The sequence below is a fragment of the Schistocerca americana genome, chromosome 1, assembly GCF_021461395.2.
Source record: "Schistocerca americana isolate TAMUIC-IGC-003095 chromosome 1, iqSchAmer2.1, whole genome shotgun sequence".
Lineage (NCBI taxonomy): Eukaryota > Metazoa > Arthropoda > Insecta > Orthoptera > Acrididae > Schistocerca > Schistocerca americana.
This window is the reverse complement of record NC_060119.1, coordinates 878,007,399-878,151,577: the sequence shown is the minus strand read 5'-3', so window position 1 is coordinate 878,151,577 and position 144,179 is coordinate 878,007,399. Positions and strand designations below refer to the sequence as shown.

General features: G+C 40.0%; 1 protein-coding gene across 1 annotated transcript; it reads left to right on the top strand.

Moving 5' to 3' along the window:
• The first annotated feature begins 76,496 nt into the window (after positions 1-76,496).
• On the top strand, positions 76,497-116,471 carry LOC124614154 (malectin-A). Its single transcript, XM_047142921.1, has 4 exons — positions 76,497-77,085; positions 108,025-108,207; positions 108,360-108,417; positions 111,928-116,471. The coding sequence occupies exons 1-4, from the start codon at positions 76,720-76,722 to the stop codon at positions 112,134-112,136; spliced, it is 816 nt and encodes a 271-aa protein (XP_046998877.1). The 5' UTR covers positions 76,497-76,719; the 3' UTR covers positions 112,137-116,471.
• The last annotated feature ends 27,708 nt before the right edge of the window (positions 116,472-144,179 follow it).

The window sequence follows — 144,179 nt, the reverse complement described above, 5'->3', positions numbered from 1 at the left end:
ACGACCATGGAGGTAGTGGTCGAAAGCTCGGAGATTTATCCTGATTTGACGCGGCATGTACACCGAGAAATTTTTACTCAGTCAAGAGGGATGTTTTCACACTGTACTTTGCAGCTTACTCTACTGTTCTAATGATGGACTCATGTCTCATTAACGGTTACTATGCGACTCAGAAAGTCTTTTCCTTCCCCTGTCAAACGCCTTAAATGTCATTTCTACTTTTCCCTGTCGTGCTTCGAAGTGCACTTTTTAACGTAGGTCCCATCATTTCCAGTAGAGCTATGCCTAGTATAGATCAGTAGTGTTCATAATAAACTTAGACTTGCGAACAGCCTTGCGTTACTGACATACTCGTAGTACCGAATCAAATCAGTGTAAAAGCTAGTAACAGCTGTTCCAAAATTGCTGCTTTCACTAGTTGCGTATGTGCTCTCTGTGTGTTTTGATTCAGATAATCGAAGTTTACTACAACCCAGCAGCGGAATTTTCGTTTCACTATTGCCAGAGATTGTCTCCGTACGCCTGCCGTTTATGAATAAGTGTTCCATTGAAATAGCTGTTCAGTGCGTCATAAAGAAAACCTCAAGGCATCCCCCTCAAGGCATCCACCAGGGTAGAATGATGTTGTAGTACAAGTGAAACATGGCTTTGTTTTATAAAATTGGCTTTGTTTTCTTGTCTTGAGCTGAGTCTTTCATGTCTCAGTTAAAAGCGAACAGAGGATCATTCTACAGGGTGGGCAAACAAAAGTGGCCCAGAGAACAGAGTTCTAGGGTACAAAGAAGCGTAGCAAAGGAAAGGAAATACGATACTAATCTGACTATAGTAGATGTTGAAAGTGACCACCATTCATCTCTTGACACTTCTGGGCCCTGGTCAGCAAGTTGCCGAAGGCAGATCGAAGCTGGACAGCTGGAACTGCTGCAGTCTCATCCGAAATGCTCTGCTGCAGTTCTTGAAGGCTGTCAGCTTTGTTGCAGATACCCCTTAGACTTGAGGGCTTCCCATACAAAGTGATCGCACAATGAAAGATCAGATGACCTGGGTGGCCAGCTTCACTGTGAGTACCATCGTCTCCTTTGCACTGCTCCACTCACACTGACACTCTAAACCTGCGCGTCACGGGGAGTGGTGATTCACGTCCAATCGTAACCACTCGTCTGGGCCACTTTGATTTGCCCCACCCAGTAAATTTTAAACCAGATGCATTAGCTATGATATACTCCATGATTCTTAAGAAGTTCCATGCTGAAATGTAAAATCGCTTAGACGACGACAAGGAATTTACGTCAACATAATTTTCAATATGCAAGAAGTTAGTTTCACTCGAAGCTTACTGAGAAGTGATGTCAAAATGATGTGTCACTTTATGCAACCACGAAAGTTGACAGCAGTCGACCCAGTAAGCTGGGACTGACACAGATAAATATTGGTTACAAGCAAGTACACAAGTTTCATTGCTGCTCGCTTCAGTCACATCGATTTAATCTTTCAGTTTTTAGTCAGACTAAGTCATAAAATGCAACAAACTCACTTCTGAGACAGATCACTCTTACGTGCAAAAAACTCCGAATACTGCACGCCATACTTCTGTTACATTAATAAGAAAGTTCCTAAGTTTTTGAAAACCTACTTGTTTTGACTCCATTACTCTACCCCCATACAGCAACACCACTACGATCATTTACGCTTTTCAGTAGTATTCTCTTTCGCAGGATCTCCTGAAGGCTTTTACCGCCTTTATGTCATTAACTGACATATCATTACACCAAATCATACCAAGAGTGACGTGTTTGTGATAAATCATTAATGCACTATTGCCTTAAAGTGGCATAGTGTCAAAACCCAAGTTATAATATGAGAACAACGAAATTCCTTGAGGGACGGTATTATCCTGCATAGGCTCTTTTGTTCTGGAATAAACGCCTTATTTCATGCTTTAACAGTACAACCTAGTTTCACCCCCTTGGGCATTTGCCGGGTGACCCCAACTGCGCGCAGAGCCAAAGTTTTACTGCTCCTGGTGTGTCCAATAGCACACACGGTTACTTTTCGTAACAGGTCAACTGCACGCGGCAGTCAATTTTTGAGTCAAGTTTACTGTTTGTGGAGGAAAACAAAAGTTAACTGTTTGTGGAGGAAAACAAAAAAGTTAAGTTAGCAATTCACCATTTTCCACCCGATTTTCAGGGACTTGGAACTCTCTAAGACTGCTAACCAGGGCCAGCCATATGCATGGTTAAAAATGCTTGATAAAATGTTCATGCCCATTGGATTCTCTGTGCCAGCAAAGCTAGAACAGTCATAAGTGTGGTTAAAAACACCTCATAAAATATTCGTGCCCATAACGGGGCACTCGTCAAGGTATTTAAAGAGACATGCAAATTATTTACATTCCTTACTATAATAAGAAACGCTTTTTAAAAATTAAAACTTGTTACAGTTCTATTTCTGTACTTTATACTCAAATCTTGAATATACTGCATATGTTTTTCACGTTTATTGTTAGATCGGTGAGGCTATCTGTATCATTTAATTTAATGTATATAGGTGAGTGTCTGAGTTTAAACGATAGCGTCAACAAAATGATATACATTGAAAATTAAGGCCGAAAGCCCTGCGAAATGACTCACAAAAATTTTTTGTTCTTTCAGAACTTATAGTATCGGATGCTCAAATTTCAGGTGGAAACCCATATTCTACGAAGTAAGTTGTCAAACAATCTGCAAAACATATCAGAATTTCATTTTCGGGTTTAATTCTCATTAAATCTTCAACGAAAGCGCCCCAACTTCATCGGAAATGAGAAAAGCCAAACCAAACACCCAGTGTTACCATTTACCTGTATCAGTATTATTGTGCTTATTATCTGACTTTTTCCGGCCGCTGCGGCAGAGCGGTTCTAGGCGATTCAGTTCGGAACCGCGCTGCTGTTACGGTCGGAGGTTCGAATCCTGCCTCGGGCATGGATATGTGTGACGTCCTTAGGTTAGTTAGGTTTAAGTAGTTCTAAGTCTAGGCGACTGATGACCTCAAATGTTAAGTCCCATAGTGCTTAGAGCCATTTGAACCATTATCTGAATTTTCCTCCACCAGGTTAGCGTCAAATGAAAATCTACATCCTACCATTGACGAAAATGACCACAAGTGAATAACTGCTTTGTGTATAGCTACTTGGAAATCAGACAAAAGTGATTGACAGTTGGAACTCAATATCAATATCGTCATTAGCATTTATGATTTCAGTTAATACTTTTTCGTGTGTAATTGCTATTTTGTGAAGCAACAAACAGAATACTAAGGGCATGTGCTGACCGTGGACTGAAACATGAATTGTAAATATTGATAAAAAATTGCAGCAATAGTAGAAGGAACCGTCCACAAAAATTGTGTCACTATCACAAAGCACTTGTAAATTACTTTCAGCGGAAACGCACATGATATTATAATCGTTGATGAGAAGCATATTCTTTTTACTCTTAAAATAGACATTTCCTGTAAATACTATGAACTTCATTTAACGTTTTCGGTAAAGATGGCAAAAAAGATCATCTGGCCCGAAAAATACATTTTTTAATGTTAACGACGTCTTGGCTGGGAACGCGCAGCACGGCACAACACTCGGAGAAAGTGATTAAAGGTACCAGCGCTACCAGCAGTTCAGTGCAAACATTTCCAAGTAACAAATAAAACACTCGCGCGTAGTCCACCTGTTTATGACGCCATCACACGCAGTCGAGGTAGAGCTGAAACTACTCGTGTGCAGCTGGGCAAACGGTAAACCTTTTCACGTACAGTCAGTACTCAGCCGCATTTTCAGGTCACCTCCAACACAGCAAAAAATTGGCTAATAGCGAAAGAGTGTGAAAACAGCCCATGCAGGGCAATTAATTCTCTCAAGAAATTTGCAGCGGCTATGTATAAACACATAGAAAAGAAAACGAAACTCAATATGGTACCTCCTAAGTTCTTCATTTGTCGATTGTTATAGAGTTTCGTTGTCAGCTCGAATTTAGCCCCTTTTCAATATTGAGACAACTATATCCCGTAAGGGGCAAAGTGAATACTCACAACTGTCCACCCTAGGACAGTGATAGTCTTTAATACACATTCAAGCCATCTCAAAGCCTAGTGTAATTTCCATCGTTAGTAATAGCATAGCTTACCCCACATTCTATATTTACAAGAGAACTATCAGCAGAATAACGTACATTGACGTACTTGAAACCTTATTAATTCTGCCGATTTATAAGAATAACCAAGAACACTGTTTACATTTCTAACAACGTGGCACGCCGCCAAACTTTCTGAAAAACGCCCGGATTTCCTCGGCGGTCGATATTCTCGGCAGTGAGTAAGTCGCGCTAGTTTCGTTATATACAGATTTGATTCAGCGAACTTTAGGCTCCTGCATTTTTTCCGTATGAGGACTTACTATACGCACAGCGGTGTTGATTAGCTCACGACACACATTCGGGAATACCTGGATTCATTCAAATTTAGTTTTTCTGTTCTTTCTCTAAATTATTTAAGGCAAGTTCAAAGATAGTTCCTTCCAACTGGACACAACCCATTTCCTTCCCCCTTCCTTTCTGTATGAAAATTTACCAAAGATAGAGTCTTTGTACTTACTCAAATCAGAAAAAGAATTTATGCTACCGTTGAATAATGACGCCTGTAGCGGGATATCTATCGAATTACTAATGACAGTCGCAATAAATCTTAAACTATGAAATAAAAACTTGAACTATTTTACTAAAGAGAGTATTCAAGAACAATTTATATTAAACTGCATAATTCAGAAGCCCAATTTGAAAGAACTTGAATAATAAAGAAAGACTTATTTTAAATCATAGAAATCATTTAAAATATCGTATGAAATTCTTTAGTTAGTTTGTGGTCTAGGGGTTCAGTCTTTGATTAGTAATCAAATCGTCCTGGTTCCCGAGTTCGAGTGGACAGAGATTCAGGGCACTCACTTGCCCTTGGGATGGGAAACTGCCCCTAAAAGGTGGAAGAATGCCAGTGATCAGCATCTCGAGGGTGCAGAAGGCAATGGAAACCACTACATTAAGCACATATGGTGTATTCACAGGTACTGTGGCCTGTAATTGCAAAAGTTTCATGATGATCTCTTCAATGGTAAAAGATTCCGTGTTAGTCTGCCATTCAGATCTTCCGGGGGACTCCCAAGGGGGAAATGACTACGATAAAAAGATGTAATAATCAACGAAGGTAAAACATTCTACGAATCGGAACTAGGAAAATCAGAAGTGTGAGCAAAGAAAGAAACGCTGAAACGTAAAAGAAAAATAGAGAGGGGCTATATGAGGATAATTTACTTAAAAGCAATTTTGTAGAAATAGAAGAGAACGTATATGAAGATGAGATATGATACTGTGAAAAGAATTTGACAGAGCACTGAAAGACCTGTGTCGAAACAAAGCCCCTGGAGTAGATGACATTCTGTCAGAACTACTGACAGCATTTGAAGAACCATCTATCTTTATTATCCGATATGCAAGATGTGTGAGACAGGCGAAATATCCTCACGCTTTATGAAATATGTAATAAATCTAATTCCAAAGAAGGCAGTTGCTGATGTGAAAAATTCTGAACTAACAGTTTAAAAAGTCGTAGTTGCAAAATACTAACACATTTTTTTTACAGAAGTATGGGAAGGCCGATAGAAGCCGACCTTGGGGAAGATCGGTTTGTTTTGCGCACAAACGTAGGAACATGCAAGGTAGAAGTAGTAGTAGTAGTAGCTTTATTCATCCGTAAATCTCTTTTTACGAGGATATAGGACATGTCAAAGTATTTATATGTTTAGACCAATTTAAAATAAGCTAATTCGTATACATATACAGGGTTATTACAAATGATTGAAGCGATTTCACAGCTCTACAATAACTTTATTATTTGAGATATTTTCACAATGTTTTGCACACACATACAAAAACTCAAAAAGTTTATTTAGGCATTCACAAATGTTCGATATGTGCCCCTTTAGTGATTCGGCAGACATCAAGCCAATAATCAAGTTCCTCCCACACTCGGCGCAGCATGTCCCCATCAATGAGTTCGAAAGCATCGTTGATGCGAGCTCGCAGTTCTGGCACGTTTCTTGGTAGAGGAGGTTTAAACACTGAATCTTTCACATAACCCCACAGAAAGAAATCGCATGGGGTTAAGTCGGGAGAGCGAGGAGACCATGACATGAATTGCTGATCATGATCTCCACCACAACCGATCCATCGGTTTTCCAATCTCCTGTTCAAGAAATGCCGAACATCATGATGGAAGTGCGGTGGACCACTATCGTGTTGAAAGATGAAGTCGGCGCTGTCGGTCTCCAGTTGTGGCATGAGCCAATTTTCCAGCATGTCCAGATACACTTGTCCTGTAACGTTCTTTTCGCAGAAGAAAAAGGGGCCATAAACTTTAAACCGTGAGATTGCACAAAACACGTTAACTTTTGGTGAATTGCGAATTTGCTGCACGAATGCGTGAGGATTCTCTACCACCCAGATTCGCACATTGTGTCGGTTCACTTCACCATTAAGAAAAAATGTTGCTTCATCACTGAAAACAAGTTTCGCACTGAACGCATCCTCTTCCATGAGCTGTTGCAACCGTGCCGAAAATTCAAAGCGTTTGACTTTGTCATCGGGTGTCAGGGCTTGTAGCAATTGTAAACGGTAAGGCTTCTGCTTTAGCCTTTTCTGTAAGACTTTCCAAACCGTCGGCTGTGGTACGTTTAGCTCCCTGCTTGCTTTATTCGTAGACTTCCGCGGGCTACGCGTGAAACTTGCCCGCACGCGTTCAACCGTTTCTTCGCTCACTGCAGGCCGACCCGTTTATTTCCCTTTACAGAGGCATCCAGAAGCTTTAAACTGCGCATACCATCGCCGAATGGAGTTAGCAGTTGGTGGATCTTTGTTGAACTCTGTCCTGAAGTGTCGTTGCACTGTTGTGACTGACTGATGTGAGTGCATTTCAAGCACAACATACGCTTTCTCGGCTCCTGTTGCCATTTTGTCTCACTGCGCTCTCGAGCGCCCTGGCTGCAGAAACCTGAAGTGCGGCTTCAGCTGAACAAAACTTTATGAGTTTTTCTACGTATCTGTAGTGTGTCGTGACCATATGTCAATGAATGGAGCTACAGTGAATTTATGAAATCGCTTCAATCATTTGTAATAGCCATGTATATTTACAGACTTCTAGTTAGAGACAATCGCTAGATTTACTCCTGGTATACAATACCTTTTTTTACAAATAACTTATTAAATAATGTAATGCCACATTGTTCACTCATATCTCACTATCAGTCACAGCACACACTATACACACATTTCTTATAACACTTCACTCACTACACACACATTTTTTTATAACACTTCACTCATTACACACACACACACACACACACACACACACACACATACACACACACACACAAACTGGTGATCTCTGGGCTAGTTTCTGTACCGCAACTTCCCATTTAGTATCCTGAAAAACTTTGTCAGCATCCCTCCATAATGAGTGAGATGTTGAGCTCAGAAAGAGGAAGAGGTGTTACTATTGTGCTATGCATAGCTTTTGGGGAGGTGGGGAAGAAAGAAGGAAAAAACATAAAGTGAAGGTGTAATGTGTAATGTGGGATGTTTTATAATCATTATTATTATTATTTATTTGTATAACATTTTTTTAGCAACCCCCTACTTTGTTATATCTAAGAAATCCTTCAATGTATAAAACGTATTGCATAACAGGTACTTTTTAGCTGTATTTTTTAAATAAGTGTATTTTTGCAATTTATTTAATCTCTTTTGGTAATTTATTGTACAGTTTTTTCCTTGGTAGAAAATCCTGTTTTGAGTTTTGCGTTTATTTTTCTGGTAAATGTGAGTTGAGTCTGTGTCTTGTTGCATGGTCATGGACAGAGCTGTTTGTGCAGTAATTACCAATGTTTATTTTGATGTGGACAACTGACTGGTAAATGTATTCACATGGAGGAGTAAAAATCCCCAGTGTTTTGAACAGATCTTTACAATGAGTTCGACTAGTATTTTTGGTTCTTATTCTTATGGCTCTTTTCCGGAGTTTGAAAATTATGTTCATATTTTGTGCATTTGTTCCCCAAAAAAGAATGCCATAACTAAGAATTGAGTGTACATATGAATAATATGTAACTAAAGGATCCTGCATGCTATACACTGATGATAGGATTCTAAGGCCATAACATGCTGATGACATTCTGTTTGCAAGTACCTTTGCATGTTCACACCACTTCAACTGAGAATCAATATTCATTCCTAGAAATTTTGCATTTGTTACACAGTCTATGGAGGTGCCATCTACATTTAATTTAACATTGTCATTTTTCCTCTTAAAACTGAAATTCATGGCATTAGTTTTCTTTATGTTCAATGTCACTTTATTGCTTATTGACCAATCATAAACTTCCTTCAGAGTTTCATTTGCTTTCTCGGCAAGGAGTTCTCTTGTTTTCTCAGTGACTATAATATTACTGTCATCAGCGAACAGAATTTTTTCACCATGAGTAACACTACTGGGAAAGTCATTGATGTGTATCAGGTCCTAATATGCTACCTTGCGGAACCCATATATTAACGTATTTTGCTTCTGATAAGTGTTTTACTAAATGTTTAGATCTATTTGAAGTATGTGTTATCTCTACTCTTTGTACCCTATCTGCTAGGTATGATCGAAACCAGTCATTAGCTACCCCTCGTATTTCTAATGCTTCTAATATATTTAATAGAATCTTGTTGTCAACTGTATCAAACGCCTTAGAAAGATCCAAAAATATGCCTGTGACACACTCATCTTTATCAGGAGCATCAAGTACAACTTTTGTGAATTCATTGTATTTATTCAGGTAATTCATTAATCTGTCTTTCATAATTGCTTCTATTGTTTTTGAGAATGGTGACAGCAGAGAAATGGGCTGCTAGTTTTCTATGTCTTCTGCATTACCTTTCTTGAGCAAGGGTACAACTCTTGCCTGTTTTAACTGCTCTGGAAATGTCCCTGTTGTGAAGGATTCATTAATTATATTTGTTAAGGTGCTTTGTATAATCCCTATGCATTGTTTCGTTACACACATTGATACTTCATCTAAGCCCACTGACATTTTATTTTTTAGTTTTTGAACAGTTTTACTGACTTCATTCACTGTGGTTGGAAGTAACATCATTGTATTTAGTGCAGCATTATTTATAGGTGTTATATTTGTTTTGGGGAATTTTTGCTGTTACTTCTCTGCAATACTTGAAAAATGCTCGTTTACATAGTTTGCTAAGGGTTGTGGATCATTTATTACCTTATCCCCCTCCCTTAGCAATATGTTATTCTGCATTTCTTTGCCTCTGCCTGTTTCCTTTTTTATAACATACCAGACTGCCTTGCTTTTATTCATTGTATTATATATTATTTTGTCATTAAATGATTTTTTTCAGCAATCAGCACCTTCCTATCGTTTTTTTTGTATCTGTGATAGAAATTTAAGAATTCTGGATCATTGCGAATCTTTTTCGTGGAACTGAGGTGTTTAAGTGTTTGGGTGGACTTCTTAATACCTGCTGTTATCCATCTGTTTTTGTGAGATGTTGACACAGACATGCGTACTTTTGGAGAGACCTTTTCAAAGTACAATTTAAACAATGTGGAGAATTTAGAGAATTTCATATTCACATTGGTTTCCTTATACACTTCATTCCACCTTTGTTTTTCTAGTTCTTTTGAAAAATCTTTTATTTTGATTTCTGGCAGATGTCGTTTGTAGGTTTGTAGTTCATAGCATGATTTGATGCCTGATTTTACTTTTGGGGTTATTTGACAGAGATGGTCTGATAACGTAGTCCGAGATGTTTTACAGTTACATCACATTTTTCTCTGTCCATATTTGTGGCCACATTACTGATGCAGTCACTGTAGTAACCCTTGTTGCGCTATTGACCAATAGGAACATGCCAAAACTTTGAAGGATGTTTATGAAGGAGCTGCTGGATTCATTTATGATATTAGTGTTGATGTTAATGTCCCCAAACAGAATTATGTTGACCTTTGTACTTGAGACTTTATCTAGAACTTCTGTTAATGTATTGAAAAAGTGTTCACACTACCATTAGGAAATCTATACACACACAAAATGATTAATTTCTTGGTGATATCAATCCCTGTTAATTCAGTAGCTGATATTTCAAAGTGTTTGTCTTCACTTATTGTACTGAGGTCATGTCTTGATTTGAACTGTGTTACTTTTCTGATATAAATGCATGATCCTCGTCCCCTTGAAGTAGTTCTGCAGTAAGAGTTTGCCCTTTCATATAATGATAATTCTACATGCTGGATTTCTGAGTCTCTACACCAGTGCTCAGTAATACAAACTGTTGTGCAGTTCAAAGATTGGAGCTCAACTTGTAATAGCTGTATTTTATTTTTTATAGATTTCTTGTTTTGATGGAGAATTGTTAAGTCTGAGAAATGCCCCATGTTACTCTTTCCAATGGTTTCTTTTTCTTTGTAACATCTGATATGTGTTATATTTGAAGTGTTAAAATCTGTCTTGTGAGTGATTGTTTCAGTATTTTTAAGCTGCTGGAGATACTCTTTAGGCAGGGGAATCTGTTGTCTGGATTTATCCTAAAAAAGACCTACTTTTTCCATCTATGACAACAGGCATTTGATCATGTGTGACCCCCTCTACTTTCATGAATCAGCTGTACCAATCTTCCCTTCCCAGTCCTGTTTAGGTGTAGGCCATGCCTAGTGAAACCCCATGTGTTGATAGTCCCGAGAGGCATCAGAGAAACATGATCAAAGTTGGCCGTCCTCAGAGCCATCCCTAGCCCCACATTGATTCGCTTCACAGCTCCATCAAGGTGTGGTCGATCATAACGCGGAAAAAATCAAAAAAGTGTACGTTGGTGCCATGAGTAAGGGAAGCTATCTTGTCTAGGTCACCATCTATGTCATATGCCCCATCCCTGTCCAAACTGTTTCCCACCCCACCCACCGCCACTACATTGTCCTCTTTTGTAAAGTCCTTTCATAAAGACCCTAGGTCCTCTATCACATCTCTTAGCCGTGAATTTGGCTTGAAGATACTGGTGGCCTGGTACGCTGCCCCTAAACTATCCTGTAACTGAGGGCCTAAACCTCGCCTATGGCTACTACCTAGAAGCAGCACTTTCTTCTTCCTAACACTTTGTACATTCCTAGGTTTCTTGGCCTCAGTTGAAGTGTGCTGCACATTTACTGCTCCTCGTTCTATCTAAGGCTCTTCTACACTTCTACATCTACATCTACATTTACATCTGCATCCATACTCCGCAAGCCACCTCACGGAGGGGTACCTTGAATACCTCTATTGGTTCTCCCTTCTATTCCAGTCTCGAATTGTTCGTGGAAAGAAGGATTGTCGGTATGCCTCTGTGTGGGCTCTAATCTCTCTGATTTTATCCTCCTGGTCTCTTCGCGAGATATACGTAGGAGGGAGCAATATACTGCTTGACTCTTCGGTGAAGGTATGTTCTCGAAACTTCAACAAAAGCCCGTACCGAGCTACTGAGCGTCTCTCCTGCAGAGTCTTCCACTGGAGTTTATCTATCATCTCCATAACGCTTTCGCGATTACTAAATGATCCTGTAACGAAGCGCGCTGCTCTCCGTTGGATCTTCTCTATCTCTTCTATCAACCCTATCTGGTACGGATCCCACACTGGTGAGCAGTATTCAAGCAGCAGGCGAATAAGCGTACTGTAACCTACTTCCTTTGTTTTCGGATTGCATTTCCTTAGGATTCTTCCAATGAATCTCAGTCTGGCATCTGCTTTACCGACGATCAACTTTATATGATCATTCCATTTTAAATCACTCCTAATGCGTACTCCCAGATAATTTATGGAATTAACTGCTTCCAGTTTCTGACCTGCTATATTGTAGCTAAATGATAAGGGATCGTTCTTTCTATGTTTTCGCAGCACATTACACTTGTCTGCATTGAGATTCAATTGCCATTCCCTCCACCATGCGTCAGTTCGCTGCAGATCCTCCTGCATTTCAGTATAATTTTCCATTGTTACAACCTCTCGATATACCACAGCATCATCCGCAAAAAGGCTTAGTGAACTTCCGATGTCATCCACAAGGTCATTTATGTATATTGTGAATAGCAACGGTCCTACGACACTCCCCTGCGGCACACCTGAAATCACTCTTTCTTCGGAAGACTTCTCTCCATTGAGAATGACATGCTGCGTTCTGTTATCTAGGAACTCTTCAATCCAATCACACAGTTGGTCTAATAGTCCATATGCTCTTACTTTGTTCATTAAACGACTGTGGGGAACTGTATCGAACGCCTAGCGGAAGTCAAGAAACACGGCATCTACCTGTGAACCCGTGTCTATGGCCCTCTGAGTCTCGTGGACGAATAGTGCGAGCTGGGTTTCAAATGACCGTCTTTTTCGAAACCCGTGCTGATTCCTACAGAGTAGATTTATTGTCTCCAGAAAAGTCATTATACGCGAACTTAACTCTCGCAGTGGTAGATACCTGTTTTTGCTGTTGATGATAAAACTGTCAGATCGCGTTGTCTTTCTTTCTATCCTCCTACCAACTGCCAGTTCCCAACCACCCTCCTACCCCCTACCTCCCTTGATCCTTATGAGTTCCTTCCTTGCTTCTTCCAACTGTGCCTGAAAGGCACCGATTTTCCTTTCCTGTTCCCCAATCAAAATGTTCCTATTGCATGCTCTGCAGTTCCAGGAGAGAGCCTCTTCTGTTCTCCCAACATTCACCCCACTGCATCCCCCTCGGTGAAAATATTTCCTACAAGATTGGCAGCAATCCCTCCCTCTACTCACTATCCTATAGCAGCCCCCATATTTCTCACTCATGGTCAGTTCGAAAGAATAATTAAGTTTAAAGAATGTTTTAAATTTGTCAAGGACGGGAGATTGGCTGTGTGTAAACAAAAAACGACACAAAGGTCTTATGTGCAGTGGTTGTTGTTTTTGTACTGATTTAGAGATATAATGACAGAAGAATGAAATTGTAATTACTTTGCTTTTAGAGAATTTAAGTTATCAGGCGTGTTTGGTCAGGTGATTAAACGTTTGTAACTCAGTAAATTTAGGCCTAGATCGCGTCTATCTAACTAGTAAACAATACGAAAAGTGTTAGTTAAATACTAATTATAAACGTTTAATTACACTTTTATTGCAACAATAGTTGTCGTTGTTGTGGTCTTCAGTCCTGAGACTGGTTTGATGCAGCTCTCCATGCTACTCTATCCTGTGCAAGCTTCTTCATCTCCCAGTACTTACTGCAACCTACATCCTTCTGAATCTGCTTAGTGTATTCATCTCTTGGTCTTCCTCTACGATTTTTACCCTCCACGCTGCCCTCCAATGCTAAATTTGTGATCCCTTGATTCCTCAGAACATGTCCTACCAACCGGTCCCTTCTTCTTGTCAAGTTGTGCCACAAACTCCTCTTCTCCCCAATTCTATTCAATACCTCCTCATTAGTTGTGTGATCTACCCATCTAATCTTCAGCATTCTTCTGTAGCACCACATTTCGAAAGCTTCTATCCTCCTTTCAAGACACTGTCCATTCCATTCAACTGCTCTTCCAAGTCCTTTGCTGTCACTGACAGAATTACAATGTCATCGGCGAACCTCAAAGCTTTTATTTCTTCTCCATGGATTTTAATACCTACTCCAAATTTTTCTTTTGTTTCCTTCACTGCTTGCTCAATATACAGATTGAATAACATCGGGGAGAGGCTACAACCCTGTCTCACTCCCTTCCCAACCACTGCTTCCCTTTCATGTCCCTCGACTCTTATAACTGCCATCTGGTTTCTGTACAAATGGTAAATAGCCTTTCGCTCCCTGTATTTTACCCCTGCCACCTGTAGAATTTGAAAGAGAGTATTGCAGTCAACACTGTCAAAAGCTTTCTCTGAATCTGCAAATGCTAGAAACGTAGCTTTGCCTTTCCTTAATCTTTCTTCTAAGATAAGTCGTAGGGTCAGTATTGCCTCACGTGTTCCAATATTTCCACTGAATCCAAACTGATCTTCCCCAAGGTCGGCCTCTACTAGTTTTTCCATTCATCTGTAAAGAATTCGCGTTAGTATTTTGCGGCTGTGGCTTATTAAACTGATTGTTCGCTAATTTTCACATCTGTCAACACCTGCTTTCTTTGGGATTGGAATTATTATATTCTTCTTGAAGTCTGAGGGTATTTCACCTGTCTCATACATCTTGCTCACCAGATGGTAGAGTTTTGTCAGGACTGGCTCTCCCAAGGCCGTCAGTAGTTCTAATGGAATGTTGTCTACTCCGGGGGCCTTGTTACGACTCAGGTCTTTCAGTGCTCTGTCAAACTCTTCACGCAGTATTGTATCTCCCATTTTGTCTTCATCTACATTCTCTTCCATTTCCAGAATATTGTCCTCAAGTACGTCGCCCTTGCATAGACCCTCTATATACTCCTTCCACCTTTCTGCTTTCCCTTCTTTGCTTAGAACTGGGTTTCCATCTGAGCTCTTGATATTCATACAAGTGGTTCTCTTTTCTCCAAAGGTCTCTTTAATTGTCCTGTAGGCAGCATCTATCTTACCCCTAGTGAGATAAGCCTCTACATCCTTACATTTGTCCTCTAGCCATCCCTGCTTAGCCATTTTGCACTTCCTGTCGATCTCATTTTTGAGACGTTTGTATTCCTTTTTGCCTGCTTCATTTACTGCATTTCTATATTTTCTCCTTTCATCAATTAAATTCAGTATCTCTTCTGCAACCCAAGGATTTCTACTAGCCGTCGTCTTTTTACCTACTTGATCCTCTGCTGCCTTCACTATTTCATTCCTCAAAGCTACCCATTCTTCTTCTACTGTATTTCTTTCCCCCATTCCTGTCAATTGTTTCCCTATGCTGTAACTGAAACTCTGTACAACCTCTGGTTTAATCAGTTTGTCCAGGTCCCATTTCCTTAAATTCCCACCTTTTTGCAGTTTCTTTAGTTTTAATCTACAGGTCATAACCAATAGATTGTGGTCAGAGTCCACATCTGCCCCTGGAAATGTCTTACAATTTAATACATGGTTCCGAAATCTCTGTTTTACCATTATATAGTCTATCTGATACCTTCTAGTATTTCCAGGATTCTTCCATGTGTACAACCTTGTTTTATGATTCTTGAACCAAGTGTTAGCTATGATTAAGTTATGCTTTGTGCAAAATTCTACCAGACGACTTCCTCTTTCATTTCTTTCCCCCAATCCATATTCACCTACTATGTTTCCTTCTCTCCCTTTTCCTACTCTCGAATTCCATTCACCCATCACTATTAAATTTTCGTCTCCCTTCACTACCTGAATAATTTCTTTTATCTCATCATACATTTCATCAATTTCTTTATCATCTGCAGAGCTAGTTGGGATATAAACTTGTACCACTGTAGTAGGTGTGGGTTTCGTGTCTATCTTGGCCACAATAATGCGTTCACTGTGCTGTTTGTAGTAGCTTACCCGCACTCCTATTTTTTTATTCATTATTAAACCTACTCCTGCATTACCCCAATTTGATATTGTATTTATTATCCTGTATTCACCTGACCAAAAGTGTTGTTCCTCCTGCCACCGAACTTCACTAATTCCCACTATATCTAACTTTAACCTATCCATTTCCCTTTTTAAGTTTTCTAACCTACCTGCCCGATTAAGAGATCTGACATTCCACACTCCGATCAGCAGAATGCCAGTTTTCTTTCTCCTGATAACGACGTCCTCTTAAGTAGTCCCCGCCCGGAGATCCGAATGGGGGACTATTTTACCTCCGGAATATTTCACCCAAGAGGACGCCATCATCATTTAACCATACAGTAAAGCTACATGCCCTCGGGAAAAATTACAGCTGTAGTTTCCCCTTGCTTTCAGCCGTTCGCAGTACCAGCACAGCAAGGCCGTTTTGGTTAGTGTTACAAGGCCAGATCAGTCAATCATGCAGACTGTTTCCCCCTGCAACTACTGAAAAGGCTGCTGCCCCTCTTCAGGAACCATACGTTTGTCTGGCCTCTCAACAGATACCCCTCCGTTGTGGTTGCACCTACGGTACGGCCATCTGTATCGCTGAGGCATGCAAGCCTCCCCACCAACGGCAAGGTCCATCGTTCATGGGGGGGAGACAATGATGAAACTAGAAGCTGCCCTTTTTAAACGAATTTTGCACTATCCAAAAAACTTTAATAGAATTTTTTATGTTTATGTCACGCAAAATTTCGGGTTAAGTTGCGATTATCGAGACTTCAGCTAAAGAACAAGTTTTTCAAGAACAAGCTCTGCTGGGACGCTAATATTCAGTTGTATGACAAGAATGGACACTGCAGCACGTATACAAAACAAAGAAAATTTAAATTTGTCACTATTTCCTCTTAAATAAGTTCTTTTAGCAGACGAAGAAAATACCTGTGATCTCACTCGGCGGCCATCGAGATGCACGTAATACTAACCCTAAGACTTATCTTAGAAAACAGATTAAGGGAAGGCAAACCTAGATTTATAGCATGTGTATATTTTGATAACGTTTTTGACAGTTTTAACTGATATAGTCACTTTGAAATTCTGAAGTGGCAGCGGTAAAATACAAGAGCGAAAAATTATTTACAACTTGTTTAGAAACCAGACGGCAGTTACAGAAGTTGAGGGGCATGAAAGGGAAGCAATGGCTGAGATGGTAGTGGGGCAGTGTTGTAGCCTATCCCTGATGTTATTCAATCTGTACACTGAACATGCAGTAAAGGAGATCTAGGAATATTTTGGTGTAAGAGTTAAAGTTCACGGAGAAGAAATAAAAACGTTTAGGTTTGCCGATGACATTGTAATTCTGACAAAGATAGCAAAGGACTAGGGATACCAGCTGAACGGAATGAACAAGGTCTTGAAACAGGGACCTAAGATGAACATCAACAAAAGCAAAACAAGGATAATGGAATGCAGCCGAATTATATCAGATGATGCTCAGGGAATTAGATTAGGAAACGAGACATTGAAAGTAGTAGACGAATTTTTCTACATGGCAGCAAAATAATCGATAAAAGCCGAAGTATAGAAGATATAAAATGTAAACAGACAATGGCAAGAAAAACGCTTCTGAAAAAGAGAAATTTGTTAACTTCGAATATAGATTTAAGTGTTAGGCAGTCTTTACTGGAAGTATTTGTATGGACTGTAGCCATGAATGGAAGTGAAACATAGATGATAAATAGTTTAGACAATAATAGAATAGAAGCTTTTGAAATATGGTGCTACAGAAGAATGCAGATGATTAGATGGTTGCATCACATAATTAATGAGGAGGTAGTGAACAGAAATTGGGGAGAAAGGAATTTGTGGCACAAACTGACTAGAAGGAAGGATAGGTTGATAGAACACATTCTGAGACATCAGGGGATCACCATTTTAGTATTTGAGGGCAGTGTGGTGGGTAAAAATCGTAGAAGACCAGGTGATGAATATAGTAAGCAGAGTCAGAAGGATATAAGTTGCACTTGTTACTCGGAGATGAAGAGGCTTGCACAGGACAGAGTAGCAAGGAGAACTGCATCAAACCAGTCTTTGGGCTGAAGTCCGCAACAACAACGTAGTAGGAAATCTAGAAAATCTGAAAATGGAAATACAGAGGTTCAATCTATGTATAGTGGGGATCACAGAAGTGAAATGGAAAGAAGAAAAGGATTTCACGTCAGGCGAATGTAGGGTAATATCAACAGCACCAGTAATGGTATAACAGGAGTAGGATTCCTTATGAGTGGAGATGTTAGGGCAGAGAGTGACAGCGCTGTTCTCAGCCAGATTCAACAGCAAACCAACAGCGAAAATGACAGTCAGGTACACACATGCCGAAGTCTGAAGAAAAAAATGAAGAGGTAGAGGAAATATATGAGGATATTGAACGGGTAATTCTGTATGTAAGGGAAGATGGATATCTAATAGTCATGAAGGACTGGGATATGACTGTAGGGGAAGGAGCAGAAGAAAGGACTACGGGAGAATATGGGCTTGGAAGTATGAATGAGATAGAAAGACTAATTGAGTTATGCAATAAACTTTAAATGGTAACATGAAATACTCTGTTTAAGAACCTCAAGGTGACGGGGTATACTTGGAAAACATCAGGAGACACTGAAAGATTCAGCTGGATCCATCATGGCCAAACAGAGATCCCGAATCGGGCAATATAATGCGTACCCAGGAGTCGACTCAGATAGCAACTTAGTAACGATGAAAAGTAGACTGAAGTTTAAGATAATAGTCTAGAAGAATCTATGTGAAAAGAAATGAGACAGTGAAGTACTGGGGAATAATGAGAAGCGTTTTAAGTTCGCTCAGGGCGTGGATATTTCGATAAGGAATATCAAAGTAGGCAGTTCTGTTGAAGAGGAGCAGACTTCTCTAAAAAAGAGTTAGGGCATTTACAGATGCTGGACATTAAACACAAGTACAACGAAGGTAACTGCGCGTAAGTAAGGAAGTATTTCTGTTGATTGACGATGAAGGCGGTACAAAAATCTTCAGGAAAAGACTGGAATATTAGTACAGCAGTATAAATTACTTAGGAATGAAACTGAAAATGCAGGGTAGCCAAGTCGAAATGGCTGCAGGAAAAATGTGAAGAAATCGAAAAAGAAAGTTTGTCGGAAGGACTGATTCAGCATATAGAAAAACCAAAACAGTCTTCGGTGAAATTAAAACCGAGGGCGGTAACATTAAGAGTGCAATGAGAATTAGACTGTTAAATGCAGAGGAAAGAGCGAATAGATGGAAACAGTAGATTGAAGGCCTCTAAGAGGGGGAGGACTTGTCTGATAACTGACAGAAGAGGAATTTGGAGTCGACATAGAGGATGCAGTATTAGAATCAGCATTTAAAAGTGCTCGAGAAGACTTGACATCAAATAAGGCAGAAGGGATAGACAATATTCCATCGGAATTTCTAAAATCGTTGAGGTAAATAGCAACCGAACGAATATTTAAGTTGGTGTGTGGAATCACTGAAAATGGAGACATGCCATCAGACGTTCGGAGCAATATCATCCACATAATTTCGAAGGTAGCAAGGGCAAACAAGTGCGAAAACTGTTGCACAATCAGCTTAACATCTCATGCAATCAAGCTGCTGACAAGAATAATATATATAGGAGAATGGAAAAGAAAATTGAGGATCTGGTACATGACGATCTGTTTGACTTGTTGAAAGACAGTTCTGACATTGCGCTTGATAATGGAAGCAATACAAGGCATGCTCATACGATTTGTCTACCTCGAAGAAGCGTTGACTGCGTAAAATGGTGCAAGATGTTCGAAATTCTGAGAAAAATAGGAGTAAGCTACAGGGAAAGACAGGTGATATACGATATGTACACGAAGCAAGAGGGAACAATAAGGCTAGAAGGCCAAGAACGAAGTGCTTGGATTAAAAAGAGTGTAAGACAGGGATGCAGTGTTTCGCCCCTACTGTTCAGTCTATATCTCAAAGAAGCAATGAGGGAAATAAAAGAAAGGTTCAAGACTAGTATTAAAATTCAGGATGATAGGATATCAGTGATAAGATTCGCTGATGACATTGCTGTCCTGAGAGCAAGTGAAGAAGAATTACAGGGTCTGTTGAACTGAAGGAACAGTCTAACGAGTACGGAATATGGACTGATAATAAACCGGAAAAAGATAAAAGTAATGAGAGGTAGCGTAAACGAGAATAATGAGAAACTTATCATAATTGGTGGTTACGAAGTAGACGAAGTCAAGGAATTCTGCAACCTTGGAAGCAAAATAACATATGACAGACGAAGCAATGCGGACATGAAAAGCAGACTAGCACATCCAAAGAGGATGTCAAACACAGACCTTAATTTGAAGAGTAAATTTCTGGGAATGGACGTTTGGAGCGTAGAATTGTATCGTAATGGATCATTGATTGTGGGAAAAACACAACAATGAGAGTCGAAGCGTTTGAGATGTGCGACAGAAGAATGTTGAAAATTAAGTGGGCTGACTAGACAAGGAATGAGGTTTTCTGCAGAATCGTCGAAGAAGTGAACTTAGGAAAACACTGACAAAAAAGGGACAAGGCAGGTGGTAGGACATATTAGGTATTTAGGTAGTTGATTACGTCTTCCATAAATCATTTCAACAATTCTTTTACCGAAATGATGTGGATAGAGGCAATTCTAACGTTGCGCTTCATAACGGAAGTAAGACTGAAGAGTTTAAAACACTCATAGGATTTCGCTACCCAGAAAAGCGTTTGACAATGTAAAATGGTGCAAGATGTTGAAAATTCTTTTAAGTATCAGGGAATAATCTCCATGGTACTAGAGGGAACTGTAGAGGGTAAAAACTGTAGGGGGAGACACATGCTGGAATACATCCAGCAAATAATTGTGGAAGTTGGGTGTGGTGTCACCGCCAGACACCAAACTTGCTAGGTGGTAGCCTTTAAATCGGCAGCGGCCCGTTAGTATACGTCGGTCCCGCGTGTCGCCACTATCAGTGATTGCAGACCGAACGCCGCCACACGGCAGGTCTAGTCTAGAGAGTCTCCCTAGCACTCGCCCCAGTTGTACAGCCGACTTTGCTAGCGATGGTTCACTGTCTACTTACGCTCTCACTTGCAAAGACGACAGTTTAGCATAGCCTTCAGCTACGTCATTTGCTACGACCTAGCAAGGCGCCATATTCAGTTACTATTGATATTGATATTGTGAATCGTGTACTTTCAAGAGCGACGTTCATCATTAATGGATTAAAGTTAAGTATCAAACTAATTATGTCCGCTTTCTGAATTCTCATTCCTTGTCATGTTCCAGACGTAACGTCAGTATAGTTCTTCCCTCTTCACGCCAGCCTGCGTGAGCTAAAACGCGCGCATTTCGGCCTCTACTAGTAACACGGTATTGGCTCTTCTGCCAACACAACATTGGGTATAAGTTGTACCCTGAGATGAAGAGTTCGGTGCAGGAGAGGAATTTGTGGCGGGCCGCATTAAGCCAGTCAGGAGACTGATAGAAAAAAGAAAGATTCTGACCATGAACCTTCAATTTATATTCGCTAAAGGCCGATCATACACATTCTTTTTGAAATCAAAAAATCCCAACTTCAAACTATGATGAGTAGTTATAATTTATTCATATCACTGCATTAATAATAAGTTTGAGAGAGACAAAATTTAATTATCCAGCTTGATCCATTGTCAGCATTCACATACGAACAGGCCCTATTTAAGGCCCAAGCAAAACAACCCTGCACTTGGGACGTCAAGCTGGGAGGGGCGGCAACTATAAGATTTCTGTACAGTTAGTAACGGCCATCTAATGAATAAAGTCAGTCAGTAAAGAGCTATAATTTCTTTACTCGGCAAATATTTAAGTTAGAATTGACGCCATGTCGTAGGAATGGAGGTCTCAGATGTCATACACGGCCCAATCACTTTGATATGAAGACCTGTCAAACGCATGAATAGCCACCTTTTAGAGTGCAGGCGTGCAGGAAGACAGTCAATGAAGTTCTGGAAGGTACCGACGGGCATGCTGTGCCTTACTGACTCCAGTTCCGTGGCCAGCTGCGCTAGGTTTCTCGGCTGAGGAGCCATGGCGCGAAAAAACTGATCGAGTTGATCCACAAATTCTCGATTGTGTTTAAATCTGGGAAGTCTGGTAGGCAAGGAAGTATGGTAAACTCATCCTGATGTTCTTCGAACCACTCACATACACTGCAAGGGTATGAGGAGGGTCTGTGATCAAGCAGAATCTTCATAAATGATATGATTATAGAGGCTTTTCATATCTATAAACCATCCTTTGATGATGGAGAGATCAAATCCTTATTGTGACACTGTTCTCTGTCATGGTCTTACCCAAGTTTTCTCATATCCAGCGACATCATGATTAATTGGATGTTAAATATTGGCCTTATTTTTTCCCTCCACCACTATTTACATGAGCACATAAATTTAAAGATTCCAACATAACTAATCCCAAATATATGTGATAACGTTTTTAATAATCTTCCACATTACTTTTGGAATATGTGTCTTGTAATACTGGATTAATAATCTCCCTTTTGAAAGGCATAATCCAGACTATAATTATCATACTTCTAGTACTAAATAATATTAAAACAAGAAAAGGTAAGGAAATAAACGTACAGCATCCAGAGAATATGGTGTTTCATATCATAATTATAAACACAATACAGATCAGAACTTGTAACAACTGGCTGAGGATGGAAAGCGTAATAAAGATGCAGATCAAACCGAAAAAGTGGCATCAGCAACTGTAAGAAGAACTATGTTAAACTTAAACTAACTATTGAACAATGGCCATTTCAATTATATTTTACTGTATCAATCCACATATTTAGTATTGAATATGTTGCTACTATCAATAAAAATATAAAATGAAGACTGAACAGTTAAATTGAAAGTCATAAAAATAAAATTTACACATTCTTAAACAATATATAATACATATTCAACTGAAACTGTTGAAAACGTTTGATTTTAATCAGTAACATTAATATTATTCTTTTAACAAAGATCTTTAAAAATGGGACAAAGAAATTAAATGACTTTGACATGAAAGTGGATGCATGTCATTCCACATGCCAATTTTAATTGTGATTGCTCTAAGTATTGTCAAAAGAATGTAATTATGTAGTTGCACAAAGAACAGAAAATATACATAAAGTCAGAAATTTAAAAAAAGACATTGCAAAAGCCTGTCGCCACTTCAAACTCTAATTCATGAATTCATAAAAGAGTATGAGTCCAGTTTTCAATGCCCTGGAACTTTACCCTTTTATGCGAAATATAACTCATATATCAACAAATGCCCTCTGACACACAAGCTAAAAAAGACAAAAATTAATCATCACAATATATCTCATACAGCTGCTCATTATACGTGCATTTAACTACACCTTATTGATTCAGTTCTTGCAATGCAAATATGTTTGCATTCTGTATTCTGCAACACCTAATAAACTGAAAAGATGTGAGCTAGTGTGGTAGTAAAATATCGAAGTCTTCATCAATGCAACCATGAGCTTTGAAGTTCCACTGGATTATAAACTTACCTGCCCAAATCTCATTTAAAAGTAAGAAAATGCCATTGCTGTTGAAGATGGTTAGTTCTCTCTCTGCCTGAAGTGTAATAAAAGAAAACTGTAGTTTATTTGAGAAAACAGTTCTTAAATGAACACATGTAAAGATTCGAATAAAAATCAAAGCAGTGAAAAATAAGTTTGCAAGAATTCCAAGTTATACAAATAGTGACTAAATATTGTTCAGAAAATTAACAGAAAAATGAGGTTCCACAATGGACCACTTGACTCTCTGTGGCCATACACCTACAAAACACAAGGAAAATCAGCCTATGTTTACATTACTGCCATAACATCATTTAAGGAACATAAAAGCAATGGAATAAGAAACTTGCAATCCCAAATGACTGATTAGAAATTGGATATCCCTTCCCACATGTTCTAGCAATACTGTGAATTCAAACAAAGAATGTATTGCTTGTGCTGAATATGACAGTAAACTATTTTGCATAAATAAATCTGAGGTTTCACAAAACACAATTACACAAAGACAGTGCATGCGAGTAACCACCTCACCATACTCCAAAAACATGTCGCTTCAAGTGGCTGTTTCTTTATTAAAGACAAAGCATCTATCCTAAACAAATCATATGAGAAATTAATTCATTATGCTTGAACTTAAAGTCTAAATGCATGAAGCATCTTTGTAAACATGTAACATCCATGCTATATTTTCGATCGTCAGTTTAAATAAAAATAATTAAGGCACATATCGCCTTCTGACTTTTCTCTGTCTCCTGTCATCTTGCATAATGCAAGCACACCATTTTATTTGAGTGTTGTAAATTTGACTTAATAACGATACTATATGACTGCACATTTCATGTATAGGAAATGATACCACCATCCTTTAATAATCATCTGTAAAGCTGTTTTTAATGGTAATCACATTGGAAATTGATAGGTTTGGTAACATGTTGATTTGAATGTCATGTACATGCCATTTTATCCAGACTTACATACAAAAACAAAATGCGACTGGCTGCAGCAATTCCAAGAAATCTTTAAAATATCCTGATATATTCGTGGTTTTTTACTTGGTGTTAGTGCAGCATGTCGGGCAAAGTAAATGATAGATGATGTCATGTCTTACAGCATTAAACATGCCATCATATCATCTGCATGGCATTTGTCATATCGTGTAATATGTTCTAAAATGTTATCAACGTTTAGGATGCATGATTTCTCACTCTGGGATACTTCCTATTATATATCGACTCCCACTCTCAGCTACTTCCTATTGCAGATGTATCCCACTCTCTAGAGGCACATAAATTTTTGTGTGTATGTTCTTACACCCCTCACCTTACATGTAACTGGAGGTGGGTTTGGGGAAGAAATGGTTCCCTCAGGGAGAAATCGACTCCCACCAAAAAAATCAAAAAACTGTTTCGGCGTCCCCCCCCCCCCCAAGAACAAATTCACCAACTTTTTTAGCTATTACATGTATGCTCTTCAGCCATAGTATATTATGTATTGTTTACTATGGCTGGCGAATCTTCTGGGTTTCGTGCACAGGATCAGCGACTGTAGCCTATAAACTGTGAGATGCAGGCTCGCCAATACCTTGCAGCTAACACAGCTCACAGTGCTGGGGAAATTGATTGACGCATAAAAAAGTCTAATATGTCAAGATGTTTTGATTTAAATGTCTTTGACAGTGCCAGATAATTAAAAAAATTAGTTCCCTTCTTTTATATCCCTAATTCTGCCCAGGAAATATTCGCCTTTTCTGCGCTATGATAGGAGCATTTTTCATTCTTATTCCCAATTTTCTCAACCATAATTTTGACATTAGATCTCCATAGCTTGGCAACTGATGTGGATTTTTGTTGACTTGTGCACTACAATGTGATGTGCAAAGGGAGAGGGGCTGCAGGAGAGACAGAGCATTCGCACATCCTCTTAGAGGTCCAGTCAGGAGACCACAGCACCACACCAATGTGAGGGTCAGCCCTCAGGATCTAGCAGAGGATGGAAGACCCGGGGCAGCAGCTGGACGTCCTGATTCCTACAATTGGCGTTAGAAGTGATGATCTCAGCACTATTGGAGAACCTCACCTGCAGCAGCACACTAGCTGCCAACAACTTTAGCAGTTGTGAGCCGAGTGGCCAACAATCATTAGTGCTTACTGGGGGTGTGTTGGTACAGCATATCAGGATAGGTTTTAGGGACTGAAACTTTCATTTAAGAAACCAGCTTAGGCAGTAGAGCTATCGCAATTTGGGGGAATGGTTCTCAGAATTATTTGGTACGAACTCACACCATTCCCTGTAATAAGTTCATAACCTCTACATGTACCGCCTCTAGGAGGTATGGCCATATAGCTGAAGACTGTACAGAGTGTCGCTGGGCTACAGTTAGGCTCGGTAATTGAATTAGATCCTAGTTGTGACTTGCTGTTACAACAGCTGCGGTCAAGAGATGATAAAGTGAAGCAACTGTTTCTTCCATTCCTCTGGATCCCTCTCCCACAAACCTGATGCCTCCTTTCTCTGATAAAAGGCCTGACGAAGTGAATGTGTTTGTATGGGATGTCTGGGCCATGGCTGGGTTTCATAATTCGTCTGAGAAGGTGTGTTTGCAGATTGCCAAGCTATGTCCCATGGGTCATGCAAAACCCTATGTTTCATATCATGATGGCTTAAGCAAAGTGTAAACATTTTCGGAATTATCTGAGGGGCTACAGCAGAGGTTAAGGAGACAGAATAGTGCCCAGTTCTTTAGAGAGAACTTGGACAGGATGGCGCACAAAGCAAATGAAACAGTAGAGGAGTTTTGTTGCAGGATTCGGAGGATAAACATACAGACGTACGAGTTAACACGAAATCCATAGGTGGATAGGTGCCACTTAAGGATGCAGAAAGTAAGGCTTTGTATGTGTTCCTGCGGGGAATTTCACCTGAATTTCCACGGCGGGTGCAAATAGAGAACCCTGAGGATATAGCCTCAGGCATAAGACTTGAGAGTGTAGGACCAAGTGACAGGAGAAATGGGTAGATGGGAACAAACTGTTAATGGCAAAAGGGATGTTCCTGCTATTGGGAGGCATTCCCAGTAAATAACGGTTCTGAGGCAATGCACGCAGAGACAGATTGTTGCTTATGGTTTGGGTGAAAAAAAAGAAGTGCAGATTTTTAGTAGACATGGGGGCACACTTACCAGTTGTTTGTCTGAACCTTGTGACGTTAGGGGACTGGAAACTCTTAGGTGTAGATCGTGTGCAGTGGGAGATGACAAATTAAATTAGGTATGGGCAAACAGCTCAAATTTAAGATAGGGGGTGTATAGTTCCATGAGCAAGTGAGAGTGTTTCCAACTGGTAAGAACTTCCCACAGTACTTGGGTTAGACTTTCTAGTTAGGCATCATGCTTAAGTTGACCTTTCACAACACATGTTTGAACTCAAAGAGAACTTGTTCACGACGGATTCAGCATTTGCAAAGTTTCTAAATCGCAAGGTGCACACAGTACTAAGGTAGCGCCAGTTAAACCGCATACAGGTACTTTGAAGGTGGTTTCGTATGACAGAGTACCAAACAGGGTTTCTGTTTGGTAGAGCCACTTCCTTGTAACAATGTGTTAGATGAGAAAAATTGCTTTATTCGAGGATTGTAGCAAATGTGTGGGACAAAAATGGACAAGCTTTGATACTGAAAACTTTGGACGACTTCGAGCACAAGGAAATGGATCTCCCAGAGGGGTTTCTAGTTGCCATGGTAGAGGTTGTGGAGGAGGAAGACATCTATAATTCGAGATTACATAGCAATGCTGAACAAACCATTGCTCCGTTGCAGAATAAGGTTGGTTATTTGAAGATGAAGGTATTATTATTGAAGTACAAACATTTCCTTGAAGTGGAAGGACCATTGCCAGTTACGCAGACAACACAGCACTAGATTGTGATAGGGGACCATGTGCCAATGTATGGCAAGCTGACACAGACTGGCGAAGCAATTGCAACTATTAGTGGAGCAACTAATACATCAAAAGTTGGCATATAGATTAATTCAGCACAGTAATAGTCTATGGTCAGCAAGTATAGTGCTTGTTCTGAAGAAGTCACCAGACAGATTTTATTTATCTATTTACATGTCTAATTCCGTAGGACAAAACTGAGAAGCAAATCTCCAAGGTCATGGAACGTGTCAGTACATGAAATGAAAACATAAAAGTAATAGCAGATAAAGTAAAATGTTTATGAACACAAAAAACGTCAAGCCATAAGTGTAAGTAAACGCAATCAACAATGTAACATAAGAACCAGCTTAATTTTTCAAGGAACTCCTCAACAGAACACGAGTATTAACTGAGTGAAAGCTACTAATTCTTGGGAATAATATTGTTAAAAAGAAACGACAGTAAAGAATATACATATTGAGAGGCAAATGTCAAAATATCCAGACTAGTGAACGGGGTCGACAAGAGGTTCGTGAACTTACACTACTTATTGCTCGCACTGCCCGTTTCTGAGGCAGAAATATCCTTTTAGAATGGAAAGAGTTACCCCAAAATATAATACCATACGACATAAGCAAATGAAAATAAGCAAAGTAGACTAATTTTCGCGTGGTGCGATCACTTACTTCAAACACCATTCGAGTAGTAAAAATGGCAGCATTAAGTTTCTGAACAAGATCCTGAATGTGGGCTTTCCATGATAGTTTACCATCTATGTGAACACCCAGAAATTTGAACAGTTCAGTTTCACTAATCATATGCCCTTTCTGTGAAATTAAAACCATTTTTGTTGTGACTACAGGTACTTGGATGACTGAACAGTAACAGACGAATACCGAATTCCGAATATTACAGAAACTTTGGACAACTTGGGCAAGGTATGTTTTTTTTCACAATGGCTATGTAGGTCCACCAGATCAAGGTATTTCCAGAAGATGGACTGAAGACACCATTTACGACCCATCCTGCTCATTACGAATATCGTCGAATGCCTTTTGGATTGAAGAATGCGCCTGCTACATACCTGAGGTTATTGCATGAAGTTCTTCATGGTCTAAAATCCAAAACGTGTATGGTCTATTTCGACGATATTATAGTGTTTTCTAAACATACAGGGCAGGGTTATCGACATATGAGGTAGTGTATGGACGGCAAATGTAATCATCTTTTGATATGCTACAGCTGAAGTCAGGTGCTGAAGGCAAGCATCTGAAACAATTTGCAACAGCATTAAAGGAAGTCTGGTGGGAGATGAAACAGGCAATTCAGAAAGCATTAGAACATAAAGAGTGAATGGGGTCAGCAACGAGCAAGCTACCACAGTGCAGGCGGCCGCGGTGGACGAGCGGTCCTAGGCACTTCAGTCCGGAACCGCGCGACTGCTACGGTCGCAGGTTCGAATCCTGCTTCTGGCATGGATGTGTGTGATGTCCTGAGGTTAGTTAGGTTTAAGTAGTTCTAAGTTCTAGAGGACTGATGACCTCAGATGTTAAGACCCATAATGCTCAGAGCCATTTTAACCATTTTTTGAACCACAGTGCATGGTAGGACAATCGGTTTGTTAGCGAATCCATATACCCCAAAGGATAAGACTGAGAAATTCCTAAGTAAGTTTCAGGGGCCATACCAAGTGCTAGAAATGACGTCGCCAGTGAATGTCAAGTTGCAGTTTCTACTTAGAAGTCTGTGGTGCATTTTCAAAATTTTACTGATGAATTACCGAAAGCATCTTCTTCTACACAATGAGAGGAGGGGCTGCTGCGTAAAGCTGGAGCTAGACTTAATATGCCCTATAATCTTAGGTCTAGGAATGAATGGGGTAGATGTATGCACAAACATTCTCTTGATTAATGTTGCGTTGATTTCCTTTGTTGTTCAGGAAGGGGGTGGGGTATGCATTGGCAGTTCCTTTTCCCTAGGTGGTGCCAATAATGACAATCAGACAGGTTATCGTGGATCTAATCCTCATGCAGGAATATGGGGCTAGTGGAACACAGAATCTACTGGTGGAAATCAGAATCTGTTCTTGAGGCAACCAGATGTATTCCTCTCAAGCCAGAAGTTGTCACTGAGGCTTACACTCAACATATGGGAAGTAAGTAGCGAAGTACATCGCTTGCATGACGTGTTTTCAAATTTTATTACTGAAGTGAGAGAGAATAAAATGTCAGCAGATATGTAGTGTGAATATCAACAGCTAGAATTTTCTCATATGGGGTTAGGAGCTCAGTTACAGCAACTGGCAGAAATCATTTCGAATACATAAGTAAGGGCGAAGAGAGGTTAATTGAATGCAGGGGGTAAACTGCTCAAGGCTGTGTTTGGTGCAGCTGATAGGGAATTTGGATATCACCATAGAGGAGTTACAGGAAATGGCGAGTAACACGGGAAAATCAATGGATTTGCATCGACACAGGTCAAGGGTATGAGGCAAAAGTTACTAAACATCAGAAAGGAAACGCAGAGGTTAGCAACAGGTTTGAAACCGTATGTGAAGCAAACAAGGGATACGTTAAACAGGGATCTAATACAGATACTGACACACTCCAGTACATTAGATGAGTAGAAATATATTTCTATAGATCAAGCCAGTGTGTACATAGAAATTGACTTTCCCATAACTGAATTTAATATGCAGTACCAATGTTATAGTACGAGAGCTATCCACAAAGTACATTACGTTTTCGTTTGTGTCCGTTATGGGCGGGGCTAACGCGGTCATCTTGGTGTCATGGCATTCCGCCGCTCAGTCGGCATCCTGCCGTGCTACTGAGAGGTTCGTACTGTACTCCGTTAAGTTACTGTGACAGTTTGAAATGTCAGCGTTAATTGAAAATGCCGCGAAGAGTGAAGTGCGTGCTGTAACAAGGTTTCTGACTGCAAAAAACTGAACACCGATAGAAATCTATCGGCAGCTTTGTGAAGTGCTAACGATGTCAAAGTTGGCGTAAGGAGGGCTATGCGTGAAGCGTTCAGTGAAATCGAAAGTAAAATTCTATGTACCGACTTGACAGAAAATCCTAGGAAGTTCTGGTCTTACGTTAAATCAGTAAGTGGCTCGAAACAGCATATCCAGACACTCCGGGATGATGATGGCATCGAAACAGAGGATGACACGCGTAAAGCTGAGCTACTAAACACCTTTTTCCAAAGCTGTTTCACAGAGGAAGACCGCACTGCAGTTCCTTCTCTAAATCCTCGCACAAACGAAAAAATGGCTGACATCGAAATAAGTGTCCATGGAATAGAAAAGCAACTGGAATCACTCAACAGAGGAAAGTCCACTGGACCTGAAGGGATACCAATTCGATTCTACTCAGAGTACGCGAAAGAACTTGCCCCTCTTCTAACAGCCGTGTACCGCAAGTCTCTAGAGGAACGGAAGGTTCCAAATGATTGGAAAAGAGCACAGGTAGTCCCAGTCTTCAAGAAGGGTCGTCGAGCAGATGCGCAAAACTATAGACCTATATCTCTGACGTCGATCTGTTGTAGAATTTTAGAACATGTTTTTTGCTCGCGTATCATGTCGTTTTTGGAAACCCAGAATCTACTCTGTAGGAATCAACATAGATTCCGGAAACAGCGATCGTGTGAGACCCAACTCGCTTTATTTGTTCATGAGACCCAGAAAACATTAGATAAAGGCTCCCAGGTAGATGCTATTTTCCTTGACTTCCAGAAGGCGTTCGATACAGTTCCGCACTGTCGCCTGATAAACAAAGTAAGAGCATACGGAATATCAGACCAGCTGTGTGACTGGATTCAAGAGTTTTTAGCAGACAGAACGCAGCATGTTGTTATCAATGGAGAGACGTCTACAGACGTTAAAGTAACCTCTGGCGTGCCACAGGGGAGTGTTATGGGACCATTGCTTTTCACAATATATATAAATGACCTAGTAGATAGTGTCAGAAGTTCCATGCGGCTTTTCGCGGATGATGCTGTAGTATACAGAGAAGTTGCAGCATTAGAAAATTGTAGCGAAATGCAGGAAGATCTGCAGCGGATAGGCACTTGGTGCAGGGAGTGGCAACTGACCCTTAACATAGACAAATGTAATGTATTACGAATACATAGAAAGAAGGATCCTTTATTGTATGATTATATGATAGCGGAACAAACACTGGTAGCAGTTACTTCTGTAAAATATCTGGGAGTATGCGTGCGGAACGATTTGAAGTGAAATGATCATATAAAATTAATTGTTGGTAAGGCGGGTACCAGGTTGAGATTCATTGGGAGAGTCCTTAGAAAATGTAGTCAATCAACAAAGGAGGTGGCTTACAAAACACTCGTTCGACCTATACTTGAGTATTGCTCATCAGTGTGGGATCCGTACCAGATCGGGTTGATGGAGGAGATAGAGAAGATCCAAAGAAGAGCGGTGCGTTTCGTCACAGGGTTATTTGGTAACCGTGATAGCGTTACGGAGATGTTTAGCAAACTCAAGTGGCAGACTCTGCAAGAGAGGCGCTCTGCATCGCGCTGTAGATTGCTCGCCAGGTTTCGAGAGGGTGCGTTTCTGGATGAGGTATCGAATATATTGCTTCCCCCTACTTACACCTCCCGAGGAGATCACGAATGTAAAATTAGAGAGATTAGAGCGCGCACGGAGGCTTTCAGACAGTCGTTCTTCTCGCGAACCATACGCAACTGGAACAGAAAAGGGAGGTAATGACAGTGGCACGTAAAGTGCCCCCCGCCACACACCGTTGGGTGGCTTGCGGAGTATAAATGTAGATGTAGATGTAGAAGTGTATGGGGACAACATAATCACTGAAGGTGGAGTGTGTGAATGGGTCATAAAATTTAAAAATGGCCGAACTAACGTTCACGACGAAGAGCGAAGTGGAAGGCCCAGCATAGTGACTGCCAAACTTGTCGAAAAAGTCGATGCCGCGGTCTGTGAAAACCGTAATTTCACAATAACGGAACTCTCTTTGAGTTTTCCACAAATTTCACGAAGTTTGTTGCACGAAATCATTACCGAAAAGCTTGGTTACCACAAGTTTTGTGCAAGATGGATAGCAAAAATCTTGACAGAGATTCACAAAAATCAGCGAATGGCTACAGCGTTAACGTTTTTGGACGCTTACGAGAAAGATGGTGACTCATTACTGAGATCGCATCGTTACTGGTGACGAAACATGGATTAAGCATGTGAACTGCGAGACAAAATTGCAGGCAATGCAGTGGGGGCACACAAATTACCCCCAAAAACCCAAGAAATGCGTGCAGACAATCTCGGCAAGGAAGGTGATGGCGACTGTTTTTTGGGACAGAAAAGGTGTGATTTTTGTGGATTTCCTGGAAAGAGGCACTACAATAAACTCTCAAAGGTATTGCCAAACTCTGCACAACCTCAGAAGAGCAATACAAAACAAACGCAGGGGAAAGTTGGGCTCAAAGATCTTGCTGATTCACAACAATGCCCGGACCCACACGGCAAATGCCACTCGTGAAGTTCTCGAATCTTTTAAGTGGGAGTTGTTTCCTCATCCGACGTACAGTCCCGACCTGGCACCGAGCGATTTCCACTTATTCCCAGCAATGAAGAAGTGGTTGGCGATGCAGCGTTTTGATGACGACGCACAGCTTCAAGAAGAGGTAACCACGTGTTTGAAGGCGCAGGCGCCGAATTTTACGACGAAGGAATTTCCAAGCTCGTCCATCGCTACGATAAGTGCCTTAATTTAAATAGCAACTATGTAGAAAAGTAGTATTTAAGTGTGGCTTTCATCTGTATATAATAAAAAAATTTCCAATACTTTATTTGTTTTTAATTCCAAAACGTAATGTAATTTGTGGATAACCCTCGTATATATCCATACCCCATCAAGTGGGAACGTGGTACTACATGGGTGCAGATTCGAACTCATAAAACATTCTTGGTTTCAGAGGAGTCACCATGCTGTCATGTCAGCAGCAGATTTCACAAAGTGTATCAGGGTGTCAGTTGCCATTTGTCCAGCACAAGTGGTACATACTGACAGACGATCATGTGAGATTCAGTTGTTTCTGGGTCAGATGGAAATACCAGACCGCAAAAAAGTGATATCAATGCCTGGGACACATTTCCAAAGGGTGGGGAATCATTGGATCTTTTCTGTGTTTTCATCAGAGACAGTGACAATAAATTGTTATGAAAATGGGAATTTTACAGATCTAGCTACTTGGAGTTACAGGGTAACTATTGATTAACAGTATGAGATATGATATGACTGAAAGCCATTTTCATTTTCTTGTACGATTACCAGAACCACTATGGTTATAGATACATGACCAACACTGTATCAGCCAGAAGCGCCTTTCAACATGGAACCTACACAAAATTTAACCTATCTGAATAGTACTTTAGATTTCACACTGATGCAATCAGTTTACAATCTGATTTAATCAGAAAAAGGACAGGTATCAATGAGACACGTGTTACAACCTGTAGAATGAGTATACAAATGGTTCAAATGGCTCTGAGTACTACGGGACTCAACTGCTGAGGTCATTAGTCCCCTAGAACTTAGAACTAGTTAAACCTAACTAACCTAAGGACAACACAAACATCCATGCCCGAGGCAGGATTCGAACCTGCGACCGTAGCGGTCTTGCGGTTCCAGACTGCAGCGCCTTTAACCGCACGGCCACTCCGGCCGGCATGAGTATACAGACGACATAAATCGAACATACAGCGGCTGGTGTATAAGCCACTTGTTTTAGTGTGTTGATAGCATTTGTTTGTGGAATGTATTGTATTCTTAGAGAAAGAATCAGGTGTACAAATAGAAAGCCGATTCATCAGGTTCCTGAAGAGTGGATTCATGCAAACAAGTAAAAAGACAGAGCACTGTGCAAGCAAGCTGTGTGGATACGGTAAACACGACTTAGAGTTTAGTAAGAAAAACTATTGATATAATTAGATAGTACAGTAGACTAAGGAATTAAAATTCGGGACAAATTTTCTACAGGGGAGAACAGTTCAGCAGAACTGTACAGCAGAACAGTACAGTGAGGAGACAGAAAACAGTTTGAGAAGAGAGAAAATTTCGAAGTTCACCGACAAAATATGTCTACGAAGTTGGGCCACTGTGTCAGCAGTCATGGCATACATCAGGAGCGAGTACGCTTGGAGAACAGACCGGCAGAACAGCAAGCTCATGGCTGTGTATGACTGCAACCAATTCAGCAGGAAGTGTGCGACAGTGACTGACCTAGGCGAGTTCGGGGAGCCTCTGTAACTTTATGCAAAAAGCACGGTTTGCTTCGTAACTTCACTCACTATGGGTTTGTCAAGAGGGTTAACGTACCAAAACAAATCATTAAGCAAATGTAGCAGTTGCAGAGACTGGAGGAATAAAGGAGGACAATGCGGTCTTTCCAATGACATCCAACAGCAATACTTCTTCTCCAACTATAAGTAGGCCCGCCGATATCCCAATAGGCAGTCATTCTAAATGATCGATGGCGTTCACCTCATTTGCACTCGTTTCTCTGATTACTGTTAGGTAAAATTTTGTGCAAGATTGTTCCAGTTCTCTGGTACAGCTCCGCTGCACTGTTGGACGAGGATCTCTGTAAGCTGCCTGGAGGCATCTTCGAGACCGGAATGACAATTGCCACTGATGAGCCACTCAGGAGACTGTCACCACGACACCAAGCTGACGAATAAGCTGCTGTAACGTCACGATCTCCGATCCACTACCGAGTTGCTGATGCGCAGATCAGGTTTGGTGAATAGTACGACAATTCGATAATGCAGTCACCTGATGGGCAGTGCAGTCGGTTATCATTACAATGGACAACACGGCAATATGCAGTGCTTGGAAGGGCAATAGCGTCAGGTATCACGGCATCCGACAACACCACAATGCATTGTGGAAAGGGAGAGGAGCCTCAGGAGGGAACGAGCACTCCCGCTTCCTCTCAGAGAGCCAGTCAGAGTACCACAACAGCAGGCGGGAGGGTCTGCCCTCGGGACATAACAGAGTACGTAAGACGCTGTATGGATTGTATAATTACTAAATAAACTCGTCTTACAATTGATTCTTCTGTTACTGCGTCCGCCGCCGCGTCCAGGAACCTTGCACGACCATCCTGAACACAGCCATGCCTGCTTGCCCCTACAACTCGTTGATATTTGCAGCTTAACCTATGAGTTAGATCTCTAACGCCAATAAGTGAGCTTTGTGTGATTTGTATTTTTACAGAAAAAAATCTTTACCTACTTTGATAAATAATACGGACAGTTTTTTTACTACTTTAAAATGCAATAAAATGATCAAACTATTCTCATCAACAAGTGCATTTTCAAGCTATAATTTAGATCAGCAGTAGTATCACGTGCGTTTTGTCATTTTATTAAACAAACTTTGCATATTTTGATGTATAATACAGACAATTTTTGACTTCTTTATAGTGCTCGTAGAAAAATGCAGCTTTACAATGGTACTGGCAATATGCAATCCATGTGTATAACTTTTTAATCTTATTGAACAAATAAAATATGACGGTAGTGCCACATGTGTTTTGTACTCGAAACCTTTACACATGTTGATAAATACAGACATTTTTATTTTTATGCACTATGGAAATGTCCTTCACAATCAGAGGTCTGCGATAAATGACCTGCATGTGTTTTGCATTCGAAATCTTTATGTATTTTTTTTCAAGAAACCTTATTTTGGTGCAAAGATTATATTTTCAAGGAAGGTGTTGAACCTCCACCTCTGTGTTGAACTTTGTTCCATGATTGTCTTTTACCATGTTCTGTTCACATTCTACATTTGGCACATTGAGGAGCTATACTTGTATATTGAGAAAATATGTACTTTAACTGATACACTGTATCAAATTGTTCATAAAAATGTGTTTTTTAGTATGGTTTATTGGGCTGGAGTATCAGAAAATGTAATTCAGTGACTAAATGTGATACCACAGGTATGCCAAAGAACAAAAGTAATAAAAATAAATCCATATGAATTATTCAATAATGTTACTTATCTTTACTCGATGCATTATTACTTTCTCCCTAAAATAGTACTTTGTCAGCTCATTTTTATACTACTAGTAACATAACTATGTATTTTAGACATGGTGACAACATTGTAACACTTGACGTAAACAGTGTGTGTCTATTGTTCACGTATTTTTTACACATATTTTATATGTAAGTTATATCCTTTACATTTTTTCACAAATATTTGAAAATTTTTGAATATACCTTAAAATTCATATCGTTTGAATATTTTTGAACATGACATCTCTTGGGCTGTATACTGATTGGCTGTTTCGTTTTAATGGGTGGTACAAATCTGGACTTGGTTTGGGAGATTTAGAAGTGTGTCTGTGTGAGAAAGAGAGCCAGTGAATGAGTGAGTGGGTGTGTTTGTGTGTGTGTGTGTGTGTGTGTGTGTGTGTGTGTGTGTGTGTGTGTGTGTCCATTTGTGTGTGTGTATGTGAGAGAGAGGGGGGCGGGGGTACATTTTACAGATGAGGAAGAGTATCGTCTTCGTTTACACCATGGACTTTTGAAAGTGGGTACATGAGCCAGGGGATGTCCTTGAGTAGTATTTGTCAATATTCACTGTTTGTTGGTTCAACATGTTCCTGTTTTACTAGCTACCTTACATTATTTGGCTCTCAGTTTACTCAAGGCTGCATAAGACTCTCTTTTATTTAGCTCATCTGGCACTCACTTTATGCCAACATTCATTGATTTCCAGAGCCTCGACAGAATTTATGCATTACAATTCTGTGAGATCTGTTTTAATACACTGACGTGGAAAAATCGCAACACCCAAAAAAACTAATGTAGAGCAATGAAATTTAAGGATTGAATTTGTCTAGCTAACATATTTAAGCGATTCACATTGCAAGATCACAGCTTAATGTGACTGCGAGAAAAGCCATTGTAAATATGAAATACTGGTACATTAATAACCAGTGCAACCGCCAGGGTGATGGATGCAGCTAAGCATATGTGCATACATTGCATTGTACAAGTGCCGGAAGCCAGTTTGCGGGATGGAGTTCTATGCTTGATGCACTTGGTCGGTCAATACAGGAATGGTTAATGCTGGTTGTGGATGATGCTGGAATGGTCTTTCGATGACGTCCCATGCATGTTCGATTGGGGACAGATCTGGTGATCGAGCAAGCCGAGGAAAAATGTCAACATACTGTACAGCATTTTGAGCTACAACAGCAGTGCGTGAGCTGGCGTCAACCTGTTGGGAAATACTCCTTGGCATGTAATTGATGAATGTCAGCGCAACAGATCAAATCATCAGACTGACGTACAGTTTTGCGTTCATGATGCGTGGGATAACAAGAGTGCTCCTGCTATCATACAAAATCGCATAACAGACCATAACTCCTGGTGTAGGTCCAGTGTGTCTAGCACACAAACAGGTTGGTTGCAGGCCCTCAGCTGGCCTCCATCTAATCAACACACATCCACTGAGGCAGGACCAGCTTTCATCAGCAAACATAACAGATCTCCACCCTCCAATTATTTCTCGCTTTACACCACTGAAGTTGCAAATGGCGGTGGTTTGGGGTCAGTGGAATCCAAAGAAGTTCCCCTACAGGCGAAAGTACTAAAATCCTAGTCATTAACTGTTGTAGCATTCGCAACAATGTGCCAGAGCTTAAAGCACTCATAAAAAGCAATGGGTCTTATGTAATACTAACTACAGAAGGCTGGTTAAAACTCGAAGTTGATACCAGTGAGATTTTTGGCAAAAAGAGAAGGTCACATCGAAAGTGCAGGCTAATGGTAAAGGGAGGTAGTGTATTTGTCACAGGAGACACTGCGACAGAATTTCAGACTGTGTGTGGGATTATCTAGGGAAGACTCAGTATCAACAGTGGGCACAAACTTATAATCAGATCCTTCTAGCGACCACCATTCTCACCTCCAGGTGCAACCAAAAACTTTAGAGAAAACCTGTGTTCACTAGAACATTTGTCCCCAGTTGTACCGTCATCATTGGAGGAGACTTTAACCATCCAAGAATCAATTGAGAAAACTTGTGAGGCAATGTGCGAGTTGTGTCGACCTGAAAATATTCCAAGTTCAGAGTTGGCGAGGCCACACAGGCCACTCGGCAAGCTGGGGCTCATCAGCAACCATGTGGTGCCGAACATTAGCCGGAGCAAGAGGGGTAGCCCCAGCACATGGTCCAGGCCGACCACGTGGCTGGGAATTCCATGTTGACGCTGTGTCGCCGAATGGGCTTTGTGTCGATGAAGGAGGTCAGTATGCCAGGAGTTCCATAGATGGCAGACTTTGTGAAACCTTAATAACAGACATTTCACAGTTAATGCAGAAATTAATAATAGCTAGAGGAATCATGATACCTTAAAAAGGAACATGTATATTACCATTATTTGCACGACGATTCTGATGGTGTAATAAGATTTTCAATGCCTTTATTAGTTTAAAGTTTAGTATCTGACTGTAAATTATACAAATAACAACCAGCAACGAATTTCCAAAATCTAAACGGTTCATTCGATTTTGTCGATTGATGTGTCTTTAGAAAGCTATTAGTGTAAACCTAAATTGGTATGAATTACAGACATGGAATTTGAATAGTACATGAGCTATTGGAGGTCAAAGTGGCAAATTACATTTGATCGCATCAGGTCATAAGTACTCCACAGTTACACGAAAAACGGTAGCAGCATTCTTATAAATATATTTATTCGTCTATGTCTTTGTTTTTATCCGATATATACTATTTATGAAGAAATTGGACAAATATTTACTCTGTTGGGGGCTGAATAACACTTTTACTTTGTAGAACAAAAAACTGCCTGAGTGTTATTCAATCCCCAATATGGAAATGTTCTATCAAGAAGCGATGGAAGAATCCTTAAATATTTACTCTGTTTTAGAAAGCACTGAGATATTAAGCTACTGGCCTCCATTTGTTTCTTCTCCTTTGATAAATGTTTATATTATTTGTTTATGTATTTAATAATGTGTGTTAGAGCGTGTTTATGGTCCAGCTGTAGGAATATTTATTTAATTTCAAATTATTTAAATATAAATCCAGTATTTCGTATGTGTTTCAATACGTTTGTAAGAGTGCGTTGGCTTGGAGACATGGCGGGAGCGCTCTAGCCAATCACAGCGCTCGTTGCTACAGTAGGCGACTACCGAAGTCAATGGAGAGACTGTATGGAAGTAGGGGAGGAGCATTGGGTCACAGGGGACAGGGCAGTGCGGGACGGGAAGGCGCGACGGACGGCCGCAGGAAATACTTGGAGAGTGTTGAACAGTTTGCGCATGGTTGCGGGAGATAGAAATATTTCGTAGAGCCGACTTGTACATTTGTGAGATTTCCGTGGCTTCTGCAGTGAAGACATAGTACGCGTTTAGAAGTGAATATCTCACGAGCTATGTTGTTGTTCATAACTAATTACGTGAAGCAGGAATCTGTTGTTTCCCTGTTATTCAACTTATATTTTATTTAATTGCTGGGCCACCAACACCAATAAGTGTTTTGCAGTAATAAACGGCTTTCTTAAAGGTACTTCTGCTATCATACGCATCATTCAAAGTTGTTAAAAATAGTACCTGCAGATTTTCTTTAATTACGATCTTTCATTCACAAAATAAAAAAAAAACGAACAGGATTGATAAATTCCGTGAACGGGACCCAAGTAAAGTACGAAGATTTGACAGGGAAATTTCACGCAAAGTGCAATCGCATAACAACCAGTCAGGAAACTGATGTTCACCACATCTCAGGTCCGGGGATGGTGTTCTGAACAGGTGATGAAAAGACTGGAGATAATGGTTATTGGAGAAATGTTGTTAGGTTTGGAGGAAGTCAACAAATATGTTATATGGAGTATGTTAAAGAGGAAGGCTATATAAGTGGCTCTTTCAATAAAAGCAGTCATGTACAGCGGAAGCATAGATTTGTGAGAGATTTCAGTAAAAGTAATGGCAATAAGTTTGCGGGGAATGATGTAAGTCATGAATGTGTAATGAATGAGTGTGTGAATGGTGATGAATGGAAAGATTCAGTGGTTCAAAAAGAAGTTAAAGAGGAGATGAATTTTGTGAAAGCAAATTGTGTAGAGAGTTCTGAAGAGGTAATAGAAAATAGTAGCAATTGCAGTAAGGAAGGTGAGTCGGCGAAGAGCGTCGATGTTAATGAAGGCTGCATAGATTTGGTCTCGCCAGCTGCAAGTGAGGTTGATTGTGTTTCGGCGGAAAGCTTCAATGTTTCTAAGGGAGGCTCGCCAGCAGTTGAAGTTAAAAACGTATCGCCGAAAGTAGACGATTTCTGTTTAACTTTAAAGGAACAGAGTAACGGTAATTTATGTAACGATGTAAAAGCTACTGGTATTGATATTTAGGAGGAAGGAATTTACGCGTTTCTAATTACGAATGAAGGCGAAACGAAACTTATTGATGAATATGTTGATCTAAAGCGTTTGTCAGAGTATGACTGTGAGAATGTATGTAAAGTAGGATTGGGGTTTAATCTGGATGAAAAGTGTATACAAATGGCAGTGTATGCTGATTTTTGTCCAATCACAGCGGAATGTAGCAAGTCTGGAAGTCCCAGAATTGTACGACTAGGTAGCAGCAATTTGTGTAATGTAGCGGCGGAGGATAAAGTTGTGTACGATTCACGTTAAGTTAATTTGTCGACGGAGGAAAGTAAGGTTTCTGATGTGAATTTATGTAGTGATTTAAATGGTGTATCAGCAGATAATGTTGCTGAGATGAATATTTATGGTGATGATGGCTTGGGCATTATTTCAGGAAGTGTTTCACAGTGAATTGATGTGTAATTATGTTGAAGCTGCAAGTGTCGATATTTTGGAGGGGAAAACAGTAAAGTTGTGTGCTGTGGGTAGTGAATCGGCAAAAGGTGTGGAAGAGCTACCAGAAAATTTAGAGAGGGCTGAAGTAAATAGTGTGGGTGGGGCTAGCTGGTGTAATGAAGTTTGTACGAATTGGTATGTGAAGGAGTTGGCACGGGCCACGCGGCAAACTAGGGTTCATCAGCAACCGAGTGGTGCCGAACATTAGCCGGAGCAAGAGAGGTAGCCCCAGTGCGTGGTCCAGGCCAACCACGTGGCTGGGAATTCCATGTTTATTCTGTGTCGAGGACTGTGCTTTGCGTCAATCAGGGAGATTTGTACGCCGAGAGTGCCAAAGATGGCGGACATTGTGAAACCGTAATGGCAGACCTTTCACAGTTCATGTAAACATTAATAATAGCTAGAGGAATCATGATACCTTAAAAAGAAACATGTAATTACCATTATTTGCACGACGATTCTGGTGGTGTAATCAGATTTTCAATACCTTTATTAGTTTGAAGTTCAGTATCTGACTGTAAATTATACAAGTAACAACCAGCAACGAATTTCCAAAAACTAAACGGTTCATCCGAATTCGACGATCTACGTGCCTTTAGAAAGCTATTAGTGTAAACCTAAATTGGTATGAATTACAGACATGGAATTTGAATAGTACATGAGCTATTGGAGGTCAAAGTGGCAAATTACATTTGATCGCGTCAGGTCATAAGTACTCCACAGTTACACGAAAAAACGGTAGTAGCATGCTTAAAAATATACTTATTCGTCTATGTCTTTGTTTATATCCGATATATACTATTCATAAAGAAACTGGTCAAATATTTACTGTGTTTTAGAAAGCACAGAGACATTAGGCTACTGGTCTACTTTTTTTTCTATCCCTTTGATATCTGTTTGTTTGATTTGTTTATGTATTTAATAATGTGTGTTAGAGCGTGTTTATGATCCAACTGTAGGAATATTTATTTAATTTCAAGTTATTTAAATATAAATCCAGTATTTTATATGTGTTTCAATACGTTTGTAAGAGTGCGTTGGCTTGGAGACATGGCGGGAGCGCTCTAGCCAATCACAGCGCTCGTTGCTACAGTAGGCGACTACCGAAGTCAATGGAGAGACTGTATGGAAGTAGGGGAGGAGCATTGGGTCACAGGGGACAGGGCAGTGCGGGACGGGAAGGCGCGACGGACGGCCGCAGGAAATACTTGGAGAGTGTTGAACAGTTTGCGCATGGTTGCGGGAGATAGAAATATTTCGTAGAGCCGACTTGTACATTTGTGAGATTTCCGTGGCTTCTGCAGTGAAGACATAGTACGCGTTTAGAAGTGAATATCTCACGACCTATGTTGTTGTTCATAACTAATTACGTGAAGCAGGAATCTGTTGTTTCCCTGTTATTCAACTTATATTTTATTTAATTGCTGGGCCACCAACACCAATAAGTGTTTTGCAGTAATAAACGGCTTTCTTAAAGGTACTTCTGCTATCGTACGCATCATTCAAAGTTGTTAAAAATAGTACCTGCAGATTTTCTTTAATTACGATCTTTCATTCATAAATTTCTATGTTACATTCATAATTCGCAATTGCTGAGACAGTTGAGGGCCACCATTAATTTTTTTTTTTTTTAAATCCCTCAAACTGAAGTTTTGTAAGTGGTGGTCACGACAATACCTCCTGAGAAACATTACTAAATGCTGTCTTTGAGAACTTCCTCTAAACCCACTCGTGTTGGAATAATGGATCTAACAGCAACAAATAGACTTGGCTGATTTGAGGATATCTATGCTGAAACTGCCATCGGCGACCAATAGGTAGTTGCAGCAACAATGAACACCAAAGTACACAGGACAGCTAAAAAAAATAAGGAAGATTTATATGTTTAGCTAACTACTAGGGTTATATCAAATGTTCTGCATACTGTAAGATAGAATTGAAGAAAATTATTTATTATACAGAATAGCTTTACAGGATTTCAATACAATTTCCATTCTTGCTTATGACAGCTTCCCAACGTTTGAGCAACTTCCATATTCCAGGCACTTCATCTTCATTGTTGAGCTGTGTGATTACTTGGGTCACCTCACTGGAAGATTCATCAACTGTATCTAAACTTTTTCCAAGAAGTCGTTCCTTCAGTTTCCAAAATCTAAACGGTTAATTCGATTTTGTCGATTGACGTGTCTTTAGAAAGCTATTAGTGTAAACCTAAATTGGTATGCATTACAGGCATGTAACTTGAATAGTACATGAGTTATTGGAGGTCAAAGTGGTGGATTACTATTGATCGAGTCAGGCCATAAGTACTCCACAGTTACACGAAAAAACGGTAGCCGCATGCTTATCATTATATTTATTCGTTTATGTTTTTGTTTTTATCCGATATCTACTATTTATGAAAAAACTGGTCAAATATTTACTCTGTTGGGGGTTGAATAACACTTCTACTTTGTAGAACAAAATACTGCCTGAGTGTTATTCAGTCCCCAATATGGAAATGTTCTATCAAGAAGCGATGGAAGAATCCATAAATATTTACTCTGTTTTAGAAAGCACAGAGATATTAGGCTACTGACCTACTTTTGTTTCTACTCCTTTTATACATGTTTATATTATTTGTTTATGTATTTAATAACGTGTGTTAGAGCGTGTTTATGGTCCAACTGTAGGACTATTTCTTTAATTTCAAGTATTTAAATGTAAATCCAGTATTTCGTATATGTTTCATTATGTTTGTGAGTGTGCGTTGGTTTGAAGACAGGGCGAGGGCGCTCTAGCCAATCACAACGATCGTTGCAAAACTGAAACACGTGGAGAGACTGTATAGAAGTGGGAAGGAGCATCGTTTCCGGAGAGGACACGAGGCAGTTCTGAGCAGTGCGGCACGGGGGAGAGTCGCACAAGACACGGGGAGTGCTGGACGTGAAGGCGACGGACGCACGGCCGCGAGAAAGTCTTGGAGAGTTGAGCGGTTTGTGCGTGGTAGCGAGAGATAGAAATAGTTCGCAGTACCGACTTGTGAGATATCCATGGTTTCTACAGTGAAGACGTAGTATGCGTTTAGAAGTGAATATCTCGGGAGCTATGTTGTTGTTCATAACTAATTACGTGAAGTAGGAATCTATTGTTTCCCTGTTATTCAACTTATATTTTATTTAATTACTGGACCATCGACACCAATATGGTGTTTTACAGAAATATACGATATTCTCAAAGGTACTTCTGCTATCGTACTCATCATTTAAACTCGTTAAAATAGTACCTGCAGTTTTTATTTAATTTCAGTCTTTCATTTATTGATTCCTATATTAATTCGCAATTGCCGAGAGATTGGAACCTTCGACCATTCGATTCATGTGTGTATTTACATTGTATACTGTAAACTGAGTAGTATTTGGCTTGTAATGCAGTAACTACGTATCGCAGCCCCTACACAATGAAACCAGGCAAAAACTTTTAATATTTCAACTCTGAGTCTGAGGGTACGTAGTTGAGGGCCACACCACAGCATTTCATCTTTCGTTAAAGCCCGCACACTGTTCAATCGTCCAATGTTTACGCTTCTTACACCAAGCGAGGTGACGTGTTACCCAAGGGTTTCTATTAGCCCTCATCTTTTTACCTACTTGATCCTCTGCTGCCTTCACTAGTTCATCCGTCTAAGCTACCCATTCTTCTTCTGCTGCATTCCTTTCCCCTGTTCTAGTCAATCGTTCCCTAATGCTCCCTCTGAAACTTTCTATAACCTCTGGTTCTTTCGGTCTATCCAAATCCCATCTCCTTAAATTCCTACCTTTTTGCAGTTGCTTCAGTTGTGATGTACAGTTCATAATTTATAAATTGTGGTTGGAGTCCATACTTGCTCCTGGAAATGTCTTATGATTTACAGTCTGGTTCCTAACTCTCTCTCTCTCTTACCATTATATAGTAAATCTGATACCTTCTGGTGTCTCCAGGTCTCTTCCACGTATGCAGTCTTCTCTCATGTTTCTTAAACCAAGTGTAGCTACGATTAAATTATGCTCTGCGCAAAATTTTACCAGGTTGCTTCCTCTTTCGTCCACTCCTTATTCACCAACTATTTTTCCTCCTCTACTATCGAATTCCAGTCCTCCGTCACTATTAAATTGTCTGAATAATTTCTGATATCTCATCACACATTTCTTCAGTCTCTTCATCATCTGTGGAAATGGTTGGCATATATTCTTCTACTTCTGTGGTGGGTTAATATCTATCTTGGCGACGATAATGTGTTCATTACGCTGTTCTAAGTTGCTTACCTGCATTCCTATTTCTTTATTCATTATTAAACCTTCTCCTCCATCACCCCTCGTTTGATTCTGTATTTATAACCCTGTATTCACCTGACCAGTACTCCTGTTCCTCCTGCCACCGAACTTCACCAATTCCCAGTATATCTAAATTCAACCTATTCATTTCTTTTTTTAAATTTTCTAACCTGCCTGCCCTATTAAGGGATCGGACATTCCACTCTTCGATCTGAAGAATGCCAGTTATGTTTGTCCTAATAATGACATCCTCCTGAGTAGTCCCGGCCCGGAAATCCGAATGGGGGACTTCTTTACCTCCGGAACATTTTACCCAAGCGGATGCCACCATCATTTAACCATACGGTAGAGCTGGATGCCCTGTTCGCAGTCCCTACATAGCAAGGCCGTTCAGGTTGATGTCACAAGGCCAGATCAGTCAGTCATTCAAACTGTTGCTCCTGCAACTATTGAAAAGGCTGCTGCCCCTCTTCAGGAACCACACGTTTGTGTGGTCTCTCAAGAGATACGCCTCCGTTGTGGTTGCACCCACGGTACGTTTGTCTGTATAGCTGAGGCACGCAAGCCTGCCACTAACAGCAAGGTCCATGGTTCATGGGGGTCGGGGGGAGGGGAGGCGGGGGGGGGGGGGAGGTGGGGAGCGGCAAGACATATAGAGTGAAATTTGTGGATTTGTTTGTAGTGAGAACGCAACATGTTATCTTGGATAAGAAATTATCATCAAATCTAGAAGTAACTTCAGGTGTCCCCCAGGGAAGAGTGCTGTGATCCTTCCCGTTCATATAGTATATTAATGACATTGCAGTCAATATTAATGGCAACCTCGGCCTTCTCGAAAATGTTGCAGTTACCTGTAATGAAGCTCTATTTGAAAAAACTTCTTAATAAGACTTCTTAATAATATTTCAAAGTGGTGCAAAGATTGGCAACTTGCTTTAAATGTTCAGAAACATAAAATTGTGCTCTTCACAAAACAAAACAAAATGTAATTACGGCTACAATATCAATGAGTCACAATTGGAAACCGTCAACTCATACGAATACCTGGGTGTAAATAATTTGTAGAATATGAAGTGGAAAAATCAGTCACTTAAGCTAAGTCATGGGTAAAGCAGATGGTAGATTGTGGCTCATTGGTAGAGAAGTGAAATCAGTCTGCAAAGGAGATTTTTTATCAAACACTCACACAACCCATATTAGAATATTGCTCAAGTGAACGGGTCCTGTACCATATAGGACTAACACAAGATACAGAAAGTATACAGAGAAGAGCATCAAAAGTGGTCACAGTTTTGGGTGAGTGTACGGAGCTGCTGAAGAAACTGAACTGGCGGATACTTGAAGATAGACACAAACTACCCCGAGAAAGCCACAGTGCGGACGCCCGGGGGCGGCGAGTCAGGGACGTGGCGCGGACGGGACTTGAGGCAGCGCTGCCAGGGAGGTACCAGGTTAGGTTACGTTACGTCAGCTGCGAATGGATCAGAACATGTCGCCATCATCAGACAAAGACATTGATACAATCGATCTTTTGTAACTCGTCAATGTTGAGCAGCGAAGAAGATATTGGGTACATCCGGAATGTTTGTAAAAAGGGAAGAAGTACGGCAAATTCGACATAACTGGAGGACTGGACAAGCATCCCGAATGTTTCCAACATTTTTACGGAATGTGTCAAAAGTGTTTCTATATTGCGTTATACAAAGTGACTGATACAATTCAGAGGAAAGCAATGAAACTGGAATGTTTTGATTATAATTCCTATTTTTTGTATGATTTTCATGTGAACATAAGCCGAATCAGTGCTGATTTTGTGAGAGATGTACAAAACATTACGACTCTTTTCCAAAATCTGATAATCCATAAATAGTTAACTGCTGTAGACCATAAATTCCTCATTACACGACATAGTTTCCTATTACGTGATGGAGATCTTGCTCTTATAGAGAGCAACAAAATACCCTTTCACCCAGAAAAGTGAATCGCAGTCATTAACAACGCCAGGACAACGGATTCCTTCTGTGCAAGATGGAACTAGAGGATTTCAGCGATCTTAGTGCACTAGGCCACGGATTAATGCAGGCTCATTCAAAACAAGTGATTGTATCTGGCTAAACATTTCATCTGACAATCCTACAACAGTAAGGATAAGGAAAATTCATAACATCCAGCAACCATGGGTTTGTCAAAGCATTGCAAAGACACCGAAAGGTGCTGGGAAAAGAAATCTGCCGCTTGATAACATTACAGTTTTCCCTGTCTCGTGTGATAAAATACTACAAGTAAAAAATGCCAAGAAGAAAACCTCAATTGGGATTAGACACTACATTCCGGCTGAAAAACGGAATTTCTATGAGCAAGTTCCGTACAAAGGGATCTGCCGTCTGTTTGACAGAACCCACTGATTGAGTACAGAAAATATAAAGTTCACTGTACATGTTTAGGGTAATTGCAGTAGGAATAACGTTACATTTTTCCGTATCTCCTCCTGCTGCTTGTGCAGATTTGTATTGCAGTTCTAAAAATAAGGTTTCTATTTCTGGAATAAGTAACACATAAAAACCAGAGTGTTTCAGCAGCATAACGCTGCACAGATTGAATGTTGTTCGTCTAGCAAAATTGAAAATTAGTGCTATTTTTTCAAAGATTACGCAAGTAATTTGTAATACCTGTTACAAAAATATGCAAAAAAGCGTTTTACCTCATATACACTGCATGCATCAAGAAAGCTCAAATATGTAAGCGTAAAATAGGTAAACAAATAGGTAAGCATAAAACATCCAGAACACAGAATAATTTAGTTAACATCAAAAGCAAAATCCTATTTCTTATTCATTGCTCGCTGGACCGCACGCTATTTGTTCGACATTACGGGAACTAAAACAGTTACTGAATGTTTCGTGAACGAAACTGTTAGCGTAGACAAGAAAAATTTTTAATGTGATATATAAACCACATACGAGAAAGAAACACGAACCACAAGTCTGCTTAGTGCGCGGCCGTAAACGACCGAGTGTCGCGCGTTGTAGCTCTCCGCACACAACCGTCAAAATATGTTGGAAAAAATTCGCAACACCAAAAATCCAGGGAACTTAAATTTCGGGAAAACATTTGTCTGGGTAACATATTTAAGTGATAAATATTGCAAGATCACTGGTTAATGTAAACACGAGGTAAGTTATTGCAAATGTGAAAAGCTGGTACATTAGTAACTGGTGTAACATCCGGAATACGGAATTCAAGAATGCAAAAGTGCATGCATTGTGTTGTACATGTGCCAGATGTCAGATTTTGGGATGGAGTTCCATGCCCGTTGCACTTGGTCGGTCAATATACGACGAGTAGGTGTCGCTAATGCTGTTTGTGGATCACGCTGCAGTTGTCATCCGATGATGCCCCACACATGCTCGACTGGAGACAGATCTGGTGACCGAACTGGCCAAGGCAACATGTCGACACTCTGCAGACCATGTTGCGTTACAACAGCAGTATGTGGGCGAGCGTTATCCTGTTAGAAAACACCCCATGCAACGTTGTTCATGAATGGCAGCACAGCAGGTCGAATCACCAGATTCACATGCAAATTTGCAGTCAGGAGTGCTCCTGTTGTAATACGAAATCGCACACCAGACCACTCCAGGGGAAGAAGGTCCAGGTTGGTTGCAGGCGCTCAACTGCCCCCCCCCCCCTTTCTAGGCAACACAAGGCCATCAGTGGCACCCAGGCAGAAACAGCAATCATCAGAAAACACAACAGACCTCCATCCTGCCCTCTAATGAGCTCTCACTTGACATCACTGAAGTCTCAAACGGCCGTGGTTTGGAATCAGTGGAATGCACGCACGCTAAAGGGCGTATGGATCGGAGCTGCCCTTGAAGTAAGCGATTTGTAACAGTTCGTTGTGTCACTTTGGTGCCAACTGCTACTCATATTGCTGCTGCAGATGTAGTTATGGAGCACCAGACCCATACGACGAACACGATGGTCTTCTCTGTCGGTAGTGCCACGTGACCGTCTGGGACCGGTCTTCTTGCAACTGAACATTTTCGTGATCACCGTTGCCAGTAGTCAGGTGCAGGGATACATTACTGGACGTCTTTCTGCATTATTGCAGAAGGAATATGCAGCTTCTCGCAGCCCTACTACAAAATCTCGTTCAAACACAGTGAGGTGTTGATAATGGCATCTTTGTCGCCGTTAAAGTCGTTCTTGAGTAACATCGGCTCACCATGTCCACTCTCAAAGCTAACTGTTCAGCGAGTATTTGAATCAAACCTGATTTGCATCCTCATAGTGGCGCTACTAGCAGCAATCTTATGCGACTGGTGCGAAATCTGAATAGACATCACCAACTATCATTTATATCGAACAACTCCTTCTTGGTGTTGCGACTTTTTCCGTCATTGTACATCAATTATAGAGATTGGAAAGAAATATCTCTCCGCTTTCACCGTTAAGACCAATTTCGATATTTTATCTATATTTCTTACGCGGCAGCCTATGTTCTAAAAGCCATCGAACGTAACCTGGCCAGCGACTGCATTCTTCAATGTAAACTTTTCAATATACGTCTGGTGGTTTATTTATTAGGGAAGTATCACAATAACTGTGGAAAATAACGAAAATAAAATCAGTTCACTATCAGGCTGTGATGTCAGACTATAAGATGTCGAAAAATCAATTTTTTGCCGATTAGTTTCGTCAAAATCGAGTGAGAAAGACTGCATAGCCGTGAACATGTCTGAATTCCAAAACAGTGCTTTTTAACTTTTTAGCAAAAAAGTAAGTTTTACTCAGAAACTTATCTTCAGAGACGAATGCAACTTTACTTCATCTACATAAAGCAATTTTTTTAGGCACACCGAATGACTTTAGATTAATGAAAACAGCAGCGCTCCACTTGGACGTCCTTCGGTGCCCCTCTCGTGGTGTCAAGCGTACACGGCGCGCACTACGAAGCGACGCACCCTCACCACGCACGCCATCTCGGCATCTATCTGGACTGCGCCATCTGTTACTGTGGAGGTGGCGCGCGCGATATAGCACCACGACGCATCAGTCGCCTGCGCCGTCATTTCTGTGTGATCTGGGCCCAAGAGCACAGCTTCTGTCTGTGGTTTTCATAAGTACGAGGGTGAGTAAAAATGAAAACCTTAAATTTGTAATAACAAAGCGAAATTTCGCGCCGTTATCCTGTAAGTTGGTAAGCGTGCTACAAACAGCGTGCAGAATGGCCTGTAGGTGGCAGCATAGTGCAGATCAACACATACCGTCGCAGTATCAGTATAAAGATGGCCGCCCCACTTGCGACTTGCACCAGGGAAGAACATCGTTCTGTTATTCGGTTTTTGCGCAGTGAAGGTGTGAAACCTATTTAAATTCATCGACGAATGAAGGTTCAGTACGGTGATGCATATTTGTCACAGCAGCAAATCTACAAATGGAGTAGGAAGTTCGCAAATGGTGTGACTTCAGTGGAAGATGCTCCTCGTCCAGGTCAGGCACGAGTTGTGACTCCACAGAACATTGCAGCAGTTGAAGCCATAGTGAAGGAAAACCGCCGAGTGACACTGAATGACACTGCAGCATGTTTACAGATTAGTCATGGGTCAGCACACCATATTGTGCATGATGTGCTCCAGTTTCACAAAGTGTCTGCAAGATGGGTGCCACGGCAGCTGGCTCCTGAAATGAGAGAATGACGTGTTGCTGCTTGTGAAGAACTTCTTCGGCGCTTTGCACGAGAAGGTGATGGCTTCCTTACCAGAATCGTTACTAGGGACGAAACCTGGGTACACTTCCTCCAACCGGAAACGAAGAGAGCGAGCAAGGAATGGCGCCATTCCTCATCACCAAAACCAATAAAAATTCCTGGCAGATTAAAACTGTGTGCCCGACCGAGACTCGAACTCGGGACCTTTGCCTTTCGCGGGCAAGTGCTCTACCAACTGAGCTACCGAAGCACGACTCACGCCCGGTACTCACAGCTTTACTTCTGCCAGTACCTCGTCTCCTACCTTCCAAACTTTACAGAAGCTCTCCTGCGAACCATGCAGAACTAGCACTCCTGAAAGAAAGGATACTGCGGAGACATGGCTTAGCCACAGCCTGGGAGATGTTTCCAGAATGAGATTTTCACTCTGCAGCGGAGTGTGCGCTGATATGAAACTTCCTGGCAGATTAAAACTGTGTGCCCGACCGAGACTCGAACTCGGGACCTTTGCCTTTCGCGGGCAAGTGCTCTACCAACTGAGCTACCGAAGCACGACTCACGCCCGGTACTCACAGCTTTACTTCTGCCAGTACCTCGTCTCCTACCTTCCAAACTTTACAGAAGCTCTCCTGCGAACCATGCAGAACTAGCACTCCTGAAAGAAAGGATACTGCGGAGACATGGCTTAGCCACAGCCTGGGGGATGTTTCCAGAATGAGATTTTCACTCTGCAGCGGAGTGTGCGCTGATATGAAACTTCCTGGCAGATTAAAACTGTGTGCCCGACCGAGACTCGAACTCGGGACCTTTGCCTTTCGCGGGCAAGTGCTCTACCAACTGAGCTACCGAAGCACGACTCACGCCCGGTACTCACAGCTTTACTTCTGCCAGTACCTCGTCTCCTACCTTCCAAACTTTACAGAAGCTCTCCTGCGAACCATGCAGAACTAGCACTCCTGAAAGAAAGGATACTGCGGAGACATGGCTTAGCCACAGCCTGGGGGATGTTTCCAGAATGAGATTTTCACTCTGCAGCGGAGTGTGCGCTGATATGAAACTTCCTGGCAGATTAAAACTGTGTGCCCGACCGAGACTCGAACTCGGGACCTTTGCCTTTCGCGGGCAAGTGCTCTACCAACTGAGCTACCGAAGCACGACTCACGCCCGGTACTCACAGCTTTACTTCTGCCAGTACCTCGTCTCCTACCTTCCAAACTTTACAGAAGCTCTCCTGCGAACCATGCAGAACTAGCACTCCTGAAAGAAAGGATACTGCGGAGACATGGCTTAGCCACAGCCTGGGGGATGTTTCCAGAATGAGATTTTCACTCTGCAGCGGAGTGTGCGCTGATATGAAACATCCTGGCAGATTAAAACTGTGTGCCCGACCGAGACACGAACTCGGGACCTTTGCATTTCGCGGGCAAGTGCTCTACCAACTGAGCTACCGAAGCACGACTCACGCCCGGTACTCACAGCTTTACTTCTGCCAGTACTTCGTCTCCTACCTTCCAAACTTTACAGAAGCTCTCCTGCGAACCATGCAGAACTAGCACTCCTGAAAGAAAGGATACTGCGGAGACATGGCTTAGCCACAGCCTGGGGGATGTTTCCAGAATGAGATTTTCACTCTGCAGCGGAGTGTGCGCTGATATGAAACATCCTGGCAGATTAAAACTGTGTGCCCGACCGAGACACGAACTCGGGACCTTTGCATTTCGCGGGCAAGTGCTCTACCAACTGAGCTACCGAAGCACGACTCACGCCCGGTACTCACAGCTTTACTTCTGCCAGTACTTCGTCTCCTACCTTCCAAACTTTACAGAAGCTCTCCTGCGAACCATGCAGAACTAGCACTCCTGAAAGAAAGGATACTGCGGAGACATGGCTTAGCCACAGCCTGGGGGATGTTTCCAGAATGAGATTTTCACTCTGCAGCGGAGTGTGCGCTGATATGAAACTTCCTGGCAGATTAAAACTGTGTGCCCGACCGAGACTCGAACTCGGGACCTTTGCCTTTCGCGGGCAAGTGCTCTACCAACTGAGCTACCGAAGCACGACTCACGCCCGGTACTCACAGCTTTACTTCTGCCAGTACCTCGTCTCCTACCTTCCAAACTTTACAGAAGCTCTCCTGCGAACCATGCAGAACTAGCACTCCTGAAAGAAAGGATACTGCGGAGACATGGCTTAGCCACAGCCTGGGGGATGTTTCCAGAATGAGATTTTCACTCTGCAGCGGAGTGTGCGCTGATATGAAACTTCCTGGCAGATTAAAACTGTGTGCCCGACCGAGACTCGAACTCGGGACCTTTGCCTTTCGCGGGCAAGTGCTCTACCAACTGAGCTACCGAAGCACGACTCACGCCCGGTACTCACAGCTTTACTTCTGCCAGTACTTCGTCTCCTACCTTCCAAACTTTACAGAAGCTCGCCTGCGAACCATGCAGAACTAGCACTCCTGAAAGAAAGGATACTGCGGAGACATGGCTTAGCCACAGCCTGGGGGATGTTTCCAGAATGAGATTTTCACTCTGCAGCGGAGTGTGCGCTGATATGAAACTTCCTGGCAGATTAAAACTGTGTGCCCGACCGAGACTCGAACTCGGGACCTTTGCCTTTCGCGGGCAAGTGCTCTACCAACTGAGCTACCGAAGCACGACTCACGCCCGGTACTCACAGCTTTACTTCTGCCAGTACCTCGTCTCCTACCTTCCAAACTTTACAGAAGCTCTCCTGCGAACCATGCAGAACTAGCACTCCTGAAAGAAAGGATACTGCGGAGACATGGCTTAGCCACAGCCTGGGGGATGTTTCCAGAATGAGATTTTCACTCTGCAGCGGAGTGTGCGCTGATATGAAACTTCCTGGCAGATTAAAACTGTGTGCCCGACCGAGACTCGAACTCGGGACCTTTGCCTTTCGCGGGCAAGTGCTCTACCAACTGAGCTACCGAAGCACGACTCACGCCCGGTACTGGCAGAAGTAAAGCTGTGAGTACCGGGCGTGAGTCGTGCTTCGGTAGCTCAGTTGGTAGAGCACTTGCCCGCGAAAGGCAAAGGTCCCGAGTTCGAGTCTCGGTCGGGCACACAGTTTTAATCTGCCAGGAAGTTTCATATCAGCGCACACTCCGCTGCAGAGTGAAAATCTCATTCTGGAAACATCCCCCAGGCTGTGGCTAAGCCATGTCTCCGCAGTATCCTTTCTTTCAGGAGTGCTAGTTCTGCATGGTTCGCAGGAGAGCTTCTGTAAAGTTTGGAAGGTAGGAGACTAGGTACTGGCAGAAGTAAAGCTGTGAGTACCGGGCGTGAGTCGTGCTTCGGTAGCTCAGTTGGTAGAGCACTTGCCCGCGAAAGGCAAAGGTCCCGAGTTCGAGTCTCGGTCGGGCACACAGTTTTAATCTGCCAGGAAGTTTCATATCAGCGCACACTCCGCTGCAGAGTGAAAATCTCATTCTGGAAACATCCCCCAGGCTGTGGCTAAGCCATGTCTCCGCAGTATCCTTTCTTTCAGGAGTGCTAGTTCTGCATGGTTCGCAGGAGAGCTTCTGTAAAGTTTGGAAGGTAGGAGACGAGGTACTGGCAGAAGTAAAGCTGTGAGTACCGGGCGTGAGTCGTGCTTCGGTAGCTCAGTTGGTAGAGCACTTGCCCGCGAAAGGCAAAGGTCCCGAGTTCGAGTCTCGGTCGGGCACACAGTTTTAATCTGCCAGGAAGTTTCATATCAGCGCACACTCCGCTGCAGAGTGAAAATCTCATTCTGAAAACCAAAGAAGTTTCGAACAGAACCATCACCAGGGAAGGTTATGCTGACTCTCTTTTGGGACGAAAAAGGCGTCATTTTGGAGCATTACATGCCTAGAGGGACCACTGTCACCAGTGCATCATACACAGATATCCTAAAAATCATCTGCGGCTTGCAATCAAATCAAAGCGACGTGGATTGTTGTCAGCAGGTGTCCTTTTGCAACATGACAATGCAAGGCCCTCACTGCCCGTACAACAGTTGTAACAATCACAGACGTGCATTTTGAGTGTCTTCCTCATCCACCATACTCACCAGACCTTGCCCCAAGCGATTTCCATATGTTTCGACCACTCAAAGACGCAATGGGATGAAAGAATTTCCGTTCTGATGAAGAGATACGCCACACGGTGCAAGATTTTTTTCTAAAGGAACTTATGCACTTTGTAAGCGCTAGAGGACTTGCATTGAGCGTGGGGGAGATTATGTTGAAAAGTGATACAGCTTTGTACCACTTCTGCACAATAAAAAATATTTAAAAAATATTTAAGGTTTTCATTTGACTCACCCTGGTATTTGGCTGTTTTCACGAATGTGGCACGTTTCCGTGAGTGAAGCTACTTCGGAACCTAAGAGTACAGCTTACATTATTAAAATCTCGGTTCTCACGAGTATTTGTCTGCTTGTTTCCGAATGTGACGCGATTTTCGAGGGTGAGGAGAGGCAGGAACCAAAGAAGATATTTAGCAAAACAAAAAGGAAAACCCTAAACAGAAGCTCAGTACACACCTACCGCACAAACGCGAAAAATAGGAAACCTTGGAATCGGCAACTGGAATTCAGCTATATAAGTGAATTCAGGTTTCGCTATTTTTTGTGAATTTTCGTTACGAGTGTCGTGCGATATCTGACGATTTCTGTGTTGATTTTCCGATATTTCCTGTTACTGTCTTTCTTGCGTTTTGTGTACGTTACCGTTTATTTGTCTTTGCGATTTTTGTGTTAGATTTTAATTTGTCCCTGCTGAAACCCCTACTTTCCTGTGGCAGCCCCGTTAGGTACATGTGTTATTAAGAATTACCACGATTCTACACTGAGATGACAAAAATCACGTAACAGCAATTTGCACATATGCAGATGGCTGTAGTGTCGCGTACACAAGGTACAAAAGGGCAGTGCATTGGCGGAGCTATCATTTGTACAGGGTTATTACAAATGATTGAAGCGATTTCACAGCTCTACAATAACTTTATTATTTGAGATATTTTCACAATGCTTTGCACACACATACAAAAACTCAAAAAGTTTTTTTAGGCATTCACAAATGTTCGATATGTGCCCCTTTAGTGATTCGGCAGACATCAAGTCAATAATCAAGTTCCTCCCGCACTCGGCGCAGCATGTCCCCATCAATGAGTTCGAAAGCATCGTTGATGCGAGTTCGCAGTTCTGGCACGTTTCTTGGTAGAGGAGGTTTAAACACTGAATCTTTCACATAACCCCACAGAAAGAAATCGCATGGGGTTAAGTCGGGAGAGCGTGGAGGCCATGACATGAATTGCTGATCATGATCTCCACCACGACCGATTCATCGGTTTTCCACTCTCCTGTTTAATAAATGCCGAACATCATGATGGAAGTGCGGTGGAGCACCATCCTGTTGAAAGATGAAGTCGGCGCTGTCGGTCTCCAGTTGTGGCATGAGCCAATTTTCCAGCATGTCCAGATACACGTGTCCTGTAACGTTTTTTTCGCAGAAGAAAAAGGGGCCATAAACTTCAAACCGTAAGATTGCACAAAACACGTTAACTTTTGGTGAATTGCGAATTTGCTGCACGAAAGCGTGAGGATTCTCTACCGCCCAGATTCGCACATTGTGTCTGTTCACTTCACCATTAAGAAAAAATGTTGCTTCATCACTGAAAACAAGTTTCACACAGAACGCATCCTCTTCCATGAGCTGTTGCAACCGCGCCGAAAATTCAAAGCGTTTGACTTTGTCATCGGGTGTCAGGGCTTGTAGCAATTATAAATGGTAAGGCTTCTGCTTTAGCCTTTTCCGTAAGATTTTCCAAACCGTCGGCTGTGGTACGTTTAGCTCCCTGTTTGCTTTATTCGTCGACTTCCGCGGGCTGCGTGTGGAACTTCCCCGCACGCGTTCAACCGTTTCTTCGCTCACTGCAGGCCGACCCGTTGATTTCCCTTTACAGAGGCATCCAGAAGCTTTAAACTGCGCATACCATCGCCGAATGGAGTTAGCAGTTGGTGGATCTTTGTTGAACTTCGTCCTGAAGTGTCGTTGCACTGTTGTGACTGACTGATGTGAGTGCATTTCAAGCACAACATACGCTTTCTCGGCTCCTGTTGCCATTTTGTCTCACTGCGCTCTCGAGCGCTCTGGCGGCAGAAACTTGAAGTGCGGCTTCAGCTGAACAAAACTTTATGAGTTTTTCTACGTATCTGTAGTGTGTCGTGACCATATGTCAATGAATGGAGCTACAGTGAATTTATGAAATCGCTTCAATCATTTGTAATAGCCCTGTACTTAGGTGATTTATGTGAAAAGCTTTCCGAAGCGATTATGGCCAGGCGAAAGGAATTAACAGACTTTGAACCCGGAATGTTAGTTGGAACTAGACGCACGGGGCAGTCATCATCATCGTCAGCGTTTTCCAACTCCAGTTTCCCAGGAGTGGTGTAGAAGCGCTCGCCATCTCGTTCTGTCTTCATAGATCTTCTGTTCCAGGATAGCTTCCCATTTGTGCCCTTTCCCCTCCACATCCGATCTTTCAGTCTCTATCCAGCGTTTTCTTAGTCTTTGCCCGTAGTCTTCGTCCTACAAGGCTCAGGTTGAAATACCTTTTGGCAGGTCTTTGGCTGTTCATTGTCAGTAAGTATCCGCACCACTGAAGCTTGTGTTTCTTTCCGACAATGGTAACAGGGACCTCAATACCAGCTACTTTTCTGTTCACCTCATTCCTGGTTTTGTCCTTTTCTAGTTGTTTGATTCATAGATCTAATTAATCTCATTGCCGGCCGCAGTGGCCGAGCGGTTCTAGGCGCTACAGTCTGGAACCGCGCGACCGCTACGGTCGCAGGTTCGAATCCTCCCTTGGGCATGGATGTGTGTGATGTTCTTAGGTTAGTTAGGTTTAAGTAGTTCTAAGTTCTAGGGGACTGATGACCCCAGAAGTTAAGTGCCATGGTGCTCAGAGCTATTTGAACCATTATAATTTGAATCTCATTTCTGTTGCCTGAATTATGCTGAGGTCTTTGTTTAGTAGGGTACATTTTTCTGAAACATATGATAGGATTGGTACAAAATAGGTGTGGTGCATGGGCGCTTTTGCTTTTCATGGCATTTTTCCATCCCAGAGATGTCTGATTTGGCCGTAAAAATTGGATGCTTTTTGTGTCTTGCCGAGTATTTCTTGCTTAATGGTGTTTATTTTTCGAGATCATGCTTCTTAGGTAATTGAAATGTGAAACAGATTCTACTTTGTCTAGAAATATATTTGAGGTTGTTCCTTTCCTGTTGATGGTCATTTCTACGGTCTTTGTTTTGCTTATTTTTAGTCCGAAATTTTTGAATGTGTTGTTTCAGTCATTAAGTTCCTTCTGTGCTGCAGCTTCTGTCTCCTATGGGACATTCCGTTTCGGAAATCTTTAGGGAATTCAGTATTCCGAGATCCCCAGTGTCAAGAGAGTGCCGAGAACACCAAATTACAGGCATTACCTCCCACCACAGCCAACGAGTGGTTGACAGGCTTCATTTAACGACCGAGAGCAGCGACGTTTGCGTAGAGTTGACTGTGCTAACAGACATGCAACACTGCGTTTAATAACCGCAGAAATCAATGTGGGACGTACGACCAACATATTCGTTAGGAGAGTGCGGTGAAATTTGGCGTTAATGGGCTATGGCACCGGATGACCGATCTGAGTGCCTTTGTTATCAGCTCGGCATCAGATCCTGTACTGGACTTGGTTGAATCATGTGAACTTGATACCTGACTTTCGAGAAATATACATTTCTTCAGAGTTCTTCATAAGTATGCCTTAATTATAGAGTTCTCTGTACTATATTTGAATAGCTCTACAGAATTTCGCGAAGAAAACACTAGTAATGGAAAATTTTAATGTTGTAAAAAATTTATTTGCCGATTTGCGGAAATAAATTTGTGATCACAATTCTGAATAGCTTGTGAAGAGTTCTACAGAGAACTTTATTTACACTTTTATGCAGCTACTAGTTTAGTAAATATTTGCAATAATGAGGGACCCATTTTCACTACAGAAAATATACGAAACTGCGCTGGAGTTCTGATGACAGCTCCGATCACTGTTCTGGACAAAATCCCAAGAGTTTTATAGAAAAACCTAATGTTATTTCTTGTGAAGGTAATCGTTTATAACTGCAATAACGTTGGACACACTTCACCAACATACAGTTTTTCGTCTTGAGGCTAAGCTTTGCAGCCCTAGTTGTGGTCGGTACGTGTAGGTGCAAGTCAGCACATATCGTGTCGACTGTCACTGCGTATCTGACATCTGTCAACCTCACCAACCTCACCAATCTAACAATAGCTGCTATATCAAGATACCAGTTAACGAGACGAAACGAGAAACTCTCTGAAGAAATATCTCTGCAACTGGAAGACCTTGTTAATTCTTGTACTCTCTTCTCTCTGGCTTTGGATGGATCAACAGGCATACACGATGTTGCCCAGTATATCATTTTCATAACTGGCATTGATGTTAATTTTAATGGCTTTGAAGATCTTGACAGTCTGGAGATACTGTTTTCAAGAACAATAGAATCAGAAGCATTTGAAAAAATAAAATTATGCCTGCAAAAATTGAAAGTATATAGTAGTAAAGTCATCAATGTGTATACTGATGGAGAGCTATCAATAATAAACAGAATCAATGGCGCTGCAGCTTTCCTCAAAAACTTTTTAAATCATCCTGTACTATAATATTACCGCACTATACACCAAGAATCACTGTGTGAAGAAACCTTAAAACCTTAAATAGGTAGCCTGTTATGCCACCATATCTGAAATGCATGAATAAACCTAGAGCTACAGCATTAACTACATGATAATTCCAAGGCTACTGTGAATTGTTAGATTTGGAGTATGGTGAACTTGTCCTACATCATGAGACACTTAATTTCTAAAGAAAAGCGTGTGAATAGGTTTTGGAAATTAAAAATCCTGTTTCTGATATTTTAGAACAGGAAAATATACTAACTGAAAATGAAACCTGTGATGTGTCAACAAGCAATTGGATTTGAGGTTTTTAGCTGAAGTTAGTTCCCATATCAAAGCCCAAATTTAAAACTAGAAGGCAAAAGCATCAATCAATTTAAAATTATATTGAAACTGATAATCTCTCATTTATAAAATGACGATTTGCATCAATTTCCACACCTGAAACAACAGAGTGGATGTGCTGCGGACAAAAGGAATTTGTCCAGATGCATTGAAAAACGAAAATATTGAAAGATTAGAGATTAGATTAGATTAGTACTTGTTCCATAGATCATGAATACGACACTTCGTAATGATGTGGAATGTGTCAGGTTAATAAAAGGTGTCTATACAAGATACTACATTACACAAAATGTTACGTGACACTTTTTTTGGGTGGGGGGAAATTACCCACTACTGTATCCAAAAATTCATCTAAAGAGTAGAAGGAGATGCCATTCAGAAATTCTTTTAATTTCCTTTTAAATGCTAAAGTCATTTGGAAAGCGTTTACATAAGTTTTAAACTCGTTTTTAATTAATGAACAAAATATTATGCATATTCCAAGTGGTACAGAAATAGAGCTGATTAGATTAAAACCAATGTCATTGTTAAAAATGAAATAATCTATCTCAATGTCGAAATTATTCTCCCATAGTTAATTTTGGGTATTCATTACGAAGTGAACATTTCCTACAGGTAAGAACATTTGCACATAGTTATATAGGCCTATGTCTCTTTGAGATGACATACAGATGAATACAAAGCATTCCACCCATGACATTTACTGGAGGTAAAACGTTGCAGATAAAGGAATCAAATTACTGGTATGTAGGATCCTGAGCTGAAACAAATGTTGTTTAAATACATAAACTAAGCCATCTAATAAAGTTAATTAAGTCCACAATCAACGTTTATTTAAGGCTATTAAGCATCGACTGGGACTCCTAGTGAGCAGAGACAACAGACAATTATAATTTCCCAGCTCTCACTGCACCCACCCGCTCTCACTCTTCGCATCCAGATATCTGGCCTGGAGTTATCTTCACCAAACGACACTCTCTAGGAACTGTAGCACCATAAGCAAGATCCACAATTGCACTCACCATCTCATCGAAGAGATGATTTCCGACTATTGATGACCGGTGCTCCAATAAGCGTGTGCCTTTCGAGCTGACGTCAATTAACGGATTTAATTGCGTAAGTCAATTGTTCTTTTCCTCCTCTAAGCGAACAAGATTACCCCTGTCCCGGTTTTTCAACCCTGACAATGACTGAATACTCTCACAACTTTGAGAGACAGATCATCTCTGACTCGTGATACAAAAACTCTGTGGATATACTCGTAATGTGGAACGTTACGTGTACAGTGGTCTGACAACTTCGGATTTAGAATTGCAGAGAGTAGATTCGCAGTGGAGCTGTAATTAGCGGCATTGTTATAAGCTGCCATCTTGTATACAGAATGGTTCAAATGGCTCAAATGGCTCTGAGCACTATGGAACTTAACATCTGTGGTCATCAGTCCCCTAGAACTTAGAACTACTTAAACCTAACTAACCTAAGGACATCACACACATCCATGCCCGAGGCAGGATTCGAACCTGCGACCATAGCAGTCGCGCGGTTCCGGACTGGGCGCCTAGAACCGCTAGACCACCGCGGCCGGCGTATACAGAATGAAATTTGATTAACTATGATGACATTTCATTTCACACAAGAGGATGATGTATACCGGAATGTAGCTAGGAAAATAGTTTGTGGAAAATTATGATTTCATGAATGGAAAAAGCACATTCAGTTCTTTGGTTATTTCAACTTCTCCCTTGTCTGTGACTTGGAACATTATGTAGTGGTGACGTAACTCAAGGAGAACTTTGTATCCTGGGAAATCAGTAGCGCCTGCACCATGGGTGTTTATGCTCTATTTTAAGAGATTAAATTCTGGTCTTTATCGAAACTGATACACGACTTGGACACTGATTCCCATGCTGCAGACTGAGTACGTCATAGCACCCAAGACTGCTTCCCCATAGCTATGACTGTGCCTCTGATTAATGTAAGAATTTTCAGAGTTGACGATCGCCGGAATTGTAAAGAGCCACAGAGATTTTATTCCAGGTTCTAACTTCATCGATGAGAGTCAGACAAGAGTATGAGTCTGAACTTTAACTTCTAATCATTTTGTTTTATAGACATAAGGATTCAACAGAATAACAAAATTTCTATCTGGAAGTGTGGAAGATAGTTGTGTAAACATATTGGGGAAGCGACTTCCCTCCTCCAAAAGTTTCCATTCAAGCTACTACATATTATTCAGCCATAATAATTTAACTTCCTCTTCGAAGGTCGAGGGAAGTTAAATCGGCGACCATGTGTATAATATTTGTGTGTATCTGTTTCATGCCACAACGGAACGATTACTGCTGTTACGACATTGGGTGCGGACTACGCAGGCCCGTCACATGCGAATTTCAGACCAGAAACTCGTAAAACGTCATATAAAGGCAGGACCTGTAACCACATGTCTTTCTACATCTTTTACCCATCAATTTGATTCTGGTAGAGAGTAGAAGTGGAAAGGACTCTGTTGCTGTCCTACGCAAAGGATAGTTCTCCATTTTCGCTATCATTATGTAGACAAACTTCTGGAGCGGTAGTGTGTGAAGTGCTGCGAGATTTTAATTACGTGTGAAATAGTGACTCAATTAACTGTGTGCGTTAATCAGAAAAGTAGAATTTACGGAACTGTTGGCAGCATTTCATGCTTTTAACTAGCGAGCAGTCTAAAAGCAAGCAGAACAAGAAAGCGAAATGCAGTCAGTAACTGGCGCTATAGCCGACCCCACAGCTGCTGCGCATTATCTAGTTAGATCCTCAGCACCCGCGATTGATGTCGTCGCCGTAATTGTGCAAAAGCTTGGTTTGCTATCTGATAATATGTCTCATATGTGGAAAACGCAGTCAACCATGGCACAAGTGCAGTCTTTTATGGCACAAGAGCAAAAAGATTCAAGACTATCAGATGGCACAAGCGCAGTCTAAAATCCAGACACAGGATGACTTAATTCCGACGATCGTGCAAAATCAAAACGAAATGCAAGAGAAGATAGCTGATCTTATCAGAAAGCAAGAGAACTTGTCGAATAAGTTACAAGAGTTGCGATAGGTTCAGAACAAATTTCTGGAAGAGATCGAAAAGACAGGTGATACTGTCCATGAAATTATGGATCGACAGAATCAGCTAGAAGAAACAGTCGCTAGCCTCAGCAAAACATTCCAAGATATTTCCTTACTACAGGGAGATAAAATCAAAGAAAATTTTGAGGTACATAAGCGTTACCTTTCGCAGGAGCTCGATCACTAGGCAAAGGTGAAGGAATAGCAAATGAATCAGGCGATAACAGATGGTGTAAAATCTGTTGTCTCATCCTTACCTCCAGATGAATTGCCAGAAGAGAGTTTCTTTAAGAAAGGATTAGAAGACTAGACTCTGATTTCGTGAAATGGAAGAAGCAAGTCGAGGGCTCTATTACGATGACCAAAGGAAAGCTAGACGAGATTTGAGGGGCGGTGAATAGTGGCAGAAAGGAACATCCAGCTCCACGACCACAAACTTCGGGCGACGTATCCAATTACGGAAATCCAAACGCGTATTCGCAACACTATAGTACCCCTTTTAGCCTACAATAAGCCTCTACGGGCCAGTGCATGTATACTACACCTAATATAGAAGAGAAAATGCTCAAATATCGACAGTTTCAGATATGTAATCCCGATAAGAGGACGGTATATCCCGTCGTGTTTGTGAGAAGCTTCAGAGGAGCTTTGCCAATGAGCTGAACTGATGCACAGAAGATAAGCTTTGTATCAGGTTATATGGGCAACCGACGCAAGCGAATTTCGTAGGACTTTCGATGAATGTGAACAGGCTTTCTTAGCAAAATACTGGTCGCGCGGGATTCAACAAAGGTTGCGCCAAGAAGTATTTTATCCTGAACAATTCTCATTCAAGCAAGGGACGTTAAGAAAGTACTTCGAAAAATATCCCAATACATGTTATTACTGGTGTAACCTCCCTCTTACTAATCGGCCTACCCTGCTTGCGATATAAAAAATGACCATGGATCGCGTGTATGCCTAATGGATTTTTTTTAATTGGATAAGGCTATCTTTCCCGAAGAAGCGATACCGATAAGTAGGAGGAAAGTGTACAACCGACCTTTCTGAAAATTAAAAAGTAATTAAATCGAACAGTGTTATAGTTTAGAAAATGAAAGTTATTTTGTGCATTCACTCACGAACAACACGAGACAGAAACGGGGTACCACTGATCATGAATCCAAAAGTTACATTAATACACGAAAAGGAAATAACTAATGGTCACCAGCCCACTAGGGCCATTTTCATCCAAAATCCTGTACAAGATGATGGGAAAGAAAAACGTATTATTAAACACTGACACGGCAACTGGAGGTCGTCACGTTTTTTGTCACTAATTTTAAGTGAGTATGTAATGATAAAGAAAGCTTAGAAGTCACTCTTTCATTATCTTTGGCATTAAACTTTGAAAAAGGCAAGCAACTAATGATTTGAAAATATGTAATTAAGCTGTGTTAGTATTGAACTTCGCTATGTGAACAATGATTTTCAGTGATCTCAACATAATGTCAGCAAAGAAATTTAGGGAAAAAATCCAAGCAGTTTTTACTTTGCTGCTACTTATTTCGCAAATTGGATTTCATATTATTGTCTAAACAACTGAGCCTTTTTTTCTGACTTGAACAGAATTAAACGCTAGAATACGTACCAAACCAAACAGCCACTTGCTCCAAGCTATATGTAAAATAAATAAAACTTCTGCACTCTTAACTTGTGCATTTCTTTAGATTTGAATTTTTTCCAATAAAAGATTCTCAAACTTTAAAAATGAAATTGCTTTACTTTAGTCATATACTGAAGCCTCGGCTGTACAATAGTTAACTGAAAGTAGACTGAGGCTAAAATTCTTAAAAGTGACATTATTCATTAATAAACTGGCTGTAACTATTCAATTTGTTTCTTATGACACTCGGTAAGGGGAAAAAAAGGAGCAAGGACCCTGCTTGGTAACAATGTCTGGGGGCAATGAGGACACAATCGCCTGAGTTTAACTGATCATTATTTAAATAAATTATATCAATCAAATCACATTCAGTTGTGCTGCTGGGTTAGCCGTTAATACCTTATACCAATGAACAGACTTATTTCAGTGCTGTGCATACGAGAAACTCAGAGCAGACGAGAAAACTGTGTTGCTGGAACTGCTGCTGTTGTTGAAGATAGTAGCATCTTGTGTAGCCACAGCTAATTACAGGAATGGGCAATCGTAACTAATACAGCCTCTTCTGCCCGTCCACTGTCCGTACTCCTTCCTAGACATCTGGCCAGCACGTGTACATGATACCACCGAAAATGGTACTCTCTACTGCGAGAGCGTTAACATCACACTTCCACACACTACAAGCGCTGGAAGCCGTCTCCCTCTCTCTCTGCGCGCTCCGTGCAGCAACTCCCAAACCGCAGATTTTATAACACTGCTATTATCGTTGCTAGTCGATGCAAATAACAATTCCTTTGGCTTTTTCCCAGAGCTTATAAGTTTCACACTAAGACACAGATAAATACAATGAAATATCAGCAGACTTCTACCTAAATTTACACATGCAGTGAAGCTATATCCTTAATTATTAAAAGAAAGCATTTAAATTACAAATATTTACATACATGTAAGCAAAAAAAATTATATATAGGTAGCAGGTGCAATGCAGCCTGCATTTTCGGTGTTACACTGGAACTATCCATTACCACAACAGGATATGCTGAGAATATTAAAAGCTAGATTACCAGTCAGTGTCAGTAATCAGCTAGTTAGAGTGTCATACGAAAATTTGGAGGAATTTTCGTCTTCGATCGATCTGATTCAAGAAAACCTGAAGTCCACGCCAGGATCAAATAACGGTTATAATAATGTGAACACTGGTGTGTATCACTCACCAAGTCGCTATGGAAATAGCAGTAATGCACAAAGAACCAACCAAATATATAAATCAAATCCAAGCACTGTACCAAATGGTATTCCAAACAATAGTTGGAAGAACAACAGTTGGAATGGTAATAGTAGTGGCTTCCAACCGGCCAGAAACAAATTTAATAGCAGCGATCTGAGGTACAATCGAGTCCAATCTAATAACCATCAACTGTCAACTAGCCAGTTTTGGAACAATAATTTTCCGCAACAGTAACAACAGAATCAGCTGTAGTCTGTGCCAGGAGATTGGCTGATGCAGGCACCAATAATTAGGGAGGTAACAGACGACGCAAATAGTGGCAGACAAGCACGTCCAACAAACTAATTGTGACCACCTTGAGCCTCAGAGACGCGATCAGCGATACGAATAGTGGCCACGGCCAGCAGTTGCAGATGCTATGGTATAACGATGGAGAGAAATTATCGGAGGAATTGTGTGAGGATATTCATCAGTGTGACAAGGTTTATCCTTTCGTGTCAGTATCGGAAATCCTTGGTGCAATCGAAGGAATTCCAGTCACTGTAACATTAGACACAGGATCTTCGGCTAATGTGATATCAAGCGCTTTGTTCCAGAAGATATTATGAAAAGCAAAACTACCAGTTTTACCAGTAGAGAACTGCAGAATTATATGAGCACTAAGCACAAAATCCACAAGTGTCAGGATGCAGGCACAATTGAAACTGAATTTGGGAAATGCAGCAATTACATGGGTGTTCCAATTTGTTGAAAAATTGATAGTGTATTGTATCCTGGCCATTAGTAGCCTACGAGAGAGGGATAGAAGTATCGACTTCTCAGCAGGGAAAACGAAATTTTGGATCGACAGTGCTATAGTGGAGGTTGACTTAATACGGAAGGAAGGAGTACACGAACGGTACTGTCATGCGGGCTGCATAAGTTTGATCATCACAAATAATAAACGCCAAAGAATGTCTTCCCTAAACACAATAAAAGAATCTACATTTTCAGATCAAATGATAGGGAAATTAAAGGAGCCTATGCACCTCACTGATGAACAGACGCATCAGTTATCGAGGCTCTTATTACCTCATTCGGTTGTTTTTGAAGAAAAACCTGGAATCATCAAAGGATATTGATTGGCGACTCCATAGTGTCCTGTGCACTACGACCAGATAATGGGTATACTTGGAAGGAGTATCACAACATGTGATCGCCGTAAGCTTATTGACACCAGCGCTTACTAATTTAAGTTATAATTACAGCACTGAAGATGGTCACTAAGTGACCGAAAATCGATTTTGCGATAATAAACAAAAATATACGACCAATGCTGTCTCTCCTTCCAAGTATATCAAAGGATATGTCGTCATCTTGGTGTTATATCACATACAACATATGTTCATAGCTTCTATCCAGTTCCATGGAGTCATAAGAAACCTGTAGAAGACGAAAATATGAACAACCTCTTTCACGCAGCAACCAAATTCATGCCTCTGGACTGATGTTTAGAAGGAAGGGAAGAAACGAATGTGAATATAAAATTCTGAAGATATAAGATGCTGACATATCTTGGGAAGAGAAAATTAGACAAGCTCTGGTCTATCTCATCGAGAAGGCTAGAATCAGAAGAAAGTATTATGACAGCAAACTCAAACAGATGCAGACATTAAGGATCAGAGAAAGGGTATTGCTGCGAGCACATTCACTATCCTCACTACTTTACAAAAAGACTAGGAAGTGGCAATTATTATACACTAGACAATTGGTAATTGTGAAGATTCCAAATCTCAGTATGTATTTATTGGTGTATCCAGAAAGTTTAAAAATCGTAGGACTGTATCCCCTTCAAGATATTAAGAAATATCGTATGAAGTGATTAACCATGTGAAAAGAACTATAAATTCATAATGTTTAGGGAATTACATAGTGATGAGTGACAGACTATGATTAAATTTATAGTAATTGTGTTTTGTGTTGACGTTAGGAATATGAGAATATGCTCCATAGTAGTGCTTTAGAAAGGTAATGATGATGTTTATCTATTAAGTAACTAATTAATTCTTTTTATTGATGATCAGGTTAAATCTTTGTTTTTAGGAAGAATGTATGTATATTTGTATGGTTGTTGAAGGATGTAAAAAATAATGTTTCTAAATTAGTTTATTTCTGTTTATTTGTGTCAATATTTCCACAAAAATTCAGAAATGACAAAGTGTTTTGAAGGGACTGGATATTAGAATGACTATGACTCAAGTGATAACCCACTTTATAGACTTTATAGAGTGTCAATATATATTCTTTAATAACAAGAGGTCATCACCCTCACATCTAACTATATTCACAGAGGTCAGTTCATCTTCATTTTTCATCTTGTCTGAAAGAGGAGGTCATTGTGCTTCACATTATAATTTCTAATGAATTCAGTGTTAATTATGCAGCATTATTAGGCTGCATTAACAGTAGTCCCAACAACAGATATCAAATGCCACTGCCAGAAGCTGTCTGAAAACAGTGGGCAACAGCTTGATCATGGTGCATCTGATCTCCTTCATCAATTTTTGATGAGATCAAGGAATTGAAGTTAGGTAAGTTGCCACAACCCCTCTATGTTGGGAGATGAGTGCTGCATTGTGACTCTGGCTACTAAAACGATGTTGAAGCTATATTTGTCTCAAAAAGAACATGGCGAGTGCTGCATTCCTCAGTTGTTAGTATAACCAGAGAAGTTTTATGAGTATGTGAGATGAAGAGAGAAACAGTCTATTACATATTATAGTGCATTGTTAATTTTTGCTAGTTGAGCATCTACCTACAACTGAATGAAACACAATTTATGTGGCATACGCATCTCACCTATATTCTCTGCAGGGCATCTTCAGTGGCCATGAATTTGTACACATTTTTACTATTTGGTATACATTTTGGGTCAGTTAAACAGTCGCACAAAAGTCGAAATCAACTGCAGAACGATACTGGCTACTGAATGAAATATTCGATAAAACAGTACCTAAGTGTGATACTGTATGAGACTCATCTGGAATTGGCACAGAACATAGGAAATCCCACAGTTCTCATGACAACGTCAGAAAAAACTTAATACAATACATATAAAGCAGTGAAACATTTACAAAACGAGTATAAACAGAAAATAATGAAACTAACAATTAAAAAGGCACAAAAATACGTTACATTTGGAATGTGAACCACATGAACATCAACACACATTCCACCCACGTTTACTTAACCTGATACAGACAAAACTATACGAAAACGAACAAAATGCTTTTGGAAAAAGAGTTGAAACACTGTACCAACATCAAGTTAAATAACAAATACATAGAAAATCTCATAGTAGAAACAGAAAACATCCTCAAACGTGAATAACAGCGAAATAATTGAGAAGAACACATAGGACTGACAAGAGAATTAGTAAAAAAGAAATAATAGGAACAAATAAACACAAGCAGCCACTACAAAAACATTAAAACAAAAGTAAATAAACAATAACATTTTAATAACAAGAGCACACAAAGTAAATTTAACTGTACTTATGGACAAAGAACAATATCTCACAAAACCAAGGAATACATAAATATCAACACCATACAAAAACTGAAGTCAGATCCAACTACACGATTTCAAGCAATCTTGAAACAAACACTGCAAAACGTTGAACATGTACTCAGAGGTAAACAGAAATACTACATAGCACAGAAAAACCCACACGCACCAACACTCTGCAGCCAATCAAAGATGGTACACCAATGAGAGCCATTATTAACTAAATGAAGTTAAGGTGTTATATTCGAAAAAATGGTACCTAAACCTGATACTCTCTGAGACTCATCTAGAATTGGCGCAGAACATAGAAAACTCCACAGTTCTCATGGCATCCATATTCTGCAAACCACTGCGAAGCATTTGGCAGAGGGTACCTCCCACTGTATCAGTTATTAGGGCTTCTTCTTCTTCCATTTACGTATGGAGTGAGGAAGAATCACTGTTTAAACTCCAGGAAAGCCCCAATATACCACATAGCCAAACATCTTCACAAGTTAATCACAAAATACTATAAAACAGAAAACAACGGAAAAGTGGTAAACACAGGAAACCTAATAGAACACATCCAGAACATACTGTGCCACACACAGCATCACTGATTTCATTCGACATAGAAAACGTGTATACCTCCATCCCTATAACAGAAACAATAGAAATCATAGAAAAAATCTCACATCTCACAGCAATCTCACTACACAAGCAATAACAGAAATAACAAATTCGCTCAGAATGACAACTGCACGAAACTACTTCCAGTTCAGGACTGAATATTATTTGCAAAGTGATAGACTGCCTGTGGGATCCCCATTATCAGGAACATTACTAAACATTTTTATCAGTCATCTAAAACATCAAACACAGTATTTGAAAAGATAACCACTAATGAAGGATTAAAAATCATATATTGGTACATATATGTGGATGACATTATTTGTCTGACAGATGAGCCAAATGGAAAAAAAATGAATGAACTTCACCCTGAAAGCAACAGAGCACATCAGAACACAAAATTCACACTTGAAAAAGAAAATCAAAAAACATTCTTGACATAACAAGAATAAAATAAAATGGCAAACGTACATATGTTTTGATACATAGGCATGACATGCAGGAGCTTTAAAATATGATACAAAGAACACATCAGGTGTTGGAAGTACTGAACAAACCATTCCATATTCGAAGAGCACTGAAAACACCATAACCACCATTCTACAAACATGGAACAAGATATGAAAATATTGAGAACAAAATACCATGATGAATACTTTATATAAATGCAAGAAAACTTCCACATACTGGAAGCCATTGCTGAAAACAAACATGTGATAAATGAGCAAACACATATCAATACAGACTTCCCACTACACTTAATAAAAGAAATGATAAGATAAAATGCATCCCTTTTGCACATGCAGCCACATTAAAACAAATACATACCTTGCTCTCTCTCTCTCTCTCTCTCTCTCTCTCTCTCTCTGTCTCTCTCTCTCTGTCTCTCTCTCTATCTTTGTCTCTTCTTCTCTCCCTCCCGCTTTCTGATAACCCACCCACCCACACCCACCAACCGACCCCCCCACACACGCTCCCAAAAGAATATGTACCAAAACAAATACCATTTCACACATCACCCTATCTCGCTCCTGTCCTAATTTCAAAAGCTTAAGAAACTTCTTCCATGAAGTTTACTTTTGAGATTGTGTCTGTTAAAGTCTGCCTAATTAATAAAGTAGTTGTTATTTACACCATATTCACGAAGTGTATTGAACAGACTGAATCGAGTCGTATGCGTTCCTGAAATCTACAAAGCTGACTACTGTGTGGTTCGACTGACAGTGTTGCAGTATCATCTTCAGGTTCCAGATCTGTTCTGTGCAGGATCGATGTGTGTGGAAGCCTGCCTGATATTCCCCGATCATATGTTCTGTCTGTTGTTCTAATCTGGTGAGAAGAGCACATGAGAGCACTTTGTAAGCTACTGGTAGAAGTGAAATCAGTCTGGTCGCCCTTTTTGTGTAGAGGGTGAATCAAAGCAGTTTTCCAATCCGCTGGTATCACTCCACTTTCCCATGTATTTACAATGATAGTTTTTAGTCCGTCAGTCAAGAGTTCACCTCCGATCTTGACCATTTCGGCAATTACACCGTCTTCCCCTGGTGCTTTGTTGTTTTTCAGATGTGATACAATGTTTCGTATCTCCTCATGCGTAGGTGAAGTTGTATCCTGGTTTGGGACTGCAACATGGAAGTCAAGTTTGTCTGCTGGTGGTTCATTGTTGTGTAACTTCTCGAAATGCTGTTTCAGGATTTCACAGTTGGGCTTGGTGTTCATCTCAAGTGTTCCATCAGGGTGCCGAAAACAAACAGTGGATGGCTTGAAGGTTGCTAGTTCTTCCCTAAATGTCCTATGAAAGTTTTAAAATCATTATTAATTCCCTCTAATCGTTTGTGATGGTACGGGCGCTTAATTTGTCTGATGGTTTTGGATGTTTTCTTCTTCGTTTCCAGAAAGTTCTGCCAATTCTTCAGTGTTAGATGGCAACTTGATCACAGATATAAAAAAAAAATACACTCGAAAACTGGCAATAACATTCGATCTTTGGCAATAACCTCCGACAGCCAGCGACACAAACCAAAACATAGCATCAAAGTAAGTGTTCAGTTCCTAGTGCTGTGAAGTGTGGGGAACGAAACCCCAAATGGTAAATATAACAAGAAGAACAGTGCCAAAAACGGAACTAATACGCAACATATAGAAAATCATCCATGGAACCTGTCAGCAGAATTTAAAATATTACTATGCCGTAGAGAAACCAACCACCAAAGCTGTTTATAACCTGTATATACATTGTCCCAAAATGTAAACCAAACAGCAAAAATATGCACATATTCCAGGCCACTGAAAATGCCTTGCAGAGAATAAGGCAAAATGCCTATGGCACGAAAATTGTGTTTCATTCTGTTGTAGTTAGACAGTCAACAAGTAAACATTTACAATATACTGTAACATTACACGCTACTGAGGAAGGCAGAACTACAAAAGATGAAGGTGTTCTACTATATACATGAAATAATTTGTAGTGACGTTGGAAAGCAAGATTACAAAGCTTCTGTGCAACTTAAAAGTAAATTTAAGAAGATAGTCATACATCAAGTAACCTTTAATGGTTGTCATTCAGTTTGTGTGTGAAAGGCAAACATAAATTACAGTAATAGGAAATAATTTTCATAGCGAATTTTTATTTTTTACTTCAAAATTTGTTACTTTTGGCCTGATGATCATATTACTATGTCTCAATGTGTAGGAATTTTACAGGGTAAACTTCCATTTATCTAAAAAATTTATAATTATTTTTAAAAAATTTATGTTATTTTGATGAAGAAATGTTGTAATACAAAGAATTGTAATACAAAGAGCAAGCCATCTTGCACTTTCATCTCAGCAAGATAATGCCCGCCCGGTCATAGTGAGAGTTTCTACTGATTGTCTTTTTGCTTTCCAAATCCTAACTTGGCCAACAAGGTCGTCGGGTCTCTCCCCAACTGGGAATATTTGAAGTATTATGAATGAGGCCCTCCAGTCACCGCAGGATTATGACTATCTAACATACCAATTGGACAGAGTTTGGCGTGTATCCATTGGGAGGACATCCAACAAGTCAATCAATCAATGCTAAGTCGAATAACTGTTTGCCTAAGAGCTAGAGATGGACCAATGCATTATTGACTTGCTCAACTTGTGAAGCTTTTTCTCTTGAATAAATAATCTAGATTTTCTTATTTTGTAGTCATTTTTTTGTCTTTATATGTATATCATATCTACCGATTTCCGTCCGATTCGGATAGTTGCTTCATGGTGCATCTCTTTTTTGTCTTCTAGTGTAGTTGGTAATGATTAATGAGATATGATTAACTTTTGTGTGAAATGAGCTTGCTGCTATGCATGGTTTATACAAAAAAATGTGACTTGTATCTTCCACTGTTATTCCACTACTCTCACAGTAAGTATTATCTCAAATATACGTTTTGTGAAGATGGCTAGGGAATGATCCACTATTACAAAAATGAGTTACACACAACAACTCAATAAAATGAGGATAGTTTTACTTATGCTGAAGGACAGACTTGCTGACAGTTGTGAGAATGGAAACAACTGTATGAGCTCAAGAAAAATTTTTAAATCTGAAATTAGAGCAGCAAAAATCAAATCAAATGAAGAGTACATATCAAATTCTAAAAATAAATGTAAAGCAGCTTGGAATGTAGTGAAAAGTGAGATAAACATGGGAAAGAAAGAAATCAATATTCCAATTAACTGCACCAGCCTCAACGAATATTTTGTAAATGCTACAAGAAGCCTTCCATCACCAAGTGATAACACATCAGTTCTGAGGCCTTCCTTTTGCTATCACAGAATACACCAAATGAAAGATACGTTTGGAGAAGAATTACTGCTACAGACATTACTAATGTCATAAATAAGCCGAACAGTTCCAGAACAGATGACTAATATAGACTCAGTAACTATGTTTTAAAATCTATAATTAAGGAAATCAGAAAGCCTCTGCCCTATCTTGTAAACAAAATTCTTGATACAGTACTTTCCCTGAATGCCTTAAAATTATAGTTACACTTCCAGTATACAAACTGGGTGACAAAGCCTTACCAAATAACTATGGATCTGTATCAGTTGTCCCTATAACATCCTAAATCATAGAGAGGCACACACACATACAGGTCTATAAAATGTTGAAAATAACAAGTTACTGAATGAAAGCCAGTTTGGCTTCAGGTCAAATCAGTCAACTGTAAGAGATTTTGAAAGTCTGTTAATTGCAATTCACAATGGTTATGAAATGAAATGAAAATAATCTCTTCTACTACACTTATAGACTTCAGCAAAGCTTTCGATTCTGAATCACAAAATATTATTGCAAAAAGACCAGGATACTATGGTTTTGTAGACAAAGTACTAAATTTAGTAAAATCCTACCTAAGAAACAGGCAACAATTACTGCATGTCAACAAAGAGATATTAAAACTAATGAAAATTAAGAGAGGAATCCCACAAAACTATGTTCTCTGGCCATTTCTTTTTATTGTCCATGTTAATGACATTTAAAACTATATGGCGTGCAAAAATGTTCTATAAGCTGATGATATGACTATGATCTCATCTGCTGAGAATATGCAGGCAGTTATAGGCAAAAAAACTATTTGAATAAGCAGTCAGTGGTGTTAAGCTAACCAGCAATATACAAGCAGAAAAAATACAGAGGATGTATATTTTATTCTAAAGGCACAAAAAGAAGAGGATAAAATTGTAAAACTGCTGGGCCTCATAACAGGCCAAAGAATCTCTTACGATGAGTATATAAAATAGTTGACTGATAAACTTGCAAATATTATTTTTCTACTTTATAAACGAGCAGTCATATATACTCAAGGATTGGGTCTTAGAGAATCCTGTAAGAAATATGTCTGTCAACTCAATATAATATATATATATATATATATATATATATATATATATATATATATATATATATACAAAATGAGCTCCCAAGACTATATATATATATTGTCTTGGGAGCTCATATATATATATATATATATATATATATAGTCTTGGGAGCTCATTTTGTGTGTGTGTGTGTGTGTGTTTTTCAGATAGTTTTGTATTTTTGTCTACAGCTATTTGCATATTCTCAACAGATGAGATCAAAGTCATCTCATTCACTTACAGAACATTTTTGCACGCCATATAGTATACATTACTAGAAACAACTGCATGCTAGACATACCACATTCAAGGTTGTCACTGATACATAATAGTCACAAACACCTTTGTCTGAATATGTGTAATAAACTGCCAGAATTAGTAGAAATCCTCAATCTAACTAAATTTCAAGTAGTATTAGAGATGTGGTTTAAAAATGTAGCACATTATTCCACGGAAGAATGCCTTCAAAGTGACCTGAAGGACATTATACAATGAAGGCGAAAACCCTACTTACTATAAATTAAGTGTGTCATAGATGTATAATCATAATATACTTTCTCATTTATGTAAAATGCAGCTATACCATACACAACATGAAACTGGAAGTACATGTATGTACTTCTGTAATTAATATGCACATAACGTATAATGGAAGAGATGATATATATTACTTATGTATGATTATGTAGATGTGTAATGAGGTACACTAGAATGTAAATTATCTGATGACAATCATCAATTTGTAAATGTGTTAAAAACTGTATGTTTTTAACTAAAAAATACATCTACAAGTATAACTTCAATTGAAGAAGCCAATTTCGTCGTAAACATGTCGAAATGCGAAATGTCTATTAAATCACATGCGAATCATGAAACTTGTAAACCTTTTATTTGTTCTTATTGTGTCGGAACAGGTCTTCGAGGAATGTTTTCTTGTCTTTATCCATCGTATTCCTCCTTATGAGCATCGATGATTGATATTCGTTTTCGCATTGGTATCTTGTTCTGCTATATGGTGCAGTCTTTATATCTTATGGCAGTAATAAGATGTTTTTAAAAGTGTGGTTTTGACCACCACATTATATTTAATGTTCATTGTGAAATTAGCAACAAAGATTAAATTAATGAGACCAGTATGAAATTCAATATCGGTTGCAATCGCACAAGTTGACGATTCATTTTACAGAAATTCAGCATCAAGTTTCTATTCCGCATTCGAGTTTGGCTGGATTGTGACTCTAACCCAGATCGTTAGAGCCTAATGGGTGAGCTCTGTCACTTTTGAAGATAAAAATCACGCGATTCGGCCATGCTAAACGTCGGTATAACGATATCGATAGTTTCTCCAATGTGATGAAAAAGTATCGATTATGGCAAACGCGTGGCGTTCGGCAAAGATAGATGTGTGTGTGTGCGTGTGTGTATGTGTTGCGTAGAGTATGGTGTATAGTGTATTGTCGACAGGGTAGTTGCGTAATGCCGGCGGACGAAAACGGGCTGTTGCCGGAAATGTAGACATACGCATTGTTGAAGCTGAAGTGTTTGTGTGAAGGTGGCCGTTGTTAGAGATTCCAATGCATGTTTTAGTAACAGAAGTCCATCGGTCCTCAGCTATTCCGTCATGCTTCTGCAATCAGTGAACACAAGTTTTTCCTTTTTTATAAGCTGCATAGTGTTCTTATTCGGTGTTTCACGAGTTACCGGCGTAGGAGAGGTGATATATGCAATTAACGCAGGCGGCGAATCACACACAGACAGTTTGGGGGTAAGATATGAAAGGGATCCTCTCCACGGAAAGGTGGGAACAGCATCTGACTATGGAAAGCAGCTTATAATAGGAAGGGTACCGCCTACGGATCAGCTGTTGTATCAGACGGAACGGTATCATCATAGCACTTTTGGTTACGATATACCCATTCATGAAGACGGAGAGTATGTTATGATCCTGAAGTTTTGCGAAGTATATTTTAATGCACCAAACATGAAGGTGAGTATATCTAACGTCATGCTTAATGTTTACCTACAATACACATAAGCCCTCATTGCAGGATGTGTGATGCTTAATTTTGAAGGTACAATTTTAGGTTGTTAGTGCAAATGTTCCTAAACAGTCGCTGAGTGTTTGTTAGTTTCGAAGTAAGTTATTTTGTGGCACCAGAGGCAGTCCATCGTTAATTGATTGAAATTAGCCATAGTGAATGCAATCAATTTATAAACGCTGATCTGCTAATGTAGACTAATAAATATCTCGTGACATAAACATGGGTATCATTTATGTAGGCTTGCCCATTTGTAATGGAGGAAACAACTTCATTCCTATGACAGCTGTTGAGTACAGTGATTTATTAGTGATTGGTTTTCTCATCAGTAAGCACTTTCTGCCCATAGTATTTGTTAGGCTCCTCCCCTCTAATCATTTTGACCAAATTTTTAAGAACACAAATGTGAAAAGAAATCTTACACACTTCGAAACTAAATCATACCATTCCAAATTAGTACAAACATTACTTTCGTGATCAAGGACCCTTTCAGTTTTTTTGAATGGCGATAATTGTGTGTGGAAATCATGTTTACTGCATCAGTTCTTTATAATTTTGAGAAATAGTGAGGCCCGTGAGAATTTCTAGGGAAAAAGGTAGTATTAACACAGATTTTCTGCCACAATGCGAAGTTTCACACAGGCATAGTTTTAAAACAGCCCAACTGATATCAGCAGTGGTTGGGAAATACAACCTTGCTACAATCCTTTAGTCGTTCTGCACAGATAAGATAAAAACAGTTATCACATTTTCTCAATCATTAATTCATTTCTGAACTTTAAAGCTTTTTTTCCGTGGATCACTTCAGTGTCATTTGCTAGTTGTAAATTTGTAAAAACAACTTCACTTTTGCATTTTCCATTTTCTTCATGTGCCCCCATCCCTCTCTCTCTCTCTCTCTCTCTCTCTCTCTCTCTCTGATAATTTAAGGTCTATAGGAAAGTTATTTTATTGGAGTAAAAGATGTGCCTTGGAATATTATGTAACCTAACATATGATTCTGTGAATGGAAAGGTGTTGCTGTTTGAGCAGCCTGTAATGGCCTGCTGCAACATGTAAGGTTTTGTATGTGGCAGCATGTAAACATCCTGGCATCAAATCATTAAGTCTCTGTATGGTTTTGCAGAATCTGTATGCAAATCCATGAAGTATCAACTCTCTTAACCAAAGAAATAAGCAACCATGTCCCAGGCACATTTAGTGAGAGCTGTCAGCTGAATGTGTGGACCTGCAGACCATTGGTACTGATTTCCATCTTCACTTGCTTCATTTATATTTGCCAGTACTTCAGTACTCCATCAGTACACACACACACACAAAAAATCAATATGTGACTGCCCACCAGCAGGTCAGTTAACCAACTCTTCATCAGGATGTGCCCAACAAAAGCTAATGAAATAGGAATGAAGACACTTAGCCCTGATATATAGGTCCTGTATAGAAACAACGTGTATTGTCAAAAGAACCACAGGGTGCACATTTCATTGAGAATTCAATTCCAATAAAGAGCGTTCATATTAAACTTCCTGGCAGATTAAAACTATGTGCTGGACCGAGGCCCGAACTCGGGACCTTTCCCTTTCGCGGGCAAGTGCTCTACCAACTGAGCTACCCAAGCACGACTCACACCCCGTCCTCACAGCTTTACTTCTGCCATTACCTCGTCTCGTACCTTCCAAACTTTACAGAAGTGAACCTAGCAGAACTAGCACTCCTGAAAGTAAAGATATTGCGGAGACATGGCTTAACCACAGCCTGGGGGCTGTTTCCAGAATGAGTGCTAGTTCTGCTAGGTTCGCAGGAGAGCTTCTGTAAAGTTTGGAAGGTAGGAGACGAGGTACTGGCAGAAGTAAAGCTGTGATGACGGAGCGTGAGTCATGCTTGGGTAGCTCAGTTGGTAGAGCAGTTGACCGCGAAAGACGAAGGTCCCAAGTTTGGGTCTCGGTCCAGCGCATGCTCCGCTGCAGAGTGAAAATCTCATTCTGGAAGCGTTCATATTATTTCTCTGAAAGTGATTAGATTTTTTTGTTTTTCAATGAGTTCCTTCACAGATGTTTTGATTGCAGTTTATTTCCATAATCTCTCTGTTAATAATGTTCAACAACATCTAGATGGGCTACTTCTTGAATTACTGTCATGCTCTCAAAGCTGAGACTCAGTGGCCATGCTATGTGTTAGCTTGGAGTGCGCTGCGCGATTGTTGAAGGCTGCTATTTGAATGTAATTTTTTACTTCTGACCTAGTTACAGTTGACTGACCGTAATTTGGAACATAGACTGTATCCTTGGCTGAAAATAGTCATTCAACTGAAACAAGTCCAGGAACAAATATCCTAAAATAACAGTCGGTATAGCTTTTTTGTGGCAAGATGTCTTTTATCTAATCAGTTTCTCATTGCTCATACTGCTATAACTTCTTTTAGAACTGTAGCACGGCTCTCTACTTCCTTTTAAATGTCTGACATTGTTATTAAGACACAGTTCCTATGGGATTATTCAAGAAAACTTGGGTAATTTCTTTGAATTTAAGCTGAAGCTTTTCAACTTCCTCATTATAGAACTGTCTTCTGTGGTACGCATACAAGTCTCAGTCATAACTCTCAGATCAAAACTAACTTCTGTTTTTTGTCATTATTAGACACTGTAGTATAACCTACTTAAGGTGTTCTCTAAGACAACCTGCTATTTTTACCAGAAACATGTTGACAGTAGATACACCCTTCCACAATTGTCAGTCTAAAAAATAAGGATAAATATATCCTTTCTAAGAAATTCCTTTCTGTCATATGATGAGGAAGCATTAAAATTTCAGTACAGTTCCTTTCACATTTACAATTGCCACCGCTGTCAGGAGCTTAATAATAGTTAAAATTTGATCCTGGCTATATAGGATTTATATTTAATTTTATTATGCCCAACCAGTGTGGACCTGACCTCCATCTTCAACAATACAGTGCACGCATATGTACATACAGTTTATTGTAGTGCTTGTAGTAAAACTTTCAACCTGCCCTGATAGTCATGTGTGTTAAAGTGCTTTCCTCCAGAGCAAGGAGTCATGGCCACTCCAATTTGTGTTTGCCCAGTGGATTAACAACGAGGACTCCAATTTGTGTTTGCCCAGTGGATTAACAACGAGGACCGGTGTGCCAGCCAGCCTGAATGTAGTTTTTAGGCAGTTTCCCACATTCCACCAGGTGAATACTGGGCTGGTACACACGTCCCACCTGTAAACATATATATGCTCCACAAACATTTAGAAAACTTTCTCACACTTGCAAATAGATTTTACTCTAGACACAGACAGGTAGGTTACACTGAATCTGTCCTCGGGGATAAATAGGAGACTGATGACCTTAGATGTTTAGTCTCTTTAACCCATAATCATCAGCTGCAAAGAATGTTCATGTAACATAATGATACCTGCAAGTGTGCTGTGGAAGATGGGCCTGAGGTCAGATACCGATCCAGTACACTAAAGTTTAAAAGATTAATGTAGACTTTTAGTGTCATGAAGTTCCGGAGAGTCATGTAACTGTTCCACATACGCTACCTGACAAAAAAAAATGAAGCAGCCAGAAGACATGGTCGGCTGTCAATATAACTTCGCATGCGCGCGCACACACACACGCACACACACACCATTGGCGAGTATTTAAACAATTAGATTTGGAATTCTCTGTAACATGTGGAATTCTCTGTAACATGTAGAACAGCCCTCAGGGTAAATTAGTCTTTTTTGTGTTTAAGGATATAAGGTACTTATAAATGGTGAAAAATTGAAATTTTTTATGACTTTATAAAATTATATAGTATTTCCTGATTACATTGATATACACATTATAGGGCTTCGAATGAAATATGACCTATATAGACCACATTTTAAAGTTACAGTCATGCATGCCACCATGCCCCCTTTATTTGTGTTACAGAAACCAGTATTATTTTGAAAAGAACTGTGAACTTTCTGTTTCCAGTGATTATACATATGATACATTGTATATGTTAATAACAGTGCAGATTTCTAGTGTCTGTAAATGATAATCTTTGCTAGTATTTACTTTTGTTTCGCTGAATCAGTTTGTTCACTTGTTACTGAATGTTTGTTGCCCAAGTGCTCCATGTATTTGTGGAAGTACATATCCTTTTGTGCACAGTAAATACAAACTATGCCACATTTCAAGAAATTCAATAAAAGGAAATTCCATGGAAACCATTTCACAAACAAAGCAAGCCACACTGTTGAAAGTAGCCTATGCATCAGTTCTTCAGGGAAGAAACTCCCACATGGCACACCTCCTGGTGATTCAAATTTTTGTGTTAACAGTGACACTGTTTGTAGTGGACTTATGTCGGCATTTTATCTTCTTTCGTAAAGGAAGTGGCAAAATGTAAACAATGTGATGGTGTAGGCGGTCTGGAAATAACGGAACAGCAGAGTAGCAGGAAGGGTTTAGCGTCAAAATTAGTTTACTGTGTAGATTCTGCAATAAATCTACCTCGAACATGGTGCATAATTCAATTGATGTGAATTTGAAGTTAGTGTATGCAATGTGTGCAGTAGGAAAAGGAGAAAAGGCTGCTCAATTGTTTTGTGGTTTGATGGACCTTCCTCCTCCTCCTCCCAGTAGGTTCAGCAAGTACATAAAACTACTTTTAGGTGCCTTGATGGTTGTGTCTAAAACGTCTATGAATCATGCTGTAGAAGAAACTGTAAATATTAGTGGAACCAGGGACATTGCTGTTTCACTTGATGGGACATGGCAACGTCGAGGACATCTCTCCTTGAATGGTGTTGTAAGTGCCACTTCTCTGGAGAATGGAAAAGTTGTTGATGTTGAGTGCTTATCTAAGTACTGCCACACCTGCCATGGTAACACTGAAGGACATATTGAAAATCAGCATTCTAAGAATTATGATGGTTGCAGTGACAGCGTGGAGTGTGATGGAGCTCTTAATAATATTTCAGAGGTCGGTGCCCATTTATAATGTTAGATATCCGAAGTACCTAGGCGATGGGGACTCTAAAGCTTTCAATAAAATTAATGAGTTCAATGTTTATGGTGATACCTTGGAAACAAAACTGGAGTGTTGTGGACATGGGCAAAAGAGAATGGGTCCTAGATTTAGGAAGCTACGAGGAGAAATGAAAGGAAAGTTGAGAGTTATTATGGACTGGCCATTAGACGAACTGCACCTCTGAACGATGTTACAGCAATGAGAACAGCTGTATGGGCCACCTATTTTCGTAAGTTGTCCACAGATGGCCACCCTGTTCACAGATTTTGCCCTAAAGGAGCAGATTCTTGGAGCATTACCAGAAAGCAAAAGAAAGTGGTCAAATATACCTTAAGCGTTCTCTTCCTGAGCCTGTTTGTTATAAAACCAATTTTTAGAGACCTGAGTGACCCTGTTTTGCTTAGTAAATGTCTTCATGGGGGCACTCAGAATGCAAATGAAAGTTTCAACCATTTAATTTGGTAAAGATTACCCAAGAACGCTTTTGTAGGACTAAATACATTAAACATTGGTGTACTAGACGCAGTGATATGTTTCAATGATGGAGTGATAGGAAGGTTGGAAGTCCTGAGAAATTTAGGCGTAGAATGTGGCTCTAATATGGAATAACAGTTAACTTGGGTGTGACAGACAACGGGTGCATGAAGCTGAAAGATTCGCTCTTTGAGTTACCAAAGAAGCAAGAAGTGCTAAAAGAAATGCCAAGAGGAAGCTTGAAGATGAAGAAATGCTGCAGGATGAAGACTATGCCTCAGGAATGTTCTGAGGCACAGTTTAATTGGCTCATATCTTCATTCACAATTTCCTGCAAGTTGTATTTTCCAGAATTCAGGTACAAATATTTCCTAAAGTTTGCTGTAATTTTTTTTTTCTGTAGCTTGAAATAGTCCATTCTTATATAGTAGATCTAAGCTTTATTGCAGTAAAATGTAAGATGTGGTATCCTTGTAATATACATAATAGGTGGAATTAAATTGGGCTAGTACCTCAGCCATCATGTCATGCATATGTGATAAACGTTTGGTCTCCTTCAAATGTACAACATTGGATTAAATAGTACCTCAGTTTGTGAGGAAGCATTTTGGAAGAAAAATGCATCAACTTCTTTGTAATTTTTTTTATTAGCCCTAAGCAGGTTCAAAAATATTCAAAATACTTCTTATTTGTTTAGAAAGTGTGTTGCATTACCTGATGTCAACAAAAAATTTGTAAAACATATACATTATAAACAGTGCCTGAAAGAAATGTGTTGATTTTTACATACTATTGAGCCGGAAAAGTACCCTGTATCCTTAATGTTGTTATCAGGCTTGTAGGATGTATAAGGGGCATGATAAGCATCAGGCGTTGAGTGACCGCTGTGAAGAACATGGAGATGCTGCATACTCATGTGAGACAGCATTATGAGCACATGACAGAGCATGAAAATGACCTCACAGTGAGTCTGCAGTTGGCAAGCTGGTTGAATCCTGCAGTATCCAGCTTTCTGGGCCATTTGGATGTGATAGTTGCCCGACATTGAACTGCATGGGAATATTAGGGCAGGTATACTAGTCACCAAAGTTTCAGACGATTATGTCTTGACACCATAGAGGAGGATAGCTGTATTGTACACCAAGCACAGTGCAACACCGCACCTGCTACCCGAGAACGAGTAATGGGATTCCCTGCAGGATTCTGTGTCATTGCATGTCATTGGTTGGAGACTAGCAGCAGCCAAATTAGGGAATTACTATCTCATTTGTAGCCTGTCAATAACACCACAACACATACTTGTGCATTTGGAGTGATGCCATGACTGAGAGGGCTGGACTGCTGATGAATGGTGTAACATTGTGTTCATTGATGAATCCCCAGATGACCATTGTCAGGGGCGGCGACCTTAGTCTAGGTCCCATTCGTACAGTATTTTTGAAAGGCACAACAGTGTTACCTCAGGCCTTATGACATGGGAACCCATCAGGTTTGACTTCAGCTCACAGTTGGTTGGTAGTGTATTAGGGAACTGTGATTGCACAGCAGTGTGTCGCAGATATTCTTTATCCTCATGTGGTAGTATTGTAGTGTCATTTTTCAGCTCGTCCACAAGTAATGTGTCGCTGTGAACTGCCTGCGTGATGCTGAGTGACCCCCGTGGACAGTAAGATGCCCACTTTTGCACTGATAGAACATGTGTGGGACCTTTATGGATGTAAACTCCTTCACCAGTGCCAATATACAGGATGTTGAGGACCAGTTATGACAGTTGTGGGCCAGCTTGCCTCAGGAGAGGATACGACTGCCCAAATGATACCTTTACCAACCAAATCACGGCATGCATGCAGGTCAGAAGAGGGTGCAGCATCATAGCTGATAAGGATGTTCATACCCCAAGTTCTTTGTAATTCACCTCGGTGCTGTAATTGCTGAAATAACATCACATACTCTTTCAACCCGCAAAGTTTCACATTGTTTTAATGCTCCCCTTCTGCATGCTGGATTTTTGTATCAGGCTGTTTTTTATTTGCAGCTGATGGTTAGTTATTTCAATGAGATTTTGAGAGTAACAATATTTATTCATCGTTTGATCATTTTATGCAACGCAAATTTGTAGCCTGTCAATAACACCACAATGCATACATGTGCAGTTGGAGTGATGCCATGACTGAGAGGGCTGGACTGCTGATGAATGAATGGTGTAACATTGTGTTCCTTGATGAATCCCCAGATGACCATTGTCAGTCAATCAAAGTGGAGGATCAGTAGTAAAACATTCCTTCTGTGAAAGAGATAGCAAAATGTATCACATGTGGCAGGCCTAGGTTAATGTGAATCATGTACCTATTCCTCAGCACTGTAAAATCTTATGTATACTTAATGTTTTATGTTGTTTATTTGTGCAGGCAATGAATTAAAGAATATTATTGCTTTATATGACGTATTTTTCTGCTAAATTGCCTCCTTGTGTACTTCTCTATGAAAATCTTTTCTATCCTATTCTGCTTAGCTAGAACATGCTTCATGATCACTCACACAGGAGATAACACAGAGACTGGTCCAGAGCATAGCAAAGTCATTTTAAGCACACGCCAACAGTCCAGATAGCAGTCTGGATCAATAATGGAATACAGGCAATGTTAAAACACTAGTAATGAAGAGCACATACTTAATGCTTCATTGAACTAGTGAGATTGACTGGCAAGTGGCGAGTACTAAAGCCCTTCCCTGTTTAATCAGCACGTAGTGCCTGAAATGGTCCAGATTGTGTCAACTTCATCAAGAAATGGGAGAGAAAGGTAGATGCTGGAAGCCTCTCCAAAGACTCCCACGGAAGGTCATCGTTGCAATTGGGCAACTCCCAGTTCCCATTCCCCAGCACCCTGCACCCTTCTCAACCTATCTAGTTCCTCCTTTGCGTATTGTAACTGCACCTGAAAGGCACAGATCTTATGCTTCTGCTCCTCTATCAACTTATTTCTACTACAGGTTCTGCATTCCCAGGAGAGGATCTCACTAAAATGACCACTGGCTTCCTCACTGCATTCCCCCCAATGAAAATACTTTGAACAAATCCCACAAACCTATGACAGATCCCACACTTCTCACTCATGGTTAAATTTTACAGTTACTGAAAGAAACCGAACATCTACGTTACCTAAGTTCAGTTACACCAGTAGAACTATTTACAGAACAATAGCGGTCTCAAAGTACTCTCCCTACTAAGAAAGCAACTTTTATTAATACTACTAAACCACTACTAATAACAATACCAACAAAACTTCAAAAAATTTATTAGCTAAAACCAAAAATTCAAGTGGCCACTGGAACACTCAACGAAGTTAAAACAGTGAATGAAAGATTTACTGAAATTTTCCCTAGAAACAATAAGAAACATCAGCTGAAAACTACCGCACGAAATTTACTAAATGACTTCAACACAGAGAAAACTCTAAAAAACACAGCGAGTGAACTTTTCCAAAAGTTTATTAAATCGTTATTTCACCACAAACAGATTATTTTAACCACTTTAATGCCTTATGCAGGCTGTCAAAATGATTTACATTCTGTCATGCTGTATTTTTCTGGTTCACAGCCAAAAGTTATCCAAGATCTGAAAGTAACTGTTTCCTACTTGCTTTTGTCTTTTAATAAAAGAACTTCAAACATTTGGTTTTGTTCAGTTGCATGCACATTTGTCGAAAAGCCATCCAAATAGAAGGCCACTGTTTCTGATTTAAAATTTGCACAGGTTCACTTCTAGGATAGGTCTATACCCACAGCAAATTACAGGAAAATTGAAGCTCACAAATAGCGGGAATCCGTGGACACTTGAGGTGAAATGACCATGTCTTTCCATTAATGTCTGGTTGTAACATGAGTCTCTGCATCCTGTTTGCTGCTGCTCTGAGCTTGAGCAAGGTAGTATGTAGCACATTTGACAGCCAGTTTCATGGCATGCCAGCTGAGGCAAACATTCGCTAGATGTCCCGGTCTGCGACACAGAAAACAGGTGATATTACTATAAGGGCAGTGACACCATTGATTCTGTAGGCCACAACATGGAGACAATTTGATGGAAAGAACTTGTCAAGGACCCTCTGAAAACAACGAGGAGGAAACCATTGTGTGAGTCTCTGCTCTCTTTGGAACAAGCTGTCGGCGAACAAAGTATTTGTGTTTTTGCGAATCTTAACGACAATGAGGGGGTGGATTGCTAACTACTGGAAGTCATCAGTTGATAGTACAACAAATGGTAACTATAGCCGATGTCACGTAGAATGACGCTTCTGCGAATGGAGCTGGAGCGGCAGGGAAGCACGGAGGTGTGAGCTCTGCACATGCATAGCAGCAGAGAGTGTGCAAACAAACTCAACATTGCCAAAGTGTCTTGCTGCTGACAACAATTGAGTTCATTTGTCTATGGTACATGGTGTGATACATTCAAATCTGTGAGGGAAATATATATATTTTTAAACCCGTTTACATTCTTCGCATTGAGTTCACAGCTACACAGCTTTGGTCTGCTTGACATTGAAAGGCGAGAACTGCTGACACAACTTTGTGAAGATGTCAGGTACAGTTTTTCTCAAAATGACAGTTGTCTAACAACAAGGTCATTGAAACTGCTTGCAATTATTTGCATTTATTGTGATTTGGACTGTATTGCAAGTAAAAATGTAAGACACAATGAAATTAACGTCAACCACAAACCAAAATCATTGTATTTGCTTGACAACTGCTTCTACTCCTTAGAATTTTTAAAAATGTTGGTATGCTGTGTATGTGGGTGTATTTGACGGTATTTACGTGTAATTACTGTGCGTAAAAAACAATTATTACTGGTAGAAAAGACTGTTGTAAAAATGGTCAGTATGTTGTCATATTTTTCACTGTCAATGACCATTATGAGAGTGAACTAACTCGTTCCACATTACACTGAGAGGCCACATTTATAATCCATTATGAACAAGCAAACAATTACCCATCTTCAGTGAATAACTTGAGGGAATGCTGACTGATAACTTTGAAAACCATTGATGTCTCGACAGGTAACCATCCCTGTCATTTTAAGGCATTTTTTTTAATTTGTGCCTTGAAAATGACATGGTTTACCCTTGGAAATATCAGAGTTTTTGACGAATTTATCTGGCCGCATTGTTGCAAGTTATTAAAGCATGCAACACACTGGCAAAAGCTTCACTTCTTAGGCAATATATGTTGAACATTATAGTCCGCATACTTCATAGGATACAAATTCCTAATCAATAAAGGCTAGGAAGTTCTCATTACTATGTATGCAGTTGATATGTTGACAAATACATTTTCTAAACTTTTGAGTCTTTATAAAACTAAGAAATATTATTGCTAATTACTTTACTCTACATCGAAATACCATCCTCATCAATATATTGAGTCTATGTCCAAACCATCAAACTGTAAATGTAGGCCGATAGGTTCGAGGCTTCCATCTTCACCTCCCTATCAAAGTCTTCTTCCTGGAGCTTTTCAGCATGCCGCACATACTATGTCCACACTGTACGAGGGATGTTGTCCACTGCTTCATGCACAAGCGATTCAGTATCTGTTATCTTGAATGCTTTGGTGGTGTCTTCCACACCCATCATTGCTTTTGCCCAAATTAAGTCCATGGAATTATATGCACACTGATACGTGGGGTAGGTAAACGCAAAACTATATGACCACATTCACGTGAAGTCAAGTTTGTGTGTTTTCTTGCGTGAGTTATATAAATTAAAGAGCTGTCGGAGATCGGCATGAGTTTGATTTATACTGCGTGAAATGTTTCTATTTTTAAGCCAGGGCAAAATACCCACTTTCCTGGTGTTTTTACTTGATGTTTTCTCCCTAACAGCTTGCGTAGTACATTAACAGTGACCAACTTTGAAGCAAGGTTCAGCAAGAATTGTTCAGTGAACCACTTCATGAAACTGACTGCATTCATTTGTGAATGGTAGTCGCTGCTGTTTTTCTTACACCTAAACACAAGTTTACTCTCAGGAACAGAGCCAGAAGAAGAGCCGGCATGCAGAACAACTATAACACAACCTTTTCCTCTAGGAACTTTAAAACCTCCAGTACCATCACTCATTTTCCAGCAGGTCTTCTTTGATAGATTCTGAGTCGCCCAAGTTTCATCAAGGGAAAACACTCTTAAACTACCTCGTTCTCTTGCATTGTGCATCTTTATGAAGGATGCAGTTCATGCTGCACCTATATCACTTCTTTCAACTAAAATCTCTCTTCTTAACATATTTTAAACCAATTTGTTGTAAAGTCTGATGAAGCACTACCTTTGAAACAGTTTTTCTCGTACATAATTGTGATGTCTGATATCCACCATTTACATGGAGGTCTCAAAAATATCATTGTCAAAACCATCCATTTGTGTTATAGGTTTCTTGCGGTTTTTACGCTTTCCGGGAGACATGAAACCAACTTTTCCTAAGGTTCCTACAGCTCTGACATTTTTGTTAACAATTCTTCTAAAATTTCTCTTGCTGGCACCGCATATTTCTGCACTCTGTTCTTGTGTCTTCAGATGTCAACAGTAGGACTGCTGCTTTCAAATTCACATTTGAAAAAGTTATAAATGTAATAAATAATGCCCCTTGCCTGCTTGTAAAGCAATTAATATATGTTGCCATCACCAGACTTTTTAAGCACAGTAAAACATTTACAGATACACATTCATGATTATATTACTAAAAAGAGAGAGAGAGAGAGAAGTACAGCAACACTGCAGCATGCAGGTGAGAGATTCTAGCTGTAGCTTATGGCTGGTCACTTGGAAAGAGAATTAATATTATTGGCCGCCAACAGTTAATGGAGGGGGATGCACAGAACGGTTGAAAATTGCACTCCCTTCCTACTTGACTACCAAGAATTTCAACACCAGAAGAATTGTAAACCATAGCTTCTGTTGAAGCAGTTACTTTGTTAGCTTTGGCAAGTTTTTGCACATCACTCAGGGTTGGATCAGACAGCTCTCAAGCCTTTGCAATATCAGGAGAAAGACACATAATAACATCAGAGATTAATGATTTGGCATATGGTGCGCCACACTGTCAACATGAAAAATCACATTTGTGTTCTAACCCTTGCAAGTCAGCAGCCCATGCTGTGTATATCTGCTTTCGTTGCTTAGCACACAGGTTAAATTTGAGCATAGTTGCAACTATGTGGGTTTGGTGAACATTAATCAGCAAACCACAAACATCAGAAAACCTCAAACTGCTGTGGTCAGAGAGTGAGTGTAGTTTTTGCTGTACCACTTTGTACAGTTTATTACCACAAGACAGTAAAAGTGTGCTCTGGTGGCCTTAGTCAGTTATGTAACTTGCCTTGCAGTGAAAAACAGAATATGGGTAAGGTCAAAACTCTACTGATCAGTGGCACATACTTAATGCTTCATTGAGCTATTGAAACTAACTGGAAAGTGTTGGGCCTCTGTGTTCACAGACAGTTTCACCTCAGTGGACGGCTCCATGTAACATGATTGCTGCAGCAGCCTTATGCAGGAACAAGCTGCAGCAGGAGTATGTAGCCTGGGTTGCTTTGACCTGCTCTACGTATCGATACTTGAACTGGGCATGAAATCCTAGTCACTGTCAGATATCAAAAGTTCATTCCTACTTGTAGTTTCACAATTGTGCAAATTTCTATCTAATGCTGAAAATTCCTTATGTTATTTAAAGTAACATATGCTTTCATCCACCACTCCCCCAACCCCTCTCCATGCAGCCCCCCCCCCCCCCTTTCACTCCTCCCATGAATCATGGACATTGCCATTGGTGGGGTCGATTGCATGCCTCAGTGATACAGATAGCAAGCAGTACTGTAGGTGCAACCACGTCAGGAGGTGTATCTGTTGAGAGCGCAGACAAACATGTTTCCTTAAGAGGGACAGCAGCCTGCAAAAGTCTGGGTGATTGACCGATCTGGCCTAATAACATCAACCAAAATGGCCTTGCTGTGTTGGTACTGCAAACTACTGAAAGCAAGGGGAAACTGCAGCAGTAATTTTATCTGAGGGCATGCAGCTCTACTGTGTGGTTAAGTGATGATGGAAATCTCTTGGGTAAAATATTCCAGAGGTAAAATAGTTCATTGTTCAGATGTCTGGGTGGGGACTATTCAGGAGGATGTCATCATCAGGAGAAACAAATCTGGCATTGCACTGTTCGGAGTGTGAAACGTTAGATGCCTGAATTGCACAGATGGTTTACAAAATTTAAAAAGGGAATGGACAGGTTGAAGCTAGAGAGTGGGAATTAGTGAATTCTGCTGGCAGGAGGAACAGGACTTCTGGTCAGGTGAACACAGGGTTACAAAAACAAAATGAAATAGGGATAATGCAGGAGTATGTTTATTAATGAATATGAAAATATAAATTCAGCTAAGCTACAAACAGCAGCAGAGCGAACATACTGGATTATCATATGCAAGATCAATACTAACCCACTACAGTAGTACAAGTTTATACACTATGTGATCAAAAGTATACGGACACCCCCAAAAACATATGTTTTTCATATTAGGTGCATTGTGCCAGCCCACCTTATGTAAGGTGTTTAAATAACAATAAAGGGGGGAAAAAAGTGCATTGTGCTGCCAACTACTGCCATGTACTCCATATCAGCAACCTGCGTAGTCATTAGACATCGCGAGAGAGCAGAATGGGGCACTCTGCGGATCTCATGGACTTCGAACATGGTCAGGTGATTGGGTGTCACTTGTGTCCTACGTCTGAACGTGAGATTTCCACACTCTAGGTCTAATGTTTCTGATATGGTAGTGAAGTGGAAACGTGAAGGGACACGTACAGCACAAAAGCATACAGGCTGACTTCCTCAGTTGACTGATACAGACCGTCGACAGTTGAAGAGGTTCGTAATGTGCAATAGGCAGACATCCATCCAGACCATCACACATGAATTCCAAACTGCATAAGGATCCACTGCAAGTACTATGACAGTTAGGCAGGAGGTGAGAAAACTGGGATTTCATGGTCAAGCAGCTGCTCATAAGCCACATACCACACTGGTAAATGCCAAATGACACCTCGCTTGGTGTAAGGAGGGTAAACATTGGATGATTGAACAGTGGAAAAACATTGTGTGGAGTGACGAATCAACAGTACACAATGCGGTAATCTGATGGCAGGGTTTGGGTATGGTAAATGCCTGGTGAACGTGATCTGCCAGCATGTGTAGTGCCAACAGTAAAATTCGGAGGTGGTGGTGTTATGGTGTGGTCGTGTTTTTCATGGAGGGGGCTTGCACCCCTTGTTGTTTTGTGATGCACTATTACAACACAGACCTACATTGATGTTTTAAGCATCTTCAGCTTCCCACTCTTGAAGAGCGATTCAGGGATGGCGATTGCATCTTTCAACACGTTCGAGCACCTGTTCATAATCACGGCCTGTGGCAAAGTGGTTACACGACAATAACATCCCTACATCCCTATAGTGGACTGGCTTGCCCAGAGTCCTGACCCTAATCCTATAGAAGACCTTTGGGATGTTTTGAAACGCTTACTTCATGCCAGTCCTCACCAACCGACATCGATACCTCTCCTCAGTGCAACACTCCGTGTAGAATGGACTGCCATTCCCCAAGAAACCTTCCAGCACCTTATTGAATGTCTGCCCCCAAGAGTGGAAGCTGTCATCAAGGCTAAGGGTGGGCCAACACCATATTGAATTCCAGAATTATCAGCTAGGTTTCCGGATACTTTTGATCACATAGTATGTCAACTAACTCTGCGAGTGATGAAGAGATTGAATAAATGTATGATGAGATAAAAGAAATTGTTAAGATAGTTAAGGAAGAGGAAAATTTAATTGTGATGGGGGACTGAAATTTAGTATAAGGAAAAGGAACAGAAGGAAAAATAGTAGGTGAATAAGGACTGGGCAAAAGAAATGAAAGAGGAAGCCACCTGGTAGAATATTGCACAGAGCGTAATTTAATCATTGCAAACACTTGGTTTAAGAATCATGGAAGAAGATTGTATGCAGGAAGAGGCCTGGAGACAGTGGAGGGTTTCAGATTGATTGTATAATGGTAAGAGAGAGATTTTGGAACCAGATTTTACATTGTAGCCATATCCAGGAACAGATATGGTCACTGACCACAACTAACCGTAGATTAAAACTGAAGAAACTGCAAAAAAGTTGGCAATTATGGAGATGGGACCTGGACAAGTTGAAAGAATGAGAGATCTCTTAGAGTTTCAGAGGGAGCATTAGGCAATGATTGAGTATAACAGGAGAAAGGAATACAGTAGAAGATGGATGGGTGGCCTTGGGAGATGAAATAGTGAAGGCAGGAGAGGATCAAGTGAGTCAAAAGACAAGGGCTAGTAGAAGTCCTTGGACAACACAGGAGATATTGAATTTAATTTTGAAAGGAGAAAATATAAAAATGCAGTAAGTCGTGGTTACAAAATACTGATACAAATGTGGTATAGAAGACTGGAAAAACTGGTAGAAGCCAACCCCGGGGAAGATCAGTTTCGATTATGGAGAAATGTAGGAACACGCGAGACAGTACTATGTTCATAGCACTTGTAGACTTAGGGAAAGCTTTTGACAGTGTTGGCTGGAATACCCTTTTTGAAATTCTGGAGGTGATAAGGGTAAATTACAGGGACCATGAGAGAGACGCACTGGTTGAGAAGGAAGTGATACATGGTTGTAGCCTATCCCTGATGTCATTCAGTTTATTCATTGAACAGGCAGTAAAGGAAACCTGGAGTATATTTGGAAATAGAATTAAAGTTCAGAAATATGATGTAAATCTTCGGGGTTTGCAGAGACATTGTAATTCTGATAGTGACAGCAAAGGACTTGGAAGGACAAGAGAATGGAGTTGCCAGTGTCTTGAGAATATAACATGAACATCAACAAAAGTAAAACAAGGGTAACGCAGTGTAGTCAAATTAAATCAGGTAATGCTGAGGGAATCTGAAACCGTTCGAATACTAAAAACTGCAGTATTAAGTCTTTGAACAAGATCTTGAACGTGAGCTTTCCATGACAGCTTACTATCTATCTGAACACCTAGAAATTTGAACTGTTCAGTTTCACTAATCATATGCCCGTTCTGTGAAAATAAAATGTCAGGTTTTGTTGAATTGTGTGTTAGAAACTGTAAAAACTGAGTCTTACTGTGATTTAATGTTACTTTATTTTCTACAAGCCATGAACTGGGGTCATGTACTGCACTATTTGAAACCGAGCCAGTGTTGCACACAACATACTTTACTACCAAGCTAGTGTCATCAGCAAACAGAAATATTTTAGAGTTAGCCATAATACTGGAGGGCATATCATTTATATAAATAAGGAACAGGGGTGGGCCCCAACACTGATCACTGGGGCACCCCCCACTTGACAGTACCCCACTCAGATCCCACATCACAGTCGTTATCAACATTGTGAATAATGACCTTTTGCTGCCTGTTGCTAAAGTAAGAGGTGAACCAGTTGCGAGCTACTCCCCATATTCCATAATGGTCCACCTTCTGGAGCAATATTTTGTGATTAACACAATCAAATGCCTTAGTTAAATCAAAAAGTATGTCAAGCATTCGAAACTTTTTGTTTAGCCCATCCAGTACCTCACTTAGAAAAGAGAATGTAGCATTTTCAGTTGTTAAATGACTTCTAAAGCCAAACTGTACATTTGATAGCAAATCGTATGATATAAAATGATCTATTATCCTTACATACACAGCCTTTTCAATTACTTTTGCAAACACTGATGGCATAGAGATAGGTCTAAAATTATCGACATTATCCCTTTCTCCCTTTTTATAAAGCGGCTTTACTACTGAGTACTTTAATCGCTCAGGAAACTGACCATTCCTAAAGGAACAATTACAAATATGGCTAAATACAGGGTTAACATGTGCAGCACAGTACTTTTAATATTCTGCTAGACACTCCATCATATACCGAGAGCGAGGTGGCGCAGTGGTTAGACACTGGACTCGCATTCGGGAGGATGACGGTTCAATCCCGCGTCCGGCCATCCTGATTTAGGTTTTCCGTGATTTCCCTAAATCACTCCAGGCAAATGCCGGGATGGTTCCTCTGAAAGGGCACGGCTGACTTCCTTCCCCATCCTTCCCTAATCCGATGAGACCGATGACCACGCTGTCTGGCCTCCTTCCCCAAAACAACCAACCAACCAACACTCCATCATAACCATGAGAGTCCTTAGTCTTCAGTTATTTAATTATTGACTCAATCTCCCTCTTGTCTGTATCACAGAGGAGTATTTCAGACATCAATCTCGGAAAGGCATTTGCCAAGAAAGTTATATGATTTCCTGTAGAAACTAAATTTTTATTTAATTCACCAGCAATGCTCAGAAAATGATTGTTAAATACTGTATATATATCTGATTTATCAGTAACAGAAATATTTTTACTGCGAACTGACTTTATATCGTCGACCTTGTGCTGCTGACAAGACATTTCCTTCACAACTGACCATATGGTTTTAATTTTATCCTGTGAATTAGCTATTCTATTTGCATACCATATACTCTTTGCCTTCCTAATAACATTTTTTAAGCACCTTACAATACTGTTTGTAATAGGCTACTGTAGCTTGATTGTGACTACTTCTAATATTTTGACACAATTCCAGATTTGTTCTACATGATATCCTTATCCCACTAGTCACCCACCCGGGCTGCCCATTACTGCTAGTACCCCGTTTAGAATGTTCTAACGGAAAGCAACTCTCAAAGAGCATGAGAAATGTGTTAAGGAAAGCATTGTATTTATCATCTATGTTATCGGTACTATAAACATCCTGCCACTCTTGTTCCTTGACAGGTTTTATAAAACTCTCTATTACTGTCGGATTAACTTTCCTACATAGTTTGTAATTAAATATGACATTGGTCTGAGTACAAAAGCCTTTTAGTGTTAACATTTGTGCATCATGGTCTGAAAGGCCATTCATCCTTTTACTAACAGAATGCCCATCTAGTAATGAAGAATGAATAAAAATATTGTCTATGACTATGCTAGTGTTCCCATGCACCCTAGTTGGAAAAAACACAGTTTGCATCAGATCATATGAATTTAGGAGATCTACCAACATCCTTTTTCTTGCACAATCATATAGCCTACAAAATTAATATTGAAGTCACCACATATAACTAGTTTCTGGTACTTCCTACAAAGTGAATCAAGAATCCTCACTAGCTTGAGCAGAAATGCTCTGAAGTCGGAGGATCTATAAACAACAACAATTAGAAGTTTAGTTTCACTAAATTCAACTGCCCCTGGACAACATTCAAATATCTGTTCAGTGCAGTGTCGTGATACGTCTATGGAATCAAATGGAATATTGTTTTTTACATACAGAGCCACTCCCCCACCCTGCAGGGAACTTCTTGAGAAACAGCCAGCTAATATGTACCCTGGTAAAGGAAGCCTCTGAATTGTCAAATTATTTAAGTGGTGCTCTGAGATACCAATAATTTCAGAGTCAACATCTACGAGCAGTTCACTAACTTTATCTCTAATACCTCTAATATTTTGATGAAATATGCTAATTCCTTCTGTACTTGGAAACAGTACATCCTCTGAAGGTGAGCCCTTAGTTAGAGGGACTTCCTTTAAGCAGGTATACCTATCAGCTGACTTCAATCTAAAAAAGGTGCAGCTCTAACACCAACTACTACAGGAATTTTTCCATGAGTGATACCACCACCACCACTACCTACTACACTGTCACCTATAACCTTAGCCAGCCTCCTCTTCCCATACCTATTGAGGTGCAGGCCATGCATAGTGAAACCCGATCTACTGATAGACCCAACTGGCACCACTGAGATGTGACCCATGCTCTCTGCCATCAGTGCCCTCCTCAGCCCCACATTAACACGCCTAACAGCCGCATTAAGTTGATGCCGATCATGATGCTGAAACAGTTGCGCAAAATGCACATTAGTGCCACCAGTTTGAGTATCTATCTTAACCAAGTCACCACCGACATCATATTCCCCGTCCCTATCATGACTTCCCTGCTCCACCCACTATCACTACCTGATCCTCCTTCGTAAAATTCTTACATAGCTCCCCTATGCTTTCAGTCACCTGAGCCAACCCTGCACTAGGCTTCACAATGCTGGTGACCTGGTACTCACTCCCCAACACTTCCTGCAACTGCTGGCCCACACCTCTACTGTGGGAACTACCTAGCAGCAGAACCTTCTTTCTGCTAGACTCTGAAACTAACCTAGGCCTCCTAATTGCTGAGGACTGCTGCAAGTTCCCTACATCTGCAGCTACACGAGGCTCCTCTCCACTCAACTCAGACAGTTGTTCATATCTATTGCATGTCTGCAAAGTAAAACTGTCTGAATACCTCCTCTTCTTAGCTGCCTTCTTGCCAACTGCCAGTTCCCATTCCCCACCACCCTTCACCCTCCTCAACCTATCTAGTTCCTCCTTTGCGCATTGTAACTGCACCTGAAGGGCACAGATCTTACGCTCCTGCTCCTCTATCAACTTGTTTCTACTACAGATTCTGCATTCCCAGGAGAGGATCTCACTAAAATGACCACTGGCTTCCCCACTGCATTCCCCCCAATGAAAATACTTTGAACAAATCCCACACGGTAATCCACTACTCACAAACCTATGACAGAGCCCACACTTTTCACTCATGGTAAAATTTTACAGTTACTGAAAAAAGCTGTAAGTCTACGTTACCAAAGTTAAGTTACACCAGTAGAACTATTTAAGAACTAACGATAATGGTCACGAAATTCTATGCCTACTAAGAAAGCAACTACTTGTATTAATACTACTACACCACAGCTAATACCAGTACCAACAAAAAGTTCACAAAATTATTAGCTGAAACCAAAAAATTCGAACGGCCACTGTAACACTAAGCGAAGTTAAAACACTGAATGAAAATTTTACTGAAATATTTCACTAGAAACAATAATAAACGTCAGTTGAAAACTAATGCACGAAATTTACTAAACAATTTCAACGCATAGAAAACACTAAAAAACACAGCGAGCAAACAATTACAAAAGTTCATTAAATTGCCGCAAACTATGGGATCGTCAACAGTTCTTCCCTCCCTTTTTATGATCAATCGATTGTGACCTACTCTGTTTCTGCCCTCACTGTTATTAACGACTCTTCCAGATTTACGTCATTTTGTTACTGCTTTATTTGATAGTTGTATCATTTGCCATCTTCATTTGTTGCTGCTAACTTCATATATACCTTCTTGCAGCTTATTACATATAGCTTCAAAGCTGTATTTTTAAGCTGTTTGCGACTTTCTCATGATTCTCTTATGACCCATGGACTTGCCTTTACCAAAACCTTAATTTTCTTCACAAAAAACGCAACATTGATGCAATATTTATAAATACAGAAAAAAGTCAAATGCTTCGTGAACACAATCTTGAGACACTTGTTACCAAGTTAGTTTTTGTAGCATGAAATTGTAAATATTCGTATTGTTTTTGTTAATGACTCTTCTTGTTACATAGTTATCACTTATTCTGCAATTATCATTCAGCACAAATATAATAGCCTTGTGATCTGAAAAACCAGTGTTGGTCATCTCAGCATTGTAGTCATAACTCCTGTTTGTTAACACATTTGGGCCACTGCTTGTAGAAATCATGGGCACTTTGTAATTTCCCAGCGTTAAAAGAATCTCCAAGTGTGGCTTACCTAATTGTTAGTTCACAATGCATTTTTTCTGGGCAGTGATGGCTTGAAGCCAGTTTTTTGCTCTTTTAGTACATTGGAGAGCTGTGAAATGTATGTTCATGCTTCCACAAAGTGCTATGTGACTTGAAAAATATAACACATGCATAATTCGTTGTTGCAGTGTGCTTCCATAGTTGCTTTGATTGTAAAAGTTCGTCATGAAATGTGGGGCAGTTAGACTGATAAAGAAATTCTAATGCTGGCTTGAAGAATCTAGTTCTGAAATTGATAATAATGGTTTTGAAATCAATGATAGTATTTCTGCAACAGATGGTAATCGCTTTCCTCCTCCGTATTATAAGTAGGAGCCATATGAAGAAGTGGAAAAAGTTTACGATGTCTAGGGTACTGCAACAGTCACTGTGGCCCTGACTGGAATTTGTTAATAAATATCCACTCTTTTGTTTCATTTCCCTGACCATATCTGATGGTCTCTTGTACAGTTGGTGACAGGTTGTAAATGGTGTTTGTCAGTTGATCCCATTTAGTACTTTTAAGCTGTAAAGTTTACTCTGAAGTCACCAAAGATTTCCTAAAAACAAAGGAAAACGGCTTGTTGGTGATCTGTATGTACTTTCAGTGTTAGTTCCCTTTTCTGCTCATTCACAAACATAGTACTCAAAGCTTTTTTTAAGTGCATTTCACTTGTAAATTTTCTGTTTTTTGATTATAGCCCTTGCTAGCAAATAAACATACTCATCACATTTTCAGCTTTGTCGACAAAAGCAGCTTTATCATTGCAAAATCTGTAATTATAGCAGTGCATACTCATTGATGCAAAGCGCCAAGATTTACGTAGAATTATCTTTTAGGGTCACTTCAATTGCACCCATTTCATTTCTTAAAGTTAACACATTTTTGTACAGCAGTTTGAAGAATATATATGTCTGTTGTCCCCTGTTCATCCTAGTAATTTCTTGGTGTTGACACTAGAACCTCCCAGATATTATGGTAGTGTTGCTCTTCTTTTATATGTTGGTTGCTTGGTTGTTGTTACTTCAATTGGTTATTGTCTTGAAGCCAATGTTGTTTATGCTCCTGCTATTCTGTTTTAAGTACGCGAAAAATTCTGGGTATCCTACCTGTAACAAAAGGGGTGACCCGATGCACTGTACTCCTCCTGACCTGTTGAGATGCAGGTCATGCTTGGTGAAACCCCATTTTCCAGTAGCCCAACAGATACAGGAGGATTGTGTGCAAAAGTCAGTTATCACTAGTGTCGTTTCCTGTCCTAGCGAAACCACTCGACAAAGTAGACATTGGTGTCACGTGTTAAGAAAGTTATCATGTCCCTGTCCAAACTGTTGTCCACCACACATACTTTTGCTGCTTTATTTTCCTTGAGAATTGCTTACTTACAGCCCCAAGATTGTCAGTCGCATGACTAATTCTTACGTGACATCTGAAGATACTGGTGACTTGGATTTCTATAACTAGGATTTTCTGTTAACCATAGGATACCCCTCACCCATGGGTAGTACTTAATGCAATGCCTTCTCCTTTGCAACAACTATGTATAACCTGAATTTCTGAATCATGGCTGAAGTGTATTGCATGTTTTTTACTCCTATTTCTGTGAGAGGCTCCAACAAAGTGAAATAGTCAAAATGTACGTTTTTCTCTGATCTCTTACCAGCTACCAATTCCCAACCTCTCTCTCACTGCTAATCTGAAATGGCTCACTTCTGGCTTCTCCCAACTGTGCTTGAAGGGTACTCGTCTCTAATATCCTATAGCAGGAGGGACCCTCAATAAATCCCCCCCCCCCCCCCCCCCCAATCTGCCCGCTGCACATACCTCCCTCGCATCACAAATGAAATCACTTATTGCACAACCCCCAACAAATCCCTTTCTTACAGTCGAATGACAGCTCTCACATTTTTCACTGGCATTCAATTATTTGTGAACAATTAATACACAGCAGAACATTGAGTATACTACTTTATGTCTATAACATCCTATTATACTAATTTGTAATGTGAGTTCAGAAAATTTATGCATATAAAATGGAGAAAAGATATTAATGTCTACATTCCCTTCACAGACATATAACTTGTCTTTGCCTTAACTGTAACACACACGACGTGGAATCTTGCTGTAATAAGGGAATACCACATATACTGTGCTTTTCCTTGCTGCATTATTGATTTGTCAAGGTGTACCCTCTAGTTCTACCACCGAGGCATTGGAGACTACTTGTGACCCTCAACATGGTTTCAAAACAGAGGACTCTGTCTTTTGTGAGTTACCTGCTGCTAATTGTGAAATTCAGTCTTCCTGGCCTGCAATGCTATTTGTTTGGTCAGATGCTGAGGAAATTCTGGATGCTGAGATAGAGAGCAAAATAATCAGAAGCACACATAATATGTACATCATTTACTTAATTTTCTTCTACAAGTCCAAATAGTATTCCACACAGCCACATTCGTCATGAACAGTCACAATAACAGACAGGCCAAGTAGTTACACTGCGGAGACTCCAAGTCAACAAGTGTACTCCACAGTTAGACATTCTGGCATTGGTTTGGCATCTTCTTAAGGCAACTTGATGATGGCACTACTTGTGCATGCAGCAGGGGGTGTGTGTCTATGAGCTGGTTGCGGATTGACAGGACAGTCACATGTTATTGCCAGTGTCTGGATGTAGAATGCTGGCATGGTATCAATAGTTGGGTTAACACCACATTCCCGCCCCTCTTCATAAATTCATCACTGTCATGTACTAGTACAGCAAGAAATGACAATGGCGGGGTATGGGGTGGGTTTTCAGGTGCCACTGATGAGCTGAAACTGCAGCTGATGACAAACTCCTGCTTGCACCCCAACCAGTAACACTGGCCAAAAAGCGAGCCATAGGGTGCACATCTATGCCTAGGCTCAGATGGTCTTCTTCCAATGGCAAAAGCGCAATGATGACTGGAGGATCTGCAGTGGTGGAAGAGGGCAGAGTGAAGCCCACTTCTTGTGACTGGGACTGCTGACACTGTGGTGACAGTGACAGCAATGCATCAACGGCCTTTGGCTCCCTGTCCAACAGTGTGGCACACAAGGGAGGTGAAGACGGCTGAGGCTGTGGGGTCCTCCTGGATACTGAATCTGCAAATGAAAAACCCGCAGCAGGATCATGCAGCCCCCACAAGCTTTTGCAGCTCACTGGGACCCTGTAAGACATTTAAAGAGTGGCCGAAGACCTTGATAATACATCATTCCCAGTGCCTGTGTCCACCAAAAACTCTGAAAATTCTGACATCATTAACATTAAACTTAGAGTGCTGCAGATGATTGGCCAACCACTGTGGAGGATGCAGCAGCTGAAGCAGTGTCCTATGTTGGCAAAGTTCCTCTGATGACTAGCTGTTGTATTGCTGGGAACAGTAAGATGAGAGGAAGAGCAATAATGCTTGCCCCCACATATAGGACATGCATAACATGTTCATGTGTTGCTTGACTGTTTAGACGAAATGTAATGCATCACCATTGGATTGAGGATGGAACAGTGCTTTCTTCACATTCTTAATGCTGTTGGCATCACAAAACTGCTGAAATTCTGCTCATGTGAACTGGCCTCTGTTATTCAAAAGCAACACTTCTGATATACCTTCAGCGCAACAATACAAATCAGTCTTGATAGTACTAGGTGTTATGGTGGACTGCCTGGTCACCACAAATAGAGACTTGCTAAAGGCGTATACCACAATAAACCAACAAGAATTCCAGTACGGACTCACAAAGTCAATTGCAGACACTACCAAGGGGAGCTGGGCTTGGGGCAGTCAACAGTTTCTGTGGTGGAACAGCCTGGTGTTCCGAAGACACTGGACATCGTGAAGACAGCTGTTTTAACGTGAGTGCCCATGCCGACCCATGTGCAATGGTGTCACGTTTGCTGCTTAGTGCAACTATACCTCAGTGTCTTTGATGGAAAAGACAAAGAATCTCCTGAAGCAAATGTGACACAACCACTTGTGGTTGATCATTTTATGTGTGTAATAAGGTAACAGCCTGCTGGACCGATGTGTCGAAGATCAAAATAATGGCTTACATCTGTATCACTAATCTGCTTAATTTAATGTAACCAATCAGTACAGGGATTCTGCAACGGAATCTTGGAGATTGGGGCCTGCAGCCATTGCTTAAGCAGTTCATCAGTGGTCCGTGGGAAAATCATCAAGTATTTCATTGTCCTGAACAACAGTGTGGAAACTTGAATCTTTAGAAGTGTTGAGCACAAAATCAGTGCCAATTGGTAGGTGAGAGAGATTGTCTGCATTTGAATGCTTCACTGTTGTCCTGTACACAGTTGCATACTGATAATTTGAGAGGAGCAGAGACCAGCGCTGCAACTTGTGCACGGTACATTGAGGTACCGGCTTCTAATGGCTGAACAATGAAGTTAGAGGCTTGTGATCTGTCACCAATTAAAATTGTGTGCCATATATGTATTTGTGGAATTTCATTACCGCTCATACGATAGCAGGAGCTACCTTCTCAATCTTCCAGTAGTTGCACTGTGCCTTCTTGAGGAGTTTGAATGTGAAGACAGTTGGCCTAGCCAGTGATCCAACTCTGTGTGAGAGCACAATGTCAATCCTGTAAGAGGCGAATTTACTATGTCATCCAAATAGTTTAAACAAGAACGAACTGTAGCAATCAGCTGTGACAAATAACATTGAAAAATTGCAGATGCGGACACACTGCTGAAGGACAATCTTGAAATCATGAATAACCCTAGGTGGGTGTTGTTCACAAAAACTCGTTGCGACTCATCCAAAGGAAGTTGCAAATAATCGTAATGAAGATCAGTGTTGGAAAAGACATGATCTGCATTAGTTTTTCCAAGAGATCCTCAGGCTGTGGATTTACTGTAGCCTTGAAATATCACACATAAGTATAACCTACGTGAAGGTTTTTATGTCATCACTGAAGGCAGTGCCCACTGACTGGCTGCCACAGTGGAAATATACAATTGCCCTGACAAGATAAAGAGTTCCTGTGCCACCCGATCTCTGATAGCAAGAGGGACAGAATGTGCTCAGCAAAACTGTGGTTGCACATTGTGTTTCATGACAGTGTGAGCCTCAAAATTAGTGGCTTTTCCTAGGTCTCTTGTGTCACTAAATTCATCACACAGCTCACCTACCTCGTCTGTAGGCACAAAAGAATTTGCAGAGAGAACATTGTCTTGTATGTTCAGAGCAAATGAATCAAACGAATCTATGCAAAAAAATATATTCAATCACATGAGCACAAAACCGCGAATGAAAATTGTGGTAATGCTACTAAAAGTGGCAGATAGAATGCAAGTACCTAATGTAGGAATGTCATATCCACCATAACCAGAAAGAGTTGCCTACGACTTATGTAGCTTAGGCTAGTCTAACAGATCGTAAATGCTTCTGTTCAACAAAGTCAGTTACGCAGCAGTATCCGACTGCCTGCATATTTTGCGAATGGCAATCTGCAGAGTGACAAACAATCTATTTGCCTGATGCTGGAAGAAGTGTGTGACTTCTTCAATGTTGCACTTGATTTGCACTTTTCAGCGTTAAATCACTGCTCAACTTTTTAAAAAATCACATTGACTTTCATTGGCTGACACTTCGGAGAACATGCAAACTGTATGTTCGACTTGCATTTTTGCAAACAGACAGCTTGAACATGGCTGTGTTTACCACGGTAGTAACACTTACAAGGGAACCTCCCCATCGCACCCCCCTCAGATTCTGTTATAAGTTGGCACAGTCGATAGGCCTAAAAAAACTGAACACAGATCAATCGAGAAAACAGGAAGAAGTTGTGTGGAACTATGAAAAAAAATAAGCAAAATATACAAACTAAGCAGTCCATAGGAAACATAAGCAACATCAAGGACGATGTGAGCACAAGAGCGCCGTGGTCCCGTGGTTAGTGTCAGCAGCTGCGGAACGAGAGGTCCTTGGTTCAAGTCTTCCCCCGGGTGAAAATTTTTTTATTTTCAGACAATTATCAGAGTTCAGGCACTCACACATAATCAACTTCGCTGTGCAAAATTCCAGGACATGTTCAGATTTGCTTGTACATGTGCAGGATTTGACGGCCTACACACGGAAAAATTTGAAAACCTTAAAAACATATGTTTTGACAGAGCACAGAGAAAACCGTGCGACTGTGAAACTGTTGCATTCATTTGTTGATGTTTATGTGACTAACTCTTATGTTTTCATCAATTTTTTGGAAGTGATTATCACATCCACAAGAAAACCTAAATCGGGCAAGGTAGATGAATCTTTTTATCCATTCGCCAAGTGTGCAAGTTAGGTGGGTCGACAACTTATTCCTGTCATGTGACGCACATGCCGTCACCAGTGTCGTGTAGAATATATCAGACGTGTTTTCCTGTGGAGGAATCGTTTGACCTATGACCTTGTGATCAAATGTTTTCGGTTCCCATTGGAGAGGCACGTCCTTTCGTCTATTAATCGCACGGTTTTGCGGTGCGGTCGCAAAACACAGACACTAAATTTATTACAGTGAACAGAGACGTCAATGAACGAACGGACAGATCATAACTTTGCGAAATTAAAGAAAGTAAAATTTTCAGTCGAGGGAAGACTTGAACCAAGGACCTCTCGCTCCGCAGCTGTTCACGCTAACCATGGGACCACGGCGCGCCTATGCTCACATCATCCTTGATGTTGCCTATGTTGCCATGGACTACTCAGTTTGTATATTTTGCTTATTTTTTCATAGTTCCACACAACTTCTTCCTGTTTTCTCGATTGATCTGTGTTCAGTTTTTCAAGGCCTATCCACTGTGCCAGATTATAACTAAATCTGAGGGGGGTGCGATGGGGAGGTTCCCTTGTTAGCATCACAACAAGAGCACTTGTGCACTGGGAAACCCCGAGGGCTAGATTTAACACTGCTAGACTGCTGCCTAACACACTTAAATCTGTTTATGTTGCTGCCCTGGCTGAGACTTTGTGTGCCATGGTCAATTCGAAAACCTGCTGCAAATTAGGATCAGAATACTTGAGAATCTGTTCGCATATGTGAGGATCTGGCAGATTTTGAATAGATGTGCCCCTGACCATGGCATTATTTTTATAACTTCCACACTTTCACTTAAATTTATAATTGAATGTAAGTTCCTGTAAGTCTGCTACCTACTGTGTATGAATGCCACTAGGTTTCCTCCACAAACAAAATAATTTGTAATGTGCAGCTGTCACATTAATCTGTTCATCCAACTGTTTCTCTGGCACAGCAATTAATTCTTCATAAGGAACATTTCAGGGCGGATGGTGGGGAAAAGTTTGCCGCCAAGCCTGTACACTTAGTTGTGTTTGGTACTGAAACAGGCACTGCTGTCTGAGGCTGTGCTGCAGGAGGGCATTTTAGCGTTGGGTCATGAGCATTCCATCAGATTTTGCATCTACTGTACCTGAAACTGAGCAAGGTATGTTCAGTTCTTGTGGAGGACTTGCCATGATGAATACACACAAAAATTGTGATGGAAAGTATTCATGGTCACTGAAAAAAAAAATTAATTAGAGACACAGAAAAGAAAAAGCACATGCAAGTACAGGCCATCTGTGGACACAGTTTCATCACCAGTTCTTGGGTTGGCCCAGCAGCGGATGCCAAGGAATAGATTGTTGCTGAGACAGAGAGCAAAATAATGACAAGCACGCGTAATATGTAGGTAATGTTGTTTACTTAACTTTCTTCTGCAAGTCCAAACAGTATTCTACACCAGTCTGTTACACAGGCACATTCATCATAAACAATCACAATAACATCACTTAAAACTTCCGGGCTGTTAGGCCATGATCATTGTATAAAATTTTCTCCTAATGTTGCTTCTCCACCTGCAGGAGACATACAAATTTTGTCTAATTTAACACCTCCCACTTTTCTGTTAAAATTATTATGGAATTTATAAATCTCAATAAACTCTTTATATATATGCTTGTGATAATGTGATTTTTTCGATATGAGGCGCCTCTCAGTGAATTTTATTTCATGATCACCCTTTTGGTACCGCTATGGCCGGTGATCCGTATGTCCTAGGCGGCAATTCCTCTTGTGTTCAATGAGATGGGTGTTAACACTTCTTTTTATGATATCAATAAAAACCAGTCCACAACTACAAGAAATTTTATATACACCCGGTGTAGCCAAAGGATCTTGTATACCTTTTGCTGATCTTGAACATTCTTTTATCATCCTGGTTGGTCTGAAGGTAGTTTCCACACCTTACGTGCTCAACACTTTCCCAGTGTGATCTGTAATCATACTGATGAACAGAGGGAAAACTTTCTCTTTGGGGGCGACCATGGTTCCCCATCGGTCCTGATTCTCTCCCTAGGGCAAAGTGCTTTATCTCTCTCCTTGTTAGAATAACCATTCTTTTCGAATGTCAACCATAGATGTTCAAGCTCATCTTTTAAGTAAGTCAGTTCACAAATTTTCTGCGCCCTATCTACCAAGGTTTTAATCAACCCCTGTTTTGGATTGGGGTGGTGGTTAGAATCTATATGTAGGTAACGGTCAGTATGCGTGGCTTTTCTGTATACTTTATAGCCCAATGTCCTGTCCTTTCATTTGATAACAGACACATCCAAGAAATTGAGCTTGCTGTTATTCTCTGTCTCCATAGTAAATCGTATTTTCAGATTGATCCTGTTGAGACGCACCAGGAATGCATCCAATTCCTCTGCATAGAGAAGCTATTGAGATTTATAAACACCATAATAATTTTAACAGAAAAGAGGAAGGTGTTAAATTACACAAAGTTAGGATGACAACATTGCAACATACAATGCCGATCAATTATTTTCAGTCAGTAGCCGGGATGTTAGTACCAGCAATGAAAGCTTGTATTATGTGATCGTCACCATAACAGACAGACAAACTAGTTATGCTGCAGCAACTCCAAGTGAATTCCACAATTGGACTGGCTGGTGTTGGTGCAACATCGTCTTAAGCAGGATCGGTGATGGTGTTGTTCAAACATGCAGCCAAGGGTATGTCTATGACCTGGCTGTAGATTGGCAGGCTAGTCACTTATGTTACAGCCAAGCTCTGGATGTAGAATGCCTGGCATGGTGTCAGTAATGTATGACACCACATTATTAGTCTTCACCACATCAACCATTTCCCTGCAAGCGTTGTCTTAAACATAGAAGGCTAGGATAATTAGTCGCATTTGATTTCACTCTCCGCCTTTAGTAAAATGTCAACTACATAGTGGCTTCCAAGCATACAAGTTGAAGAAGAAACATGATTTTGATAAACATCCATTTTAGTTTATACGTACTACATACATACTTCTAGTATCATTGAAATATTGTCTATTGACAGAATGTAGAGCCATTATGAATTTACTTTATTTAACTGCTCCACTGCAAACAGGTTATGCTCCAATGCCCAAAGGCTGTCCATTTTAAAAACACGCATTTTCCTGTCCTACCTTTTTTTTACATGTATCTTTCTCACAAGAATTTTTAAGATTACATGATAGCTGTACTTTTGTGATTAAGTCTCTTTGTTAATAATGTAAAAAAAGGAGTATTGCATAATTTTTATTTAATATTAAAATGTTCATTCTTTCAGGTGTTTGATGTTGTTCTAAATGGGGATCTCACAATAGTTCCAGACTTAGATATTTTTGATAGAGTTGGAAGAGGAGTTGCTCATGATGAATACATACCATTCAGTGTTGTAAAAGGGAAACTTTACTATAATGAAGAAGAGTCTGATATACGTGGAGGGAAGATAAGAGTCGAATTTATCAAGGTAAATGTGTAATAATTGTTTCCTTTTTTATACCCAAGATTAAAATTTGAAATTTTATTGTACAAATACCTCTACAAGCATTGCTGTGTATTTATGTCCAACAAAATGTCAGCACTGACTCCACAATACATTTTGGAAATTCATTGTTTCAGGGATATCGAGACAACCCTAAAATAAATGCAATTTGTGTAGTAAAAGGAAAATTAGAGAGTAAGTAATGCATTAAATTGTTCAATTTGATATTTAGAAGTACTGGGTCATGCGTAAAGAAGGCATGCCTTTCAGATGAGTGTAATTTGTTTTATTTTCATTGTAAAACCTTTTTTATTAGGCCGAAGTCTGTTACAAAAACTGTTTTTTTTTTATGGATGAAGATTGATTGCTTAATTTGATAACATTGTATTGCAATAATAACAGTCTATTTGTTGTACATGCATTTGGGGTCCCTGTACATAACAGCAGAAACTTGAGCACATTGTTGCATTTATAAGCAAACCTATCTTAGTATAAACTTTCAAGAATCAGAATTAAGTGAAAAATCTAGAGATATTCTACAGTCTCCTTACCTATCACCCATGGAGGGACCATAAAGAGAGTAAGACTAATTACAGTATGCACAGAGGCTTTCTTCCTGCTCTGTGTGTATATGGTTGGAACGGGAAGGGAGTCTTAACATCTGATGCTCTCTGCCACCATGCACTTAAGGGGAGTTGGAATGCCCTATCTCGCCAATGTTAAATTTGCTAACTTTGTGTACCTTTTTCTTTGGAACTATTATCTTCAGAACTTTGAAATTCTGGCAGAGGTTTTCAGCATATATTGTGAGCCCACTGAACTAGAACCAATGTTTTCTTTTTGTTGGTATAGTATTTATGAATTTTTTACCATTAAGCCATTTTTTATTGGAAAAAGTATAACATAAACTTCCCTAGTTCAGAGAATAAGCCAGTTCTTGTCATGATTCTAGTTCAGTGGCCTCTTTGAACTGTTTTGCAGCATTTCTGAAAATTTGAATGTTGTTGGTTGAGTGGTTTATGAGATAAAGGTACATGTAACACTAAAAATGTCAAATGCCAGAAAATGCGATTAAAGTAATTTATTATGAAAATTCACAAATACCTTTTATTCTATTATCAAAAGTGTCCAGCAGAGTAATCAGGGTCATCTTCTAGTTCTTCTTCTTCACCTAGAAGCTTTCTTCTCCTTGCTGCCCTTGCTTTTTTTGTATTAAATTCAGCTGCATACTGAGCCTTCCTTACTCGCACGCTGTCCAGAAGCTGAAGACCTCTGATGGTGTTGATACCAGGAGCAATGCCGAGCCTTGCCATGACCTTTAGCCTACCCATATGACCATCATTGAATGAAATAACAGCATCACTGACTCCCCATTTCAATGTTTTTATCCCAACAAATACATTCTTAGGTACACGAGTCCAAATGAGGTTGTTGAACGACTCGTTTTGATTCTGGGTACAACCATGAAGACATTTTCGCAGAAGATCAGGATGCCCCAAGTCTCTATATATTGGTTTAATTACTTCCATAACAGCCAATGGAATATAATTTTTATGGTGATAAGGATCCCCAGTAGCTTGAGATTTTCTATAATTGCACCATGACTGAGGACCATCTGGACAAGCAAAATGTTGAGGATTATCATCAGTTGATGATCGATGTAAATATGTGGCCCATACAGCTTGTCTCATTTCCTGCAAATTATTTGCATTATTTCTTATTGCCATACCATAGTATTGTTGTAATTCATTTATAATTTTATCTGACAGGCGACCTCTAATGGTTTTACCATCTGACAAAATTTTGTCCTTCAGATTCTGTTTCAGTTTCCTTAGACGAGTGCCCATTCGTTTCTGAACATGACCGACACATTCTAGTTTAGTTATTGTCTTATTGACATATGGCATGGATTCTGTAACACTTTTGTATGCCTTGGAGTCCCCATCTCCAAGGAATTTTGTGTAAAATACTCCCCGTTCTTTTTCTGATCTGCTAAACATTTTCACAGCAGCGGCAGCCTCCATGCCTCCACTCGTACCTTCATAATTCTTGCTACATATGTGAGCTGCTTCTATCTTACCAGATGCACAATGGTAACAATGTTTAGTGAGCACTTCATAGTCCAAAACTTTACCGCTGTCCACACTAGTAACAGTAGCAACAGCATTTTTGGATGTGTGACCCCTTTTCTGCCAGGTTCCATCAAAAGCAACAGGGATATCTGGGTTTCCTTCATTTATATATTTTGCTTCACTGGCAGCAGCTTTCATTGATAAATCTGCTACAGACTGAACAGCATCTCCTATCACTTCAGTGTAATTGTCAATTTTAGCAGGTGGAGGTGGAAGATTCATTATGGCACAAAATGTTTGAGCAGCAGTATGTCCTTTACCAATTGCTCTCATTGCATACATTAGCCTGATATTACTCTCAAACAAATTGCTACTGCATGTTTTAGAGCTCCAAAAACAGGTCTCATTTTCACAACTGGCACAAACTATAGCAATTTTGCAGGAAAGTCCTATAGATTTTGTTATGTTCATATCAAAAGAACCTCCACAAAGATTACAACACAAACATTTCTTCATAAACTCAGTAAAAACAGGAAAGTCGACTAAAACATATTGTTCATTAGAAGCTTCATCTGTAATTTCACTTGCACAGTTTGATAACTTCTTTTTTGATGCACTGGTGGGCGTGTCTCCTTCACACATCTCAGCTGTACAAACGTCAGAACTTTCACCAGCATCAACAGGTGCTGAAGCAGAATCACTTGAACAAACGTTATTTGTAAATCTATTACCGCGAAACTTTCGCTTTTTAAATAATGATGCACTCCTAGGCATCGTAGAAACTACGCACTCACCACTGAAAGTCAAAACAAGACAGATAACAAACTCCAAATGAGCGACAAACTAAACTCGAGGCTCAAAACAAACACTCACAGATCAAAAACTGAACAATAAACACAGCTAGTCGTAAAAACAATGGTACCTATGGAAGGATCAAAGATTCTACAACTGAAGAGTGAAATCCACAGCCTTCTATATGTAATGTTTTCGGAAATGCGAAGATTTAAATGTGTACAAATCACAAGATGGGTAACTTTGCTGGGCGCACATGTAATTTTGAAAAATTAAATAAAAATACTTCCAATTGGAATTTCTTAACAAATTTTGCACCATTTTAAGCAGAAAATTTCAAATTAAGTTATAAGGTTAAAAACTGAAAATGTGAATTTTTTCCATTTTCCGGCATTCCAACTCCCCTTAACAGTGCTTTGCAGAGTATGTATATAGATACAGATGTAGTTTGTCCATAATACATGGTCAACAGTCTCAGATCATTTGCTGGTATTTACTTTATTTAATATTCACAGCCAGAATCATTTCTCTGTATAATCATTTTGTGGTCGAAGCTCTTTCCTTGGCTATGTTTGCTCCCTAATATATAATAAGGAAATATGGTTCTGCCTTGAGTGGTATGCTTGGTACAAAAATGCTTCAATTTTTTGACGAGTACTTCATGCATTATCTTTTCTTCTTTTTTTAGTTATTATTATTATTATTATTATTTATTATTATTATTATTATTATTATTATAAGAGCGTGAAGTTAATTATCCCAAAGTACACTGAATACAGCCTGTCAGTACATTTTTTTGTAAATGTGCTTTTTTTTCTCACTACATGTGATACTCTTACAGATGTTCCAAAACTGGCACCACTCCCAAATGAGCCCGACTCAGATGACTACCAGGAAGAAACAGAGGAACGACGAGCATCAAAGAATCGTAGGCCTAGTGGTCCACGCACTCCAGACCCTTACTCAGTAGATGAGACTTCTGTTATGCTCCCTGTTTTTGTGGCCATTGGTGCATTCATCCCTCTCCTTTTCTGTCTGTGTAAGCTGTGATGGCCTGGGCGGGCAGCGAACCGTCGGCAGCGAGAGTGGCGGGATAGTGACGCGTGGTTGCGCCCGCCACCCTCTGCTATCGACCGCTGCCCGCTTTGCCAGAGGTCACCGTTGGATTCTTAATGCTATGGTGCACGTCCAGATGCTACAGAGAGCTCAGCACTTTGTATTACTTTATGAAAAGTATGTAGTGCACCTGCAAATGTTCAGTATTGTGAGAGACTGCATTGTGTAGAAACTATCACTAAAGCATCAAAAACTACAGCAGTATTATAGATATGCACTGCATGGATTTGTGTGTGTCTGTACAAGTTTTCACCGGGAGACTAATTCTGTGCTGCCTAGCATTCAGATCAGTGGAGAATTAGCAGGCTGGTTCAAATTGTCACTGCAGTTTGATAACCTAAAATTTCCTCATTGCCATATATCAATAGAAAGAAGGGATCCACATATTCCAACCATTGATTTGGCAATTCTGAATGTGTATTGATATAATGTGGGTTTAACTGATAAATTTACGTATTATTGTATCAATTTGGGCACAACAGAAGACTTATCAATTGCATCATTATTACAAGAATTACCACATGATGCATCCAGGCTACGCCTCATGAATATTGTGAGTTTTGTATGTGGAACAATCACAAAAAGACAGATTCTAACCATGTGCTTATCTCTGTCAAGTACTGAAACTCAGTATACTCTGTTAATTTTTATTTACATGTTTACATTCAGAATTTATGTGCAGTCTCTCTCTCTCTCTCTCTCTCTCTCTCTCACTCTCTCTTTCACACACACACTCTCACTCACCCTTTCTTTCTCTTTTTGTGTGTGTATAAGATGGGATTGTGTGTTCGTTTTGAGGGTTGGTGGGAAGTACAGTGATTTATGCTTTGTTCTGGACTTTTATTGTATTTGTAAAATAATTCTGAAACATAATTTCAGTTTTATAAAGTCTAAAGTGTCTATTGACATCAGAGTAAGTCAGGGTGGACTTTTGAAGGAAAAAAAAATGAAGAAGAACACACATTTGTAATTTGACTATGTTCCATCTGCTATCTTTTGCTCCATGACACAGAGAGAAATTTCTGTTCCATTTACCTTTTCTTCTAGGAAATTGTCCCATTTATGTCAATGCCAGGTAATCTTTTAACTTTAGCAGATGAGCAATCTTTATAAATCTTTTAAAGTGATTATTTCAGTTCCAATGAAATATTAGAACGATATGTATGTTCCTCATTGAACTCTGTTTATGTGTCTGGATGACTCTATTATGAATGTAACGGGTAATCCAGTTAAACTTTTAGATTTTGTATTATGAATTACAAATGTAATTCATGGTTAGTGGTGCTAGAAATTTCAGGATTGATTGACAGTTTGTTGGTCTTTTTTCCATAATAAATGTTGATAGGGTGGAGCCATTTCCAGCTAAATGGCTATAGTTTAGTTTAGATATGATAATAGAACACAGCATTTCATGAACAGTTCATGTCTCAATGGCAACAGAATACAAACTCTTCATATTGTTAACTGTAAACTGTACTTTTGTGCCACTGAAAACTATTACTTTGTTAATTATATACATTTTAGGCAGACATCTCTCCAAGAATGACAAATCTTATGTGCTTAGAACAAGACAGTAACACACCACTATATTTTTGCTATCTCAGTGCACTTTATCCTCAAAGAGTGTTGCTTTATCCAAAAGGGATTAAATTAAATAAAAGGTATGGGTGATGGAACACTTGATGATTAAATTTCAGACTTAATTTGTAATCCTCCTTTATGGGCCGATGATAAATACATAGATTCCCAAACCTGCTTTATATCATTCACCGTTAGCATAATATTCTTTAATGCTTGTTTTTCATACAGACAGCGTACTAAAAATAAGTATCCAGTGTCTGTCTGAGAATTCTTCTCCTCCATTGTCTCCATTTCTTTAACTCATACTGCACACTAGTATTGCTGTCTTCTTCTTATGGCCTTATTTATTTATGCTCTTTCATGATGAGCTCTGTCTATTGATAGGGCTTCTGGTGTGTTGTTCATCTCTCGTTTTGTCTATGTGTTTTAATGTTATGTTGCAATTACTTCACCATTTCCCTACACAAATCATTTTATATCATTTCAGTTTTAAATTTGCTTGCCATGCTGTCTCTCTGCCATTAATGTTCCATCACCAGCAAATAAGTTACACTTCATTTTCCCATGCAGTTTAGTGGAACACAGCTATTTCTGGCTGTATTTCATGATACACAATAAATTCCCTTTAATTTGTGTGTTGGACATTTGCGATTGCTTCTTTGATACTTACTTTTCTACATACTTAAACTGCTTTGCCCGTGTTGACTAACCTTCTCCCTTTTTTTCCCAGCCCTAATTCAATTGTTATTGTTATCTTACCTAACACACCACATTTAATTTTAAGAATGTTTGCAGTAATAGAGTTGATTTGAAACATTTCACAAATAGTGTGAAACATGCACTAGAAATCTATAAGGGGCATTAGTTAACTGATAAAGTTACTAGGTACATTACCTACCTTTGAGTACAAACTTTCACAAGTTCAGAAGTGAACTACACTGTGTGATAGTTCATCACTATGTCAGTGCAGAAACACAAAACATCTTTGAAAACATTCAGATATTTGCTATCGTATTAGCAGGCTGTATCATCTGTTGCAGTGTGTGCGTGTGAAAAGACAGGCACCCAGAATTGTTACTCAGTTTGGGTTATTCTGAAAGTAAATGTACAGGGGCTCTCACGGGACTATGTCCTGGTTCACTCTGGTACTATTGGACAATCATCATGCTTATTCACATGTTTATTTAACATATACCAAAGCATACATGTGCATTATTTTTCTGCTTTCTCATATACAAAAAGAATGTTAACTGTCTTTAACTCTCACACCTTGTGACCTTAAAGCTGAGGAATCTAGTAAAATAACAATGTGTGGGCCAAGTGAATCCTACTAGTCATAATTAATTGAGATGATGACTTCTGACACTATTATTTTGAAATAAATATGCCAAATAATAATTGACTGTTATTGGTGTAGCCAACTGGGTACAGAATCGCTTTCATTTTGCATCAGTTGAAAGGATAGAAAGTTATATACTTATGCAGAACAATGTACGAGTTTAATTTTACCTCACCCTTTGATGCCATCTGAACATGCTAATTCAGTTTTTACAGTTTAATCAGCCATGTCAGTATTTGAAAGAATCATGTACTTTCTGTTTAATGTGTAGAAGTTGTTAAAATTTGTTTGATAAATTTCTCGAATTACTAGCTGAAAATTTCAAAAGTATCACATGGGCCCATCATGTTATCGTGGTGTGTAATGAGCAAGCAAGGCCTGTACAGTATGGTCTTTATGATCACTATGACTCCTTGTAATTTATCATTTTATTGAACTGCGTTTGTGGATGATACGAACAGTGAACCAATAGGTATGGTGACTTTTAGTGTCATTTAACACATTTTACATTATTATTTGCACTATTTCAGAATTATTGTAAGGTTGATATACTCCACTAATGTAGTTGAAAAGGGAGGAACACAATATTCATAAGCATAAGTTAGCTTGCCGAATAATTTCAAATTTGTTTAAAACTGAAAATTATTTAATATACTGGCCATGAACTTTTACTTCTGTGTCTTGTAGACTAATAATGCAGGTTGCCGCACTGAAATAAAATGATATTCCCTATGTTTGTTAAAAATGTGGTGGTTGGTGATGTGATAAAGAACATTTTATGAACAGCTATAATGTATTGCTGCATCAGCTGTTGTGTGTTGTACATATGATTGTAACAAATATTTTTCATTGATGAATGGGAAATGTTAAAACATAATGTTGTCTCATTTTTATTATTGAAGACAGTGTCACTGAAGTTTTTGGGTGGTGTCTGTTCAGAATGTGCAAAATTTGTGTGAAGATGCATGAATCAGTTTGGAGATAAACAGTTACTATCTCAGTGACTTTTTTGTGGGAATGTTTCGCCCCTCTATTTGAAATAATGAATTACATAAGTTTTCCTCTTGACCCTGCTTATGTGTGGAACATATTTTCAAAGGCCTGACATGATTTTTGATGACCGGTGCAATGAAGACGCTTAAATTCAATGAGCTGTTTTGTTGTTAATTTTTTTATATTACGCTTTTTTTAATTTGGCAGTTCTGCCAATGAAACATATTTTTCATGTTATATAGTAATTTTTATGTGTGTTGTGCATTTTATGAAGTTATTGTTTGCTATAAATATCAGTATTTTGAGGATTAATTGTTGTGGGGTTTTGTCAGATGAAATAAACGAATTGTTGCATATTTGAAAGTACCATTTTCCTTGCAGACTTTGTTTTCCATGTGCTTCATTACTTTATACTACTTAAAAAGTTGATAATCATTCCATGAAACATTGCTCACAAAGTAGCTGGAATAAAATTTTATCAATTTTAAAATGTATGTACCATTTTAAACAAAGCTGTATTTATATATAAGCATTGAAAAAGTCAGATATGACTTGTTAAACTACTTACAGAGCAGTTCAGTAGATTCACTTTGTACCAAGATTGTGCTACCAAGGGATATGTGCAGACTTCCATATGTTATCACATACCTGTATGTGCTGTACATTGCCTCAATCTACGTGAATACTCGAGTAATATGCATGTGTGTAACTGCAATGTTAGTACAAATATTTATCTGTTGTTTTGTTTATAAAAATTGTTTGCTACTTTAATAAAATCAATAAAATGGGATAAGTTCTGTTTTGAAATTGACAATAGTTCAGTTTTTGGAAACTGGTTACAACAGGGATTATGTTTGTATGTCACATGATTCGTGATGTTCATGTTGATATGTTGTTAGTTTAGTATAATAGGATGTGAATAACCAAAAAAGAGAAAAGGGCAGAGTGTCTTGAAAACCATAATACATGGCTGTCAACAAACAAAATAGAATTATGATTGATCTTTGAATTCAGTTGTGATTTACACGTCGTTCCTGTAGATTAAAAGATGCGTTACACTTTGTATACAGATAAATGGGCACTCTGCAATTACATTATTAGATTGTGATGATACAATTTGCATGCAGCAGGCTCTTTCAAGGGAATATGATTAAGCATATATTAGTGCAGTCACCTCTCTCTTGAAGGGTTGTGATATATAGCTGCAACGTGTATGCTTCAAGTCCGTGTGACTGAAATATTTTATTTCTCTAAGAATGATGTATGTGCCATCGTCTTGTACCCACCTGCCTGTGTATGTTCTGCAAAGGCAAAGCATTACTGTCTATGTATGTGTGAACTGTCTTCCATCTTGAACTTTTCCAGACTTTAGGTAAGTAGATTCCTGACTATAACTTTCATTTGTTTGTCATACTGAGATTCTTGGAAGGAGAGTGAATAAGTACATCCCTTTGTTTTGTCATTTAGATTTCTACTATCGTGTACAACATCTACTTTTCACCAGATAGGGACATAATTAGCCTAGTGAAGCAATTGTTCTGACCCTATTTTATTGGGAACTTCAATGCCACAACACACTGTAAGGTTGTACATATCATATCCCATTCAAACAGCAACTGATTACCAAGTTAGATCTCTCTTTACTTAATACTGACAACTAACACACACATGTAGCATGCAGTCACATCCTTGCTCTACTATTAGCCAACCAACATGACACTTATCTCTGGTTGTATCCTGCGAACAGTTTCAGATCTGCAGCAAAACAGAGGTGGATTCGTACAACAGCAACTACATGATCACACAATGGAAACTTCAGGTTGGAATATTAAAAAAATAAGGAAAAGATAGATTACTACCCACCTTAAAGATGACACATTGAGTTGCAGATAGGCACGCTGAAAATACGCCGACATGTGAGCTTTCGGCCAACGCCTTCACCCAAGCAAGCAAACCTCACGCACACATGATCACTATATCTGGCAGCTTGTATTGAAATGCAACTGTCACGCAGAACAGAAGGTGCAATCTGGAGTGAGCGGGGAAGGGAAGGGATAGCAGAGTATGGGTGGGGAGAGAGAAGAGTACTGCTTGATGGAGTATCCAGGGACTGGACTGTCAACAGGTGTAATGTCGGTAAGCTATGGGACAGGAAGGTTAGGGAGAGGACTGGAGGACGAGCAATGAAAAAAGAGAGGAACAAAAAAGGGGAAAGACAAGTGGCTACATTGGCAGAGGGTGGAAGACGTAAATAAGAAGGAGGTGATAGGACAGAGAGGGTGGAAACTGTCGGGTGGAAGGTGTGGGGACCGTGGGTTACGGTAGGTTGAGGCCAATATAATTTCAGAAGTTAACATGTAAGGTTAACTCCAAGTATTTCAATGACTGCTGCACTACTCGATTTCAATGGCTGCTTCACTACTCAACCCATCTGAATCCGCCCTTCCACCTCCGGCTTTTCTGAGCTGCGCAAATAAGAGTTATCCTTACAACACTTTCCTGACGTCAACTACAGTATCCTACTATCCCCACACCCTCCACCCAACAGTTTCCACCTCCTCTGTCTTATCACCTCCTCTCAATTTTCATGTTCCACCCTCTTTGTGTGCCACGCTCTGCCCAGGTACACACCCATCTTTTCCCCTTCCCCACTTCTCCTCTTTCTAGCTCCACATCCCCCCCCCCCCCAATCTGCTCACAACCCACAGCGCTCTTTCTTTGCCGCCACCTGTATCTTGCTAATCCTCCCCCTTACCCACCCTCTTCAGATTCCTGCTTGCTACTGTACGTGACAGTTGCATTGCAGTCCCAGCTGCCAGAGATAGCAATCGTGTGCATGAGGTGTGCTTGCTTGTGTGAATGAATGTGTGTGTTTCCTTTTCTGACAGAGGCTTTGGCTGAAAGCTAGTTTGTAAGTGTCTTTCTGAAACAACACGATGTAAGACCAAAGCTAGAATTTTTGAGATGGTACAAACTCGATTGGAAACTTAGAAGATTGTGACGGTGCTGCAAGAGAAGAACTAGGTTTGATATAACAAGTGTCATTTATAACACGATTACTACATTTAGATCCATGTAGTTGAGTCACAACTACATTAAGGATGTAAACAAAGACTGAATACAATCATCTAAATAATACTTTCAGTCTACCGATGACACTCTTTAAGTTCAGCTTGGAACTAACTGTTACCAGTTGTCAGTAAAGTTCTAATACACAGTCAAAACATAGGTGGGGAGCACAGATAATGGTCTTACTTCTGCAGGTACACTCTCTCCATACTAGATTCCAGACTTCTTGACAAGATGTGTGGGGGCTATCCTGCACTCAGTGACATCAGACTCCCGCTTCATCAGGCTGTGAAATGTTGAAAATACCCATTGCCTTAACATCTCGTGCCCTATAGAGCATTTTCTGAAAAGTTTCTGCTCATTGTCACATAGTTCTCTGCTTCTACAGATCCATGTGGCTTGGTAGGGGGTATTATTTCCAAATACAAAGCTTCATTGCTATAGCTGGTGCTTGCCCGGGCCTACCTTAGTTGAGGCTTGCTGTTATAAATGTTAGAGGTGCAATTATACCCCACATACACATTTGGATACTTTTGAGTGAATGTAAATTTTGTCCCTTATCCTACCCTAAATAGAACAAGACACTTCTAATCACTAACATGATTGCAGTAAACTGAAAGAGATAAATTAAAACAAACGAACATTACTTTCAATAAGCAATTTCAATTGAACCACTTTCTTTATACATACATATATTATCATGAATACAGTGCCTGTGTTTTATTAATGTATTTATGTAGTTACCTTATATTTTTGTTGGCTTTGGTAAAGAACACTTTTTTTTTTATTTTGCCCTCTTTCTGTTTGAATAGGTGTATCACTTCTCAATGACTGACAGCTTTCATATCATACTAACTCATGCTCATGAATTCAATTCACAATTGTAGTTGTACATATTTTTCAACATCAGTCCTCCCTTATTATTCTAGATATGGACATGTAACAGTTTCTGCAGCAGTATCGACACACAATGCCTTGTTAGAATTAACACTTATCAGTTTTCTGAAGTACTGTACTATTGATACATGCATCCAAGGTGTGTGTGTGATGGAAATTTTTCCTTTGTGAATCTGATTTTTTCTCCAAATCTTCTAATTTATATCCAGTTATCTAAATATCATCAAGATGCCTAATAACGTAAGCTATGGGCATATCTAACTTCAGTTCTGTTAAATTCACTTTTTCAATAGTAATTGTACAACTGGAGTACTCAGTCTTGAGAGCAAGTACAATGTAGTCACTTAGACTTCTTTTGATTGAATCAATATTTTGGCACAGTAACTGTATCATCTCCTGTAAAATTTCAGTTCAGCCATGCTCTTTATCTGTGGGATTTTCGTTATTACATAAAATAGTCGGACCTTTTTCCTGACAGGCAACAACCGACCATTCATAACCCCTAAGTGTGGTCCACATATATTGCCAAGCTTAACTACTTTCCTGTTATAACGTGTAGGTGTCTCTGCACTGGCTGCAACATCTTAACCTCACAAACTTTATGATCAAGGGTACAAAAGTCTGTTTACAATTCTTGCAGTTTCTTTCTAATGTTAAATAGATACTCATTGCTCAATTTTGCCCGTCTTTTCACCTTGTCAGCTACTATTATATCCTCCTCTGGAACTATATATGAGACAAAAACATCTAAATCAGTATTTGTAACAGCTGATACCTGCTGTTCTCTGTTAGTGCTGCTGGGAACATCTTACCTTTAATGTCTTCCCAGGTAGATGTATAAAGTAAGGCTGTAGAATTCCTTTCTGTTCATTTACAAGAGCATTAATTACCTTATCATATTCGCTTTGTAACTCATTAAATATGATCATGAACTGAATTAATTGCTTGTTTATGATGATTATTATGGATACAAGTTGTAACTTTTTTCAGTGCTATTAATGTATCTCTTAAGACTTTTCTGTAACTTCTACTTGCCACTTGTAATAATTTCTGCATTTGAGTGTATTGTGGACAAGGTTTGGTTGAAACCAGTTAAAGTGCCTTTAACTACAGTAACTTGCACCTTCCTAAGCCATAACAATTGTCTTTGCTCTCTTCCACCATGTCTATTTTGATGTCTATTTTTGTTTTAAAGTATGAGGCTTTTTCCTCATCCAAACTACCAAACAGCATCTTACTGAGTCACCCACGAAGTTTTAGACTTCATGTTTGCTTCATTTTTCCTGGTTTGTTATTTGTCTGGTTACTTTGAGCATTGTCTATCTTCGTTTTGTGCCATTCTATTACTTGACATTCTAATAAATTCACGCTTAATTTCCATAGCCTTCTTTTACAGACATCTTCTACTATTTGTGATCATTGTTCTATTTTTTCATATTTACCTTTCAGTTCTTTTAAATTTATGTAGCTGACAATTTTCGGCATGATACTGTATGTTGTACAGTGAAGAACCAAAGAAACGTACTCCTGCCTAATGTTGTGCAGGAACCCCATGAGCCAACACGATGTGGCATGGACTTGACTAATGTCTGAAGTAGTGCTGGAGGGAATTGACACCATGAATCCTGCAGGGCTGTCCATAAATCCTTAAGGGGTGGAGAGCTCTTCTGAATAGCATGTTGCAAGGCATCCCAGATATGCTCAATAGAGTTCATGTCTGGGAAGTTTGGTGTCCAGCAGAAGTGTTCCTTGAGCCACTCTGTAGCAATTCTGGACGTGTGGGGTATCACATTGTCCTGCTGGAATAGTCCAAGTCTGTTGGAATGCACAATGGGCATGAATGGATGCAGGTGATCAGACAAGATGCTTACGTACTTGTCACCTGTGAGAGTCGTATCTAGACATATCAGGGGTCCCATATCACTCCAACTGTACGTGCCCTTCACCATTACAGATCCTCGTCCAGTGTGAACAGTCTCCTGCTGACATGCAGGGTCCATGGGTTCATCAGGTTGTTTCCATACCCGTACACGTCCATCCGCTTGATACAATTTGAAACGAGGCTCATCTGACCAGGCAACATGTTTCTAGTCATCAACAGTCCATTGTCAGTGTTTATGGGCCCAGGCAAGGTGTAAAGCTTTGTGTCGTGCTCCGAAAGCACATATTGATGATGTTTCATTGAATGGTTCGCACGCTGACACTTGTTGATAGCCCAGCATTGAAATCTGCGGCAACTTGTGGAAGGATTGCATTTCTGTCACATTGAACAATTCTCTGCAGTTTTTATTGGTCCCATTCTTGCAGGATCTTTTTCCGGCTGGAGCAATGTCGGAGATTTGATGTTTTCCTGGATTCCTGATAGTCACAGTACACTCTTGAAATGGTCGTATAGCAAAATCCCCACTTCATTGCCAGCTCAGAGATGCTGTGTCCCATCGTTTATGCACTGACTGTAACACCACATTCAAACTCACTTAAATCTTGATAACGTGCCATTGTAGCAGCAGTAACCGATCTAACAACTGCACCAGACACTTGCTGTCTTATATAGGCACTGCTGGCCACAATGCTATATTCTGCCTGTTTACACCTCTCTGTATCTGAATACATACACCTATACCAGTTTCTTTGGCGCTTCAGTGTAGTGTTTCCCAGGTTATTGCAGTATAGTCCTGGTGTGTATGTAAACTTTTGCACTGAAAAATTATGCATGTACTGATAACCATGTGCTGTTGCATGGCCATACTGCCAGTCTGAACCTCTGCATCATCTGTAATTCAGAACAGTTATGTTACTTGGTTGTCAGGAATTTGTTCTTCTTTATACTGTTATTATGTAAGCTCTTGTGGTTCTGACTACTTGAAGCAGGTCTCTGGAGTGATTCCCTAGTTTCGCCAAGTGACCTCATTGTTCACTTTCATCATATAGCAAGACTTTGTCTCATATCTTGAATACCTTCAGATTTTGAGTTTGGTCGTAGTGTTTCTTTTTTTTAGTGATCATTGAACTCTTTCAATACTGAGGTATTTATTGCATTATAGTGTGTACTCATCTTAATTGTAAATTAATTCAGTGGGATATTTTTGCAATATCCTGGGTATTTTTCACTTTCTGCCATACAATAGCTTAGGTGTCACATCCTGTTGCACTATGTGGGAAAAAGAAAAGTTCGTTCTAACACACCATTACTGTGATGATGACAGCAGATTGTTTTAATCTTGTTAACTTAAAGTATCTAGCATACCTGTTTATACATGTTGGTGCCAAAAATGCTCCCCATGTCGCTGAGGAGAATTCACGGTTTTCAAAATTATTTTTTCTGCTAGTACTCTTACTACTGTATCGGTATCTTGCCTCTTATTTCCTTGGCCACTATGCCCGTTGCATTTCAAACTGCAGCTTTTGCAACAATTAAAACTGGAAGAATATGACCAGCACCTTCACTTTTGCATGACAATGCAGGAAGTACTTGAGGATGAACATGTCACCTCCAAGCTGATATTCAGCAATGAATAAGAGCAGGGCATAGAAAATCCTCATGAAATTGTGAAGCATTAACGAGGTTTGCCGAAGGTTAATGTTTCATATGCAATGTCATAGATGAATCCTTATGGACCACTTCCTCTGTGAGGAGACTGTGAAGGGTACGTCGCACCTTTGTATGTTGCAGCTGTGATTGTTTCTACAACTTAGTGCTGATTCCAACAAGACGGGTCACCTCTTAATTGGAGCATCCATGTTCATCAGAGCATCCATGTTTATCACTACCTAAACAATGAACTTCCACATCATTGGATACAGCGTAGTGAAAATGGTGTGCCTCTGTTACCTTGCCCCCCCCCCCCCCCCCCCTAGTCATATGACCTAACACTTAGTGACTTTTTCCTTAAAGGTAACATTAAGGACTGTGTTTATGTATCCCCACTGCCAAGAACATTGAAATAGATCAGAGAACATATGCTGATGTGACAACCATTAATGGGATATTGCTACATAAGGTGTGGAACGAATTTTGCTGCCACTTGGACCTGTGTAGTGCATCCAGAGAACATTTGTAGAGTGAAAATGCAAACTTGGTGAGTTTAACATATATTCTTGCAGCGGTCATATTTGTACTTTTAAAAACTTGAAAAATAGAGAGATCTGAAAATGACTGAATCATTTTTAATGCTTGTAATGCATATTGAAATGTTAATATGTATTTATGCCTATTTTCTGTCTGAACTAATGGACCTATAATGTCAATAGCACATGTCTGGAAAATACTTTCTGGGGTTCTTTTTATTTTAGCGGCATCTTACACCCCTCCCCCACTTGATTTTGTTTCGTTGGAAACTTTCACATGTTCTTATATATTCCTTTATATCTTTTCTCATACCATCCTTCTTCTTATATCTCTTCTCATATGATCCAAGGTGAGGTTCTTTCAAACCTTGTCAAGGGTTCATCCAATCCCTTTATGACATACAGCAGGTGCATCATGTAATTGTCTTTTTACTTCTTCAGGACTCAGTCTTTGCTGTCCTCTTTCTGGTGTGTTTGCATCACATTTGGCTGCCAGTGCTCTCTTAGCTTCCTTGTCCTCAGCTCTCTTGATACACAGCCCGTTTGCCTCCAGTGATGCAGTTACCTCTTCAGTTTCACAAATCCTCAATAGTGGCTCAGCAAAGTGATTGCTCTTCCTGCTTTTGAATAGAATTTTGTAGTCATTTTCTTCTAGTTTCAATCTAAACTCCAATTATCTCGAGGAAGGATTTGGAATATTTCCTATCCACATTACTGGGTTATGATGAGTACATATTGTAAATCTGCCACCAAATGCATGTGATCTGTGATGTCGTACTGCCCAAACAACGGCAAATAATACTCTTTTCGTAGTACTATAATTCCTCTCAATTTTATTAAGTGTCCTGGGCAAAAATATTATGGAAAGATCCATTCCCAGCTCTCTTGGCCTTAGCACAGTGTCAGCGGTGTCCTGGCTTGCATCGGTGGTGATTGTGAATATTTTTTTGAAATCTGGATACTGTAAGGTTGGAGGACTCAGCAGCTCTTCCTCTAACTTCTGAAATATGTTTTCATGCTTCCAAATCAAATACATGAGACATCTTTCTTTAATAGTTCACGAATGTATCAAATTATCATACTGAATCCATTGACGAACTTTCTGTAGTATCTTACAAGACTTAATTATGCTTTAAGTCACTTATGTAGCTGGACAGTCTTTGACAGCTATTACCTAATTGGGATCTGGTTCTAGCCCTTCTGCTGACAATACATGCTGTGGGTAAGTGACTTCTTTTCAGAGGAATCTGCGTTTATCATCCCCTAGTTCAAGAATTATGTTGCATTAATCATTCAAAAACTTCCATTAATCAGATACTATGTTGTTCTAATGATGATCCAAAAATTATTATACCATCCAGATATCTAAGTAGTTTCTCTCCTTGTAGCTCCATAACACAGAATTCGTTAATTGCTGGAATGTTGGTGGCCCTCAGCCCAATTGCTATTTTAGTATTCATAATGACCTTATGTCTACTGAACACAGTTTTCACTTTCTTTTTCATCAACCCACCCTTGATAATATCCCTCGGCTAAACCCAACGTTGAAAAATCTTTTGCTTTTCCAGTCCATGGAGAAGCTCGTCTATTCTTGGTAACGGAAATACTGAGTTACGTGCTACAGAAGAATGCTGAAGATTATATGGGTAGATCACATAACTAATGAGGAGGTATTGAATAGAATTGGGGAGAAGAGGAGCTTGTGGCACAAGTTGACTAGAAGAAGGGATCGGTTGGTAGGACATGTTCTGAGACATCAAGGGATCACCAGTTTAGTATTGGAGGGCAGCGTGGAGGGTAAAAATTGTAGAGGGACCAAGAGATGAATTCACTAAGCAGATTCAGAAGGGTGTAGGCTGCAGTAGGTACTGGGAGATGAAGAAGCTTGCACAGGATAGAGTAGCATGGAGAGCTGCATCAAACCAGTTTCAGGACTGAAGACCACAACAACAACAACATGCAATGTGGTTGAGTTTGCAGTAGTCTGCTACCAGTCTCCATTTCATCCTTCCACCATTTTTGGGACAATGATTAGTGGGAAATCTGAGGCACCCTAGCTTGGTGTGATGTATCATCCTCTAATTTTTTTCTGTATCTTCTTGTAGTACTTCTTTTGACAACATAATGAAAATGGATTGCTACTCACCATATGGTGGAGGTGTTGAATCACAGGTAGGCCCAACAAAACAAGTAAGCTTTCAGCCAAAAGGTCTTCTTCTACATTAGACAACATACACACACCTATTCAAACAAATACAACTCGCGCACATGTGACCACTGTCTCTGGCTGCCGAGGCCAGACTGTGAGCAACGGCACATGATGGGGGAAGCACTCTAGGTGGTGGGGCTAACGAGGCTGGGCAGGAAAGGGGAGGGATAGCTGAGTAGTGGCAGGGGATGGTAAAGTGCTGCTTATGGGAGCATACAGAACTGAGGTGGGGAGAGGGTAGGACAGTTAGGTGCAGTCAGGAGATCAGATGGAGGATGGGGGGAACTGGAAAAGGAGAGAAGTAAAAAGATTGTGGGTGTGTTTGCAGAATAGAAGGCTGGGTAGTGCTGGAGTAAGAACATGAAGAGGGTAGGTGGGTGAAGGACAGTGACTAACAAAGACTGAGGCTAGGGGATTGTGGGAATGTAGGATATATTGCAGGGAGAATTCTCACCTGTGCAGTTTGGAAAAGCTGATGTTAATAGGAAGGATCCGGATAGCACAGGTTGTGAAGCAATCAATAAGTGAAGAATGTTGTGTTGGGCAGCATGCACAGCAACTGGGGTAGTCCAGCTGTTTCTTGGCCACAGTTTATCCGTGGCCATTCATGCAGACAGGCAGGTTGTTGGTTGTCATAGCCACATAGAATCCAGCACAGTGGTTGCAGCTCAGCATGTAGATCACATGACTGGTTTCACAGGTAGCCATGTGTTTGATGGGACAGGTAATGCTTGTGACCAGAATGGAATGGCGGGGGGGGGGGGGGGGGGGGGGGGGGAGGATGTAGGGGACGGACATGTCTTGCATCTAGGTCTATTATGGGACATGAGGCAAGAGTAGGTTAGGTGGGTGGGGTAAGAAGGATAGTGGGTAGGACATTTCTCATTTCAGGGCATGGTGAGAGATAGTCAAAACCCTAATGGATATTGTGATTCAGTTGTTTCCCATATCTCAAGTGGTACTGAGTCACAGTAGGCATGCTCCTCTGTGGCCGGATGGTAGGACTTCGAGAGGTGGTGTATGATGAGGATTGCCAACACATTATAGAGAAAATAAGGGATTGAGGAGGAAGCATACAAAATAAACATTTCAAATAGTGTTTTCTACAAAGAGCTGTAGGAATGTATTTAAAATGTACACACATGCTTTATTTTACATTATTGCCTGTATTTATTTACAGATTGTGCTTCTTTTTGCAAAGATTCATTCGATTTTACATATGAAAAGAATTCTCTACAATTAAAATTAAAATACACTCAACGGTAAATTTGTTGCACATCTCTGTCTATTTATGGTTCATTGAGGAAAAAATTCTATCTTCCTAAGCATTTGAACCAGCAATGCTTATTTCAGCAAATTGGAAACCTGAATTTTTCTCTCTCAAGCTACTGGAAACATTAACACACCCTCTGTTTGCACTGCCTTCCAAAGATATGCCTTGCTTCAAAATATCCTTTGTAATGCAAAATTCATCATACAGACAATCTTCATGTGTGTTAACGATTATTTAAAACCACCGCATCTATATTACTGCACATTTATTGTGTTACAATCAGTTTTGTTTTTTGAACATCTAAAGAATGCCAAGTTATGCTGAAGTCTGTAGTCTGGTTCTCATACATAATGTTAAAGACCATATCCAAGTGCTCTGAGCATAAATATTCTACAGACTTACAAAAAACTTCATCTACATCATTTACTTGAATTGAGTTAATTATTTTCGGAAGATGCTTCAATTTTAGCTTGGAACTTAGACAAGAATAGACACCACACATTGATGTAATTGATTAGCCTTGACAGGCTACAAATCAACCACCTTCAGTGTGAATGCCCCATAACGTTCGACCTCCTGTGGGAATCTCAAAGTAGCAAGCAAGGGGGACACGGATGAGGTCTGCGGATAGGTGGTGATAGTTGGAAATGTGGGTCCAGACCACGTATCAGTGTCCCTTCAAGCTGCCCTGGATAACACCGGGGTCAACAAGTCATGCTCACAAGCTGATGCTGCCCCGGCACCAGTGCCAATAGTGACGACTGCAATCCCATTCAGGCTGATGATATGGATATTACATAGCTCATTGTCCTCGTGATGGCCCTCATCCCAGACTGTCACAACTCCCATCACAACACAGAGGGATGGACACACAAACAACATTCACCTAAACAGCGCAAGAGGAGGCATCAATCTGTCTCGGAACAAGACAACTCACTTTCCATGGACACTTCAGAGGCTGTTGAGCCCGACAAGACCTCAGAGAACCTGCGCAATGACAATACTGATGACAACATGACACCAGATGTGCTGATGCTTAATCTGCCGGTTCACTCATTGCACCTGTACCAATGGACTGTGCCATTACAATTGCCACCAAGATGTCCTCCACTGCTGTGGACAAGTTGGAACATATGAACACTACAATGTCAGTGTTCTGGCATAAAGTCAAGTGCCAGCATGCCAGTCGAAAACGATAGAGCTGAGAGGGCTGTGAAGAAAACATCAGCCAATTGCACGCTGACCAACCTGTTTCCAGGTCGACAACGTGATGGCAGGTCCTCTACGTGAAGAAAACATAAGTGCCGCGTCAGCTGGTTGCAGACAGTTCTGCGAGCTCTACAAGAAGCGTCAAGACCAGCGACCTGGATAGAAGCATTCCCTGTACTGCTTCTCTTGTATTACGAATTGTATATACTGAAGAGATTTCTTGTTTGTCTGTTGCTCTTTGCCCGCGACTCATCTGTATTTCTCAAAGTTAAGTATTGTCATGTATTTTCTGTAAATAAAATTCACTAATATGATTTGCAGTTGTGTGAGTCATGTGGTGTATGGCACACCTTTATGCTGACCCCCCACCCCCCGAAGGCTTTCCCGACCATGATGCGGTTCAACTCCAAACATGATGCCGAATAGCAACATTAATGACAGTAGCTCCTGAGTGAAAATTCCAACGGCTGTGAGAGATGATATGGGCATCAGACGGTGATATTGCACTACTAAAGGCAGTACACTTGGGCACATTGCCAGACATTGTGGGCTATACCACTTATCACTCCCCTGCTGACCACGTCATACGTGGAATAGCCATCTGTGTCTGCAAGGACATCCCAGTAGCTGACAATCACATACCTTCCATTCACCAGAGGCATGGTGATCACCATCATGGGAACACACACTGTCAACATTTACACCCCATCAGGCTTTATCCATGGACAAGACAGCACACTCCTACTAAGAAGAAATCGCCCCTTTCTTTCTTGGGCACTGCAACCATTATTTGCTTGGGGTGATTTTAATTGTGTCCTGCACTCTAACAATCAAATGCCCCACTCCAGCACCTCTCAAGAACTGTATCTTGTCATCTGTGACCTGTTGCTCTGCTACACATAAGAAGTTTGGCATGCCAATACACCTGAACATACCAGACTGGTCACTTCACGAGTCACCTTGACAGGAGTTACATCTCTTGGAAACTCACAGTTGCCCTCCATGGAGCAGAACTTTGCCCTTGCCCTTTTTGGACTACTGTGCCTACATTAGCAATATTCTCCTCCTGCAACAAGTGGTCGGGCACAGTCGTGCGCCATGGAAATTGAACACCTCCCACCTGCATGATACCGAATGTTTTCAAAGCATTAGCAAGATGTGGGCCACCTGTGAGCATCAATTGTCTACCGTATTTACTCGAATCTAAGCCGCACTTTTTTCCTGTTTTTGTAATCCAAAAAACTGCCTGCGGCTTAGAATCGAGTGCAAAGCAAGCGGAAGTTCTGAAAAATGTTGGTAGGTGCCGCCACAACTAACTTCTGCTGTCGAATATATGTAGCGCTATACAGGCATGCTTTGTAGGTGCAAAGATAAATACTGGCGCCAAAACCTCTGCGTCAGTAAATAAATTTAAAAAAAGGTGGAAGACGAGCTTTTCTTCTCCGCCCCGAGTTTCGATCACTGCATTTTCATACATTATCCAACGAAGTAAATACAAATTCCGTATTGTTCATCTTCGAATGTAGCAGAATTTCAATGTATTACGAAAATCCGACTAGCAAGACTGTTTGGGATGTTTGTCAATATGGCCAACTCTACGTTCTGAATTTTTTCCTACCTGTGAGAAGAGACGGTTGCTAATAGGAACCTGATGAAATGTGAATCACATGCAGTATTCTCTTCACCATAAGAATAATACGAATATAAACATTTTGCCATGTATTCTTTCGTGTTTGCTGCTATCTCATTTAAATCCTGTCTGCCTTATAAACTACGAAACTAGAGTGAGACAACAGCAAACGCGGAAGAATATACATATCGTGTCATGTTTATATTCGTATTATTCTTATGCCTAATAATGATACAGTCAGAAATGAAGCACGTCAACTGACTAGATTTTTAAATCTAAGGTGACTCTAATTCCTGTGCAGAATTTGATGTACTAAAGAAGCGGCCGCAAAGATTTTCAAACGGAGAAAAATTTTCGCTTAACTCTTATTCAGAACATGTTCTATCTTATGCAGTCTATTATTTGGTTCTTGTTGATAATTATCAAAGAAAGCAGCAGTGTAAGTAACAACAAATAGCAGTCTCTTGCCGTTGTTTTGCTAATGAGACGATTCCACTCTCTCTTTTTTCTTTTTTTAATTAAATTGTAAGCGGCGGTAGCGTGCACAAAAGCAAGCCACGCCGTGAGCGGCCACAGGCCGTAAACACGCAGTATCAGAATGCGACAAACAATGCATGACATGACACAGTACAGTAATGCATTTTCAGTTTAGAGTGACGTAAACACCAATAACAAAGAAAACGGCACTTATCAGCTCAAAAGAAAATAAGCAATCGATTCAAACGAGACAAAGCACGTGAAAAAGGAAGGGTATCCGTATAAATACGGATGGAGTGCGTGACTCATAGCAATGGCTACCTGGTAAAGCTTAACTGCTAAGCTTACGACTCGAACCAAACTACTGTAGCTGTATCGTCATTCATTCGACCTAAATTGTGTCCCATATTACAATGGACCAACTTCGTTTCGATTTGGAGGTGCGGCCTAAAACTTTTCTTTCCCCTTGAATTTCGAGTCTCAAATTTCAGGTGCGGCTTAGATTCGGGAAATTTTGTTTCCTTTATTTCGAGTCTCATTTTTTAGGTGCGGCTTAGATTCGAGTGCGGCTTAGATTCGAGTAAATACGGTAAGTACTGTACTACCTTGACTTGGTGGCCGGAATGTGCCAAATTTGACATTCAGTGTGCCTTGACTCAGTACAGCAAAGAAGTAGCTGTTTGGTGCCGACACACTACCAACTATTTCTATGCTGTTCGCCATGACTTAGATGCCCAGCCATCGACCCTCGAAACCCAGAGGGAACACAGCAGGATTAAGGTACAAAACATGACATCGATGCTCCATAGACAAAAGAGGGTGATGGTGAGCACTAGACATCAAGATTCAGTGGAACAGGAACAGCCTGCCACGCATCATATTGCCTCTGATGGAAAACAATGACTCATCACCAAGACACAGAATAGAGAGCATACAGAAAGGAAAACTGTGGGCAGCTTCTTTGATTTGTATGAAGCCAAGCTTTGTGCTCGACGCTATAATGAAACCAATTAAACGCAAAATGGTAGCCACTTACTACTACAGTTGGAAATAGACATTCTTAAGAAACAGAACTAATCTCACTGACCAACTAAAAACTTCTACAAAAGGAAATGCTAATGAAACAAGGTGTAATAAATCTTGTTAAAAACTTATCACATGAACTTTTAAATTAATTGCTGTTCACATGTACAAGCTGTGAACTGAACTGCCACTGCTTTCAGCTTCAGGTGACAATGAAGCTACTTTGTTTTGTAAATATCAGTTCTTTCCTTGCAGCAATTTAATTTTGCTCCTTAATTTTTCTTTTCTGGAATGTGAACTAACAAATCAGCTTCACTACCGAAAGAAATAGCTGTTATTGGATGCTCTGCAGGAGTATCAGTGCCAGAATTTTCATTTGTGTTTTCAACCAGAAAGTAACACACAAGCATTACTTTAAATGAAACAAGTAAGCTGATTAAAATTTAATTTACACAAATGTTTTGAATAAGTCTGTGACCTATAAGTTCACTCTAACGTATTATTTAATATTAATCATATGTATTTAATAAATGATGATTGACAAGTGTGGTAAAGAAACTTTTGTCCAACTTTGTGCTAAATATGAGACATGTTCAGCTTTTCCATTATATAACTGTTGGTATAGGATGTTTTCTTCATCTATTTCGTCCAACAATCAGTACTATAATATATTGTAACCACTAGTTTGAGAACTGTGCATTTACTCCCACGAACTGTTCACCTATTTTCATGATAAACATGACCCCAACAAGTGTAAATCATCAATTGTAAAATAATGAAAGCATTAATTTTATGTATGAAGTTCTCATGTACTGCTTACAATCACTTCATGGAAAATTATATACAATTCCAAATTTTGGTTTGCCTTTCCTTCCCATGTGTTTTATTAGGGTATTAATAAATGCAATATATGAAACATTATTTATATTTATTTTGCAATGTAGATAATGTAAAAATTGAAAATAGAAAAGGTGAAATAATTACACAGATGGACTTCAATCTATGACCCTTGGCTTACCATTCCTCTCATTTTTCCACTACGCCACACACTGCTTGCATGTTGCTCAACCATAATGTCTCATCCCTTGTGTGAGCCACGACAAAAATGATATTTTCCTTTAAATGCCTGGTTGTGTGAAGCTCCCACCTCTGTCTCTGGCCAAGCTCTGCATATGTCATAAACATGGCCGAAAACAGTGCTACTTGTGCATGGCCCATTCAGGCAGCACACTGAAATAAAATACTTGAACTTACCTTTTCTCCATACTGAGTGAGACGGGCTTTCCTTCCAACTTTAAAAACAATTACAATACATTAGCTACATTTAGTATACAGCAAAGTTTGCATAAAATGAACTAGGTGTAAAGTAGCCCATGATCACAATTTTCACTGCAAGCCCATCAAATTTTGTGCTACTTCAAAATTAAGTACCACAGTAACTATGACTCATAATGAAAAAACAGACATAATGGGCTTTCACCCCCCTCTTTTGCTATTATCCAGTGCTTGTAGTAGTACCAGTGACTGTACACCACACCATTAGGCAAGATTGCTTACTTTTGACACTACTGTCTGCCAAAACCCTGGAGCCATTCTTTGGGAGCCTGACAACCCACGTTTCTGGTTTCACATTGCGACAGCACACTTTTCACTGTTGTGTGTATGTGGACAACCTCCTCCTCTTCACACAGATGTAGGCATTGATGATCTCATCTCACAGCGGAATAAATGTATTAGCAGTTATGGCGATTACTTTTGAAATAATAAACAGTTTACTTATTTTTTCCCATCTGTCTCATTTTCATTTGACTGTCCCTTATACTGGCTAGTGTGATAGCAAGCATCAGCCAGTTTTGAAGCATAAATCACAATAATTATTAGTTTATACATCTCCACAGTAACTGAGTAATAACAAGTAGGTTCCCACCTCACCTCACTTTTTTCTTATTATTCTGTGTCTGAACGGTGACTGAACCTTCCACTATGATGTACAGTTCACAAGTAATGAGTTCATGCTTGGATAAGTAGCAGCTGCAGCTTTCTCACCAGATTTAAGTCACCCATTTCATCTAGAGAAATGGCAGAGAGGCTAGAGGAAGGGGGAATCTGGCAGCAGGGCAGGATGTCATAGGGGAAGGGGAAGGAGATTTGGTAACAATTCAGATTCTGTCCGTAAGCAATCAATCCCATTACTAATTGGTTCATGGTCAGGTATACAGTGTGGGTGCATGGGTTAATCTTCCAAACAGCTACCTGTTTACCCAGACTGCTTTCTGTCAACCCACACACTGTTAGTGCAGTCTCTGATTCTGTGTTGTTCTTTGGTTCTTTTGTTGTCATTCTCACTCTTAATATTGTTGCTCCTATGATGAATACTTGAGTATTGCTCATCAGTGTGGGATCCGTACCAGGTCGGGTTGACAGAGGAGATAGAGAAGATCCAAAGAAGAGCGGTGCGTTTCGTCACAGGGTTATTTGGTAAGCATGATAGCGTTACGGAGATGTTTAGCAAACTCAAGTGGCAGACTCTGCAAGAGAGGCACTCTGCATCGCGGTGTAGCTTGCTGTCCAGGTTTCGAGAGGGTGCGTTTCTGGATGAGGTATCGGATATATTGCTTCCCCCTACTTATACCTCCGGAGGAGATCACGAATGTAAAATTAGAGAGATTCGAATGCACACGGAGGCTTTCCAGCAGTCGTTCTTCCCACGAACCATAAGCGACTGGAACAGGAAAGGGAGGCATTGACAGTGCCACGTAAAGTGCCCTCTGCCACACACCGTTGGGTGGCTTGCGGAGTATAAATGTAGATGTAGATGTAGATGTAGAATTACAGACCCATTTCACTGGCATCAATTTGCAATAGGATTATGGAACATAAACTGTGTTTGAACATTATGAATTACCTTGAAGAAAATGGTTTATTGGCACACGGTCAGCATAGATGCAGATTCTTTTGAAACACTGCTAGCTCTTTATTCACAAGACGTAATGAGTGGTATCAACAAGGAATCTCAAATTGATTCCACATTTCTAAATTTCTAGAAAGCTTTTGGCACCATTCCTCACAACAGACTTGTACTAGTATTGCATGCTTATCTGATATCAGTTCAGCTGTAAGACTGTATTTATGATTTTCTATCATAAAAGTTGCATTATGTAGTAATTTACAGAAAATCATTGAGTTAAACAGAAGTGATACCCTACATTTCTCAAGCAAGTGTTGCAGACCTTACGCTGTTCCTAATCTATACAAATAAGCAGCCCTCTTAGACTGTTTGCAGATGATGCTGTCATTTACTGTATAGTAAGGTCATCAGAAGATCAAAACCAATTACAAAATAATTTTGACAAAATATTCATATGGTGCGAAAAAATGGCAGATGTCTCTGATTTAGATGTAGTGTGTGGTCATCCAACTAAATATCTCTTGTTGATGTGGTCTTCAGTCCAAAGCCTGGTTTGATGCAGCTCTGCATGCTACTCCATCCTGTACAACCCTCTTCATCTCTGAATAACTACTGCAACCTACATCCTTCTGAATATGCTTACTGTATTCATCTCTTGGTTACCCTCTACCATTTTTATCCACACTGCGCTCCAGTACTAGACTGGTGATCCCTTGATATCTCAGAATGTGTACTATCAACTGATCCCTTTTTTTAATGAGGTTGTGGCACAAATTTCTCAACTCCTCAATTTTATTCAGTCCTCATTAGTTACATGGACTATCCATCTAATCTTCAGCATTCTTTTGTAGCACCACACTTCAAAAGCCTCTATTCTCTTTTCATCTAAACTGTTTACTGTTCACATTTCACTTCCATACACAGCTACAATCCAGACAAATATCTCCACAAAATACTTCCTAACATTTTTAATCTATATTCACTGTTAACAAACATTCTCTTCTTCAGAAACACTTTTCTTGTCATTGCCAGTCTACAGTTTAATACTCCCTACTTTGGTCGTCATCAGTTATTTTGCTGCCCAAATAGTAAAACTCATCTACTGCTTTTAGTGTCTCATTTCCTAATCTAATTTCCTCAGCATCTTTTGATTTAATTCAACTACATTCCATTACATTTGTTTTGCTTTTGGTGATGTTTGTCTTATATTCTCCTTTCACGATGCTGTCCATTCCATTCATCTGCTCTTCCAAGTCCTTTTACTGTCTCTGACATAATTATAATGTCATCGGCAAACCTCAAAGTTTTTATTTCTTCATCTTGAACTTTAATTCCTTCCTCAGATTTCTCTTTATTATACTTTACTGCTTCCATTATGGAAGCAGTAAACACAGGGGATAGGCTACAGCCCTGACTCAAACCTTTTTCAACTACTGATTCTGTTTCCTGCCCTTTGACTCTTATAGCTGCCATCTGGTTTCTGTAAAAGTTGTAAATAATCTTTCACTCCCTGTATTTTACTCCCCCTAGCTTCAGAATGTCAGTGAGAGTGTAGGGAGCATTGAACAATGGGTCAGTATGATATGACTAGTAATACATGGTACATTATGTGGAATAAAGAGTTATTAACATGAACTGCCTCTAACATGTCTGTACAATAGCATCGTCTATTACATTCTGCCTCCTCACTGTTTGTCAAAGACCTTCCTGGCTTCCTCGCATATGACAGGTTCCCACAATGGTTGAGGTTGACATCCCCACAGAGACTCCCCTCCCCACACCACACCAGGAATACGGAGTACTGTGGTGGGCAACATCAGGGAGTGTCAATGCATGCAGGTGCACATGACTGGCCTCATCATGACAGGTGAGAAACTGGGACACAACTGAACCATTTACTGGTAAGATCTGGATGTTGCCAAATACCCTACAGCTAAGAGTGCAGGAGGGTGGTCAAGGCAGATGTACTACGATTCTGAGAGCTTGGTAGGCTCAGCATATGTGAATGAGATTGCTTTTCTGTCCTTGATATCATCCAAGGAATTTGTAATGAAACAGGGTGAAGACGGCCCGTGCCGGTCATCCCGGACTCCCAGGAAAACCTGGTCAGCTGCCTGGGATGGGGGTTGGTCATCATGTAGCGTCCACACCAGTTTCATGCAGGTGATGCAAATGGTCATCGTTGTACCACACAGTAGGATGTCAAAGGTCTGTGAACCTCAGCTGATGACTCTGAGTACAGAAGCTGCAAGGCAGTTCATACAGAGTCATTCCGCAACATGATGTAATTGCACTGTGCCAGATCCATTCTAGAAAGATCTTCGGTGTTGAATGTTGCATTGATGGTGGTACACAAACTTTGTGAATACTCTGGCATACCCTACAAACAAGTAATGGATATCTGCCTGAATGGGATCTGTAGAAGGTTGTGCAAAGTCTGCTGGCAGGGAAAGAGGTTCATCATATGGTACCTCTGTCAGTGACACCTTGAAGGTCATCTTGTATGCTGTACATAAGACAAGTAGAAACCACAGAAGGTCTTCAGACCAGGACTCAGCAAGGTACATCATGGCTGCATTCATGGTCCTGTGTCACCTCTCCATGAGCTCATTAGTTTGTGGGTGATAGGCATTGGTGTGGGTGTGCAACATTCCACAAAGGTGACACAGGGTGTTAAACTTGCCAGACTAAAACTGACAGCCCTGATCAGTGAGCTCTGGAGTCATGAACCATATGATCCACAGGTTGACGAACATACGAATGGTAGGCTCAGCCATAAAATCGCATAGAGGTGCTGCTTTGACCCAGCATGTGGTTCTGTCAATTACCTAAAGAAGGTAGTGATAGTCTTTTGAATGCGGTAGAGGCCAATGATGTCAAGATGTACATGCTTGAAATGTGCTTTCAGGGTTGGAAAGCATCCAAGGTGGGTCTCAGCATGGTAACTGATCTCATTCCATTGGCGTGGAATGCAAGCCTAAGCCCAATGATGGCAATCACATTTCATGTTTGGCCACATGAATCTGTCTGTGATGAGGTGTACTGTCACCTTAATGCTGGTATGACTCAAGTTATGTTGGAAATAGAATATCTCCTGATGCTAAAGGCACCAACAGATACTGTTTGTCTTTTGACAACTCACATGACGTTATTTGAGGGGAGTGAATGATATTCAATGCAGAGGTCAGTGTCTGGACTGTTTCACAGCTCTCTGAGCATTGGAGAACTCAGATTGTTCATCTATTCCCTTGCCATGCGTGTGAAGTTGTATAGTAATGATATAACACTGACTCATGAAAGATAGTCTCCAATAATGTTGTCTGCACCATGTACATGTTTGAAGTCTGTGGTAGACTGTGAGATAAGGTCCGAATGTTGGCGTCACCTTGGACTTGTGTTTGATGATGAGTTTATTACAGCATCTGCTAGTGGTTTGTATGTATGATAACTTGCAGCCATCATTGTGATTGTGGAATACTGGACAGCAGAATAGACTGTTAGAAGCTCACGGTCGAACATGGACCACTTGACCTGGGAGAGTGACAGTCTCTTGGAGAAAAACTAGAGTGGCTGAGGTTCACCATTGAATACTTGTTGCATAACTGCCCCAAACACAGAATTGTTCACTTTGGTTCATGAGAATCAGTTGAACGTCAGAGTTGGGGTGTGCCAAGGTGACAGCATGTGTTAGCAGCACTTGACACATTAAAATGCGTCTGCCATTTCCAAAATCCACTGAATTTTCTTCTTGGCCAGTTTCTCGGTGCCAGCCAGAGCATTCAGGAGAGGCATCAACAGCTCAGCTACACGAAGCAGATGGTGATTATAGAAATTTAGAATTGCCAGGAAGGAACATCAATTGTGATATGTTTCAGGAAGCAGAAGACTGTTCACCATAGAGATTTGTTCCACCATTGGCTTGATGCTGTAAGCATTGAGCTATTGTCTTGAATGAAAACCAGCCCACAGTTGCACTAATTATGTTTATTCTAAACCTTGACCATGATTTCAGCTATAATAATATAGCCTTCATCAGAAGTCCTAAAAAGTGATCAAACTAACATCTAGACCAGTAATACAATCTATACATAAACTTCTAAAATTATGTATGTGATAACATATTATTTACATAAGCTTTTAAAAATAAAAAATGTCTTAGCCCAGCAGCTGCATGAAGATCAATAAAATAAAATAACTTCAACAGACATAAGCCTGTTTCGATCATAAGTAAAAATACATATGGCACCGTATGTCCTTCACCACTACATCTGTTATACTAGGCGCACGGTCATCAAGTGTGCTACATCCTGCACGACATAGGTTGCGCTCCCCACATTGAGCTACATCGCACTGTTTATCAGGAAACTAGTTGATATCTACGAAAAAATATTAAAAACAAAACAACAAGTGCAACTGGAAGACCATATACTTATTAATATAACTGTCCAACAGTTAAAATGCTGTTGCATATGATCATTAAATTGGTCAAACATTAACAAATTCATATAACAAAGTTTGCATCACTATTTAAAGCATCATTCAGAAATGGGGCTATTATATGCAAATATAACTCCAGCTTAAATTATACGCTCTAACAGCTTATAGGGCTAATTCTACCAGCCGACCTGTACATAGGCACACTACAGTGTTAATGATTGACGACAGTCCCATGAGTAGCAGTCTAGTGCATAAGTGTGGTAACATGGCACAAGACAATGAAAGGCACATTAACATAGCTGTCTCAACACAAACTACTGTTAATATAATAACAGCTCATGGCTCTTTACAACATTTACCACTGGAGCATTGTCCTAAAACAGTAGTTTATCTCAAATAATCATATAATAATGTGGTACAATCGAGTCACGACTAGTGCCTATCTCCTATGCCCAATACGGGCTGAAAACCTTCAAGGAAGCTGTAACTTTTCAAATAACACTGATCATTCAGTAAATTCCTATTGTCACACATTTTGTGCTTATATATCTGCACCTCCTCCAGTAAATCTAATTTCATATCCTTGGCTTCTTTACACAATAGCTCGGTGTCATTACCAGGTTAGGGCATATGTCCTTCTTCAATGATGTGTTCGGCAAACATTGATCCATTCTTATTCGTACCCATCCTTGACAGCATATGTTCTTTATATCTTATGGCTATAGATCTACCTGTCTGCCCTATGTAATACACTAGGCGATCATTACATGTCAATTTGTAAACTCCCGATTGCAATAGTTTGTTATAATTGTTATTGCTAAAACATTCCGTTTTAAGCTATTGTTGGTGGAAAATGCTACAGTACCAACACCACAAACAATAGCTTAAAACACTATGCTACACTACCAACACCACCAAGCCAGAAGATGATGGGTACGAAACTCATTGAAACCTTGCAACAAGACAACGCCACCACTCGGCTGATAACCCGAGAAGAATTCATCACTGTACACTGTAGTTATCCCATACCTAATATACAGGACTTCACACATGCAGTTGCTGGTAAAACAGTGTTTACTGCAAATGAGCATGCTTACAAATTCTGATGCACCCAGATGATATTCAGCAAACAGCAACACTACGCAGTTTAGACTGTTCAAATATCTCTACATGCCTTATGGTCTCAGGAAGGCCTCTCAGATGTGGCAGTGGTTTATTGATCATCTTCTTTTCTGTTCTCCTTTCAGATATATATACTTGAAAGACGTTGTCATTTTCTCTAGAAACAACAATAACATTTGAGGCATCTTTGCCAGATGATGATGGGTACAAAACTCATTGAAACATTGCAACAAGACGATGCCACCACTCGGCTGATAACCCGAGAAGAATTCATCAGTGGAATACGCCGAGAAAGACTGAAACCGCATATAATGTACAGTCCAAGAATTCAGTATCCAATAGTCACTGCAGAGTCTGATCGAACCATCTTCCTTGGGCACAAGTTTAACACGGCAAGCGCAAGAGCAAGGGCATACAATCTCTGCTTGAAAAAGTTTTGTAATAGCCAACTTAGCTGTCTGTAAATCTGAGAGGCACATGTGCTGAGATTAGTCGTGATCTGGTAGACCATTGTTAGTCACGATACAATGCACTGTCCTGTCCAGAACTGCACACGCATGCAGGCAGATGTGGAGAGTGGCAGACTCACTGACAGAGTTTACTAACACTGCAGACAGTGCTGTACTAACCTTTGGGGAATTGTTGATGTGCAGCAGTGGGAGCTGGCATGTGGTGGGGAACATCCTGCATGAGAGCCAAGGCTGGTGGTATTTGTAATGTCTCCTGGCAAAACACATATTATATGTGGTAAAAAAAAAAGAAAAGAAAAATTGAACTGGATGATTGTAATTGCATGGACAGTGATTGTGTGAACTTTATGTAATAAAGAAAAACCATTATGTCATGTTTTATACTTGTATAGCATTAGGTATCAATTTTTTTTAAAGATAATATCTGTGTTGGTAAGTACTGAAACCGCCACAGAAGATACTTGTTAAATATCAAATAAAGATTTAAATATATCAAACCGAGTATAAATAGTAGTCGCCGAGCATTAATTTCTCTGTCGTCTTTTGGAGTTACTTGTGTAGGAAGAGCCTGTGATGCTATATTGTATGCTTGTGTAGCATTCTTATGTCAAGATTGAGAGAAGGACGCCATTAGGCATTGATTTGTAAAGGTGTGTAAGAATTTAATCAGTCTAAATGTTTTGAACAGAGTTACTTAGTGAAAACTTGCATTATGATTTGTATTAAGCTTGCCTGGTATATTATCCCATCCTTTTAAGACATTTTCAGATATTTAAATATTATCCGTGGTGCAGAGCTGCGCTATGAACGAAAAGCCGCTGCCGCGGCGCATTCAAACTGCATTAAATGAAGCCAATCATACCGTGAAGAAGCAGATAGGTAACAGTGAAGTAAAATTATTTCTTTCAGCTTTCAGAATTGCAGGGCAGAACAGCAGATTTTATGATGTGTTTTACAGGTGGACGCGGGCTGCGGATGATGTTATATTATTAACAGTGCAAAAAGATAATTTACCTTCATGACATAAAATATATCTTGCTGTTTGTAGTTCTGGTCTGGCAAACATTGTAGTAAAAACATTTTTTCTCTGATAATAGTCTCATGTTCTCGTGTTAGTCGTGGCATTTATTGGTGTTTTAATATAAACAAAAATCCACTACAAAACTTTGATGTTGAACAAACATTGTGTATTGTAACATCAGTATTGATAACGAAATAATTTTCAGTAGCCTTTTCAATAAGTGATAATAAGAAAGATATGTTGAACTTTATAGCGAGTTACAATAACGAAACAAAATTCCTTTTACAGAAAGCCGGATCCAGAATAATAAGAACATAATATATTTTGTTTTGTTGAAAATTAATGATCCAAAGAAAGTCACAGCACAGCATCCCTAAAGAGTATTTCAGGGCTCTTTTCATAGCAACATATGTTATCTCATCCATTTTATCTCATATATTAGTTGTTATGCGAGCAATAACAAAGCAGACAGCGAAATATTGATACTCTGCCATGTGGAGGCATTCTCAAGGCCGTTGCAGATCTGGAGTTATGTCATCGTTGCAGCACTTAAGATGCTCCTTTTCAGTGTGGAGCTGCTGTGATGGACTGTGACAGTCAATGTAGCGCTGATGTGTAGACAATATATTATTCGCTAGGATGCCACACTCATGAAGCTTATCGAAGCATGTGTCATTCACACGATGTTGTTCGAGTAAACATTGGGCAGATGTGACTGGTATAGGTATGGTTGAGGTGAAGAGTTCCTGAATTCTAGCACTGGTGAAATGATGAATGAGAATAGCGTGAGTGCTATCTGGTGAGAGCTGGTGAAAGGGTAAGAAGTCCATTCCGATGACTGGCTCAGTGGTGTCCATCATGTAGAGTGTCCAAGAGCATTGCAGGGTCTGTGAAAGGCGCACAGTGCAGTTGATGGTACCATGGACAGGGATTTCTGAGTAATTTGCTGAATGGAGGACTAAGGTTGCTGTTGGCATGAGTGTCAATGTGCTGAGTTGTGGCAGGTAGCTGATGTCTGTTCCTGCGTCTATCAAAAAGTAGTGATGTGTCAAAAGGCTGGGCACAAAGAGGCAGTGTGTGAAACCTGTAGGCAATTTGTTTCCACAAGGAGCAATGTGCCTATATCAGACCATTGGCAGTATTTAGGTAATCGCAATGCTCATGACAGTTATGGGTGGTGCTGCTGAATCACCTGTGAAATGAGCAGTTAACTGGTCAGACGTGGGTTTCTGAAGAAGAGGAATTTGTTAACATCGAGTATAGATTTAAGTGTCAGGAAGTCGTTTCTGAAAGTATTTGTATGGAGTGTAGCTTTGTATGGAAGTGAAACATGGACGATAAATAGTTTGGACAAGAAGAGAATAGAAGCTTTCGAAATGTGGTGCTACAGAAGAATGCTGAAGATTAGATGGGTAGATCACATAACTAATGAGGAGGTATTGAATAGAATTGGGGAGAAGAGGAGTTTGTGGCACAACTTGACAAGAAGAAGGGACCGGTTGGTAGGGCCTGTTCTGAGGCATCAAGGGATCACAAATTTAGCATTGGAAAGCAACATGGAGGATAAAAATCATAGAGGGAGACCAAGAGATGAATACACTAAGCAGATTCACAAGGATGTAGGTTGCAGTAAGTACTGGGAGTTGAAGAAGCTTGCACGGGATAGAGTAGCATGGAGAGCTGCATCAAACCAGTCTCAGGACTGAAGACCAAACCAACAACAACAAGCAATCAACAATTTTTCTATCCCCTTCAGTTAATGCAAATCACAGGAAGGAGATTTTACAGGCACAGAGAAGCAATGAAAGAGTTTAAAACAAGTAAGTCACCACATTCACATAAAATCCAAATTTGGTTTTACAGAGAGTATTCTTTGGCATTGCCCCTTACTTGGCTTGAATTTATTGTGAAAATTTCATGTGACTGGGAAAAAGTGCAGGGATTATTGTATATAAGAATGGGAATAGAATGGACCCACAAAATCACAGGTCAGTATCCGTAACATCAGTTTCCTGCAGAATTTTTGAACAAATTCTAAGTTCTAAAATAATAAATTTCTCTGAGACACAAAAACTTTTGTCCACAGATCAGCATGGATCTCAAAAGCATCGCTCATGTGAAACTCAGCTTGCCCCTTTCTCATATGAGATATCAAATGAAAGGCAGCATGCAGATTCCATATATCTAGTTTCCTGGAAAGTGTTTGCCATTGACCCCACTGCAAATGTTAACAAAGATCCAAGTGTATGGA

Bases quoted from the DNA above. Each gene is read 5' to 3' on its own strand.
- LOC124614154 (XM_047142921.1), top strand. From the start codon at position 76,720: ATGCTTCTGCAATCAGTGAACACAAGTTTTTCCTTTTTTATAAGCTGC. The intron at 108,208-108,359 runs GTAAATGTGTAA...TCATTGTTTCAG, and splicing joins TAAGAGTCGAATTTATCAAG to GGATATCGAGACAACCCTAA. The intron at 108,418-111,927 runs GTAAGTAATGCA...ATACTCTTACAG, and splicing joins AGTAAAAGGAAAATTAGAGA to ATGTTCCAAAACTGGCACCA.